General features: G+C 48.9%; 2 protein-coding genes across 4 annotated transcripts; one reads left to right on the forward strand and one right to left on the reverse strand.

The window, feature by feature from the left end:
• Nucleotides 1–20,946: 20,946 nt before the first annotated feature.
• Nucleotides 20,947–112,368, forward strand: SGSM1 (small G protein signaling modulator 1). 3 transcript variants are annotated; one of them, XR_009216852.1, is made up of 26 exons: nt 20,947–20,990; nt 52,058–52,133; nt 54,817–54,979; nt 56,785–56,937; nt 60,078–60,145; nt 60,415–60,560; nt 60,693–60,824; nt 63,597–63,721; nt 68,685–68,752; nt 69,863–70,026; nt 70,207–70,339; nt 75,708–75,872; nt 77,963–78,101; nt 80,448–80,512; nt 82,494–82,639; nt 85,900–86,028; nt 91,267–91,449; nt 92,719–92,787; nt 94,144–94,734; nt 97,863–97,987; nt 99,980–100,062; nt 104,671–104,780; nt 106,088–106,184; nt 107,282–107,449; nt 110,196–111,336; nt 112,081–112,368. XR_009216852.1 is itself a non-coding variant. In XM_058531660.1 (25 exons), the coding sequence occupies exons 2-25, from the start codon at nt 52,070–52,072 to the stop codon at nt 110,282–110,284; spliced, it is 3,375 nt and encodes a 1,124-aa protein (XP_058387643.1). In that variant the 5' UTR covers nt 20,947–20,990; nt 52,058–52,069; the 3' UTR covers nt 110,285–112,368. The 3 variants fall into 3 exon arrangements, 1 of the variants encoding a protein (XP_058387643.1); XR_009216853.1 differs by having other exon boundaries at nt 110,196–110,628; nt 111,154–112,368; XM_058531660.1 differs by having other exon boundaries at nt 110,196–112,368.
• Nucleotides 112,369–117,999: 5,631 nt separating this feature from the next.
• On the reverse strand, nt 118,000–121,544 carry LHFPL7 (LHFPL tetraspan subfamily member 7). The gene is given in 4 exon segments (XM_058532286.1): nt 118,000–118,262; nt 120,454–120,592; nt 121,348–121,433; nt 121,436–121,544. Coding segments are annotated over 4 exon segments (597 nt in total).
• Nucleotides 121,545–123,371: the final 1,827 nt, after the last annotated feature.

Below are 123,371 nucleotides of genomic sequence, written 5' to 3' on the forward strand. Positions count from 1 at the left end.
CCACTAGGCCACAGGGCCAGCCCTAATTGAGATCTGTTAGGGCCCCTGTGTCTTCCAAAACTGTCCTTTGCTCTTCAAAATTCAGTTGTTGAGGGAACCCCCCCCCTCCCAAGAATTCTTGAGGACTCCGTCTTTCCTCTGGGATAACGGGGATGGGGGCTCATCTAGAAAGAAGCCATGAAGGAAGTACACTCAAATGTCAATGATGCAGGCCCCTTGGTGATGAGATTATTGTTTAGGGGATAGTTCCTTTTGTTCGTTTTATAGAACTGCCCCAGATCTGAGCTGTTCCTTTGGAGCTCTCAGCATCACAGCACAAAAGAGTGGGGCCTCGAGAACCACACACCACTATGGGGGAAGGTTGGACCTGAACACCTGAGACCCCCCTCACCAGAGCACCCCCATGGTGTCCACGGGACACAGCACTAAGAAGAGCCCTGGGTTTGGAGGCTCTACTGCCCCTTCCTTAAGTCACATCCCCAGGGGCCCGCCCAGGCAGAGCCCCCTCACCTCCAGCCAAGGGCCCACCACCACTGCCAGCAAGGCTGCCTTTAGGGGCGTGTCTGTCCCGGCCTCTTCTCCTAGCAGCCCTGCCTCTGCACGGGGCACAGCGAGGAGCAGCCTTGCCATTAGGGCCCCCTCACAACCTGTCCGGGGCTTGACTGGACACAGAACTGTTGGGCCATCAACCAGCTCACATTCCTCTGGTTCAAGATCCACAATCCTGGGGTCAATCTGGCGAAAGAACAGCTCCCTAGAGAAGTAGCCAGCGCTCAGGTACCTGCATCCTGGACTTTGTTTCTGCTTTGTCTTGGTTTCTAACACAAATTTATCTCTGATGTCTGCATTCCTCCAGGAAACTTGAGACCCAAGTCCTCGAAGGGAGTGTGAGGAGAAGGAGACAGAACAAGGCCAGACAGAAGTCTGCCTTTGCAGTGTGAGGTCCACTGTGGAGCCAGGAGAGCAATGTGTCCGTATCGTCACCCTGGCCTATCCTGCTCTGACCCTCATTCCTGTGGGAGCATCAGAGCATCACTTACTGGTTTTCACTGGAAGCCAACCTGGCTGGGGGGCTGGAGGGGCAGCATTCTTGCCCTGGCATCATTGCAGTGGGGCATGAGTCTCCCTAAACCTCCACCTTACTTGGCCTAAATATAGAAGAGGTTCCCTTGCTCTGGCCCCAGGGTCTGTTTCTTCAGGTTTGGTGCATGTTCCTCACTGGGTCCTTGCATGAGCATTGGGGAGATGCTCAGAAGTCCAGCTTAGCTTTGGGAACATCCCTTGGGGAGCCCAGGGTGCTGCTCCCATGGATCTGCTCCCCCGACCAAGTATGTCAACTCTCCAGAGACACAGCATTCCAAGCCCACTGCCTTCCATGCAGTTTTGCCCCACGTTTGGCTGGTTTGAGGCAGTTAGATGCCAGTGGTCCCCAGTCCTTGGCCCATTTTCCTCCAGACTTGGAGCAGGCAGGTGCCCACTGCTATTTCTGGTTCCTTCCTCCCCCTCCCACTTCTCTTCTGCAATCCTTGCCTGTCTTCTACATGTTTCATAAATAAAGCCTTATTAGTGTTCCTTCACACAATCCTCACGTGTCTTTGTTCAGTAACTCGTGTGGAGAAAGTATTGACTTGTATCAAGTAGATGTATGGCAGATGGGCAGAGCCAGTCTCTCACTGTTGGGGTGAGCAAAGGGAGGAGGCTAGAATGATCCATGTGGTGATGGATTAGAGTTGGAGACATCAGTATAGACTCGTGTTTGCCTTAGTGAAGATACTGATGGTTACATATACAAACATTTATAGATATGTATATACACATAGGTTAACACACACATTGATTTCCTGGCTCTGTCACCTGACAGGACCTAGAAGCAACGATACCCCCATAGCCACAACCACACCTAGTATCCAGGCCTTGGTTTCTAATACCACTCCCTGAATTGAGAAACCTGGAGAAATAGCTGATTCACAAGGAGGTGAGATTCACACAATAGGCCACTACTTCCAACTCCTGCTGAGACTCCACCCCAATCTTTATTATTGTCATTATTATTTTATATTTTGTGAAAAGGTAACGTGTTCATAATAAAAAAAGCACCCTGTGAAGAGAGCTCAATTAAAAGTATGTCTCCCTTCCATACCGTAAAGGGAGAGAGACCCATCGGCAAACAGCAAGGAGCCACCCACAGCAAGAGACAAAATCAATAGTCCTCCCACAGCCCAGAGAGAGAAGCTGCAGGATGTTGTTAGATTTGCCCTTTTCTCCTATCAGATTCCCCCCATATCTTTCCATCAACTTGAGTGACTCAGAGTGAGTGTCTTTTCTGTCCCAAGAGCCTTGACTAAGATCTACGTTAGCAGCTTGATAAAACAGTTTTCTCTCTTCCTTGGTAAATTAACAATCCTATGCACTTTTATGGTGTTTACACCAAGATTCTCCATAAACACGATGTCATTTGATTCTTATCCTCATAGCTGCACTGGAAGATAGATAAGTAGTATTAACACTTCTCCCATTTTACAGATGAGAAAACTGAGGCTTAGAGAATAAGGAATGATGTTCAGAGAGCAATGGCTGTGGAACGGGAACCAGGACAACCTTAGCAGGGACATCCTGGAGCTCTCATATATCATCTGGAAGGAACACATTTCTCTCCCACCTTCTCTAAGCCTCACCCATAGGCACACGCCCTGAGCTCTATACTCTTCATTCAGCTTGCCTTCTCCAATCCCTTCAATAACAATGTTCACACCAAATAGTTCAGACTTCTGGCTACAGCTGATTGGTGCAGATACGGTCACCCGACCCAGGAGAAAATCAATTTCATTGGCTGGGCTAAGCCAATCAGATTTTGAAGTCTGGAAACCAGAGACAATTATTTCTTGAGCATTTTCTATGTGCCAGGAATAGCAGAGAGTACTCGGCATCCATTTCATTCTCATAATAAGCTAAGATTGATAATTATTGCCCCATTTTATAGATGAAGAAATGAAGTTCAGGAAGGTTCAAGGTCGTGATCAAGATTACACAGCTATTAAGTAGCAGAATTGAAATTCAATTGTGTATACGTCTGACCAGAGACTGTGGTCTTAATCACTATGTGGTGCTGCCTCACTTAGTAGACACCACTTCTCCCTCAGCCACCCCGCCATTTAAGTCTTTACTGAACAACATGCAGTTCTCCCAATGGATCATACTGGTTGTCACCTCTGAGCCCTTCATGTGTTATTCCTTCTGCCTTCCGTGTCCTCCCTGGATCTGCCACTTCCTAGCAGCCAGTCCTTGGTCATGTCATTCCATCTCACTGACCTCAGTTTCCTTGTGTGTAGGATGGGAAACACACTGATTGTAACATTTACCTCACAAGGTCAACGTGAAGATCAAGTGATAACTGTGAATGCAATTGATAAACTTTAAAGTCCTGTGCCAATGTCAGCAAATGCAGTACCAAACAATGGATGCCTGGGGGCTAAGATGAGAAGGGAACTGAAAAGATAGAAACAGGTGCTGTGTTGCATTGGTCAATGCAGAGTTGATCTATATTCTAGGGATAGAAATAAGCTTTATAAAAGCACAAATTAAAAAGTAGGCAAAATTGGGATAAGGGCTACGAAAGAAGCCAATTGGGAAGGGGAGACTTGGATGATGTTGGGTCCTCTGAACTCTGGAGAGAGGAAAGAGACTGACTTGTGCAAGAACAGACAGAATGGGTTTCAGGGGAGGGGAAGAGTGGAGACTCACTTTAGAAGGTGGTTGCAGTCATCCAGGCAAGAGGTGATGGTATGGGCTAGAGAGAAGAAGGAGTGGGAATGGAGGTAGAAAGAAGTGGATGGGTTCAAGGCCCAAAAGGCTTACTGAATCATACTCAGTGGTGAAAGACTGAAAGCTCTCCCTTAAGATCAGAAACAAGACATGGATGTCCACTGGCACCACTTCTATTAACATTGCACTGAAAATACTAGCCACAGTTAGGCAATATTTTATATATACATAAGAAATAAAAGGCATCCAAATTGGAAAGAAAGAAGTAAAACTACCTCTATTTGCGGAAATCCTAAAGACTATTCACACACACGAACTATTAAAGCTAATACCCATATTTAGCAAAGTTATAGGATATGAGATCAACATACAAAAATCAGTAGTATTTCTATACACTAACAATGAACAATTTGAAAAGGAAATTAAGAAAACAATTCCATTTACAATAGCATCAACAAGAATAAAGTAACTAGGAATAAATTTCACCAAGGAGGTGCAAGCCTTGTACGCTGAAATCTACAAAATGTTGCTGAAAGAAATTAAAGATACAAATAAATGGAAAGACATCGTGTGTTCATGGCTTGGAAGATGTAATATTGTTAAGATGATGATACTCCCCCAAACTAACTACAGATTCAGTGAAATCCCTATGAAAATCCAATAGCTATTTTTGCAGAAATGGAAAATCTGATCCTAAAATTCATATGGAATTCCAAGAGTCCCCAAACAGCCAAAATGATCTGGAAAAAGAAGAACAAAAATTGCAAGATTCACGCTTCCCTGCAGTAATGAAAATTGTGGTACTGGAATAGGATAGCTATATAGACCAACTGAATAAAATTGAGAGTTCAGACATAAATCCATACATTTATGATCAATTGGTTTGTAAGAGGCTGCCAAGACTGTTCAAAAGGGAAACAATATTCTCTTCAACAAATGGTGCTGGGACAATTGAATACCCAGGTGCAAATCAAGTTGGACCCTTACCTCACACCATATACAAAGATTAACTCAAAATGGATTAGAGACCTAAATATAAAAGCTATAACTATAAAACTCTTAGAGGAAAACAAGGGGCACAGTCACAACCTTGGGTTTGGACATGGTTTCTTAGATATGACGCCAAAAGCACAAGCAACAAAAGAAAAAATAGATAAATTGGATGTCATAAAATTTTAAAACTTTTGTGCACTATCTTAATAGGCCACTATCAAGAAAGAGAAAAGAGCGCCAGCCCCATGGCCTAGTGGTTAAGTTCAGTGTGCTCTGCTTCGGCAGCCCAGGTTCAGTTCCCAGGCGCAGACCTATACCACTTGTCAGCCATGCTGTGGTTGTGACCCACGTACAAAATAGAGGAAGATTGGCAACAGATGTTAGCTCAGGGCGAATCTTCCTTGGAAAAAAAAAAAGAAAGAGAAAAGGCAACCCACAGAATAGGAGAAAATATTAGCAAATCATATATGTAATAAAAGTGTAGTATCCAGAACACAGGAAGAATTCATACAGCTCACTAACAAAAAGACAATCCAATTTAAAAACGAGCAAAGGACTTGAACAGAACTTCTCCAAAGAATTTACTCAAATGGCTCACAAACATGAAAGATGTGCAACATTATTAGTCATTAGGGAAATGCAAATCAAACCCACAATGAGATACCACTTCACACCCACTAGGATGACTATAACGCAAAAAAAAAGGAAAATAAGTTTTGGCAAGGATGTGGAGAAATTGAAATCCTTGTATATTGTGAGTAGGAATGCAAAACAGTGCAGTCACTGTGGAAGATAATCTGGAGGTTCCTCAAAATGTTAAACGCAGAATTACCACGTGATCCGTGTTTTAGTCAGTTTGGACTGCTATAACAAAGTACCACAGACTGGGTGGCTTATAAACAAGAGAAATTTCTTTCTTACAGTTCTGGAGTCTGGAAGTCCAAGATTAAAGCACTGGTAAATTCAGTGTCTGGTGAGGGCCTGCTTCCTGAGTCATAGATGGCTGTCTTCTCACTGCGTCTTTACGTGGCAGGCGGGGCAAGAGAGTTCTCTGGGGTCTCTTTTATAAGAGCACTAATCCTATTCATGAGGGCTCCACTCTCCTGTCCTAATCACCTCCCAAAGGTCCCATCTCCTAATACCATCACATTGGAGATTAGTTGTCAACATACGAATTTGAGGGGAATACAAACATTCAGTCTATAGCACCCTGCAATTACACTCCCAGGTGTATACCCAAGTTAAATAAAAATATATGTCCACACAAGAACTTCTACACAAATGTTCACAGCAGCACTATTCACAACAGCCAAAGGTGGAGAAACAACCCAACTGTCCATCAACTGATGAATGGATAAACAAACTGTGGTCTATCCGTACAATGGAAGATTATTCAGCCATAAAAAAGGAATGAAATACCGATACATGCTACAACTTGGATGAATCTCAAAAATATTATGGTATGTGAAAGAAGCCAGACACGAAGGCTACATATTGTATCATTCTATTTACATGAAATTTCCAGAAGAGGTAAACTCATAGAGACAGATAGCAGATTAGTGGTTGCCAGGGGCCAGGAGGAGGGGGAAGTGGGGAGTGACCGCTTAACGGGTACAGAGTTTCCTTTTGAGGTGAAGGAATGTTCTGGAACTAGATAGTGGTGATGGTTTCACAACATTGTGAATGTACTAAATGCCACTGAATTGTCCACCTTAAAATGGTGAATGTTATCACAATAAATAAAAACGGCTTGCTGGTGGATAGCATGTGGAATGAGAACATAAGAGGGAAATGATGACTCTTCTCGTTTCCTTTAGGAGTTATGGACTGGAGGAGCCTTAAGCATTCACTGTGTTTCAGTCTCCACTGCTTCCTTTCTCTTCTTTATCTAGCATACTCATTCCCACCCCAGGGCCTTTGCACCTGCTCTTCTATGTGCCTGGAATGATCTTCCTCCAACTCTTGGCCCAGCTACCACCTTCTACACTCGTGTCTCAGCCATGCTGTCACCTCCTCAAACACTTTTCCACAAGCCTGACTGGCTCCTCCTCATCTCTTCAGAGTCCCCACCCCCATGGACCCTCAGTGTCACGCCATCCAGTTCACATGCTTCATGGCATTGATCACAATTGTTATTTCATTGACTTGCTCACTTGCTTATTATCTGTCTCCCCCAGTTCCACGAGAAAAATAACATCATATGACTAATCCACACCATATCCCCAACGCTGGGCACATAGTGTGCTCTTGATAAGACTTGTTGAACGAATGAATAAATGAATGAAACTTGCCTAGGAAAATCAGAAAAAAAAATCTAGCCTTGTTTAAGTGAAATAAAGTAAAGCAAAGTTGAGATTAGCAGCTACTATTTATCTATAGGAGGAAGTGAGATTTTTTTTGGCCTCAATTGTAGACTTGGAAATTTATTATGGTGAGGTCATCTCACCCATCAGCCTGCTACCCACCAGGGCCATCCATCAAAGGGAACTGGGGGTCTTCCTCTTAAAACTCCCTGGATCCTCCCACCTTCATCCCTCAGCTCCCTGGCTTCACAACCTCAGGGTCCACAGATCCTACCCACCAGGCCCCAGATGTTACCAGGTCTCGGCAGCCTGTGAGGTGACATTCACATTAACCCACCATTGCTGTTCTTTCCTTCGTCTGCTCACACAGCATCTCCACCCATCCTGTAAGAAGCTCCTTGCTCCAAACCGGGGAGAACCTGAAGAGGGGACTCCTAAACCTACCTGTGGCTACAGTCACCACTCACCGTCCGCTGTGTTGACTTTGCTCTGCTCTGGCTTCCCCTAGGAACTCAGGAAATGTCTGCTACCCATAAGTCCCTGTTATGGGTGGAGAGCCAATGTTGATGAAGTAGGTGCCTGGCCTGGCACGAGGTCTCTGGATGCTCCCCAAATTTCCATCTCTGTGTTCTATGCACCCCCACCTGCTGAACAGAGATTGGTCGAATCTAATCAGGATCATCTTGTCCCTCTTTGGCAGATACTCAGTTGTCCAGCATTCCTTGCAGAGAAAATGACCACGTAACCCAGTTCAGGCCAATGAGACTTTGTCGGAGGATGTCATCGAGAGAGCAAGCGTGTGGCCGCCCGTTGACGTTCAAGCTGGACCTGGGCTGTCGGAGGCTCCTCACTCCTCCCCATCCTTGGAATGTACATCCCGCCCACACTGTTCCCACAGTGGGAGCTGTTTCAAGGATATAGCCTTGAGAGAGTAAGGTGTTGTTGAGACCATCTGGACAGTATATGTGACTGAACCCCGTTAAGTCTTCCATATAAACTTTTTTTTTTTTTTTTTTGGTGAGGAAGATTAGCCTCAAGCCAACTCAAGCCAACATCTGTTGCCAATCCTCCTCTTTTTGCTGAGGAAGACTGGCCCTGGGCTGACATCTGTGCCCATCTTCCTCTACTTTGTATGTGGGACGCCTGCCACAGCATGGCCTGACAAGTGGTTCATAGGTCTGCACTGGGGATCAGAACCTGTGAACCCCGGGCCGCCGAAGCAGAGCGTGGGAACTAAACCACTACACCACCGGGCCGGCCCCTAAACTTTTAAGATTATGGTGGGTGGGTGTGGAGATCTACTCATCTTTTGGCCACCCAAGACAAGCCTCATATGTAAGTTCCCTTGCTTATTAAACTTGCCACCTACCAATCTGGAGTGGTCTGCCTCTTTCTTCAGTCTCTCGATGCCCTCCATGTACGGGGGCCAGTTTGTGAACCAACAGACTTAAAGGGAAATATGTTTGGGGGTCTCTAGGAATGCTTTTTCTTTCCTGATAAAAGGAACAGATGCAGCTAACATTGCTCTTTTCTTCCTCCACTGAAACTAAATATGATGCCTGGATTTGCAGCAGCCATTTTGAGGTGATGAGGCATCAAGCCACAAACCAAAAACGATGACATAAAGACCCGAAGAGCCTGCGTCATCATTACCCTCAATCAGCCAATGAATCAATAAATGGGGTGCCTTATCCATTAGACACAGTCGGCCCAGTGCCTAGGGCCCACAACACTTTCAGGGGCTCGTGAAAATGTTTTCATTTCTTTAAAAAATCAGAAAAAAATCAACTTTCAGGTCAAGGAAAATGTTTTAACATGTAACATTAATATATTACTTATTATATTATATATACTTGTAGGAATATTATATATTTATTTATGAAAATACAACCATAAATGTAACTTTTAATATTTTTCGATGAAGGAAGAACCACTGAAGGCAAAAAAGTCCAAGGCTCCAAGGCTCACAAAAGCCATAAAGCCCTTCCAATGCCAGCAATCTCCATATTCCTTATTAATTTGTGACAACAATGCCCTACCTTCAAGCTCGGTCTCTGTATTTGAGCCCAAGCATTCCTACCTGATGCGGGTAAGAAGGGCTTCCTTCCCCTCTCTGGGCCACGTCCCACTGCCAGTGTCCAGCAGCCGCTCTGTTTAGGACAGGGGGACATTAACTAAGAGTTTTCTCAACTTCTGACCTATTTTTACCTCCTGGGACACAAATCCAGCCCACAGTCCTCCAGGAAGCAGCCGCCAAACCATCTCCTCTTTATCCCTCCCCTCCTTCATGCCCTCACCACCCACACTCCTCCATCCTCCCCAAGGAATGTCCGTGGATGCCAGTGGGCAGTGGTGTCTAGTTTAGAGATGAGGGGTCTGCCCTTCCTTCACGGTAGCTGGGCCCCCAACTAACCAATCTAACGCTTTGCTGCATCACTATTTACTCTAAACCCTACCTGTTACAAATTTAAACCTGCTTCCCACCTTTGAGATCATGTCCCGAGGAAATAATTAAGGGTGCTCTCCAATTACAAAATTGTTCTCGAGAGCAAAAATTGAATCTGTCCAAATATTCAATAACAGAAGGCAGTATAAGTTACGAAGCTTCCATGCTTGTGAAACCCTTTTGTAGATGTGAAAATTAATGATCTAGATCTGTATTTATTGACATAGAGAGATGTTCATTTTTTTAAGTGAAAAAAGCAGGTTAAATTTTTTTTCTATTCATGTTCATGCAAACAGATGAACACGTGACATAGAACAATTGTATCAACAAGATGTTTTCAACCACAAGTAAGAGAAAACTCTTAAGCCGGTGACTTCACAGTGTGGCAGTGTATTTTCCAAAATAGCAAGAAATCCAGAGGTGGGGAGCTCCGGCTCCAGTTCCATGTCATGCTCCTGGCTCTGCCCACCTCCCTGCATTGGCTGTGCCCTCAGGCCATCAGGCAACGGCAGCACTAAAGCGCTAATGCCCAGAACGGGGCTGTGTGTTCTGTGGGTCTCTCCCTCCTAAAGGGCACGGTGATCTGTCCCAGAAGGCATCCTGCAGATTTCTCCTCGTGTCTCATTGGTCAGAGCTGGGTCACATGTTCACGTCTAAACCAATCACTGACAGAGGGAACGGGAGCGCCGTGATTGGCTTAGACCAGTCATGACCTACCCAGGAGGGGAAGGGGGCACCTCTTCCAAGGCTTGTGGCCAAGGGAAGGACGGTGGATGCCTGGACAAGTTCAGTTTCATTAGGAAGAGGGGCAGGGAGATGGATGCTGAGGTGGCAACTGTATTAGTCAGGGTTCTCTAGAGAAACAGAACCAACAGGATATATATATATATATATCCTATATATGTACCCATATATAAAGATATAGATAGATGTAGATAGATATATAAAGAGATTTATTGCAATGAATTGGCTCATGCAATTATGGAGGTTGAGAAGTCCCCAGAGCTGCAGTTGGCAAGCTGGAGACCCAAGAGAGCTCATGGTGTAGTTCTAGTCCACTTCTGAAGCCCTGAGACCTAAGCAAGCTGAGATCTCAATTGGGGTCTGAAGGCGGGAAAAGACCAACGCTCCAGCTCGATCATTCAGGCTGGAAGAGTTCTCTCTTACTCAGTCTTCTTTGTTCTATTGAGATCATCAATTGATTAGACGAGGCCCACCCACATTAGGGAGGACAATCTGGTTTACTCAAATGTTAATCTCATCCAGAAACATCCTCACAGACACACCCAGAATAATATGTCACCAAATATTTGGGCACCCTATGGCCCAGTCAAGCTGACACACAAAATTAACCATCAAAGCAATGAAACGCATCTGCTGCTCAGGGCATGCAACACAGCACTAACCAGAAATTTCTCTGTATAGTAAGTTGGTTAAGAGTGCCTTGGTTTGAATCCAGCTCTGATGTTCTAGTTACATATCTTTTGGTTAAGCTATTTAACTTCTCTGGGCCTTCGCAATAAAATGCAGATAATGGGAGATTTCTGAAGATAGCGGCATAAGCAGACTCTGAACTCACCTCCTCCTGCAGATGCAGCCAATTTACAACTACTCGTGGAAAAATTACCCCTGAGACAGAACTGAAAATTGCATAAGAGGAACTCCTGCAACAACGGACAATCCTAACTGAGGTGGAAGAGGCAGAGACTCCCTTCTGGAGAGGAAAAACGCCGCCTTCACAAGCCGCCAGCTTCAGGGCCGCCGGGAGCAGCTCACAGGTCCGCAGCCCTCCCTGGAGGCGTGGGGCCCTGAGCCAGGAGCGCCCCCGCCGTGGGCATTTTGTGGACCCAGCACAATCCAGACGAGTGGCATAATATCTGACTTTGCCTGCTACTAAAACACTGGGGAGTACCCCCAGAAAACCCGGTTCACAAAGAAACTAAAACCGGCTCCTAAAGGGCCTGCGCGCAAACTCACCCGTTTCAGAAAGCAACCTAAAATCACCAGAAAGAAAGGTGCACAGTGCTGTGGTGAAAAGAGACTCACCTGATAGGCCCTGAGTGCATCTCGGTGAGGGGTGAGACCTCTCCAGGGACTGGGCCATTGTTGTGGCCTGGTGTGGGCGTGCTGACACAGGGAGTTCTCCCTGGGGCCTCCTAGCCCAGGGTCTGCCCCACCCGCTAGAGCACAGATTTAATCCAGCTCGGCCAGGGCGGGCAGGGCGGGCAGCCCACCCTAGAGACTGGCCCCACCCAACAACAAGCCCTCAGGCAACTTGTGGGCCTGCATAGGTTGGTGACTGGATTCTCTGCAGCCTGGCAACTGAGCCAACTTGAGCGGGGCAGGGTGTGCACAAGGAGCGGGTGGAGAGCCTGGGGCGGTGGTGGAGTGTGTGGGGCTCCCACCGTGGAGAGACTGGGTCCGCTTCGGGAGGTCGGGGCACGCACTTGGTGCAAGACTGTGTTGACTGTGTGTGTGGACCTGTGGGCGGTAGGGCTTGTCAGCTGCAGAAGACTTGTGCTTCTCAAAGGCCCACATAGGGGGTTTGCCCCACCTTCCAAAGCCTGAAACAATTGGGTGCTCCCGTGCCTGAGGCCAGCCCCACCCAGCTGCAATCCTCAGAGAGCCAACAAGAGACCTAAAGGCTGGAGGCTTATAGCAATTGTAAGGCCCTGAGCCTAACAACCTGCCATGCTGGGGGCCTACTCACTTAAAAGAAATACTGCAACACAAATGTGGTATTAGAACTTGCAGCCAACTGTGCTGGGGATCCCCACACCTGATAAAGAGACTGAAGGGCCCACAACAACTACAAGCAGCTGAGCATTACAACAGCTGGCCAGGAGCATAACTCGGCCTCCCTGGGTGCCTACAGGGAGAGCAAACAGACCACAACAGAAGGACACACGTAGCCCACACAGGGGTCACCCCTGGAACATTGCAAACTGAGGGAAGCACACTGCAGGCCCCCTAAGGCATCACTTACATAAGGTCACCTATCCAGGAGCAGGAGACGTACCTGACCTACCTAATACGTAGACACAAGCACAGGGAAAGAGGCAAAATGAGGAGGCAAAGGAATACATTCCAAGTAAGGGAACAGGACAAAAACCCAGAAAAGGAACTAAGTGAAACAGAAATGAGCAACCTACCTGACAGAGAGTTCAAACAAAGAGTGTTAAGGATGCTCACTGATCTGGGGAGAAGAATAGATGAACTCAGTGAGAATGTCAACAAAGAAATGGAAGATATAAAAAAGAACCAATCAGAAATGAAGAATACAATACTGGAAATGAAAAATTCATTAGAGGGACTCAAAAGCAGAGTAGAGGATACAGAAGAACGGATCTGTGAGCTGGACAAAAGACTAGAAGAAATTACCCAAGGTGAACAGGTAAAAGAGAAAAGAATTAAAAAGAGTGAGGACAGTCTAAGGGACCTCTGGGACAACATCAAGAGCACTAACATCCGTGTTATAGGTGTCCCGGAAGGAGAAGAGAGACAAGGGGGCCGAGAATCTATTTCAAGAAATAATAGATGAAAACTTCCCTAACCTAAGGAAGGAAACAGACATCCAGGTACAGGAAGCACAGAGAGCCCCAAACAAGATAAACCCAAAGAGGCCCACACCAAGACACATCATAATCAAAATGTCCAGAATTAAAGATAAAGAGAGAATCCTAAAAGCCGCAAGAGAATGTCAAGTTACATACAAAGGAAACCCCATAAGGCTATAAGCTGACTTCTCAGCAGAAACCTTACAGGCTAGAAGAGAATGGCACGATATATTTAAAGTGCGAAAAGGAAAAAACTTACAGCCAAGAATACTCTACCCAGCAAGGTTATCATTCAAAATGGAAGGAGAGATCAAAAATTTCCCAGACAAGCAAAAATTAAAGGAGTTTGTCACCAAGAAACCAGTGCTACAAGAAATGTTAAAGGGACTGATTTAAGGGGAAAAGAGAAGACCACAAATAAGAAAAATTATCTATTTCCAAGAGAAGAGGGTAATGGATACAAATGCACAAAAAAGAGGTTAGACATGATATCAAAAACATGAAGGAGGAGGGGAGATAAAGAGTACAGCTTTCAGACAGAGGTCAAACTAAAGTGACCATCAATTCTGTATAGAAGAAGAAAGGAACAGAGAAGGACTACTAAAACACTGAGAAAAACAAAGTTAAAAAATGGCAGTGGGTACATACTCATCAATAGCTACTTTAAACATCAATGGACTAAATGCTCCAATTAAAAGGCACAGGGTGGCTGACTGGATAAAAAAACAAGACCCATATATATGCTGCATACAAGAGACACACTTCAGACCTAAAGACACTCACAAACTGAAACTGAAGGGATGGAAAAGGATACTCCACGCAAATGGCAATGAAAAGAAAGCTGGGGTAGCAGTACTCATATCAGACAAAATAGACTTTAAAACAAAAACTGTAAAAAGAGACAAAGAAGGGCATTACATAATGATCAAGGGAACAATCCAACAAGAGGATATGACACTTGTAAATATCTGCGCACCCAATGTAGGTGCACCTAAATATATAAAGCAATTATTAACAGACATAAAAACAGAAATAGACAGTAACACAATAATAGTAGGGGACTTGAACACTCCACTTACACCAACAGATAGATCATCCATACAGAAGATCAACAAGGAAACATTGGCCTTAAACGACACACTAGAACAGATGGACCTAGTAGATATATACAGAGCATTCCATCCAAAAACCAAAGAATACACGTTCTTTTCAAATGCACATGGAACATTCTCCAGGATTGATCACATATTAGGCCACAAAACAAGTCTCCACAAATTTAAGAAGATTGAAATAATACCAAGCATCTTTTCTGACCACAACGGTATGAGACTAGAAATCAACTATAGGAAGAAAATCAGAAAAGCCACAAATACGTGGAGATTAAACAAAATGCTACTGAACAACGACTGGGTTAACGAAGAAATCAAAGAAGAAATAAAAAAATACCTGGGGGCCGGCCCGGTGGCGCAAGCAGTTAAGTGTGCGCGCTCCGCTGCGGCGGCCCGGGGTTCGCTGGTTCGGATCCCGGGCGCGCACCGACGCACTGCTTGGCAAGCCATGCTGTGGCGGCGTCCCATATAAAGTGGAGGAAGATGGGCACAGATGTTAGCCCAGGGCCGTCTTCCTCAGCAAAAAAAGAGGAGGATTGGCGGATGTTAGCACAGGGCTGATCTCCTCACAAAAAAAAAAAAAAAAAAAAAATACCTGGAGACAAATGAAAAAGAAAATACGACATGCCAGAATTTATGGGATACAGCAAAAGCGGTTCTAAGAGGGAAGTTTATAGCAATACAGGCCTATCTCAACAAACAAGAAAAATCTCGAATAAACAATCTAACAATGCACCTAAAGGAACTGGAAAAAGAAGAACAAACAAAGCCCAAAATCAGTAGAAGAAGGGAAATAATAAAAATCAGAGCAGAAATAAATGAAATAGAGACCAAAAAAGCAATAGAAAAAATTAATAAAACCAAGAGCTGGTTCTTTGAAAAGATAAACAAAATTGACAAACCTTTAGCTAGACTCACCAAGAAAAAAAGAGAGAAGGCACAAATAAGTAAAATCAGAAATGAAAGAGGAGAAATTACAACAGACACCTCAGAAATACAAAAGATTATAAGAGAATACTATGAAAAGCTATATGCCAACCAATTCGACAATCTGGAAGAAATGGATAAATTCTTAGAATCATACAACCTTTCAAAACTGGATCAAGAAGAAGTAGAGAATTTGAATAGACCAATCACCAGTAAGGATATCGAAACAGTAATCACAAACCTCCCCAAAAATAAAAGTCCAGGACCAGACGGCTTCCCTGGGGAATTCTACCAAACATTCAAAGAAGACTTAATACCTATCCTTCTCAAACTCTTCCAAACAATTGAGGAGGGGGGAAGCTCCCTAACTCATTCTACGAAGCCGACATTACCCTGATACCAAAACCAGACAAGGACAACACAAAAAAATAAAATTACAGGCCAATATCACTGATGAACATCGATGCAAAAATCCGCAACAAAATACTAGCAAATGGCATACAACAATACGTTAAAAAGATTATACACCATGATCGAGTGGGATTTATTCCAGGTATGCAGGGATGGTTTAACATTCGCAAATCAATCAACGTAATACACCACATTAATAAAATGAAGAATAAAAATCACATGATCATCTCAATAGATGCAGAGAAAGCATTTGACAAGATACAGCATCCATTTATGATAAAAACTCTCAATAAAATGGGTATAGAAGGAAGGTACCTCAACATAATAAAGACCATATACGACTAACCCACAGCTAATATCATCCTCAATGGTGAAAACCTGAAAGCTATCCCTCTAAGAACAGGAACCAGACAAGGATGCCCACTGTCACCACACCTATTTAACATCGTACTGGAAGTCCTAGCCAGAGCAATCAGGCAAGAGAAAGAAAGAAAAGGGATCCAAATTGGAAAGGAAGAAGTGAAACTGTCACTATTTGCAGATGACATGATTTTATATATAGAAAACCCTAAAGAATCCACCAGAAAACTTTTAGAAGTAATAAACGAATATGGTAAACTTGCAGGATAAAAAATCAACATACAAAAATCAGTTGCATTTCTATACACTAACAACAAAGTAGCAGAAAGAGAAATTAAGAGTACAATCCCACTTACAATCGCAACAAAAAGAATAAAATACCTAGGAATAAACTTAACCAAAGAGGTGAAAGAGCTGTACACGGAAAGCTGAAAGAAATTGAAGAAGACACAATGAGATGGAAAGAGATTCCGTGCTTTTGGATTGGAAGAATTAACATAGTTAAGATGTCCATACTTCCTAAAGCCATCTATTGATTCAATGCAATCCCTATCAAAGTTCCAACAACGTTTTTCACAGAAATAGGACGAAGAATCCTAAAATTTATATGGAACAAGAAAGGACCCCGAATAGCTAAAGGAATCCTGAGAAAAAAGAACAAAGTTGGAGGTATCACACTCCCTGATTTTAAAATATACTACAAAGCTATAGTAACCAAAACAGCATGGTACTGGCACAAAAACAGACACACAGATCAATGGAATAGAATCGAAAGCCCAGAAATAAACCCACACATCTATGGACAGCTAATCTTTGACAAAGGAGCCAAGAACCTACAATGGGGAAAAGAAAGTCTCTTCAACAAATGGTGTTGGGAAAACTGGGTAGCCACATGCAAAAAAATGAAAGTAGACCCTTACCTTACACCTTAAACAAAAATTAACTCCAAATGGATTAAAGACTTGAATGTAAGACCTGAAACTATGAAACTTCTAGAAGAAAACATAGGCAGTACGCTCTTCGACATCGGTCTTAGCAACATCTTTTCAAGCACCATGTCTGACCGGGCAAGAGAAACAATAGAAAAAATAAACAAATGAGACTACATCAAACTAAAAAGCTCCTGTACAGCAAAGGAAACCATCAACAAAACGAAAAGACAACCTAACAATTGGGAGAAGATATTTGCAAACCATACATCTGATAAGGGCTTAATCTCCAAAATATATAAAGAACTCATGCATCTCAACAACAAAAAAACTAACAACCCAATTAAAAAATGGGCAAAAGACCTGAACAGACATTTCTCCAAAGAAGATATACAGATGGCCAACAGACACATGAAAAGATGTTCAAAATCACTAACTATCAGGGAAATGCAAATCAAAACTACAATGAGATATCACCTCACGCCCCTCAGAATGGCTATAATTAACAAGACAGGAAACAGCATATGTTGGAGAGGATGTGGAGAGAAGGGAACACTCACACACTGCTGGTGGGAGTGCAAACTGGTGCAGCCACTATGGAAAACAGTACGGAGATTCCTCAAAAAATCAAGGATAGAACTACCATGTGATCCAGCTATTCCACTGCTGGGTATTTATCCAAAGAACTTGAAAACACCAACTTGTAAAGGTACATGCACCCCTGTGTTCATTGCAGCGTTATTCACAATAGCCAAGACTTGGAAGCAACCTAAGTGCCCATCAAGGGACGAATGGATAAAGATGTGGTATATATACACAATGGAATACTACTCAGCCATAAGAAACGATGAAATCCAGCCATTTGTGATGACATTGAGGGTATAATGCAAAGTGAAAAAAGTCAGAGGGAGAAGGTCAAATACCATATGATTTCCTTCATTAAGTAGTAGATAATAACAACAATAAACAAACACATAGGGACAGAGATTGGATTGGTGGTTACCAGAGGGGAAGGGGGGAGGGAGGAGGGCGAAAGGGATAATTCGGTACATGTGTGTGGTGATGGGTTGTAATTAGTATTTTGGTGGTGAACATGATGTAATCTATGCAGAAATAGAAGTATAATGATGTACACCTGAAATTTTTACAATGTTATAAACCAATGTTACTGCAATAAACAAAAAATTAAAAAAATAAAATAAAATAAAATGGAGATAATGGGAGGAACCTACATCATGGGGTGGTTTGGTGAATTAAATGAGATAATACGTGGGAAGTTCACAGCACAGTGCACGACACATTTAAGTGCTCAATAAATCACAGCCATTATTATCATTGTCACACTATGAATTGTGAGGTCCTGCGTTGCGCCAGTTACCAACGTATTGCCTCTCAGCTCCAGATTCCTTCTTCAGCGCTGACTCCTCCGTAAGAGGCAGGACTTCGCAAGCATTTATGCTGAGCACGATGCGGAGCCTTCTCGGTAGAGGGCGCTAAGGGACACTGCAGGAGAAGCCTGTCTCATTCGTTCTGGCGGCCGCACGGGCGGCCAGCGGCGCGGGTATGAGGCGTAGCCTGGGCAGCATGGGTCAGAAGATGGGATTCTCAGACCCTGGGGCAGAAGGCTTTGGGACCCTTGAACATTTTTGCGCTCAGGCCTCAAGGGAGAGTCCAACTCTTCCCAAGCTGATCTTCGGTGATGGCGCCCCTGGTGGTGAGCGGTCCAACTGCAGCGGAGAGAACCGAGCTCAGACACCTGAGCAAGCTCTGATCCCGTCCGTGCCCACCTTCCTGTGGCTGTTAAGCCGAACACCGTCAAGTCCTTTATCTTGAAAGAAAAACTCCAGGTTTTCAGGGAAGGACCCGCACAGGTCAACTTCCCGGGCTTAGTGCTTGGCAGGGAAAGGAAAAACGTGGGTTTCGAAAAATGGCTCCCCAGAGTGAGACTTAGGCAGCCTGCTTTTCTCAAGTACCCCGGTTAACTTAGGGGTGCAGTCGGGGGGGGGGAACACCACTGGATCAATCTCGGGCCTTGAGGTTAGAATTCTGGCTGCTGCTCATTTGCTGTGTAAGCTGGGACAAAACCCTCTGTAGGCTTGGCTTTTTTTTCTCCATGAAATAAAAATCCTGGGGGGGAGGGGGGACGTGGACAATAAGATCATCCAAGCAAAGCCTGAAGCCCTTAATGTAGTGGCTGGCACATAGCGGGTCCTCAATATATGGTTATAATATACGGGGGGCAGAGGGGTGGGAGATTTGCTACCAAGCAACCATTTTGCATTCTCAGGGCTCCTAGGGGATTCACCACACCCTCACTGGAGATAGTGGGGTGGTAGGATTGTGAGGGAGACTACCCTCCCCCAGCGGGGACAGGGATGTGTCCCAGGCCGGGCCAATCAGACGCTCCCTCCCTGGAAGGGGAACCCTAAACAGATGGAGCTCTTTTCACCTGAGTGGTGGTGCCCTAACCACACTGTCTCTGTCAGTGACTATTCCCAAGAGTCTCTCCTGTCTTCTGGAGTGGCCTTGGTTTCATCCCATTTCTGAGTTCTCGAGGCTCCCCTGGACTCGGGGAATGCCCATTATCCTTCCAGTTTATGCCCTTTTGCCTAAGTTAGACCAAGTCAGCTTCTGTGGCTTATGGCCAGAGACCCCTGAGACTGACAAATGGAAAAGAGGGGACTCTGGATCCACCACTGCAGGGAGAGGGCACACTCTGAGCTGTCCTCAGTCCTTCTGAAGGGAGGACTGAATACTGGGAGGCCTTTGGGGGCAGGATGCAAATCCTTAAAGTGGACTTCAAGGCCTTACAGGACCTTGGCCCACCACTGTCCTCCCTGTACATGCCACTCCAGCCCCACTGGCCTCCTAGCTGTTTGTCACACGCAGGGGGCACACCTCCACCTCAGGGCCTTTGCACTTGCTGTTCCCTTTGTCTGGAATGCTCTTCCTCCAGAAATCCCCACAGCCCGCTCCTTTTCCTCTTTGCCCCAATGTCACCTCCTCAGTGGGGCCTCCCTCAACTGCCCTACTTCAAAATACAAACCCCACCCCTCTGGGCCCTCCCTGTCGTCTTTGCCTACTTCATTTCTCTCCAGAAACTTCCAACACACGATAGCATCTGCTTATTTATTTTGTTGTCTACCTGCCAAGCCTCATGAAGGCAGGCTTTTTGTCTGTCTTGCTCAATTCAGTATCTCCAACACAGTAATGTGGCACATAGTAGGTGATCAATAAATATTTGTAGACCTGCGTTGCATTCTGGGTGGACGCAATCATGAACTTGGCGGAACAAGCCTCAGTCCCAAAGCGCCCATTGCCTGCCCAGCCCTGGAGATCCTGGCTGACAGGTGCCCCTACTGGGGTCTGGGAGGCCCTCACTCTCCCAATGACCTGCATATCGGGGAGGGAGGGAGCCACTTAAGGACTGGCCTCTCTTGGATGAACAGGCAGTATGCCTTAGAAAACTCTCAGTAATAATAATAATAATAATAATAATGATGATAGTAATAATAATAATAAATTAGTGGTAATAGTAGCAGCAGCTATCTTTTATGGTGACTGGCCTTTGTTTCTCAGGTCTGTGCTAAGCACTTTACATTCAATACCTCATTTAAGTCTCATAACATTCCTACGAGGGTAATCATATTATACCCATTTTAAAGAAGAGAAAACCGAGGCTGGGAGAGTGTCAGTAGCCGCCCCGCCATCTCCCGCCACTTTCTGGAGCCTGGCACAGAACAGACATTGGAGAAATGATGCTGTCCCTCCCTGCCCCAGATAAGGGCGGGACGTGGGGCGCTGGGCGTGGAGGTGGGGGTTCCCCGGGAGGCCCGGGCGGGATGGAGGGCGCGCGTCCGGCGGGAGGATGCTCGCGCGGTCCCCGGGGCCCCGCGGCGGCCGTCCGGAGGGCGGGGCCCCGCGCGGCGGGCCCTGACGTCACTCGGCGCTCGGCCCCGCCCCGCGGCCGCAGCTGCGGAGCCGGCGAGCGGAGCCGCCGCCCGGGGCGCGGATCGCACGGCCCGGCCATGGCTGCGGGGCTCGCGGGTGAGCGCGCGCGGGCGCGGGGCGGGGCGGGGAGGCGGGAGGGCAGCCCCGGGCCCCGGCCCCAGCCCCCGCTGACCGGCCGCCCTCCCGTCTTGTCCTCAGAGGCGGAGACCCGGCAGAGGCTGCTGCGCACCGTCAAGAAGGAGGTGGGTGCCGGGGCGGCGGCGGGGGCGCGACCCCCGGGGCAGGGGGAGAGGTCTCCCGAGGAGGGGCGGCCCCTGGCGGCGGGGGCGGCCGCCTCGGGGGTGGGGCTCACCGGGGTGGGCATTTACCTCCCGCAGGGCTGGAGGCGGATGAGTTTGGGGGTGGGGGCCTCAGGTACGGGGGGCTCTGGATGTTTTTGTGCTGTGTGCCGGGGCACGTGCAGCTGCGGCCCCTCCAGGTGTGCGGCACACCTGGCCGTGTCTGGGTAGGACTCCCTCCTGTGGAGGAGCGGGTGGGTGGGTCTCACTAAGGGGAGACAGGCACCTGGGGGGCAGACAGGCGTGTTGGGGGGAAGGCTGCAGAAGGAGGACCAGAGTTCAGAAAAGGGAGAAGATTCACTTTGGGAAAATCAAGTCTCCCCCCATCCCCCTACCCCACCCCCAAATTCTCAGTCCTTGGACGCCCCCCAGGAGCCAGGAGACTCCCTCCCAGAGAGTCCCTGGTCAGCGGGTTACTCCATTTGCGGGCATGTGCCCACGCTCTCCTGGCAAGCAGGGTCCCTTCACCCCCCACCCCCACCCCACTCACGCAGGAGGGTGAGAATCAGACAGGGTCCAGCTGCCCCTCTGCCCCTTCACTCTCCCCAGGGGCAGCCGGGAGCCCAGTCTAGCTTTAGAGTTCATTGCCTATGACTTCCCACAGAGGGGGAGCATCTATATTCATGGGGGCTGGGGGAAGCATTTAGATGCCTGGACTGTACGTGTGCGAGTGTGTGTACGAGCGTGCACACGCCTGTGTGGGTGAGGACATGTGGCTGTGAGCGTGTGTATCTGACATTGTCTGTGCTTCTGTCTGGAGATATCTGTGTATCTCTGTGTATTGTGTGTACATGTGTCTGTGTGTTCACCTGTTTTTGTGAGGATGATGTGTATCTGTGTGATGCAGGAATGTGCATAAATGAGTGAGGCTGTGACTGTGTGTGTGTGCATTGCCCTCCTCACGTTACCCCACATCCCTCAACCCCGGACCCCATTGCTGCCGAGCCTGCGTCACCTCTGTATCTTGAGTCCTCAGCCCGAGACCTCACATGGCTGCAGACCTTGGAGGCTGGCTTGATTCCCGTGCCTCTGTGTGTGTTGGGGGTGTTAGCACACGAGAAGCCCCTCCCTGCATGATGGCAGGCAGCCACCAAGGGCAGCCTGTTGCTGCCTCTTCCTCCTCTGGGATCGTGGGTGTGTGTCTGTGTGTATGTCTCTGTGTGTCCCACGTTGTTTAAAGAAACAGCTCCAGGACTGCTTGCACATTCTAGCATTTCTGAATAAGGAGACATACAGGATACAGAAAGGCCCAGAACTTTTTAGCTCAGCCTTGGGAAGAGACCCCTGCGGGGATCTGAAGAAAGCTCTGTCTAGACCCTTTTTCCAACAAAACCTACAGACGCACAACATTCTGATGACTGTTCTGGGGGAGATTCCCCCAAAAGCCTTCAGGTTAAAAACCTGCAGTCTCTTTATTCATTGTTTAACTGAGCCCAGGTGTAATACGTGCTCCCCAGATGTTTTCACCTGAAATGGCTGTGTTTTTAAGGACATGGTTGGCCCATTCAATTGGGAGGGGGGCTTCAGGCAGAAGAGTGTGTGACCAAGGTGTCTGGGGAGGGCAGTGCTTCCCACCTCTGGGCAGGGTTCTGGGTCCCTTGGTGCCCTGGACAAGTCCCTTCCCCTCTCAAGGACACAGTTTCCACATCTGGAGAAGGAAGCATTGGTTCAGTGTCCTTGGAGGTCCCATTCATGTCAGTCTGGTTTGGGTTATTGGCCAGGCCGTGGGGGACACTTTGCCCCTGGTGGCCAGTGGTCTGGGCCTGCGTCCCCTCTCCTGGGAGCAGCGGAGTTTGGGACTTGGAATGAGCCGAGGCCATCTCTTGATGAGAGGGACCTCTTGGCATCCTGCTTGGTGCCTGAGGGAGGCGGGGGGCCTCAAGTGCCCATTGACCCTGGATCTGCAATCAGAAGGCAGGACATACAGTCACACGTTGGTGGCTATTTCTCAATTCTCCATTTCTTGGGGCACATCATTTTAGTAATCAGAGCTTCCATTTACTGGGGGGTACTCTGTGCCCTACCCTGTGTGTGCAGTAACTTTATGAGGTGAGTGAGGTTGTACCCATTTTCAGACAAGGAAACTGAGGTTCGGAGGGGAGGAGTGAGTTGCTCAAGAGCACGCAGCCAAGAAGGCGCGGAACCAGGGACTTACCCCCGGGTCTGTCTGACTTCAGAACCAGGCTTTTACATGCCTATCCACGTCTACATAGCGCACAATCTTGGCTTGTGTGGGTCGTATAATTTCCATTGTATAGATGAGAAAACCGGCCCGGGGAGTGTAAGTGAGGGCACAGTGAAGGGGAACAGGTTCAAGTCTTCTGTCTGTGAGCCTCCTGTTTAGCATGGCTGCCCCTAAGGGGATGGCGACAAGTCCGTGTCCCCCAGAGCAGACCTCCTCTCTCCGCTCTTCCTCTGCCCACCTCTTTGGGGAGCATCTCTCCCAATATCAGAGAGCCAGTCTGCAGTGGAGTGGTGAAGGGAAACTCTTTGCCTAGAAATCTGGGAGGCCTCAGGTCTTCTTTCTCCCCACCTTCTGGGTTCAGAGGAACTACATCCCTGCCTGTCACAGCCTCGCCCGGGGGTGCCTCCCGTCCTTTCTGGAAGGGGTGGCCTGAGAGTCAGTTTCTGTAGATAAGCCAGGCAGGTCTGCAAGCTTTGCCTGAGCCGATGAAGCCACAAAGGCCGGCAGAGACTGTGGGGCTGGGGGAGCCGGTGTGACCTGGCACCACGAAGCGGATCAGGAAGGAGCTTTGGGCTCAGCCAGAGCTGGGTTCAAATCCCCGTGCGTTTATTTACTGAGGGGCGTCTGTGTGCCAGACACTGGGCTGGCCTCTGTGGATACAGCAGCGAACAAGATAGGCCCTGTTCTCTGGGGGCTTACTTTCCAGAACAGTAGACAGAGCCTGACAGCCATCCCGAGCTTAATTAAAAGGATAATTACAGGCTGTGCACCGAGCTCTGAGGGAGAGGCACTTGGCATCACAAGAACACGTAACGGGAAGAAGTAACGGCATGCAGGTGGCCCAGGAAGGCTTCCTGGAGGAAGTGATGTTCAAGAAGATATGTGAAGGATGAGTAGGCCTTTCAGGTGAAGGTATGAGGTGGTAAGAGACAGAGGAAAACCATTCCTGGCAGAGGGAACCGCATATGCAAAGACTTGGTGGCTGGGGGGAGCACCATGAACTTGAGGAATGGGAGGATTTGGAAGTGGCTGGAGTGCGGAGAGAAAGAAGGGTGCTGGATGCAGAGGGGACAGATCACACGGTCCTATCGTAAGAGCCAGGGGAAAGGAGTGGGGAGGAGTGAAGAATGTGGAAAGAGGAGTGTGGCACTGCAGTGGATTGCTTGTAAATTGCGCACTCGCTGACAAGCATCTGTCTTTACCTTCACAAGTGTCTGGGTTTCAGTTTATTCATAGGGGGTGAAAATTACCCCCGTCGGGAGAAACCGTGTGACAACACCCACTGTGGTAGCCTGAGCTTCTCCAGGGCAGGCAAATCATTTTTTCTGTCTTCCCCAGTGCCACCAAGGGGACGTTGGAGACACGGTGCGCTCAGCATGATGTCCTCCAGTTAAACCCAGCCAGCTCGGATCCTGACTCCTTCCTGGCTCGCTTCACCCCCGCCCTCTTCCTTTCCCTCCCCGCCACCACCCCTTAATTTTGTTTTGGTTCCCAGAGCGAGCGGGGACTGGCTTCCCGTTGCCATGACGACTGCCATTAAGGGAGGCGGCCACGTGACAGGAGTTGATAACGGAAGCAAAGTGACTAACTGCCTTGTTTTCCTGCCTCTGGGCTGGGTCTGGGAGGCCTCTTAATTGGAGGGAAGAAGGCAGGGGCTTGTGGGCGGGAGGAGAGACCCCAGGAAGGAGGCAGGGGGATGCGGCAGGTGTGGCGAGGAAGCTACGTTTAGCTCCGAAAACTGGAGCTGATGTCAGGGCTGTCACGGGGAGCCGTCATCACTGAGGCTGAGCTGGGCCTGTTGGCGGAGCTGAGCCTCTGAGCCCCTGGGTGGGGGGCGATGGGGGGGGGAGGGCGGCACATGCTGAGAAGTTCGGAGGAAGGAGAGGGAAACGCTGATGTTACTCCTGGGACCCCGTGGTGGTTTGACTCTAACCCAGTGGTTCTTAATGAAGGAGGGGGGCCAATTTTGCCCCCCAGGTGGGGTGACCAGATAACATACAGGTCACACAGTCAAATCCGAATTTCAGATAAACAATGAATCTTTTTTTAGTGTTAAGTATGTATGGCTACATCTGGCAGCCCTACCCCAGGGGACGTGTGGCAGGAGACATATTTGGTTGTCGCAACTGGGGCTGCCACTGGCATCTGGTGGGAAGAGGCCAGGGATGCTGCTCACCTGCCTGCAATGCACAGGACTGCCCCCCACCCCTGCCACCCCAGCAGCTCAGAACGGCAGTCCTGTTGAGGGTGAGAAACCTCTGTGACCTCTGTGCGGGGTGAGGGGGGACGGGGATGGGGACGGGGGACACAGGGGACTGTGCCACTCTTCACAACAGCCCTAAGAGGTGGAACCAGAGGTGCAGAGACATTAAATAGCTCCATTTAGGGTCACACAGCCAGTGGAGAAGCCAGGATTCAGAGCCCGCTTTGTCAGGATTTGAAGGGTGGCCTTGGGAACCTGGCTCCCAGAGGGCAGAGGTAGGGAGCTATGAGCTTCAGCACAGGCCCTGGAAACACGGCTTGGGGTCAGGTGTGTGTGGGGGAAGGCAATGAGGCAGGAAGGCTCCATGAGTCCCAGCGTGTGCCGGGTTGTGAGTGCCGGGCTGCGGCGTTTGGACTTGCTGCATCGGATAGTGGGGAGCTATAGAAGATTTAAGAGCAAGGGAGGGTCTTGCCTAGAGTTGAACTTCGGGAAGTATCAGCTGATAGCAGGGTCCAGGATGGACCCTTTCTGCCAGTTCTTAGAAGAAAACTTCCCCTCTTTCCCTCCTTCCTTCCTCCTCCCCTCTCTCCCTTCCTCCAATCCTTCTTTCTTTCCACAAATATTTATGAAGCGTCTACTATATGCCAGTCTAAGGGTTCTGTGCACCCAACTCCACCCTGGGTGGGGGCAGGTGTTTCCCACACCAACCAGCAATGCTCCGGCACCAGCTGGGTGTCCTACAATTCAACTCAGTTCTGACACTGTCCACCTGGAGACAGCGTCAGATCCCACAGGTTAAGGGCTCAGTCCAACAAGACTGCCCAGCTCTCCCCAGTCACATGCCAATCTCAAATCGAGGGTGTCACCTGGGCTTCCGACTGACCAGCTATAGATCGAAGGTTCCCACAACCTCCTCCTTGGGTTCGATTAGTTTGTTAGAGCAGCTCACAGAACTCAGAGAAACATTGTGCTTTCTAGAGCACCAGTTTATTATGAAAGGATGTAACTCAGGAACAGCCAGATGGAAGAGATGCATAGGGCAGGGTATGGGGAAAGGGCACGAAGCTTCCATGCCCTCTCCAAGCATGCCACTCTCCCCACATCTCCATGTGTACACCAACCCGGAAGCTCTCCAAACCCTTTCCTTTTGGGTTTTTATGGAGGCTTCGCTACATAGGCACAACTGATTAAGTCGTCGGCCATTGGCGATGGATTGATTCTACCTCCAGCCCCTTTTTCCGTCCACGGAGGTGGGGGGGACTGAAAATTTCAACCCTCTAATCACATGGTTGGTTCTCCTGGCAACCAGCCCCCATCCTTAAGTGGGGTCCGAAAGTCACCTCATTAACATAATAAAAGGCACGTTTTCATATCTCTCACCACTTAGGAAATCCCAAGGGTTTTAGAAGCTCTGTGCTAGAAACTGTGATGAAGACCAAATATATATTTATTATAATTCACAGTATCACACAGGCACTGTTCCAGGAACTGGGGATTGAGAAGTGAGCAAAACAACAACCCTGCTCACATGTCTCATGAAGCGTACAGTTGGGGGGGCGGGGACAGATAGATAAACAATTATTTATTAGATGTAACAAGTGCTATGGGGAAAATAAAGCTGGAAAGGGGGTGAAGAGTGGTGGGAAGGGCTCTCCAGAGGAGGTGGTCAGGGGTGGCCCCTCTGGTGGGGTGACATTTGAGCAGAGACCTGAAGGAAAGGAGGGAGCCGTGAAGACATCTGCTGGAAGGGTGTTCTGGACAGAGGAGACAGCGTATGCAAAGGCCCTGAGTCAGGAACAGTGAATAGTGAGGAACCAGTGAGGCTGGAGTGGAGTGAGCAAGACTGGGGGGGAGATGAGGTCAGAGAAGGAACAGGAGGCCGACCACGCAGGGTCTTCTTGTGGGCTGCTCAGGCTGCAGGGTGAGCGATAAAGTGTAGGGGACAAATGGAGGGGGGGTGCGGAAAGTCATTAGGCAAGAGAGGAAACTTCTGTCTTGTTCTTCGCTGAGCTTTTGATTCTTGGGCTGGAAATCACAGCCCCCACGCTCCCAGCCTCCCCCGCTGGGCCAAGTAGGGGTTCCAAAGATGCTTGCCGATGGATTGAATGCGGGAATGCTGGCTGGGATATTTTGGGGGTCTCTGATACTTGCAGGGTGGACTCAAATCAGTTCATGTGTGTTGTGTTTTCGGACTTAATTTGGCAGAAGTTCTCATGAATGGTGCAGCCATATGCATTTTGATGCTTTTTTCAGGTCTCTGGCAATGTGGTTTCTGGAAGCTTCTGATAGTGATGGGCTTGGGCTTCTGTGCCCTGGTTCCACGTGACAAGGGTGGCAGGAGGGGCCCTGGCGCTCCTGAATAGTTGTGTCTCCCGTGCAGTCCTGGTTGGGTCTCCCCTGTAGTAACCTCACGAGGGGTTCCGGGTGATGGTGGTGGCATTTGTTGCTGGTTGACAGAGGGGAAAGGGCATTGATGTCACCACAGTGGGCCTGCCTGGGGCTGCAGACCCCAGGATGGGATGTGAGGGCACCCGAGTCCTTGTCCCAACTCTGCCCCTAACAATCTGTGGCCTCCTAGCAGGTCCCTCCTCCCTGCCTCATCTTCCTGCTTTCTAAGTAGAGGAGATTGGACACCTCCAGGTTTCTGAGAACCGAGTCATCTAACTTGGCCAGCCTCGCTTTCCGGGAGCCAGGTCTCCCCCGTGTTGTCTCTTCTCTGAATTTGCCAAGCCCGATTAAGACTTATTAAAACTCAGGAGCCAATAAGACTTTTGGGAGCCTTCACTCCACTCAAGGAAAACAAGGGCTTAGTCAATTCTAATGGGATAAAACTTTTTTGTAAAACAGCATTTACAGATCATTTTGACTTCATTTAATTATCTCGGTGAAGTGGATGAAACACTCTCCCTTATAGAGGAGGAAATTGAGGCACAGAGATGGCAAGTAACTTGTGTAAGGTCACGGAGATTGTCATTGTCACAGCTCGGGGGGCGGACCTCAGCGCCCTGCTCTGTGTTACTCTGGAGCCAAAACCAAGGGCCCACCTGTGGTTCTGAGCTATTTCTTGGGGTCCAAAGGGAAGGGCCCTGGAGAGGGAGTCGGGAAGGCTGATCATGAGTGGCTGCTTTGCCATCCTGTGGTGGGCAGCTGTCTCTTCCCTCTGCGTCTGGTTGCTCATTGGCCGCATGAAGGTAATCCCTCAGCCTGAGGAGGTCAGAAACCTTCTCCAGCCTGCTGGCCCTGCCCCTTAGCCACTATGAGCCCCTGGGTGAGGCGGGTAAGTGCGCTGAGCTCCAGTGGGAGGCAGGGTATTTTTCTTTCCTTTAGTAGTACAAGGAGACGGGAGATGAATACATTTTTGTGCTTTTTCTATGCAAAATTTTGAAGGAACTCAGATTGTGGGTGTTTATAAATGACAGTAACAGGTGCTTTTGCAGCGAGGCCCCATTTAAAAATCATATAACTGCAGCCCCAAGAGTTTAAGAGACTTGGTGATACTTGGGGCATTGAATGAATTCTACTTTAATTGTTACGATTTAGTAAATTATGTTTAATTAGTAAGTTTGAATTATAGCAACTACTATTTATCAGACACTGTTCTACAGGCTTTACTTTATCTCGTTTATCCACAAAACAATCGTCCTATAGAGTAGGTACAAATAGCAACTCCTCTTTACTGATGAAGAAATTGAAGCTCAGAGAGATTAAGAAACTGGACCAAGGTCACACAGCTGAGAAACAGCAGAGTGGGGTATTTTAGCCAGCTCCGTCCATTTCGAGTTGGATAATAACTTGCTAATAAAACTAGCTAGAGGGCGGGCCCCTGGCATAGCGGTTAAGTGTGCACGCTCCGCTGCTGGCGGCCCGGGTTCGGATCCCGGGCGCGCACCAACGCACCGCTTCTCTGGCCATGCTGTGGTGGTGTCCCGCATAAAGTGGAGGAAGATGGGTTAGCTCAGGGCCAGTCTTCCTCAGCAAAAAGAGGAAGATTGGCATGGATGTTAGCTCAGGGCTGATCTTCCTCACAAAAAAAAAAAAAAACCTAGCTAGAACAATAAATATATAAACATAAAGCCAAAAGGGAAAGAGAGGCTAAAAAATGGATTTATTGGTTCAAGGGTTTGGGAAGTTTGGAGTGAGTCCAGCTTCAGGTACAGCTATATCCAGGGGTTCCAATGATGTCATCAGGACCCTGTCTCTCTGCATCTTTCTGTGCTGCCTTTCTCTGTGTTGGCTTTATGCTCTCCCTCTCTCTGTGGGGAGGTAGAGTGGTGCCCAGCTGCTCTCAGGCCACAGTCTGCCAGCTTGGCATCACCACAGAAAGAGAGCCTCCCTTTCCCCATGGTTCTAGCAAAAGCCTGAGGATTAGGTCTCATTGGACCAGCCTGAGTCACATCCTCCTTTTGCACCAATCACTGTGGGGCGGAGTGCTCTGGTTGGTCAGTCCTGGAGGGGCAAAGTATGGAGTCTGCTCTGTGAGAGTAAGGGAGGAGGACCTAGAGGAGAGCCGAGGTGAAATGACCAGACAGGGGCGTGGAAACCAGGCAGACAAGCCGCAGACAAGGGGATGGGGGCCTGCATTTGGAGCTCAGCCCCTAAGAGTGGAAGTGTCCACCCTGTGCTCTGTGCCTGGCTGTGATCCCAAGTGCTGCCTGGGGACCTACTGTGTGCCGCGTGTGTGCCTGATCAGGGGTTTCTACTCAGGGCGTGTGCAAACCCTGAAATTGTACAGACTTTGTTCTTGCTGTATGGAAAGAATATCCTCAGGTATCATCGGTACGCCTAAGGAGTCTACAACCCAGATACCCAAATATGGTTTAGAACCACCGGATGCTGGGATACAAAGATGAATACAATACAGTTTCCCAGCCTGGGTGGGCTCGGAAATGAAATGCTGCCTCTTAATTTCTAACCCGGTGAGCCCTCTAATAATAATAACAACCCCTAGTAACAATCATAATCAGCATTTATTGGGCACCTACTGTGTTCCAGACCTGTACGTCTAGTATGTGAGCCACTAGTCACGTGTGCCTATTTACATTTAAATGAGGTAGGATTAAATTAAATTAAAAATACAGTGCCTCAATAGCCACACGTGGCTAGTAGTACCATACCGTATTGGACAGCACAGGGATAGAGCATTTCCAGAAAGTTCTATCATGTTCTAGACATTGTGCTAAGTGCTTTACATGCATTAACATATTTAACCTTTAAGAAAAAGCCCTCAGAGGGGTGGGTCCTATTTATTATCCCATTTTACAGATGAGTACATTAAAGCTCAGAGAAGTGGGGTGACTTGCCCAAGGTCACACAGCTGGTGATGAGTGGAGGCAGGATTCTAACCTGGCCCTTGGACATGATATTTGACTGCTTTTCCTCCCAAGGTTGCTCAGATGGTTAGTCCATTCTCTGGTTCACCCCGTATATATTTGAAGCAACCATCTGGGAATTCCATTTCTTACTTTCCCGCAGCTGCCAGACCCCCAAAGTTTGGGCAGCCTTCCAGAGAATGGAGGCACACCCTGGAGTCTGTGTGCCCCTCCCTCGTCCAGGAGGCCCGAGGGTCTGGAAGTGGGGCGTGTTGCCAGGGGAGCCGCCACACTCAGTGGGCAGAGCCCCCGGGAGAAAGATGGCCGGTCTCCAGGGTGTGGGCTGGGAGTGAGAAACACGCAGGCTGTTTTCTCTGGGAAGGAGGGCGGCTGGAGGATTTTCACCACGGCTCCGTCGCCTCCATCAGTGGCTGTGCGTGGGAGTGCTGGCAGGAGGGACCTGTTTGCCAACATGCCCCAGGTGAATGCTCCAGAGTCAGGCACTGGGGGAACCTCCCTGTCAAGGGGTGTCTGAGGCACCTGTGCAGGGCGGCGATGGGAGGCCTGTTTGGGGGAACCCCATTCTCAGCCCCACAAGACCCCTCCTTCCAGGTCATGGCAGGCCAGCTGTCCTCGTACTGTTAGGGAACAATGCTGGCGTCTCTTAACAGCATGCCAGTAAACGATTAACTGGGGCTCTGGGGCCGGGCTAGCAGAGCCCAGTCAGAAGCATTTGCTGCTCCTGCAAGCGGAACAGCCACGTGTAGGGCAGGCTAAGAGGGAGGGGCTGGTGGGAGGATTTCTCCAACACCCTGAAGATCCACCTGCCACTGCTCTATCATGGATGTCCCCTCTCCTCCCCACTGCCTCCCGTCTCACAGATGGGACTGCAGAAGGACACTGCTGTGGCTTTGCTTTCCTCATCTCGCTGCGTGGATGCAGAGGGCAGGATGCAAGTGTGAGGGCGGGAGGGTGGGGCGAGTCTGTCCTGGAACTGCGTGTGACAGAGAGAGTCCGGAAGAGGAAGCTTTGATCCACTCACCATTGTTTGCTGAGCTCCTCCTGTGTGCCAAACACCTTCAGACTCCTCGGTGGAGGCCCCAAAGCCCATTGCAGGCCAGACGGGCTGAGGGTATGAAGGAGCTAATCTTCGAGGAGGCCCTTAGCCTGTTTGGTCGGAAGGTCAAGATCCCTGCCGACATCCTCCATTAGTGGCAGCGTGAGGAAAGGACATGTCTTTCTTTCTTTTTTTTAAGAGACTTTATTCTTTTTTTTTTCTTTTGTGAGGAAGATCAGCCCTGAGCTAACATCCGTGCCAATCCTCCTCTTTTTGCTGAGGAAGACCGGCTCTGAGCTAACATCTATTGCCAATCCTCCTCCTTTTTGTCCCCCAAAGCCCCAGTAGATAGTTGTATGTCATAGTTGCACATCCTTCTAGTTGCTGTATGTGGGACGCGGCCTCAGCATGGCCGGACAAGCGGTGCGTCGGTGCGCGCCCGGGATCCGAACCCGGGCCGCCAGTAGCGGAGCACGTGCACTTAACCGCTAAGCCACGGGGCCGGCCCAAGAGACTTTATTCTTTAGGGGAGTTTTAGGTTCACAGTAAAAATTGAGCAGAAAGTACAAAGGTTTTCCATACACCCCCTGCCCCCACATGTGCATAGTCTCCCCCATTATCAGAACCCTGCACCAGGGGGGACATTTGTTACAATCGATGAACCCTCGTTAACACATCGTCGTCACGCAGAGTCCGCAGTTTATGTTCGAGTTCGCTCTGGGTGTTGTACGTTCTGTAGGTTTTGATAAATGCGTAATGAATGACGTATATCCATCACTATAGTATCATACAGAATACTTTCACTGCCCTAAACACCCTCTGTGCTCCGCCTACTCATCCCTCCTTCCCCCCCAACCCCTGGCAACCACTGATGTTTTTACGGTCTCCATAGTTTTGCCTTTTCCAGAATGTCATACAATTGGAGTCGTACAGTATGTAGCCTTTTCAGTATGTAGCCATTTCACTTAGTAATAAGCATTTCAGGTCGAACGTTTCTTTTCGTTACCACGATTCTCCTTCGGGAACCGACGTGTGGCAGAGAGAGGGGGCTAGGCGGCCCTCGGCCTGCTGGAAGAGGTGACCGATGAAAGATGATGGCTGGGGCAGAGCTGGAGCTGGCAGGTGCTGCTGGACCCTGGCTCCAGGGCAGGGAGCTGGCTGTGACTGTGACACTCGACTGCACTGGCCCGAGGGAGCAGGTACTCCCAGGCCACCTGGCTGCTGGGGTCCCCACCGCCACCTGAGACTCCCACAAGGGAGACAGTGATTTAAATCCCAGCGTCTTCACGGGCCTTTGCCCCTCCCAGGTCAGCCGCCTCGTTGGGAAAATGGGAATAATAGCAATGATTCCTGTATTGCGCGGTGGTTGTGAATCTTTGGGCTCATGTTATGTAATGCGCCCACTCGGCTTGTGGGGAGCACCCGGAGGTGTCTGTTGAATGAATGAATGAACCTACTGTGTGCCAGGCTTGGTGCAGGGCAGACATCATGGGTTTGAGCCCATGCCCTGCTGTTTTTTGTGTGTGTATGTGAGGAAGATTAGCCCTGAGCTAATATCCAAAGCCAATCCTTCTCTTTTTCCTGAGGAAGACTGGCCCTGGGCTGACATCCGTGCCCATCTTCCTCCACTTTATATGGGACGCCGCCAGAGCATGGCCTGACAAGCGGTGCATTGGTGCGCGCCCGGGATCCGAACCCCGGGCTGCCGCAGCAGAGCGTGTGCACTTAACCACTATGCCACGGGGCCAGCCCACATGCCCTGCTGTTTACAACCCATGTGCCCTTGGGCGAGTCACTTAACCTCACTGAGACTCAGTTTCCTCGTCTGTAAAATGGACTTGGTAATTGTACCCATCACACCTAACTACCCTGAGGATTAGGTGAAATAATGCCCCTAAGTACAGTGCCAGGGACACAGTGAACGCTTTATCAGTAAATGCTCGTTGTTGTTACATAAAACGAATGTATACAGCACTCCCTGTGTGGCTGCTATTGTGTTAAATGCTTCTGATGTATTCTCTTATGCCTGTGAGGCAAATACTGTTACCACCCATTTTACTGATAGGAATGCTGAGGCTCAGAGAAGGGACATGATGTGCCTAAGATGATAGGTGCAAGAGCCGGGGTTTGAATTCTGGCAGTTAGACTCCAGACGCCAGTGCTCATAGCCGTGTAGTGGGCATTACTCTAGGAGCTGGGAAGAGGGGGATCACGTTAACTTTGTGGGGTTCTCAGGAGGGAGTGGGAAGGGCACCTCCCCTGGTCCTGGAGGATGGGTGGTTTTTCCAGGGCTGGAGATGGAGGTCAGAATGGGTGGGGGTGTCAAGTGCAGGAGACTGCGCGGAGGCCAGGGGGTGGGACTCATGTGGTCACCCAGAAGGGATGACCCATGTGACCAGAGCTTGGGGTATGGGAAGGGGAAGGGACGGGATTCAGCAGAAAAGGAAGGTAGGGCCACACCATGAAACAGTCACAGCTCGCAGGGTGGCACCATCCCCCCCATGTCTGTTTGTGGCTGCATTTTGGAGCATATCAAAAATATCCCAGTACCTCCCCCCCACCCCCATCAGCCCTGTTCCAGCCCCTCCCAGCTCTCACCTCCTGTGTGCCTCACTCATAACAAATTAAAAAATAAAAGGCCGCCAGCTATTTCTGTGTAGAGCTTTTCTCTGCCACATTGTCTTTACATCTGTTCCTCCCTTGGAGCTCCAAGGCAGCTCTGGGGGGGCGGGGGGGCAGTCGCAGGAGAGGAGTTTTTTCCCTCTGCTTTAGACTTGGAGAATCTGAGGCCCAGAGAGTTCTTTTCCACCTGTGCTTCAGATTGTGAGCATCTCCTCCTCCAGGAAGCCCTCCCTGACCTCCCGACCTACCCCATCAGGTCCGGTTTCTTTCTTAGTTCTCGTACAACCAAGTTCTTTCGCTGCAGAGAACTGGTCTCACTTTGTCACAATTTACCCCTTTGTGTGATTTCGTTAGTGTCTTTCCATCTCGCTGGACTATGACCTCCATGAGGACAGGGACTCTATCTGCCTGCCACCTGGTGCCAGACACATAGCAGTCACCTGATAGATGTTGAGTGAATGAGCGAGAGTTTTGGTTCATGTGCTAAGTGCTGGGAAGGCAGGTGTTAAGGAAACATAGAAGAAGCACACTTGCCCCGCTTGGGTGGATGGCGAGTCCAGCAAGGCTCCCAGAAGGAGGCGACACCTGGGCTGATGCCTGACTTGCAGTTAGCCAGCTGGAGCATGCACGGAGGGGCACCTGGCAGAAGGCACCGCATGAGCAAAGGCACGGAGGTGAGCCCGTGGCGCCGCCTCTGGGGACCTGTGTCCGAGGGTCAGTGGTCCAAGGCAGGGTTCTCAGCATCCGGGGTACCTGCAGAGTGGCACAGCCTGTTCTCTCCCCCCCGCCCCAGTGGTTGTCGAGGGGCCTTTGAGTCACCCCCCCCTTCTCCCCACTTTCCCCACGTGCTGAGAGTTATTTTTAAAGCCGCCCAGAAGGCCCTCCAGGCGTCCTAATTTAACCGCCCCCACTGCCAGTTTCTTACAGATGTAAGTGCAGGGTGCCTGGGGGCCTCCGTCCCCTACGCTGCTGCTGGCCCAGCCTCTCTCACCCACCTGCAGACCAGGCACCTGCCACCTGGGAGCCCAGGTGGGTGGTCAGTCTGAGTCAGGACTGAGGAGCGGGTGGCAGCTTGGGGGAAGTTTATTTGTGTCCACTGTGTGCCACGGGCGCAGTGCTGGGTGCTTTAAACCAGGGGACCCTGTGGGCCAAATTCCGCCCGCTTGTGTACACCCTTGAGCTCAGAATGCTTTTGTCATCCTTAAAGGGTTATAAAAACAACAGAGACTCTGCAACGTAGACTGTATGTGGCCTGAAAACAGGCTGGCCAGATTTAGCAAATAAAAATTCAGAATGCTCGGTTAAATTTGAATTTCAGAGAAGCAACAAGTAATTTTTTAGTATAAGTACGCGCCGTGCAATATTTAAAACATACTGATACCAAAAAAAAAGTATTCCTTATTTACTTGGAATTTAGATTTCACTGGGTGGCCTGTATTTTATCTGGCAGCCCCACCCCAAAGGCTGAAATATTTGCTGTCTGACTCTTCACAGAGCAAATTTGCCGACCCCAGCCTTCCGCACATAGCAAACGAGATCCAGTGTCAGAAGGGCTTAGGACACTGCCCGGAGCGGAGCTGGATAAGCATTAGCTGCTGGTATTCGTGTTATTAATATAATCAGAGGGGCCACCAGCATATATGGAGCACCTACTATTTGCCCGGACATTGTCTTAGGGGCTCAAGGTCTGCGTGGGAGAGACGGACACTGAACGGATAAACACACAGATGTATAGTGACAGTCAGGCCGTGATCAGTTCTAAGGAGGAACATGCGGCAGGGGAAGCGGGTAGAGAGGGATGTGCATGAGGCTCTAGTTTAGACAGGGCGGTTCTGCGCCCCCGCCCCTGTTCTGAGCACTGTGCGTGCTTTGTTCATGGAATCCTCAGAGCAGCCCCCATCTCACAGGTGAGGAAACCGAGGCCTGAGGTCACCCAGCTAAGGACAGAGCTGAAGTTTGACCTGTGGCTCAGGTTCACGTTCCTACTCACTTCACTAAAGTGCTTCCGTTTATGTGGTGCCAACTGTGTGCGGGGTCCTGTTTGAGTTCTTCTGCCGATGTTTTCCATAATCCTATGACAGCCCTGCACACTGGGCCATGTTATTCCCCTCTGGGGCTCAGAGAGGGTGAACACAGCACAGTATGGGAGGCAGGGAGAAGGAGTGAGTTGATTTGGAACCTGGCAGGGTTCAGGGTGGGCAGGACGAAGGTCCCTGGGTTTGGGCAGGTGGCAGGTGTGAGGAGGGGAGGAGACAGGGAGCCCCAGGAGCCCCCTCCGGCTTTGCAGTTGGCCTGGACTTCCCTACCTGACTCCCTCCAGAGATTAATCCTCCCTTTGTGCTGTTTAAATATTTGCAGGTGGAGGGAGGGACGGCAGGAGGGGGGCGGGTTTCTGAATGGTTGCAGGGTGGGGCTGGGGGTTGGGGGGGGGCAGGTGCCCAGAGGCATGACGTGGAGGGGCGGGGCTGGGCCACAGCCCAGAGGCCAGCTGGCCCTGACTAGAGTAGCCCGCCAATGGGAAACTGGATAGGTGACTAGAGCTGAAGGGCCCTTTAGCAATTGCCCGTTCACCTAACTAATGCTCATCCACGGTGGGCCAGGCAGGGAACTGGACAGTCACTGTGCTCTCAAGAGTCGCTACCATTTGTAAAATCCCTACTATGTGCCCAGGCCTGTCTCCATGATCTCATTCAAGCCTCACATTACCCCAGTGATGTAGGGGTGCTGTTATCATCCACCCCATTTTACAGATGGGGAAACTCATCCAGCATCATACAGATAGTGAGTGGCTGAGGTTTCGACCTCAGGTCAGTGACTCCACATTCTAGGCTCTTCACTTCTCCAGCTGCCTCCTGATATCCTTTCCTTAGAGCTAATAAGCTGGTTCCACAAGGAGTGAGCTCCCCATCGTTGGAGGAATGCAAGCGGATGTTGGAGAACTCCTTAGCATGGATGCTGGACACGGACAAAAGCTGCTTCACCACTTAGACCTTTGACGTCCCCCGCCCCTCAGAGGCCCCCACAGGATGTGGTTGGCAGAGTCACATCCAGGCCACCCAGGTCTGGGTTCATGTCCTGGCTGTGTGACCTTCAGGCACATTGCATAAACGCTCTGAGCCTCACTTTATCCATCTTTGCAATGGGGATGATAATGCTCTTGTGAGGATTAACTGAGAGATTCTATACACAGCACCTGACGCAGAGTAGCTGGTCCAGGGAACATTCTTTCTGACTCTTAAGCTGGGCAATAACAAAAGCATTTGGTTCAAGATGGCCTCCAGCTTCTGCTGTGAGACAAAGTACTGGTTAGAACAAAGGTCCTGGGTCTGACTCCTGCTGCCTCTGCATGGCCTTGGGTGGATTATCTAATCTCTCTGTGCCTCAGTTTCCCCATCTGTAAAACGGGGATAATTTGGGAACCTACTTCATTAGGGTTGTCATGCTTACAGTCAGTCCCCAGAACATAGTGAACACTCAAAATAATGAGCGGTGAGCTTTAGCATCATAAAGCCCCTACTGTGTGCTAGCTGGCCCGCCCTTTCGCAAATAACAGCACATTTAATCCTCACCACAGCCCCTCGGGGTGATAGGTTCCACTTTACAGAAGGGGAAACTGAGGCACGGGCAGGAGTGAGACTTGACTGAGCTCACATAGGACACGAGGGGCCCAGCTGGGATGTGTATGTAGGTCTGTGTGGCTCCAAGGTCGCACCAACCACAGCCACTGCCTCTGTGCTACCTAAATAGGGCATGATTCCTGGGCTGGAGCTTAGAAAATCATACAGGCCGTAATGAGCCACTGCCACCATCCCCAGAGCACCCCGAGGTCCCTCAAATCTGTTGGCCTCCAAAGTGGACCAAGTCTTAGCCCATGTCTGGGAGCCTGAGAGGGGGAAGGTTGAGCTGAATTTCGGAGGCCTTCTGCTGCTGCCTGGCCCTCTACCCCTGCCCACAGGTCTGGTCTGTCCCCCGGGGTGGGCCCCCCTGGCAGGAATGGGCAGCCGTGTCTTTCTTCCTACAGCGAGACGGTGCCCTCTTCTGCAAGGCTCTCAGTGACCTTCTGGGGAAGGCTCCCACCACCATCCTCTCCTGAATTCCCTCTCCAGGCCTTGGGCTGTCAGGCTGTTATTAACTTCTGGGGAGATGTTCCAGCCCACAGCTGGGAGCCAGCGGAGGTGGGGAGGGGTCCTCAGTTGCCAGAACCCCTCATTCAGGCTGAGAAGATCTTGATGCTGCATTCCCCCTCCAGCACCTCCCCCGCCCCAGATCATCCCCAGGATGAGAGGCCTGGAGCCAGACAGCCACCAGCTTCTGCCTGCAGCCGGCTTCCCGGGGTGACCTCAGGTGGGGGGTTACCCTTTCTGAGTTTCAGGATCCACAACTGTAAACAGACAGCCTTCTCCACTCTGCAGAGTCTGGACTTGAGACAGTGTGTACAGTCAGGGTGCCCATGGGAAACAGATGGTTCCCCCCAAAATGAGTACATTAAGGTGAATTTAACAAAGGAGCTATTGACTGAGGCGGGGGGAGGGATGCTGGGAGACTGCAAGGAAGGATGCAGCACCCCGTGGCTAGTAACAGTGGGGAACCAGGAGCCATTACTGCCCTCAGCCTGACAGCGGTGGGAGGGAGAGGTTACCAGAAGGAGCTGGTTGTGTGGGGAGGGTCCCCAGACAGGAGATGTGACTGCTCCATCTCTCCCTTCCTTAAGGAATTCTGGACAGCCCCTTGTTTTATATCCTCCTCTCTCCCCTCTCCTTTTCCTTCTCCTCGAATCCTCCACTGTGATCTGAGCATGCATGAGATCACCCGGCGGGGCCTGATAAATGCCCCAGAGTTTCTGACTCAGTCGGTCTGGGATGACACCCTAGCATTTGTGTTTGACCCAGTTCCCAGCTGGTGCTGGTACTTCTGGATCCTGCATCGAGCAGCTCTGCTAGGCGTGTCGCACTTTCCCTGTGCCTCTCTTAGTTTGTCCTACCTTGTGGCTCCTTGGACTGAAAGCCCCTCCAGGGCAGGATTGTCGGGCTCCATCCCTGCAGCTCTGCACCTTGCACTCGTATCCAAGGGCTGATTATAGGGGTCTCCTGCCTCCTGCCGGATGAATTCACCGGCGTTTTCACTTGTCCCTATTGACGGCAGCCCAGACACGTCCGTGCTGCAGCTTAGCCACCCTTGATTAGACGGAGGTCAGCAGGCAGGAGGTCTGTAAGGGCGTGCCCTTGGGATCCACACCAGGGGAAGCCAAGTGAAGCAAGCACGAGTGGGCAGAGAGGTGGGGCCACAATGTGGTCTCTGTGGCACCCTCCACCAGCCCTCTGGGGAGTTCGAAGGGAAGCTGGGATGGCCCTTCAGAGCTGTCCCAAGTTGGGGCGAGGTTGGTGGGTCTTTACATCCCACATGCTTCAGTCACTGGATGTGGGCCACCCTGGAAGGGAGTGAGACCGTGGGGGAGGCTCTCTCTGCAGCCGAGTGGCTCCCCTGTCCCCCAAGGGGCTGGCAGCTGAGGGTCCTGGCAGCTGGTGACCTCCAGTCCTGATGGGATCTGGTGGCACATTGCGGCATCCACCATGTCATCAGAACCTGTCCAAGGAGCCAGGGAGGGGTCAGAGCCCTTCTCATGGCCCCCACTGCCCTGTCCTCCCCATCCCTGAGTCCCATGGCCCCTGTACCCTAAACTCCCTCTTCCTCCCCCAGCCCCAAACCAAAACGCCCTCTTGCTGTTCCTCAAGCACACAGAACCCCAGCAGAGACACCTACCCCTGGTTTTGCCAACAATCAGCCTCCGTATCCTCATTTTGCTTGGCCAGGCCACCTTGCAACACAGAGAGGCAGAAGCTCCCCAGGCCCCATCCTGGCTTGCGCTGAGATGAGGAATAAATGCATCCGTGTTGTTATCTGCCACACACAGTGGTTAGGGGATCCTCCCAGCCTTCTGGAGAGAGAGCGAGGAAGAGGAAGGGTTGTTTCTTCTCTGTCACTGAAGCCGGGAGCCCCAGTGAGCGCATCCGACCCCTATGTCTGGGGCAGAGTGTGGTGGGAAGAGGCTGCCTTTGGAGTCAGGTGGGCCTGGGTGTAAGCCTCAGCAGGGTGACCTTGCGTTTGCTGATGACCTTGGGCAGGGAGTAACTCACGTCTCTGAACTTCAGTTTCTTTGTCAAGCGGGTGATGGTGAGTACGAGGAGCCCCGTTGTGAGGGCTACGTGGGGCTTGTCGTGTGTCTTAGCTCGGGCGGACGTGACAGCGCAGCACAGATGGGGCGGCTTGCACAGACACTTGCTTCGTACCGTTTGGAGGCTGACAGGTCCAAGATCAAGGTGCTGGCTGGTCCGGCTCCTGGTGAGGGCCCTCTTCCTGGCTTTCAGATGGCTGCCTTCTCACTGTACTCTGATCTCTTTTCCTTTCTTTTAAGGACACTAAGCCCATCGTGGGGACTCCACCCTCCTGACCTCATCTAAGCCTAATTACCTCCCAAAGGCCCCACCTCCAGACACCACCATATTGCGAGATAGGGCTTCAACCTGTGAATTTTGTGGGGATACAAACATTCAGTTCATAACACCATGAACGCTTAGCATAGTGCTGGGCACATGGTAAATTACTGGTATTATCATCAGAGACAGCCGTTGGCTGAAGCCCCTAGACTAGCAGTCAAGAACATGGGTTTAGATTCCAATTCTGCCTCCTATTCACTGTGTGATCTTGGGCATGTTACTTAATCTCTCTGTTCCTCAGTCTCATCATCTGAGAAATAGATATAGAAATAGAAACCTATCCTCACAAGGCTATGGAGAGGGTATAATGAGTTAATATACAGGTAAACCTAGAATTCATTCATTCATTCACCTGGCATGTAAGTGCTCAGTCAGAGGGCTGAGGCTGAGGAGGGTGACGGTGGTGATGATGCTGATGGGGATGTTTAGTCTGCTCTGGCTGCCGTAACGAGGTACCACACACTTAGTGGCTTAAACAACAGACATTTATTTTCTCGCAGTTGTACAGGCTGGAAGTCCGAGATCAAGGTGTCGACAGGGTTGGTTCCTGCTGGGGGCCACGAGGGAAGGACCTGTTCTTGGTCTCTTGCCTTGGCTTGAAGATGGCTCTCTTCTTCCTATGTCTTCACATGGTCTTTCCTCTGTAGCTATCTGTGTTGGAATTTCCTTGTCTTATAAGGACACCAGTCATATCAGATTAGGGCCCACCCTAATGACCTGATTTTAACTTAATCACTTCTTAAAGATCTCATCTCCAAATATGACCACTTTCTGAGATACTAAGTGTTGAAATTTCAACGATTGAATTGGGGATGGAGGACACAATTCAGCTCATAACAGTGGGGGAGGTGACAGTTTGCAGGATCGGAAAGAAGGGCAGAAGAATGATGAAGGAAAGGAATAGAAGGGTGTTAAAGCATCTTAGAAAGTGGGACCTGGGCTGATCTTTGAGGCCAGAGGAGTAAAGTGAGACCCTGAGGCGTGTGCCAGCCTGAGGGCATCTACGAGTTGGTAGCACTCACCCTGAGAGCTGTCCTCAGACTGTGACACTGGGGCAGGCAGCCCAGCCATGACTTGGGATGAAGGAGGAGCAGTTCACTTGGCTGTTCCCTTAGTGAAGCAGACCAGCCTGGTGGTGCCAGACATTCCTGTGCAGGGTGGGTGAGCTGAAGAACACACTCCTCCTGTGTGTTTCTCCTTTACTCTCGCACTATTACCACACGATACTTCTGACACCAAAGGTGTGGGTTTTTGGCCCAGCAAGCAATTCTCCAACACCAGCTGGGTGTGCTACGGTTTAACTCAATTCTGACACTGTCTACCTGGAGGCAGAGTCAGATCCCACAGGTTAAAGGCTCAGTCCCACGAGACTGTCCCCCCTCCAGAGGCCAATTGCAAGTCTCAGGTTGTCACCTGTACTTCTAACTGACGAGCTATAAATCAGGATTCCCATGACCCCCTCCGTGGGTTCAATAATTTGCTAGAATGGCTCACAGAACTCAGAGAAACACTTATTTATGTTTACTAGTTTATTATAAACGGATACAGATGAACATCCAGATGGAAAAGATGTGTAGGGCAAGATATGGGGGAAAGGCACAGAGCTCCCATGCCCTCTCCAGGTGCACCACCCTCCCCGCACCTCCATGTCTTCAGCAACCTGGAAGCTCTCCAAACCCCACACTGTTGGGATTTTTATGGAGGCTTCATCATGTAGGCAATATCAATCATTAACTCAATCTCCAGCCCCTCTCCCCCTTCCCGGGAGGATGGACGGTGGGGTTGAAAGTTCCAAGCTTCTAATCACGGCTTGGTGACCAGCCCCCATCCTGAAGCTATCCTGGAACCCGCTAAGAGTCACCTTATTAAAACAAAAGACACTCCTATCACCTAGGAAATTCCAAGGAGTTTAGGAGTTCTGTGTCAGGAACTGAGATCAAAGAGCAAATATTAGAACAAAAGATGTTCCTAGTGCTCTTATCACTAAGGAAATTACAAGGGATTTAGGAGTTCTGTGCCAGGAACCGGGGGCAGAGACCTATATATATAGATATATTTTTCTATTATTTCATTGTTGGCAAACTACTGCCTGAAGGCCAAACTCGGCCCTCTACTTGTTTTTGTAAATAAAGTTTTATTGGAACATAGCCATGCCCATTCATTTACATATTGCCTATCGCTGCTCTCATGATACAAGGGCAGAGTTGAATAGTCGAGACAGAGACCAAATGGTGCAGCAAAGCTGAAAATATTTACTCTCTAGATCTTTACAGAAACAGCGCGCAGACCCCCACTCTTGTGCTGTGGGATCGAAGTCCTGGGTGCCAGGTCTGCCCCTGGAACTTCCTGGTTGTGCCCACTTCTCCCATACTTGGAGAAGTGTCTTAGTCTGTTTGGGCTGCTATAACAAAAATACCATAGACTGGGTGGATTAAACAACACACATTTATTTCTTACAGTTCTGGAGGCTGGAAAGTCCAAGATCAAGATGCCAGCAGATTCAGTGTCTGCTGAGGACCAGCTTCCTGGTTCATACATTGATGGCCGTTGTCTTGCTGTGTCCTCACATGGAGCTCCTCAGGGAGCTCTCTGAGGTCTCTTTTAGAAGGGCACCAATCCCATTCATGATGGCCCTGCCTTCATGACCTCATCACCTCCCAAAGAACTCCTAACACCATCACAAAGGGAGTTAGGATTCCAGCATATAAATTTGGGGGAACAAAGATTCAGTCCATTGCAAGGCGAGTCCTCCCCGCAGAGTCTCAGTTTCCTCCTCTGTAAATGGGGAGAGAATTACCCTGAAGTTGTGATGATCCAATAAGGCAAGGCAGGCAGGAGAGAGGCAGGCAAACTGCGACACACTCGGGACTTATTATTAGTTCTTGGTCTCTGCCTTCCACCTGCTGATGACCCCTCTGCCTCCTCATCTTCGAGGCGGAGCCACTTGTTTCCAGGCCCCCTGCAGGCGGCAGTGTTTCCCTCGCAAGGTTGATTTTGTTGTTTCTTTTTAATCTGGTGTTGCCTGCATACATGTGTTTGATAAGCAGGGAAGTGGGATGTGCAGATCAGATGTAACTTGTCCCAGGGCGGCAGGGGTGTCTTCCTCATCATTATTAAAGTGCCGTTTATCGAGCACACGCTCTGTATCAGACACTATGGTGAGTGTGATTCACCAGTATTGCCTCATTTAAACCTCTCCATAGGAGTTATGCGTTCATCCAACTGATACTTATTGAGTGCCTACTATGTGCCAGGAGCTCTTCTAGGTCTGAAGAGTAGGGCAGTGAATGACATACATGGAATTCCTGACCTCATGAAATCAGAGATACTAGGAACAAAATGAACAAAATACATAGCATATTAAGGGCAATACGCTGTGCAGAGACATAAGCAGAAAAGGGGTATGTCGAGCCTCAGTGGGGTGAGGGCTGCAATTTTTTTTTTTTGCTGAGGAAGATTGGCCCTGGGCTCACATCTGTGCCCATCTTCCTCTACGTCGTGTGTGGGATCCCACCACAGCATGGCTTGATACGCAGTGCATAGGTCCGCGCCCAGGATCTGAGCCTGGGAACCCCGGGCCGCCAAAGCGGAGCTCCCGCACTTCGCCACCATGCCACCAGGCTCGCCCGAGGGCTGCAATTTTAATAGGATGCTCAGGAAAGGTGAGATTCGAGCAAAGAGTTGAAAACTGTGTAGATTTCTAGGGAAGGAGGGTTCCCATAAAGGGAACAGTAAGTACAGAGCTGTGAGATGGGACTGTGCCCACTATTTGGGCAAACAGAGAGGAGGAGGGGTGTGTGGAGGGAGTGACACGAACCGTGGGGGAGGAGGGCAGGAGGTCAGTGGTGGGTCCGGGTCATGTGGGACCTTGTGGGCTGTGGTGAGGTCGGGCTGTCCCTCTAGGTTAGGTGGGAGCCACGGGAGAGTTCTGAGCAGAGGAGGGATGTGGTCTGACTTACCTGTTTTTTTTTAAGCTGAAAAATGTTCGTTTATTTATACTACATTAACGTATAACATACACACTTCTTAAAATTGTGGTAAAATAGATCATAAAATTTACCTTCTTCACCATTTTTAAGTTGAGTAGTGTTAAGGACATTCACATCGTCATATAGCCAGTCTCCAGAATGCTTTTCATCTTGCAAAACTGAAACTCTGTACCCATGAAACACTAACTCTCCATTCCCCACTTCCCCCAGCCTCTGACAACCGTCTACTTTCTGTCTGTATGGATTTGACCACTCTAGGAACCTCATATAAGTGGAATCATACAGTATTTGTCTCTTTGTGACTGGCTTACCTCACTTAGCGTCATGTGCTCAAGGTTCATCCATGTTGTAGCATGTGTCGGAATTTCCTTTTTAAGGCTCAGTAATATTCCATTGTGTGTATATACTGCATTTTGTTTATCCATTCATCCATCGATGGGCACTTGGGTCGTTTCCATCTTTGGCGATTGTGGATAGTGCTGCTATGAACATGGGTGTACAAATATCTCTTCAAGGCCCTGCTTTCAGTTCTCTTGGGTGTACCCAGAAGTGGAGTTGCTGGCTCATGTGGTCATTTTATGTTTAATTTTTTGAGGAACTGCTATCCTACTTTCCGTAGCAGCTGTACTGTTTTACATTCCCACCAACGGTGCACAAGTGCTCCAATTTCTCCACATCACCGTCGACACTTGTTATTTTCTGGTTTTTGAGAGTAGCCATCCTAATGGATGTGAGGTGCTATCTCATTGTGGTTTTGATTTGCATTCCCCTAATGATAAGTGATGTTAATCATCTTTTCATGTGCTTGTTGGCCATTTGCGTATCTTCTTCAGAGAAATGTCTGTTCAAGTCCTTGGCCCATTTTTTAATCAGGTTTTTTGTTGTTGAGTTGTGGGGATTCTTCATATATTCTGGACATGAACCCCTTATCAGATATATGATTTGCACATACCTTCTCCCATTCCGTGGGTTGCCTTTTTCACTCTGTTTCTTGTATCCTTTCATGCATAAGAGTTTTTTATTTTGATGAAGTCCACTTTATCTATTTTTACTTTTGTTGCCTGTGCTTTTGGTGTCATAGCCAAGAAATCATTGCCAAATCCAATGTCATGAAGTTTTTCTGCCATGCTTTTTTCTAGGATTTTTATAGTTTTAGCTCTTATATTTAGGTTTTTGCTCCATTTTGAGTTGATTTTTGCGTGTGGTATAAAGTAAGTGTCCCACTTCGTTCTTTTGCATGTGGATAGCCAGTTTTCCCACCACCATTTGTGGAAAAGACTGTCCTTTCCTCATTGAATGATTTTGGCTCCCTTTCAAAATCATTTGACCATATATGGGGGGGTTTATTTCTGGGTTCTCTACTCTATTCTATTTGTTACCTGTCTGTCTTTATGCCAGTACCACCCTATTTTGATTACTGTAGTTTTATAATGAGTTTTGAAGTCAGGAAGCGTGAGACCAACTTTGTTCTTCTTTTTCAAGATTGTTTTACCTATTTGGGGTCCCTTGAGATTCCATATAAATTTAGAATAGGTTTTCTGTTTCTGAAAAAACAAAAAACAAAAATGCCATTGGGATTCTGATAGGAATTGCATTAAATCTGTAGATTGCTTTGGGTAAAATTGACCTCTTAACAATATTAAGTCTTCCAAACCATGAACACGTGGCATGCATTTCCCTTTATTTGTGTCTTTTTAAACTCTTCCAGCAATGTATTGTAGTTTTCAGTATACAAGTCTTTCACCTCCTTGCTTAAGTTTATTCCTCAGTGTTTTATTCTTTTTGATGCTATTGTAAATGGGATTTTTTAAGATTTCCTTTTTGGATTGTTCATTGTTAGTGTTTAAAAACGCAACTGATTTTCATGTGTTGATTTTGTATCCTGCAACTTGGCTGAATTTGTTTATTCTATCAGATTTTTTGTGGAATCTTTGGGGTTTTCTATATATGAGATCATGTCATCTGGGAACAGAGATAATTTTACTTCTTCCTTTCTGATTTGAATGCCTTTTATTTCTTTTTCTTGCCTAATTTATCTGGCGAGGACTTCCAATATTATATTAAACGAAAGAAGTGAGATAGGGGATCTTTGTCTTGTTCCTGAGTTTAGAGGAAATTGAATATGATGGTAGCAGTCAGTCCTGGTGGTCTAGAGGTTAAGATTCAGCCACTCTGAATGAACCTGGTGGCCCAGGTTCATTTCCCGGTCAGGGAACCACACCACTCATCTGTCGGTTGTCAGGCTGTGGTGGCTGTGTTGCTGCGATGCTGAAAGCTACACCACCGGTATTTCAAATATCAGCAGGGTCACCCATGGTGGACAGGTTTCAGCAGAGCTTCAAGACTAAGAAAGACTAGGAAGAAGGACCTGGCCACCCACTTCCGAAAAAATTGGCCATGAAAACCCTGTGTATAGCCGTGGAGCATTGTCTGAGAGAACTGGAAGATGAGAGGATAGTGCAAAAATTCTGGGCAGGGTTCTGCTCTGCTGTACACTGAATCTGCTAGGAGTCAGAATTGACTCGACGGCACTAACAACGACAAACGATAGTAGCTCTGGATTTTCCATATAGAGCCTTTATTGAGGTAAATTCCCTCTGTTCCTCGTTTGGTGAGTGTTTTTATGATGAAAGGGTGGTGAATTTTGTCAAGTGCTTTTCTGCATCAACTGAGATGATCATGTGATGTGTTTTTCTTCATTATGTTGATGTGGCGGATGACATTGATTTTCGTATGTTGAACCATCCTTGCATTTTAGCAATAAATCCCACTTGGTCATGGTGTACAGTCCTAATATGCTGCTGAATTCTGTTTGCTAGTATTTTGTTGAGGATTTTTGTGTTGATATTCATTGAAGATATTTGTCTGTAGTTTTTGTATACTGCCTTTGTCTGGCTTTGGTTTCAAGGTAATGTTGACCTCACAGAATGAGTTTGAAAGTATTCCCTCATCTTCAGTTTTTTTGGAAAGAGTTTGAGGAGGATCGGTGTTAATTATTCTTTAGGTGTTTGGCAAAATTCACCATTGAAGCCGTCTGGTCCTGAGCGTTTCTTTGTTGGGAGATTTTAGATTACTGGCTCATTCTCCTTCCTTATAAGTCTGCTCAGATTTTGGTAGATTGTGTGTTTTAGGAATTTATCCATTTTATCTACATTATCTAATTTATTGGCATGCAACTGTTTATAGTATTTTCTTATAATCCTTTTTATTTCTGTGGCATTGGTTGTAATGTCTCCTCTTTCAATTCTGATTTGAGTTACTTGAGCCCTCTCTCTGTTTTTCTTAGTCAATCTATCTTAAACGTTTGTCAATTTTGCTGAACTTCTCAAAGAACTAAGTCTTGGTTTTGTTAATTTTTTCTATTTTCTTTATCTCTGCTCTACTGTTTATTGTTTCCTTCCTTCTGCTAGCTTTGGGTTTAGTTTCTTCTTGTTTTATAGTTCCTTAAAGGCATAAAGTTAGATTGTTGATTTGGGATCTTTCTTCTCCTTTTAACATAAGCATTTCCAGCTATACATTTCCCTCTTAGCTTTCATTGCATCCCATAGATTTTGGTATGTTGTGTTTTCATTTACATTTGTCTCAAGATATCTGCTCATTTCTCTTGTGATTTCTTCTTTGACCCATTGGTTGTTTAAGAGTGTGTTGTTAATTTCTACTTATGCTATTGATTTCTAGTTTCCTTCCATTGTGATTAGAAAAGATACCTTGTATTATTTCAGTCTTTTAAAATTTATTAAGACTTGTTTTTCATCCTGACATATGTATGCTCTATCTTGAAGAATGTTCCATGTGCACTTGAGAAAAATGTGTATTCTGCTGTGGTTGGGTGGAGGGTTCTGTATGTCTGTTAGGTCTGATTGGTTTATAATGTTGTTCAAGTCCTCTATTTCCTTATTGATCTTCTGTCTGGTTGTTCTATTGGCTTGCCTTTTAAGAAGATCCTTCTGGCTGTGTTAAGACGAGCCTCTAGGAGGTGGACGCAGGGAGACAAGTGAGAGGTTACAGTGTCCATCCAGGAGAGACGTGACTTGGACCAGGGAGGGGCAGGTGGAGGGGATGAGAAACGGTCGGACTCTGGGTATATTTTGATGGCACAGCCAACAGATTTTACTGACTCTTTAGAAGTTGGCACTCGGTAAAGGAATTTGCCCAAGGTCCTACAGCTAGGAAGTGGCTGAGCCAGGATTTGAACACAGGTCTGTCAGGCCCCAGAGTCTTAGCTCTTAATTAACCACTGTGCTTCTCCGCCCCCTCTGAGAACCTGGCTGGTTCTCAGAGACTGGGTTATAGATCAGCATCACTTTGTCCTGCCTCAGGGGAGCAAAAGAAAGAGGGAGGCAGGTGCCTGGGGAGGGGAGAGGGGTGGGAAACGCTCTGAGACCATGTTGTAGCATGTTGTAGAAGCAGCTCAGCCTCTGGAGTCAGATAAACCTGGGTCCAAGCTCTTGTCTCCACTCCTCACCAGCTGTGTGACCCTGGGCAGGTTGCACCACCTCTCTGTGACTGTTTCCTCCCTGGACAAACAGGAATAATAATACTGCTGCTCTATTTACCCATGATTATGGTGACAAGAAAGCATTTTTTCAGCTAAAATGTTCTACCAAAGCAGAAGTCAATCATGATCCTTCAGCCCATTCATTCCTCAGACAGAACTTTATGGCGCACCCATGGTGTGCCAGAACCATGGCTGTAAAGCAGGGAGGCACAGGGTGTGCGCCCTCATGAGGTCCACAGCCTGGCTGGGAGGCCAGGTGCTGATGAAATCGTTATAAATCTGGGGCCGGCCCAGTGGTGTAGTGGTTAAGTTCACGCACTCCGCTTTGGTGGCCTGGGGTTCGCAGGTTCGGATCCCAGGCGTGGACCTACACACCGCTCATCAAGCCATGCTATAGTGGCATCCCGTATATATAAAATAGAGGAAGATTGGCACAGATGTTAGCTCAGGGACAATCTTCCTCAGCAAAAAAAAAAAAAAAAAATTCCTTATAAATCTGATGGGTGTTATAAAACTGCCGTTGTGGGAACCAAGCAGGGGAGTTGAATCTCCTGAACAGGTGGTGTTTCAACCAGGACTGGAATAACGGTAAAAGGAGGCCAGATGAGGTTCCAGGCAGGGTGGCAACCTGCATGCAGCTGACATTTATTGCAGGCACACTGTGCACCAGGCTCTGTGCTCAGCACGTGGAGTACGTTACCTTGTCCAGTCCTCCCATAGCCCCTTGAGGCAGGTGCGATTCCCATAAGCCCTTTACCCAGTGAGAAAGCTAAGGTTCAGAGAGGTGATGTGATTTGCCCGAGGAAACACAGCAAGTAGCTAGAGGGGCCAGGATATGGCAGCTGGAGCCAAGATGGAAAAAACTGGTGTAAATCAGAATTCCAGCTCTGCTGCTTCCTAGCTGTGTGGCCTTGGGCGGGCTGATTGGCCTCCCTGAGCCTCAGTTTCCACATCCATAAATGGGGCCACTTCCACGGGCCTGGCTAGGTGGTTTTCAGGCTTAGAAATGCTGCTGGCAGAGCCCAGCTTGGAGCGTGCTGAGCAGCTGTTCGCAATCTGTTTGGTTGTGTGGGGCGGGGGTGGTGCGCCAGCTCTGGGGTGGGCACCGCCATGTGTTTTCCAGAGAACGTGGCCGGGGATGCTTTGAGTCTGTCTTCCCCTCCAGGAGGCACCCAGAAGGAAGGGAGAGAGGGGCACGGAGGGCCTGAGACTGCTCTGGACAGCTGCATTGAGGTGCTGGCTGGGCTGAGTCTGAGGGGACCATGAGGAGGCCAGGAGGGCAGTAGGGGCCCCCTGAGGGGGGGATTCGGGACTTTGGTCCCTTCACCCCCATGTCACAGCCCCGGTGATGTAGAGCTGGGACCAGCCTTTGAGATCATCTCTTCTGACCTCCTCAACCTCAAGGTGGAGAAACTGAGGCTCAGACAGAAGAAATGCTTTGCTGAAGTCAGTGAGTGAGGCCCAGAATCCAGCAAAACAGGAGGGTGTTCAGGTCCCCAGAGGGTCATCTCCATGAGCAGAGGCACAATGGCCCTTTCAGCACCGTGTCCCCCATGCCTGGCACCTCAGAGGGGCTCAAGAAATGTTTGCTGAGCGAGTGAGTGTGGTTGGAAAAGCACGCAGCCTGGGGAGTCAGACCTGGGCTGGTTCTGTCTCTACTGTGGGCCAGCACTACCCCTCTGGGCGAGTTGCTTCCCCTAGCTGAGCCTCCGTTTCCCAAAACAAGATCCCAAATCCAGCTGGTCAGGGCCCGAGCTGGGATTCGAACCACGTCTCCAGATTCCAGGGCTGGTTTTTCACACCACACCCTCCTGATTGTTTTATATACCTGTTTCATTTTCATTCATTCATTTAGAAAACATTTTTTTGTGTGTGTGTGAGGAAGACCAGCCCTGAGCTAATATCCATCACCAATCCTCCTCTTTTTTGCTGAAGAAGACTGGCCCTGGGCTAACGTCTGTGCCCATCTTCCTCTACTTTATATGGGACTCTGCCACAGCATGGCTTGACAAGCGGTGCGTCGGTGCGCACCCAGGATCCAAACCCGGGAACCCCGGGCCACCGCAGCAGAGCGCGCACACTTAACTGCTTGCGCCACCGGGCCGGCCCCTAGAAAACGTTTTTTGAGCTCCTACTATGCACCAGGCACTGTTTTGGGCTCCGTGGATACAGCAGTGAACAAGGCAGACGAGGCCCTGCCCTCAGGGAACTGATATTCTGGAAGAGGGAGACAGACAGTGAACAAGTAGACACATAGGACAGGAATAACTGTAAGGACTCCGAAGGAACTACAGTTGGTGATGGATGGAGAGAGGGGAGGGCTGCCTTGGGGAATGTGGTCAGGGAAGGAGATGACATTTCAGGTGACACCTGAGAAGAAGCCCATCGTGCAGAGATCCCAAAAGAATAATTCAGTAAAACGTGACGTGTGGGGCTGTCACAGGCCCCAGGCCGCAGACCTACGGAAGACGCGGTGAGGAGGGTGTGGGAGGAAAGCACTTATCAGAATGTCCTGAACGGCCTGAGAAGGCAGTGCGGGGTGACGCGGCCCTCTGGGGCGTCTGCAGCCCCGGTCGCGTTTGGGTGTCCCCCTCCGGCTGCCTCTGCCTTGCAGGTGAAGCAGATCATGGAGGAGGCCGTCACGCGGAAGTTTATCCACGAAGACAGCAGCCACATCATCTCCTTCTGTGGTGAGTCCGTGGCCCGTGGCCTGAAGAGTGGCTTCCTTTCCTGTGGGCTGTCTCGGGAAAGCGGCGTCTTTGAGCAAGGGTTCTTACGTCACTTTTTTCCTTTGTAACTCCGAAGTTATTTTCGGATTCCAAAGGTCCTTCATTAGAGAGTTTGGAAATACAGGAAAGTCTAGAGAAGAAGGTGATCATGGATAACGCTGGCGGGACTGGCTTCCCCTCCGTGGGCTCAGTTCACAATGACCCTGCCCCCCAGGTGACAAGTGGTCATGCATCTGAGGAATAGGCTCCATGTCCTTTCCTCGCTCTGCCTACGGCTGTTACCAAATAAAGGGAGAGGATGGATGGGGACTTAAAAAAAATAGGGAATTAAGAGCCATCGATACATCCTGAGGGATCACGTCCAGCTGGCTCAGCAGAGGAAGCAGGCCCGGGCTTGGAGCGTGACTCAGACTTCTCTCCTTGAACCAGCTATGCTCACAGGCTTCCAGAAATAACCGTGCTGCCAGGTTCTTACTGTCCTTTCACAATGGCTAGAGACACGTGTTTTGCGTGTCCTAAAGTCAGGATTCAGCTCATAATCAGCGTGTACATATGAGTAGGTGTTTCTGTCTTTCTCCCTGAAAACCTTTTTATGTCATGGTTGGAGTGTCTCATAATGAAGGACATGCTGTAATTCCCCTCTCACTGTCTTGGCCCGTGGAGAGGTCCGTCAGCTTCCGTCCAGATGGCCACAGCACCACCCGTGGGCCCACAACACGGGAGCACTTGCTGTGGCCTTGGAGCCCGCTGCCATCAGTTCAGCCCCTTTGCAGCCAGGCAGACCTGGGTTCAAATCCCACCTCTGCCACTTTCTTCTTGGGAGACCTTGGCAAGATCCTATTTTTTTAAAGTGAGCTATGTTCATTTAAATATTTATGTACATATATGTATGTGTATACATGCACCTATGTATGTATATATATGTGTATTATATATACACATAACTATGAATATGGGAATATATATATATGCCCAATTTTTTTCTCCTGGACATTTTTGTTTGCAGATAAAATAATATGCATGTCGATTTCAGGACTTGCCAGCATACCTACCAATTAAAGACTTAGAGGAATCGAAAGTGAGAAAAATCATAATAATTCTCTAACCCTCATCAGAGTTTTGGGGTGAGAGAAATTTGATGGCACTAAATGGGGCCCAAAGGATCTCCTGGGAGTTTCTTTTCTCCATTGTTCCTCATGAGCCATTGTCAGAAAGAATCGAACGATGTCCACAAGGCCGGAATAGGGGATTGACTTATTTCAATGTAAACAAATGAAAGGTACTGTGTCTGTAAGTGAAAATGAGGATATTTAAGAGATCCTCACCCAGAATATTTTGAATCTGTGGGCAGATTAGGCAAGACGTGGACATTCATGCAAAGCCAAGTCGTTGCCAACAAAGAAACCCAGACAAGCCGTGAAACCAGAACTTCTCAGTATTTCTCCTTACCCGTAACGTAACTTGGCCAGGCTCTCGGCCCTCGGGGTGCTGGTGTGCTCTTCTGTGAAATGGCGATTCCTAGAACACTCTTTTCATAGGTTTTGTCACAAGGATACACCTCAACCCTGGTAAGGTAACCCACAGGTGCCCAATAAAGAGTAGCTCTTATATACTCACTTTTCCCATAAGCATTGATTATGCTCTTATCGCCTACCAGAGTGAGCGCCCAGTCTGCCGTGTGAGACAGAGGTAAGAAGAGACTTACCAGAGGGCTGCTGAAAGTACCAGAAATAAGATAGAGGCCGTCAGAATGGCTTGCACAGGGTCTATTTCCCAGAAAGGAACAGAGAGGCCCAGAGAGGGAAAGCGATTTGCCTGAGGTCACACAGCATGTTAGTGGTGGAGCCCAGGCTACAACCTTCCCCTCTGAGGATGGCTGGGCGGGGCCTCCAGGGGAACACAGAAATGGGCAGATGACACTGAATCCTCCCATCGAAGGTCTTTCGTGGAGGCCTACGTGTGGTGAGCACATCCTGGGCTCACACCTGGGTTTGCGTCCCTGCTCCATCACTTATTTGCTGGGTGGCCCGGGGGAATTCAGTCCACCTCTCGGAACCTCGGTTTCCTCATCTGCAAAATGGGCGTGGTTTTCCTTTCTCGCCTGGCCGTGGCGGAGGTTGGGTGAGATCCATGATGTCAGCTGCTACCGGAATCACAGTGCTGATGGCACGGATGTGATTCCTTAGCCAGAGAAAGCTCGGCAGTCCTGGGGTCCCGTCCGCCTCGCAGTTGGACAGGAGTACTGGCTAGCGTCTGCAAAGCACCCCCGTGTGCCAGGCTCTGTGCCGAGTGCTGTCTGTGCATTTTTCCGCCTCATCCTACCTACAACCTTATGTGGTTAATGTTCATCCTGTCCCCATTTTATAGATGAGGAAACTGAGGCACGGGGAGGGGACGTAATTGCCCACATCACAGAGCTGGTTGGTGGCTGGGAGAGGATATGAACAGAGACGGTCTGACCTGGGGCTGCGGGCGTGGGTTAACCACTGAGCTCTCTGCTCCCTTGGGAAGGACGGAGATGGACAGGCGTACACATTTTTCCCGTTGATACCGTCAGGAATTGTGGGGTTCTGGGGCCCCCGAAGCTCTAGTCGGGCTGGGTGCCAGGGGCAGGGCAGGCCGGCTGACCGTCGTGTCCCCGCAGCGGCCGTGGAGGCCTGCGTCCTGCACGGGCTGCGGCGGCGGGCGGCCGGCTTCCTGCGCAGCAACAAGATCGCGGCTCTCTTCATGAAGGTGGGCAGGAGCTTCCCGCCGGCCGAGGAGCTGAGCCGCAAGGTCCAGGACCTGGAGCAGCTGATCGAGAGCGCGTGAGTGCCGAGCAGCGGGAGGGCTGGGGCTCCCCCCACCACACTCTCTCCACTCTCCCGTTGGATGTGCTCAGGGGGAGGCCCGTGGCCTGAGGGGGTGTACATGAGCCCCTCCCACCAGAGCCACCCCCTAGAGCGCCGACTGCACAGCCAGACCCTCAACCTGGAGCCTGGTCGGGGATGGCAAACAGGTTTCAGCTCCAGGTGGTGCCAGTGGCTGCCCAGAGGACTGTGTTGTGAAAGATTCTGGACCTGTGATTGGGCCTCATGGAAAAGAGTGCGTGGATTGATTAGACACGTCTGTCACAGGCGAGGCAAGGGAGAGAGAGACACGCGTGCCATGCATTTACCGTCTGTGCCATGGTGATTACTCCGCTTCACTGAAGGAGAAATGGTGCTTTCCTTGTCCTCAGGCCCTGCCTGCCCAGGGCTGCTGGCCAGATGGCATGATGGACAGGGCTCTGGATTTGGCGTTGCCAACTCCCTTTAGGAATCTGTCTTCTCAGCCACCTGGTCTTCAGGTGCCTTCCAGGCCATCTGCTTAATTCCCAGGTGTTTGCTGATCACTTCTTAGAGGGATGGATTTCCACAGGCCTTTCTTGATATTGGGAGTGCCTTTCTAATGGAGGAATTGGAGGTGCCCATGCCGGTGGTAAGGGGGAACCGTTCATTCCTTCATGCAATCACTCATTCACGAACGTATTTACTGGGCCTCTCCTATATGCCAGGCCCTGTGCTAGGCCCTGGAGACATGGCCATGAAGAGGGGCCATGCTTGCCACGTGGTGGACTCTCAGTATTTTATATAAAAAATAATTGAATCACTTAGTCCATACTCTCAAGGTCACAGTCTAGAGGGGCAACAGAAAAGTGAGCAAGGATTAAGCCACACAGGCTGAGGCAGCACAGAGGAGGGGCCCCTCCCCAGCTCTGGCTGGTCCAAGAGGTGATACCCTCTCGGAGTCAGAAGGGGTCAGCCTGGGAATGGGGTGTGGAGGGAAACCAGGAAGCAGCAGCTCATGGAAGGTTCTCAGAGGAGAGCCTGGTGGGCTCAGGGATCTGCGGATGTCTCTGTCAGGATCATGGGATCAGAGGGGGCGGTGATAAGGAGATGGCTAGAGAGGTGAACAGGGACAAGGTCATGGAGCGCCCTGCCCATCAAGTTAAAAAGCTTGCTCCTCGGAGCCGGCCATTGGCATAGTGATTAAATTTGTGTGCTTGGCTTCAGTGGCCCAGGGCTCACGGGTTCGGATCCCGGTACGGACCTACACACTGCTCATCAAGCCGTGCTGTGGCGGTGACCTGCATGCAAAGTAGAGGAAGATTGGTGCACATGTTAGCTCAGGGCTAATCTTCCTCAAGCAAAAAGAGGAAGATTGGCAACAGCTGTTAGCTCGAAGCCACTCTTCCTCACCAAAAAAAAAAAAAAAAAACTTGCTCCTCAAGGCTTTGGGGAGCCACTGAAGGATCTATAATCCGAGACTCTTCTCGGCCAGCACTCCTTTCCAGCAAGGGGTGGGGGGAGAGAGGGGGCGAGAGAGAGAGAGGGAAAGAGAAATATCGGTGTGAGAATCTGGCTTGCCATCAACAGTCTATGAAAGTGTCTGTTTTACCATATCTTCACGCTCTCTGGGTATCATTATTTTTTCAACTCCTTACCCATCTGCCAGGAGCAATATGGGCTCTTGTTGTTTAGTTGCCATTCCTCCGTTTCCTAGAGAGGCTGAGCATTTTCCCATTTGCTTACTGGTCCTGTCGGATCTCCTCTTTTGTGAATATCTATTCTCCTCCTCACTGGTCTGGAAGGCGAAACCAGATCCAGGGCCTCCAGGAGAATGTGCGGAAGCTTCCAAAGCTGTGCAGCCTGTCCCCGCTCGCCATCAAGCACCTGTGGATCCGCACGGCCTTGTTTGAGAAGGTCCTGGACAAAATCGTGCATTACCTGGTGGAAAACAGCAGGTGAGCAGGGAAGACGGGAGGCCTGGGTGTGCTTTGCCTCCACCTGCTGGCCCTCCGGGGAGTTGCACCCTCTTGCACCACGCCCCTTTCTCTTTTATCCTCTGACATGCACTTGATTTGAAAGGGATTGAATAAGGCCTTCTGGATGTTTGACTCTGAACCTTGGGAGGATTCAGGTGCTTAATAGCAATGCAGCGTCTTTGGATTTGGGGTGGGGTATAAGAGTCTTGCAATCTTAGGAATCTTCCTTTTCCCATGAACTAAGCCTACAGTCTTCTCACTGTGTGGCCCTAGGGGAGTCGCTTAGCCTCTCTGTGCCTCTGTTGTCTCTTTTGGTAAACGGGATGGGGATTGCTGCCACTCTGGAGAAGAGGCGAGAAGGGAAGGTAGCGCGTACACAGCATTTTGGAAATGCATTGTGATGCTTATTACATTTTCTCTCCTAGCTCAGATTAACCTGGTGTAAAAGTTTTATCATATGAGTCCTCCTGGCAAGCATCCATCCATGCATTCATTCATTCAGCCAATAAATATTTAATGAGCACCTACTGTGTTCCAGGCACTCACCTAGATGTCGGGGATACACTGGTCTTACTTGTCATGTTAACGAGCTTGGATATTATGCCAAGGGCAGTGGGGAGCCACTGGAGAATCTATAGTCTGAGACTCCTCATGGCCGGCACTCCTTTCCAACCCAAGAGAAAGACAAAGACAGAGAGAGAAATATCTGAGATTTTCCCCATCTTTCAATATATGAAAGTGCCTGTTTAACCACATCTTCACACACAGTGTGTGTTATTATTATCTTTTATTCTTTGCCTGTTTGCTAGACAAATATGTGTGAAAGTACAGAGCAAAGTCCTTCCCTTCATGAAGCACACGTTGTAGCAGGGAAAACAGGCAAATAGTAATTGTGATAATTTGTGATGTGTTCCAAGACCGGTGGGTAATGAGGGAAAGTGTCCTGGAAGAGGTGACAGTTAACCTTCAATTTGAAGGGCATTTAGGCATTAACCAGGTGAAGGGGGTGGGGAAAAGAGTATTCCCAGTGAAGGGAACAGCAGGTGCAAAGGCCTGGAGGCAGGAGAGGAACTGATAGAAATCCAGGCTCTGGTGCTCCAGTTAACCTCCTCACCTGCTAGTAAATGGTAACCCGTCTCTGCCTCTGCCCTGGTATGGGTCCAGAGCCTCTCTAGCTACTGCTCTGTGTTTTCCTGGTGAATAAGTCGGCCAAAAGGAATTAATAATCTATTTGAGCAGCAATGCCAACCTGCTATTTCTTCATGAAACTTTGAATTTTAGATTCATGCAGAAGTTGCCACATGAGTGCAGAGAGTTCTCAACCAGCCTCAATGAGGGCATCCCACATAACCATAGTTCAAGTCTCAAAACCAGGAAACTGCCCTTGGTACAATACTGTTAACTAAACTGTATTTGGATTTCACAGTGTTTATACGCACTCATTTTTTATTGTTGTTTGCTCTGTAGTTCTATGAAATTTTAACATACGGATGGTTTCCTGTAACCCACACGACACTCAGGATACAGAACTGTTCCAAAGAACCCTTCACCCCAGAGACACTCCCTTGGGCTACTCTTCATAGTCACATCTTGCTCCCAACCCTACGTGCTATTTTTTTTTTTTTTTTGGTGAGGAAGATTAGCCCTGAGCTAACATCTGCCAATCCTCCTCTTTTTGCTGAGGAAGACTGGCCCTGGGCTGACATCCATGCCCATCTTCCTCCACTTTATATGGGATGCCGCCACAGCATGGCTTGCCAAGCAGTGCGTTGGTGTGCGCCCGGGATCTGAACCAGCGAACCCCGGGCTGCCGCAGAGGAGTGCGTGCACTTAACCGCTTGCGCCACCGGGCCAGCACCATCTACGTGCTATTTTTTGACAGTCTTTCCAAGGTTTAGGATCAGGTAACTGTACTGATTTTTGAAATGGAAACTGAGTGGTGGAGTGGAAAGTGTCTCAAAGTATTATCTTCAGATCTGACACCAAAATGTATAAACTTGATGTTGAGCACATCCAGCGCATGTAAGTTCTGCTTCAGCCGATATTCTGGTTCATGACAGATTTCCTTGGGGGAAAATTACAATGATGTTGTTGCCGTTTAGGGAGAACTTCCTGGTGTCAGTCTGTGCTGTTGCTATCCATGCAGGTCAACCTTTAATCCTCCCAGCGACCTTGGCAGGGGGGTTCTGGCCTTCTTCCGATTTTACAGCTGAGGACACGAAGCTCAGAGAGGGTAGTCACCTGCCCAGGGACACACAGCAACGGAGGGAGTGGCCGAGCTGGGCTCCCACTCAGTCTGTCTGGCTGCAGATCCTGTGTTCTTCACCCCCTACTGTAGGCTGGGAAGAGCCCAGCCGGCTGGGTGTAGCCCAAGCCTGCATCTGCCTGCTTTGTGGCCTCTAACAAGTCATTTCCCCTCCCTGGGCTTGAGATCCCTCAGGAGGTCAGAATGAGGTCCTTTCCAACTGATATTCTTATTCTGTTTCTAGACTGTATGAGTTTTCAAGGAATTGGAAACCACTACACAGAACTCCAAAACCCTCAGCACCAACATTGTATAATGACGGCCCCACACGTTATTTTGAAGAGCAGGAAGTCAGGGGGCATTTTTGAGTGTGTCAGGCCAGCATCGTCCACATTAGTTATCCGGGCAGGAAGCCCTGTTAATACAGCTTTTCGGTACACACCACAGCTAAAAAAGCATTTTATTGCCTCAATGATATTAGAAGGGCGCAGACGTCATCTGGGCCTCTAAGCGACTTCCCGTCTGAAATGGAAGATGTGGGAGAAGCAGACAGAACCAGCTGGGCCTCAGCGGCCATCTAATGATCATTCCTGTTACTCTCATGAAGCCTGTATCACAGCCACGTGTGGAGGAGTTACAGGCCAGGCACTGTGCTAAGTGCCCTACATCTGTGGTCTCTCCCAAAAGTCCTTCCGACAGCCCTATGAATATAAGATTGTCATCCACTGTACAGATGGGGCAGCGGGGGCCCAGAGGGAACTGGGTGCCAAGAGGGACTTGAACCCAGTCTGTCTGCTCCTAAGGCCAGGCCCTAGTGGATTGTGCGCCCTCTGCTGCTCACCATCCTAACCCACATGTCCTTCCCTCTCGCTAGTAAATACTACGAGAAGGAAGCTCTGCTGATGGACCCTGTGGACGGCCCCATCCTTGCGTCATTGTTGGGTAGGTGGTCCAGTGCTCTGAGCTTCATCTGGATCTCTGGTCTCGGCTCACAGGGGCACCTCCTGAGGGCCTCTCTCACCTCCATCCAGATTCCCCCATCAAAACCTACCTGTTCTCTGTCGCTTGCTCCTGAGTCTTGTTCTGGTCTCTCCCTGGGGCATCCTAGCTGGCTGGACGGGAGGGGCAGTGAAATGGGTGGCCCATCTGGTGGTAGACGGGAGGGCAGACTTTCCGGGGCTGTGGATTCCCAGCCCCCGTCTGCCCCACAGTGGGGCCCTGTGCCCTGGAGTACACCAAGATGAAGACCGCGGATCACTTCTGGACTGACCCCTCAGCCGACGAGCTTGTCCAGAGGCACCGCATCCACAGCTCGCACCTGCGGCAGGACTCGCCCACCAAGCGGCCAGCCCTCTGTGTGAGTGGGGTGGATGGGGGGGCCCCGGGAGGGAGTTAGGCTGGGTTCTGGACTTGGCATGGAGGCGGGGAATGGGGTGGGAGCTTCACGGTCACTCCAGGCCTCGTCCTCCACCTCCCCTCACACTGCCAGATCCAGAAGAGGCATTCGAGTGGCAGCATGGATGACCGGCCGTCCCTCTCGGCACGTGACTATGTGGAGTCCCTGCACCAGAACTCCCGGGCGACCCTGCTCTATGGCAAGAACAACGTTCTGGTTCAGCCGGTGAGAGTTCCTCTGGGGCCCTGATCTTCCGCTGAGGTCTGGCTCCAGGTTATGAAGGAGGAGTTCCCTCTGGCTCCAGGTTGCTCATCCAGTCAGTCATCCATCCATCCACCCATCCATCCACTCACCCATCGTTCATTCATCTGCCAATATTTCCATCTCTCCATCCATTCATCCATGTGCCAGTATTTCCTTCTATCCCTCCATCCGTCCATAGCTCAGCCAGCCAGCCAGTCAACTCCCTTCCAGTCTCTATATCCACCCGTCCCTCTATCCATGCATCCACCCACCATTCCTTTATCCACCTGCCTGTGTTTATATCCACCTACCCATCCGTCCTTTCATCCATCTACCCATCTTTACATCCACCCACCCATCCATCCATCCATCCATCCATTTGTCCATTTATTTTCCAGTCCATCTATCCATCCCCGTGTCCACCTAGCCATCTATCCATTCTCTCTTGTTATGGCTCACTCATTCTGCAGACATTTTTACTGAACCTGCTAGACACTGGATGCTTAAGGCATCAGGATAAACATCTTCACGGCTAATATTTATTGAGCGCTTCCTATGTTTCAGGCACCGTGCTAAGTCCCTTTACCTGTATTAAGTCATTTAAACCTCACAACGACCATTTGAGGCAAGTAGTATTATCACTGATGATAGCGCTGAGGCCCAGACCGGGGGAGTAAGGGGCAGAGTTATGATCTGGATTCAGGCCAACCACTGCCAGAGTCTGTGCCATTTACCAATCACCCTCTATGTCCCAGCGCTGGGCCAGGCCCCCGGATGGGTAGTGAGTGAGGCACACAGAGCCCCTACCGTCGTGGGGTGTCTCCTTTGCTGTCCCCTCCCTGGGACCATTAAGGTCAGCTGGTGTTGGGCTCAGCTGGGAGGAAGCAATGGAGAGCTGTCGGCCACTCCAGTTCTCTGGTCACAGCTGCAATCACTGGGTGACCCTGAGAAGGTCACTTCTCCCTCTGAGCCTCAGTATCGGCATCACAATGGGTACAAGACCCTCTCTCCTCAGCCTAAGAAGCCACGAATTTAAGATGCACCATTTTTAACAAAACCATCAGGAAATAAAAAGTGCTATTAAATTATATACAGTGTTTTCTCACTACTTGGAAATTTTATTTTACATTTTTTGGAAGAGCTCTTTGAGACTTCATTGGATGTAGTTTTTTTTAAATCATACATTACTCTTATAAGTATACACAAGGGAAAAAATAATTGAAATACATTAGTTAAGATAGTCCTAAAACTTCTTCACATTTCAGGGCCCAATCTTCTGTATCATTTTTTGACTTAGAGTCATCGCTGTCCCTATTTTTCCACCTAACATCATTTTCTGTTGCATCAAGAGAAAGGGTCAACAAACCATAGCCCGTGGGCCAAATGTGGCCCTCCACTTGTTTTTGTAAATAAAGTTTTATTGGAACACAGCGGTGCCCATTCGTTTACATTGTGTATGGCTGCTTTCACACCACAATGGCGGAGTTGAGTGGTTGCAACTGAGCCTGTGTGGCTCACAAAGGGAAAATTATTCCCTATCTGACCCTTTATGGAAAAGTTTGCCGACCTCTGATCAAGAGCTTGGGAGGTGCAACATTTCTTGCAGGCGTGTGCACTTCTTGTTGCTTTGCGAGAAAATCTGGAGCTGTGGGCTTCCTGCAGTGGTGAATAATGTGTCTGCTTCACCAGTATCACGTCAGCGCTCCATTGCTCTGTTCCCAGCCTTTCTATGTACGCAACAACTTTTCAAATCAAAGCTGAATCACAGTCTCATCTTTTTGAAGGCATTTAAAATAGCACCTGTACTCCACATGCGAAGTAACAACCATGCACAAAACTTAACTGAAATCACAATAGGAACAGCTGTGACAGAGTTTGCACGAGATCAGGCAATGACAGCTACAGTTGTGAGATGCTGCTGATTACAAGATGCATCCCCATTTTAGGTGCATTGAAATGTGAAAAACAAATGTGCATCTTAGCATTGATGAGATACTGCAATGGTGCTCCCTCACGGGGTGGCCGGCATGTGTGGTTAAATTGAGACGATGTATGTGATGTTGAGCTGTGCTGATTGCACACTAGGTGCTCAGTAAATGTTAGTTGTCTGTCTCCACATGTTGTTGAGGCGGATTGGGTGGAGAGGCTACCTCTTCTGTGTGTGAGGCTTGGAGACACCCCCTCCACCACATTCCACCAGGGATGAGACAGAGCAGGTGAGACGCTCTGCAGGGAAATTCTGGAAGGCAAAGGGTCAGGCTGCTGGGTGGGGAGTGTGGTGGGGGTATCTGGGGAGGGGGCTTCTGGATAACGTCCATGGGATGGGAGATGGGGCTCTGCTGCCATTTCTTTTTCCCTTAAGACTGGCCAAAACGATGCCTTCTGTTAAGGAGAGGGTGAGGTTGAGAGGGACAGAGCCTGTTCCTGGATCTAAAGACCCCCCCGGCCCGGCCCCTGCAGCGGGGCCCCTGGACCTCAGGAGGGAGGTGTGAGTGTGTGAGTGGGAAGGGGTTGGGGTGGGTGGCTTCCACCGCTGGACTCTATAGAACCCTCCTGGGTGGGTGACTACACACAGCGTTGCTTAGCGTGGCCACCTGGAAGGAGGCTCAGGGTCTCCCAAATGGCCGTGGCCTTGGAGGGAATGACCTCTTGCTTCTGGTTATGTGTCCTTGAGTCACATGGGCCAGGGCCCACGTCCGCTGTGACTCTGGCCACTGTGACTACGACCAGGCCTGAGTCCTCCTCTCTCTGCAGAGGGATGACATGGAGGCTGTGCCGGGGTACCTGTCCCTGCACCAGACTGCTGACGTCATGACCTTGAAGTGGACGCCCAACCAGCTGATGAACGGGTCTGTGGGAGACCTGGACTATGAGAAGAGGTAGGGCGTCCCCCGGGACCCTCCCCTCGGCACGGGGACGTTTGTGCCCCGTCCTTTGTGCCCTGCCTCTGCCCGCTGCTCTGTCTAGTTGGTACGGCCACTTGGCCCAGCCTCCCTGCCGCTGTGGCCTCAGGGTAACTCAGGACTCAGGAGGATCCAGAAACCGACTGGGAGAATCTTAGGATATAAGAGTTAGGCAGAGCCCTGCTCAAAACACCACCCAGAGAGACAGCTTTACAAAGATCTCGTAAGCCCACCCATGGCAAATATTCCCCCATCTGCTGCCGCCTTTCCCATCACTCGGTGAAAAGGGCAGGCAGGAGTTGTTGGTTGGTGGGCGTCTGGCCCAGGGCCGCATCTCCTGTGACATCCTGCGATTTACAAGACCCAGAAAAGGCTTTGGAGGCAGGCTCCAAAGAAACACAGGGACCAGCGATACCTGCTGCAATCCCCTGTGTTCCAGCCCATTTAGGGAAGGCTTTAGGAAGGACAAATGGAAGCCACTGTGCAGAGGTGCGGCCGGCCTGAGTATTTCAGCTGGAGGCGTCTCAGCAGCCGGTGCGGAGGAGAAGCGATGGTTTTTGCTGCTCTGAGTCTATGTCTCATCCTATTTTTCTTTTACATTCTCTTGCTTTCTTAAAAACGTTTTACCATGAAGAATTTCCAACATAAAAATAGACAAGGCTCGAGAACCCATCACCCAGCCTTCATAGCCATCCAGCCATCCTTCTGCCCTACATGTTATTCCGTAGCAGCGTGCACACATCATAGGATTTCATCTATGTAGAGAGACTCTTTCCAAGGAACGTAACCAGAACACTGTTACTGTGTTCTGTTTAATGTTAAATTAATGTTAATGGCTTCAGTGCAATTGACACCAGGCCTTGGTGTGATGAATACCATTCTCTGAGCTGGTCACTTCCTGTGCAGAGGTTGCCATCTGTCCTCAGAGAGGGTCAGTGGGAGGTGCAGTCGGTCCTAGTCTGGGCCAGATAATTCAGCTGCAGCCAGACTCCGGAGTTTCTGAACAAGAGACTCTCACAGAGGAACAGTGTGAGGGCCGAGGAGATGCTGTTGGGCTGGAACCTCATCTCCGCTCATTCATCTTAAACCTTGGTGTCTGACCTTCCCTGACCTCCCGGCTGAGTTCGGCCCACATGGAGCCCTGAATCTCCTTTGTGGCATTTGCAAAATCGTAGTCACGTCATAGATCTGTACCTGCTCGTGTACTGACCGCCTCGCCCTCCGGACCTCAGTTCCATGAAGGCGGGATCCCGTCTTGCTCACATCTTCTCCCAGCACCTGCCATAGGTCGAGCACGTAGTAGGTGCTCAGATAATCTTTGTGAAACAGAGCAGGGAGGTCAGGGAACCTGGATTCATTCACTGAATATTAACTGAGCACCCGCTATAAGCCAGGCCCTGTGCTAGATACAAGAGACATAGATGAATAGAAGGAGAGGAGTCTTTACCTTCTCAGAGCTTACGTTGTATTTACATTATGCTGGAGGAGACAATGAATTAGCAAGTAAATGGGTAAGTATATGTCATAGGACCAAGTCCTTGCTCGGCCTTACCTCGCTGGGTGACCTAGGGTGCATTACTCCCCCCGTCTGGGCCTCAGTTTCCCCCTTCTGTCAAATAAGGGGCTTGGACAAGATGATCTCCCCAGAACTCAAGGGTTCCCAAGGGTCTACAGGGGCTCCTCAAACAATGAATTGTCTTTGGCCAACCATCAAAGTTTTCCACGTGGGCCAGCCCCGTGGCTTAGCGGTTAAGTGCTCGCGCTCCGCTACTGGCGGCCCAAGTTCAGATCCCGGGCGCGCACCAACACACCTCTTCTCCAGCCATGCTGAGGCCGCGTCCCACATACAGCAACTAGAAGGATGTGCAGCTATGACATACAACTATCTACTGGGGCTTTGGGGGGAAAAAAGGTTAAAAAAAAAAAGAAAGGAGGAGGATTGGCAATAGACGTTAGCTCAGAGCTGGTCTTCCTTAGCAAAAAGAGGAGGATAAGCACGGATGTTAGCTCAGGGCTGATCTTCCTCACACACACACAAAAATAAAATAAAAAATCTTTCCACTGCCCGAGGACCCTGTGTGTTGGTTGGACTTAAGCCCGGGATTGTATGGGCAGAGAACTTTGGCTGCTAGTGTTTTGGGAGCGGCACTGGACCAAATGGTTGCCCAGCACCCCTCCTCCAGCTCAGATCGTCGGGGACTCCCTGTTTCTGCATCATCTTTTGCTCTGTGAGCAGGCTCATCTCAGGGGCTTCCATATTTAGTTGCAGCTGAATCTGCACTTCCAAGGTCACTGCCAGTGGGACCGGGGACTTCCCCAGCCCTGGGCTCTGAACCTCCGTTTATCCTTGTTACCTGTGCCTGGAACCAGGGCCCAGTGGAGGAGGAACAGCCAGGGGTCAGAAATGTGTGCGGCGAGGCGGGGCACCCAGGGGCTCCAGCATCCCCTTGAGGACCAAGGAACAGTGGAGATAAGGGAGGTGGTCCTTGGAGGAAGCTCAGGACCCCTTCTCTCTTTTCCCAGCCAGCCCTCCCTCTTACACAACCAGGACCGTAACTCCCAGCTGGGTATCCTAATGTTCAAGAGAAAATGTCACCACAGAGGTGGACATTTGAGCTCTGGAGGCAGGTTGGACTTGGCTGAAATCTCAGCCCTGCCGTGCGGAGCAGCTGGAACCCTCATACGCTGCTGGTGGTACAACCACTTTAAAAACCAGTTTGGAAGTTTTTTACATGACCCTCACCAGATGACCTAGAAATTCCACTCTAGGAAGCTGTTAAAACCTGGAAAAGGAAAATAGAAACTCAGCTCTCGCTCCTTCCTTGGACAATCTACTTCACCTCCCTGAGCCTCAGTTTGTTCATCTGTAAAATGAGGATGTAGTAATGGAACCTCTGAATAGACATGTGGGGAGGTTTCAATGCGAAAATGCATGTAAAGCCCTTAGCAGGGAGCCTGGCGCCTGGACAGGCCTCTCAGCCATGGGGGCCATTGGTGTTAATTAACACAGACCCAAAGGGACTGTGGCCACAGAGCTCCTCTTCGCTGGTGTCTGGTGGTGGCTGGAGAGTTGCTTCTTTACTGGGCATCCTGGAGCCCGGCATTCACCATTCACTTGAACATTCTCTGAGCATCTTACAGAAGTGAACAAAACCCAGTCCCTCTCCGGGGTTCAGCAGCCCTTGGGGAGACAGAGGAGAAAACAGGCAGTTGCAGCCCTGTGTGATGGGCACGATGTGGGTGCCCAGGGAGGACCTCCTGGCCGAGAGTCGGTGTGTGAAGGCCTCGGCGGAGGCCGCTGCTCTGAAAACGCTTGTGTTGTGTACTTGACCATCCTCCTAGGACATTCACTCCGTGGACCCTGGCGAGGCTGATTCTGGTACGGACCAGTGCAGGAGGGGCCCTTGGGAGCCTCTGTTCCAACTTCCTCATTTCACAGCTAGGGAAACTGAGGCCCAGAGAGGGGGAGGGGCTGGTTCAATGTGGGTGGCCTGTCTAACCTTGAAGCCTGTGTTGGTTTGGGTCCTCCGAGAAGCAGACACCAAGAGAAGATTAGGTGTGCAGAGAAACTTAGTGGGGGAGGCTCCTGTGAAGGATGGAAGTGAGGAGACAGGGAGGGCCTTCAGACCACAAAGCTGGTCTGACCCCTGTGAAGGGAAAGCGAGAAAGAAGAGAGGTTGGGCAGGAAGAGTCTCAGACACAGAGCAGTTCTGAGAACGTTTGGCCAGATCATTTGAGAGTCCCTGGGCTAAAGTTGACCATTGAAGGAGTCCCCTGTCCCCAGGAATAGGCCTGCACTGGCTCCCCCACATGCTCAGTCTTGCCTGAGAACAGCCGAGGGAAGCGTGGCCTGGGCACAAACATGGTGGCATCCAGAGCGGTGGCCTCTGAAGCTCTTGGTCAACTCTGCTCCCCACGGCAAGGTCTCCCAAAGGGGACCGGAGCAGTGCATCCCCGTGGCTGCTGCAAAACCCAAATGGCTGTGGTCCCTACCTCTCATTGTGTTCTGAGGGGAAAAGCAATCTCTTTCAAGACAGAGGTGGGCTTTGAGCTGGAAATGGAAAATCTTAGGTAAGTAATCCAGGGACCATTAACCGAGTCCTGTTTTATATATCAGTGCTGTGTTGACCCCTTCAAAGATGTGATTCCATTTAATCCTCACAGCAACACTGTGCAGTGGGTATTGTTATCATCCCCATTTTACAGAGGAGGAAACTGAGGCTCATAGAAGCCTTCAAGTCACTCTGCTAGGACCTGTGAAGTCAAGGCTGTTGAGCGGCTATTCCAACATGGACACGTGGTGGCCTGGAGTTAGGGTCTGAGTTAGTCAAGACTCTTAGATATCAGTGACAGAAAACCAAACTCAAGCTGACTTAGCATTTGCTCACATGAACTGAGAAATCTAGAGGCAGTGGCTTCAGGCATGGCTGGATCCAGGGACTTGAATAATGAAGATCTGAACTCTTTCCATCTCTTGGCTCTGCTTTCTTGACTGGTGACTCCATTCTCAGGCAGGCTTTTTCTTCTGTCATCCTTACCACTACCCTCCTAGCAGAAACGAGCATCTCTTCCCCAGTAATTCTAACATAAATCCAATAATTGAATCTCATTGGTTCTGCTTGGGTCATGGGGCCATCCCTGAACCAATCACTGTGGCCAGAACAATGGACTAGGCTGATTGGCCAGGCCTGGGTCAGATGGCCATTCCTGGAGTCCTGGGTTGGAGGGTGGGTAGGGTCAGCCTCAGCCACAAGGACTGGGGGTAAAAGAGGGGGTTCCTTGGGAAATTGGGGTGCTGGGGTCAGAAGGGGAGATTGAGTCTGGGAAGACTGGGACCTGGATGTTGGGAACAGGTGGGCCTCCTCTTCTGGCCTCCTCGGCCCTCCCCATGATGAGGTGGGCAGGCATCCCGCAGGCCTAACCCTCCCTCCCCTTCCAGCGTGTACTGGGACTACGCCATGACCATCCGCCTGGAGGAGATCGTCTACCTACACTGCCACCAGCAAGGTGGGGACCGCGGGGGGAGCTCGGGCTGGGGGTTTATTATTATCTGTGTAACCTCAACCAAGTGACCTCACCTCTCTGAGGCTCAGTTTCCCCATCTATAGAATGGGGATCATAACAGCATCTCTCATGGGGTTGTTGTGAGGATCAGATGATGTATGTTAAGGGCTCACCATCAAACCCATGGTGTTAGTTGCTGATACTTACTGAGCGCTTACGATGTACCAAGCCTGGTTCTAAATATTTGCATGCTTGTTATTTAATTGTCACAACCACCCAGTGGTGGGGGCGCCGTCATTCCCATTTGAGAGGTGAAGAAGCAGCTTGGTACAAGGCCACACAGCCTGTAAGCTCCAGAGCCTGGTCTTGAACCCAGGTCTCTGTCACTCCAAAGTTGGTGCTCTGAGGACCTGGGATTAATAACCTGAGTTGTTCTTTAAAGCTCAATGAAGGTATATTCTGAACAAGCAGAGGGCCACCCTGCTTTAGAACGCATTGATCTGTGCCCCACCCAGGCACAAAACTTATTTAATGAGAGAGACCCAGGTCCAGGCCCTGCCACTTACCAGCTGTGTGACCCTGGGGGAGTTACATAACCTCTCTGGGCCTCAGTTTCATCAATTATAAAAGAGGCAATAATAGATATGCCTCAGAGGGCTATTTTGAGTATTACAATTAGACAATGCCTTTAACGTGCTGTGCTTACATACAGTAAGTGCTCAATACATGCTAGTGACAGTCAACTTGCCAGAGTTGGGGCAGGTCGGAAAGCCTCCATACAAAAATAGGTCAGGTAGATTTGTGGAGGGTGCCGAGGGGCGGAGAGTGTTTGGGGCAGCATTTTCCTTTGGTGGGTGACTTCAGGGAGGTCACACACTCTCCTTGCCCTTGTCCTGTAGTTCCCCAGTCAACGATGATGGCAGGTGGGATGAGGGGGACTTGGGAGGTCAAAACTGCCCCTGACCTTCTGCCCAGGCCTCTCTCAGAGCCTTGGAGGGAGCGGGTCCATGGGTCTGGCTCTCGTGCCTGGGGGATGTGTTTGCCGGGAGGGCCCGTCACCGTGCCCCATAGTGACTTCCCACTGGGTCTCCTCTGACCGGCTCACGGTGGCAGTGGACAGCGGCGGGACGGTGGTGTTGGTCAGCCAGGACGGGATCCAGAGGCCGCCCTTCCGCTTCCCCAAGGGAGGCCACCTCCTGCAGTTCCTGTCGTGCCTGGAGAATGGGCTGCTCCCTCACGGGCAGCTGGACCCGCCGCTCTGGTCCCAGCGGGGGAAGGTGAGTGACCATGGGGGCCCAGGGAGGCCGGGGTGGGGTCAGCCACGGGGAGTGTCATTCTTGCCCACGGCCCTTCTGTGGCTTTGTGAGCTCATGCTCGCCCCACCGAGACCCTCAGGCTGTGCAGGTTGGAGGGACAGGTGTGTCCCGGGGACCGTGCTCTGGGACGTGTTCTTTCAGGGCAAAGTGTTTCCCAGACTGCGCAAGCGAAGCCCACAGGGGTCCGCTGAGTCCACGTCTTCAGACAAGGAGGATGACGAGGCCACGGATTACGTGTTCAGGATCATCTACCCCAGCACGCAGTCGGAATTCGGTAAGCTGCCCTGTCCCTGGGCCCCAGGGATCCGCCTGTGGGCCGATCCTGAAAACGACTCCAGGCGTTTGGAACTGGAGGACAAGAGGTCTGGGGCCAGCGTGGGGACCTGGAATCAGGAAGTTAGTATCTTGGCGGCCTCGGGTTCCCCCAAATGAGAACCAATAACCACTCTTTGCTTAACTAATAAAGATGCCACTGGGGGCAAGGTGGCGTGGGGTAGCGGCAGTGACGTGGGCCCTGGAATCCTGGTGGAACTTGGGCAAGCCACTTAACCTCTCTGTGCCTCAGTTTCCTCGTCTGTAAAATGGGCATGTTCATAGCACCTATTTCGTAGGGTCATTATGAGGACTAAATGAGATACAGCAGTTGGCACAGAACACTCAAATGTTAGCTGCTATTATATTGTTGTTATTATTATTGTATCTCAATACATTATTGTATGGATTCAAGAAGATTATGAGGTGATCAGTGTAAAGCCATAAATTAAGGCCTTGCACACAGTAGGCCCTCAAATAACTGGTCGTCAAACATCAGAGGGGAAGCAAGGCACGCAGTGCTGGCACACGAGATGATGTACAATTTGCGTGGCAACGGCGGTGAGATAGATGCTTAGTTAATGGAAACTGGTACTATTAAGATTGTCATTACCGTGGGCTTATTACAAGGATTAAATGAATTAATACTTGAAAAGTTCTCAGGAGGAGGCCCGGCATCTGTTAAGCCATCTATTAAGCTGTCTGTTAAACAAATCAATATGAAGTTATAGGTTCCTTCTGTTAACCTCGTTTTATCTAACCCTCTGTGGCTCTGCTGGTCCCCCCTGGCGGGTAATGGCTCTGAGCCTCCCTTTGCTTCAGTGACCACAGCTGGGCAGTGAGAGGCTCTCTGAAAGCAGACGTCCACCCTGGCGAGGTTGGACTAATCGTGCCAGGCCGCTTAATGCCCCCGCTCTCGCCCATCGCTGAGTCGGGTCTGGGGTGCGGAGCAGGCTTGGTGGTGAGGTCTCGTGTTGCTTGGATTAGCCTATTTTCACACATGTATTCCTTCAAGGGCAGTTAGGAGTGCAGCCTTGTGTTCCTGCGTCATGAGGAATGTCCTGAGGTGTCCATTACCAGGTTCCTTCCTGCCTAGGATCAGGGTCTGGAGCCATCCCAGCCTGTCCGCGGTACCACGGCTCACACAGCCCCCCCCGAGAGCTGATTCATCAGAGGGGCCAGATGCCTGTGGCTGCCTTCCCAGGCAGCTCTCTCCACAGGGCACATCCAGCAAATAATTTGCAGGCTCCTGCTGGAAGCCGGGCTGGGGGCTGGATGTCTTGCTGATTTGGAGAATATCTGTGTTAGCCTGTTGTGGTTCTGCAGGTGCCAGTGGAACAGACGCCAGCTGTGCCCACCCACAGCCCTCTGTGCACCCCACTCCACTGCCAGCTCCCAGCCTTCCTGTGTCTTTGCCTGGGGGGTTTCTCCAGCTGCCAGGGTCCTTCTGCCCAAAGGTGTGGTGGATTAGAAGTGTCAGGGAACCAGTGTCTCCCTGGGCCACTCCTCAGCCAATGACTGACAGGAGTCGGTGTATAAAGGCCCCAGCTCCCTCACCCCTCAGGTGAGAAAACTCTGGAATGTGTGTTCTGCACGTCTCCCACAGCCCACAGTGGTAACTTGCACATAACTAACCTAGTACTCTGTCTTCCCGTCTCCCCTAGCCATGCTTCTTGGGAACACCTCCCATATTAACTACTTGCACTTGAATCCTTGTCTGCCTTTGAGGAAACCCCAGCTAAATCAGTTTATTTAGAACAGGGCTTCTCAAGCTTAGCACTACTGACATTTCACATGGCACAATGCTGTGTGGTGGGGGCTGTCCTGTGCATTGTAGGATATTGAACAGCATCTCTGTTCTCCACCCACTAGGTACCAAGTAGCAAAGCCCACCCCCATGCCCCACCACATTGTGGCAACCAGAAATGTCTCTAGGCATTGCCAAATGTCCTTTGGAGGCAGAATTGCCCCTGGCTGGGAACTGCTGGTTTAGAGAAAAGAACATGTCCCTGCATTCAAGTCTGCCACCACAATGTGGCCCAGTGACTTGCCCTCTCCAGGCCTCTGTCTGTAGAATGGGGATTACAGCACCCCCTCCCAGGATCATATTCTGAGGAGTCAGGGCGATGATACTTCAAACACCTAAGGTGACACTGGACAGATGCTCCATGAGCAGTAGTAGGTATCATGTATTAAGTGCCACTGTGTGCCACGCCCACTTCTGTGCTCTCTCCGTGGCCTAATTCATTTAATCCTCGCCACAGCCCTCCCAGGCAGGTGCATTGTCATCGCCATCCTCCATTTTTCAGAGGAGGAAACTGAGGCACAGAAAGGTTCAGAAACTGGCCCAGGGTTGCACAGCTAATCCTTGGCATGGCTGGAATTTGAACCCGGGTGTTCTGGCTCCAGAGCTGGTGCCTCGACAACCACTCCATGCGGACTGTTTTGATGGAGTGGAGGAGGGCATGGTGGTTCCACGTCCTTCATGGTCAAGGTCAGATTCAGCCCACATGGAAATGGTGACTCCCTGTCCCTGGTTGATTTCCTCAGGGGCCTGAGCCTCACAGAGTTAACAAAAGACAATCTTTACACTTGTGCTTTTCATCTTTGAAGTCCTTTCTGAAAAAGCGCGTAAATCAGAAATCCTCAGAGCCCTTCCTCTGGGCTAAATTCAGCCTTCAGCAGCTGTATTTGTAAATAAAGTTTTATTGGAACAGGGCCACACCCATTCATTTACATATTCCCCTCTGCTGTTGTGGCTGCCTTCACGCCACAACAGCAGAGGGGAATAGTTAGAACAGAGACCATAGGGCCCACAAAGCCAAAAATATTTGCTATCTGGCCCTTTATAGAAAAAGTTTGCAGATGCTTGCTTTAAATAATGAGAGAGAAGAGTTTCCCCCCGTGGGAGGGAAGATGTGGCCACAGATGGCTTTCAACTCCCTTTCAGAGTCTTCTCACCTCTGTCGCCACCACCTGGGTCTTTGCCTGCCCCTTGTGCCCAGAGGAGGCGAAGACAAGTTCTAGAGCATTCAGACAGGCTCACAGTCAGAGAAGGGCACTTCAGACTCCTCTGTGGCTGCGACTGTCTCTCTACTCTCTGGGATGACAGTCCGAGCAACGTGTGGCTCCTGAGCACTTGAAATGCGTCTGGTCCAAATGGAGATGTGCTGTCATTGTAAAATACAGTCTGGATTTTGAAGACTTGGTCCAGAAGAAAAAGAATATAAAATATCTCATTAATAATCTCATGTTGATTATATGTCAAAATGATACCATTTTGGAAATACTGGGTTAAACAGAATAGTTTGTCGAGATTGATTTCACCCGTTTCGTTTTACCTTTTTGATGTGGCTACTAGATTTTAAATGATGCAGATGACTTGATTTGTATTTGTATTGGACGGTGCTGGTCTAGTGCAGGTTGCATAGCCTCGGCGCTGTTAACTTTTGGCCTGAGTGGTTGTGTGTATGGGGGCGAGTCTTGTGCAATTTAGGATGTTGAGCTGCATCCCTGGCCTCTACCACTGGATGTTGGTAGCATCTGGCTAATCCTCAAGTTGTGACAACCAAATATGTCTCCAGACGTCACCAAATGTCCCTTGGGGGGCCAAAATTGCCCAAGTAGAAAACCAGCGGTCTAAGGCAAGGATGGTATGGAGAGACAGCAGCCAAGGGGAGAACAGCTGAGTATGAATATAGGATCTGGGGGTCCGATCCCCTGGGTTGGAATCCCAGCTCCACCACTTATTAGCTGGGTGGTCTTGGACATGCTGCTTAAACTCTCTGTGCCTCAGTTTCCTAATCTGTAAAAGGGAATAATGATAGTATTTGTGTTCAGTAAGTGATAGCTGTTGATGGTAGAAAGAGAAGGGGGCACGTCAGTCAAGAAGACCAGCTATGCCAGTTCCTACCTGGTGGGGCTTTGGGTGATGAAGTTGTGTCATCAGTCTGAGCCTCAGTTTTCTCTTCTGCAAAATGGGAGAAGAAATGCATCCCTTACGGGGTCATTAAGGCTGATAAGGCAGTCCCCTGCAAAGTGTGGCACCCAGCACATACTAGGCACTTTTTTTGGACATTTTATTTATTTTTTATTGAGGTCACATTGGTTTATAACATTATATAAATTCAGGTGTATATCATGTTTTGATTTCTGTGTAGACTACATCATGTTCACCCCCCAAAGACTAATTACCATCCATCACCACACACATGTGCCCTGTCAGCCCTTTCCCCCTCCTCCCTCCCCCCTTCCCCTCTGGTAACCACCAGTCTAATCTCTGTATCTGTGTGTGTGTGTGTGTGTGTTTGTTGTTTTTATCTTCCACTTATGAGTGAGATCATGTGGTATTTGACTTTCTCCATCTGACTTATTTCACTTAGCATAATACCCTCAAGGTCCATCCATGTTGTTGCAAATGGCACGATTTCATCTTTTTTGTGGCTGAGTAGTATTCCATTGTATATATACCACATCTTTATCCATTCATCCATTGATGAGTGCTTAGGTTGTTTCCACGTCTTGGCTATTGTGAATAATGCTGCAATGAACATAGAGATGCATAAATCTCTTTGTATTGTTGATTTCATGTTCTTTGGATAAATACCCAGCAGTGGAATAGCTGGATCATATGGTATTTTTATTTTTAATTTTTTGAGGAATCTCCATACTGTTTTCCATAGTGGCTGCACCAAGTTTGCACTCCCACCAGCGGTGTATGTAGGTTCCCTTTTTTCCACATCCTCTCCAACACTTATTTCTTGTCTGTTTAATAATAACCATTCTGATGGGTGAGAGGTAATATCTCACTGTAGTTTTGATTTGCATTTCCCTAATAATTAGTGATGTTGAACATCTTTTCATGTGCCTGTTGGCCATCTGTATATCTTCTTTGGAAAAATGTCTGTTCAGATCCTTTGCCCATTTTTTAATTGAGTTGTTTGTTTTTTTGTTGTTGAGTTGTGTGAGTTCTTTATATAGTGGATATTACTTGCGTCTCAGATTTATGATTTGCAAATATCTTTCTCCCAATTGTTAGGTTGTCTTTTCGTTTTGTTGATGGTTTCCTTATCTGTGCAGAAGCTTTTTAGTTTGATGTTGTCCCGTTTGTTTATTTTTTCTTTTGTTTCTCTTGCCTGGGTAGACATGGTTAGGCACTTGATAAATATCAGCATTCTTTCTCCCTCTAATCAAACACAATACGTGGGAGCTGTGTGGAGGCGGGCAGGGGAAGGGTTCAAGCCTCCAGGAATTGGTTCTTCTGGCTATTTCAATGTTCCACCCACCTTAGACCTTCCATTTCACTGATGCTTTTTATTTTGTCTTTTAAGTTGCTCCCGACCCCTTGGGCAGCACTTCCACTGTCTCCATGGGCCCTGCCTGGATGGTGGTTCCTGTGGGCCAGTCCGTGCTGGTGGTGGCCAGGGGCAGTAGGTGGGCGCAAGCCAGATGGGACGCCATCCTCCCCATGCCGAACCTGAAGCAACAGCCCCCCAGTAATGTCTGGGCTCCTCCCACCCCCGGGGCTGGGTGCTGGCCACCTCTGCCATGTTGTCATTTGAGTGTTGGTCCCGGGGAAGATGGGTTTGGGAGACAAATTGATGTCCTCACGCTGTCCAGCCTCCGCCTGCAGGACATAGCTTGGAGTGTGGTGGGTTCAGCAGCAAAGGGATTGATTGGTGATGTCTGCAGGGTGTGAGGGGCCGGGCGTGGGGGCCTGTTTGCCATACCTGGGTGCAACTGATCGGTGCTTCCCTGAGATTGGCTAAGAACTGGGGACATTTTTCCAGAGCATGTTACAGGGGCTTACTGGCCTTTCTTGGCCAGCTCATTGGTGAGTCTTTCTGAGGAGGAGTAGTGTAACAAGCCACTTGTGGTGGCCCCCAGAACCTCATTCTTTTTTTTTTTTTTTAAAGATTTTATTTATTTATTTTTTCCCTCCAAAGCCCCAGTAGATAGTTGTATGTCATAGCTGCACATCCTTCTAGTTGCTGTATGTGGGACGCGGCCTCAACATGGCCAGAGAAGCGGTGCGTCGGTGCGCGCCCGGGATCCGAACCCTGGCCGCCAGCAGCGGAGTGCACACACTTAACCGCTAAGCCACGGGGCCGGCCCTAGAACCTCATTCTGTAGGCAGCTTTCTACTCTGTCAGTGGGTAGCAGTGGACCCTGTCAGCTACCGAGCTCTGATGACAAGTGGGGCCGGGTCCACAACTCCCCTTCCCCTTGGAGCCCGAGGGAAGAGGCCAGGTATTACCAATCATCCTTGAGGAGGCATGGGATATGGGGCATATGCGCACCCCTCTTAATGTCCTAGAGCAGGGCTTGGCAAACTATGGCCCACGAGCCAAATCCAGCCTCATTCTGTACAGCCCACGAGCTAAGAATGGTTTTTATGTTTTTAAATGATTGCAAAAATCAGAAGAATAATATTTTGTGACATGAAGATGATATTAAACTCACATTCCAGTGTTCATAAATAAAGTTTTCTTAGGACATACCCATGCTCATTTGTTTGCATTTGGTTTATGGCTACTTTTGCACTACGACAGCAGAGTTGAGTGGTTATGATTGCGACCCAATGGCTCGTAAACCCTGAAATATTTTCTACCTGGCCCTTTATGGAAAATATTTACTGAGCCCTGCCCTGGAGGAAACAATTTTTTTGCACCTGTCTGGAATTGCCAAGAGTCCAGGAAGTTCACTATAAAAATTGTAGTGCCTATGTCACCAATGTGTTTGTTCTGCAGTGTGGCAGATGCTGTGCTTCCCATGGAGCTGGGCAAGAAAACAATAAGGGACACTATAAATGCTGTATCCTGGGGGCAGTTGACCAGGAGTCACCAATGCCCAAGAGTTGGGAGATCAGTCGTATCCTCTTGGTTCTTGAACATGACTGCTATCTCCAAGTTGTTTTTGAAATACAGACTCAAGGGCTGTATCTCCAGGAGGTTTTAATTTAGTAGGTCAGGGGTGGGATACAGGCATACGGCTTTCTAACAAGCCCCCAACATGATTCTGGGGGCTCGCCAACGTGTTTGAGACCTGCTTGGTGGAGCAGCTGTAGGGCTCAGGACCAAGGACAGCGCAGGTGTCCCCTGACCCCATCAGGAGAACTCCACTGGGTCTCTTGCCCTTGGGTTCCCTGCCTCACCTGTGGAGTCGGGCTCCCCTCTGTCTCACCACCAGAGACTCTCTCACCCAGAGAAAGAATCCCCTTCTTTCCTGCCAAACTCCTAGGAGGACAACTGAATGACAACATGGTGAGGCTTGGCCTCCTACTCTGGGATTGGGCCTGTTTTCCTGGCTCTGGTTTCTCTTTGTGCTCTCCCTCTCTCTTCGGCTGTCATCAGCTCTTCCCATCTGCTGGGGGTCCCAAATCTTGGTGGTGGCTTTCATTGGAACAGGTGGGCTTAAAGACCTGGGTCGGACAATGATTTGTGGTCACTGTTTCCCACTGTGACATCTGGGGTCTTTCTCTCTCCCTGTGCTGGCCTGGGAGTGAGCTGCTTGCTTTGGGGAGAGTTTTCTGTGACCCACATAGGCCTAACCAGGGCTTTTCCTCTGCCCCTTCTGTCCTCCACAGTCCCCCAGGACCTGATGGATGTCTCCGTGAGCAACCTGCCATCTCTATGGCAACCCAGCCCCCGGAAATCCTCCTGCTCATCCTGTTCACAAAGTGGCTCAGGCGATGGTGGCTCAACCAACGGCTGCAACCATGAGAGGTATGAGGGGCTTGAGCTGTGGAAGGAGGGACCTGAAGGATTTACCAAGGATTTAGAGACACCCATTTCTTGCCCTGCACTGAATTCAGAAGAGTGAATAGAGGCTGTGGAATCATCCAGGTCTGGGTTAAATCCTGGTCCTGTGAAGTCCTAGCTGTTGGGGCTTCCTTACATGTATCAGTCAGGATAAACAACGTTATGTCGCAGTAACAAACAGGCCTAAAATCTCAGTGGCTCCTTACAACAAAGGGTTATTTATCACGCATGCTATGTGTCTATCATGGGTCAGCTGGGGGCTCTGCTTTCTCCACATTAAGCTGATGGCTGCCATCTTGAATGTTGCCAGTCGCAGTGACAGAGGGAACAGCAGCTCTGGAGGGACTTGGCCCAACAATTAAATGCTCCAGCCCCAAAATGGCACATGTCATTTCTACTCACAACTCATTGGCCTCACCCACAAGGCGCCAGGAAATGCAATCTACCATGCTCCTGGAAGGCAGAAACCAGAAACATTACTTAATATACATGCCTCAGTTTGCCTCTCCACCAAGTGGGGATACTAATGCTTACTTCATATAGCTACTGTAATGACAAATCAAAGAATGGTTTAAAGTGGCCAGCATGTATAATGTTCAATAGATTACACTTATTATTTTACTATATAAAGTTAAATCCCCAGCTCGTCTCTCTCCTTGCCCATAGAGCTTTTGTCTCTTCAGAACCACTGAGACAATTGATGAGACTGGGCTTGTTTCCCACTGACGCAGCCCAGCCTGGCCTGGGAGAATGGAGTCCTTTTAAACTTGCTGGGCCTCTGTCCCATTGGGTGGTCCAGTCATAGGAGTGCAAGGGGTGGGGGCTGGCGCCAAAATTTTGAAGTCAGCTAAGCCCTGGCTTTCAGCGTGTGGGCTGTGGACCAGCAAGATCATCACCTGAGCAGACCCTGAGTCCCTCATCCCAGACCTACTGAAGCGAATCTGCAGTCAACAAGATCCCAAGATCCTGTGTGTACTTTTAAGTTTAAGAAGCACTGATGTAATTGGAGAGTCTCGCATTTTAATGTACATCAGAATCACCTGGGGGAGGGAGCAAACCCTACTGGTTCCTGGACTACCTCCTAGGGGTCCTGATTGAGCAGGTCTGTGCGGAGCCGGAGAATCCACGTGTTGGAGAAATTCCAAGTGATTCTTGGGCTGGTGGTCCAAAGACCATTGAAAAATTCTGTTCTAACATAGTACCCCCTCTCATAGCATCTGGTTACCTGCCTGTAGCGACGGGAGATAGCCCGTCACTTACAGATAGCCAAGTCCACAGTGGGACAGCTGTCACTGTGATGCTGTTCTTATGTAATCTGAGCCAGCCTGAGCCTCACGAATTTGAGGGCACAAAGAGGGCGACTTTAATGTTTAGTGCGTCCATGTGCATAACTGGAGGACTTCAGCCACGCCTCCTCCTCTGTCTCCCTGGATTTTCCTGGCTGTCCCCGGGACATCTTGAGAATATATATGCAGATATTCCCCCCGCCCCGTTCTTTGCAAGAATGTACAACACTCCCTTCAGCAGTCTTTGTTTTCTCCAACAGTGCTGGAGCCTTAATCCTCCCTCCTCTTTCAGCCATAAAAGCCCCCCAAAATTCCCACGCAAGGAGAAGTTCTGGGGCATCACCTACTTTGCAATCAGCCAGACTCTGAATCCCGGTTTGGCTCAGTTTGGTTCAGTTGGGTCACTTTAGAGGTCAGAACTCTTCCTGCAAGCGAGGGAAAACCCACTTCAAACTGGTTCAAGTAAAAAAGAAAATCTGTTGACAGAACTGAGAAGTCCAGAGGTGCAGTGGCTTCAGGCATGGCTGGATCCAGATGCTCAAAACAGGAATGTCTCTGTTTCTCTGCTCTTGGCTCTGCTTTCCTCTGTGATGGTTTCATTCTCAGGCAGACCCTTCCTATGCAGTGGCAAAAATGGATCCAGCAGCCACTGCCCTATATTCCACTGGCTTAGAAACTCAAGCAGAAAAAAGAGTGTATGTGTCTCAGTAGTTTCAACAAAAGTCCCAGGGCTGATTCTCATTGGCCCAGGTTGGGTCACATGACCACCTCTGACCCAATCACTATGATTGAGTCAGGTGATAAGCCACCCAAACCATAGGGACAGAGGGTTGGGGAGGGGGTGACTCTCAAGCTAATAGCAGAAGGGGCGGTGATGCTGTATGGGTAGAAACAATACCTCCCCAGTCCCCTTGACTGGCTGGTTTTAATCTCCTCCCTGGAGATAACGGATTGTGCTCCTCTCCAGGAAACCAGGACTGCGTGTGGGTCTGTTCTAAGTGTCTGCTTCTTCCCCCACTCGCAGGGCCCCCCTGAAGCTGCTCTGTGACAATATGAAGTACCAGATCCTCTCCAGAGCCTTCTATGGATGTGCGTATTGGCCTTATTTGCCATTGTGGTCTCCAGGGAGCATTTATTGAGTGCCTACTGTATGCAAGCACTATCAGGGGGAGGAGCCTGCCTCTGGCATTTGGACCCCTGCTGCTCTATTTCCTAGATGTCTGCTCTTGGTGAAGTTACGTTAACTTCTCGGAGCCTCAATTTCCTCATCTACAGATTGACGATAAATTGTATCCCTCGGTCCTAAGAGAGGGCAGTGAACAATGGGCCTCCTTGGTGGCAGGGGTGAGGTTTAATCAACATCTCATCCCCAGCGCAGAGGGTCTGTTTTCAGGATGGAATGAGAAGCATCTATGAAGCCCCTAGCATTGCATGTCGTAGGTGCTCATTAAGTGCCAGTTCCCTTCTCCCGTGGACAGAAGCAGAAGAATAAAGTGGCTGATCCCTTCCCAAGAACTTAAAAATTAAGTTCATCATACAGGGACTCTGACTATTTCCATTTAACAAATGAGGAAACTAAGGCACAGAGAGGTGAAGTGACTTGCCCAAGGACACACAGCTAATAACCAGCAGACCTGGGACTCAACCCCAGGCCTGCCTGACTGCAAAGGCTCTGTGTTTTCCACTCTGCTGTACTGATTCTTAACATGTTTTATTTCCCCAGCCTCTCAGCCTAGATGGGGGAGATATAACGTGTATTTTCAGGGATTCTAGAAAAGCGTTAATAGATCCTGCATGGGCTTGCGAAACAGTGCAGGTCATTTCCCTGAGTACCTGGAGAGGCAGGGAGAGGGTGAGCCCCTCAAGAGCCAGGTTTTTATCTGTTCTGTCACCACCCATCCTCAGCGCCTGACGCAGGGCCTGGCATGGAGCAGGCATTGGGAAGTATTTCTGGAACACAAGTGGAGAGCCTCTTGGAGGCAGGGGAGGGGACCAAGATGGGTCTTGAGCGATGTCGTCCCGCAACGCGGCTCATCCCTGGTGGTGGTTGAGAGCCCAGGTTCTGGAGCCAGGTGGCTCAGGTTCAAACCCCAACTCCATAATTCCCAGCGATGTGATCTGGGCAAGTGATGAAAGCAGTCTGTGCCTCAGTTTCCCCATCTTATAGATAAGAGTATGATAAGAGTCCCTGCTCCATAGGATTGTGGTGAGAATTAAGTGAGTTAAGTTTTGTAAGCTCTGGGAACAGCTCCCTGCCACTTAGTATGTGCTGTAGATATGTTAGCTATTATAGCATCATCACTGTCGTCATCATCGCCATCATTGTCATCATCATCATCGTTGTCGTCATCATCATCATCACCATTATCCCCGTGGTTGGTAGGATGAGTCTTCAGGCTCCACAAGGTCCAGAGTCCTCTCTAGGAGTTGTGAATGAGACGATAGGGGAGAGCCAGAGGGAAGGGGCACGGTCAGGGCAAACACAGGTGGTATTTGCTGAGTGCCTCCCGTGTGCCAGGCGCCGTGCCCTCAGGTGCCTATGGTGGAGCGGGAGAAGGGTGGCAGGCAGACGGGCATTCCTGTAAGAGTGCAGGGCCATCTTTGAGAGCAGACCGGGTGCATCTCCTGGTTCCTGACTTGCCGGGGCTTCTTTACCCAGCTGCAGCTAACAAGAGTCATCCACCTCTCCTGCTCTCTTCCTCCACGTGGACTGGAGGCGCCAGAGGCACGTGAGCCCAGAGTCACCAGCCCCTCCCTGCCTGCCCCTCCTCTGCCTCCAGCCTGTGAATTTAGTGCCTTGGCTTCCAGCAGAGGAGGTGGCGTCACCCTGACCAAGGCTGAGAAAGGTGATAGGACTTCCCCAGAGTCACAGCTATTAGGATTTAAGCCAGCAGGTGACTTCACCCTTGGAGCTTCACCTTCCATGTCTGGAAAAGGGAGATGACGAGAGTTAATTGGGTCGTTGAGGCTTCAATAAGATCACAAACAGGACAGCACTTTGGAGCCTCCGTGAGACAGGGCGAGGGGTGTTGAGTGGTGGACAATGACACTGTCCCCCCTCCGCGGGCAGGGCTTGCCTACTGCAGACACCTCTCCACCGTGAGGACCCACCTGTCTGCCCTGGTCAATCACATGATCGTGTCTCCAGACGTGCCCTGCGATGCTGGACACGGGCTGACGGCCGGGATCTGGGAGCAGTACCTTCAGGACAGCACGGTAAGGCTTGGCTTGGCCTGGCCTGGCCCCGCTGCAGGGGGTGGGGGGCATCTTATCATCTGAAGAACAGACCCACCTGCTTGTGGGGACTCAAGGATGTTGTGACATCCTTGAAGGCCCCCTCCTCTTCTTGAGTGTTCCAAAACCCACTGTCTGCTTCTGCCCATTGGGGTGCAGATCAAGGAGGATGGAAAATACATATGCTCACCTGGAAGGAGGAAAGAAAGAAGCAGTCGCTAAGCATTTATTAGGCACCAGCTGTATGCTCAGTCCTGCAGGAGGTACTGTGAGTCCTCAGCCAGAAGGAATTCACAGTCCAGTTGAAACTATGTACTTAGAATGATAAGAGAAGCTAAGTGAGAGGGGGGCAGCTGGACCAAGAAAACCCCACCACTGTTCACAACTCTTTCTCCCATCTCTGTCTTAGGGCCTGAGAATTCTACCATTAGATTTTTCACCTGGAGATGGATTTCTAAGATTTCTAAGAAGGCAAATGTCCCTGGAAGGAAAATGTTTATGTTTGATAAAAATTTCATCATCAAATAGTTTGGGATACAAGGTTAAATAGCTTTCTGTATGCTACAGGACTTGTCAGAAACTTGGCTATGCTAATATGCTTGTCGCTGTCAAGAAATTGGGGTAATGTGGAGAGCATATGGAACATTCCCCCCAACGTATTTGGCTACAGGGACCTTTGTTGGAAAAGTACCTCCCATGGCTGGTGGAAGGCAGAACCCACTTTGAGAAACACTAGTTTACCTGCTGCCAAGAGCAGGCCTTCAGAGGAGATACCTGTTCCCTCCATACTGGTTAAATCTAGTGGCTCAGTCAGCTGGGTGCCTTTCTGGCCAGGCCCTGGAGAGGGCCACACTGGGGAGCACCTGGGTCGGGCTGACTTCCCCACGTTGGGGGAAGGTGCTATCCTGTAATTAATCTGGGAACGCCAGGGACTTGGCGGGTAAAACAAACTGGTTCCCAAACCTGGCCAAGTAGAAGGGTTGTTTTAGTTTTTTGCCAAAAATAGTTGTTTTTCTAAATTACAGAAGGAATGAACACTTACTATAAAAATTCAAAGAGTGGAGAATGCAAATGTATAGAATAAAAAATTTTTTACTGTTATCTCTCTGCTTCACTCCTCTAGTTCTGATCCCCTGAGATAAAAAATAGTATCAGTTTGGGGTAGACCCTGCCATACATTTCCTACAATTATACAGTTGTAGATATATCTATATCTATAACTCGTATTTTTTGAAAATGAGGCTATGTTATATTTGTAATTTAAGTGACCAACTTACTTTTATATCAAGGACATCTTTCAAATCTCTAGGTGAAATATTGAATGTAAGAACCTTAGCATCTCCTATGTGAGTGGACCATAATTTATTCAAATCTTCCCCTAATGATAGACATCTGGGCTCTTTTTTTTTTTTTAGTTATTCAAACAGTGCTGCGGTCGGCATCTTTATAAGCACATGCCTTTCTGTACTAGTGCTTTTATTTCGAGGGTAGATTCCTAGAAAGAAAATTGATTGATGTGCATTTAAAATTTAAGTAGATATGCCAGCTCACTTTCTCAGCAGATCATCGTGTTCATAATCCTGTCGGTCTGTGAGAGGGCAAGTTTCTGGAGGAATTCGAAAGATTCAGAGACTTCTGGGCTCCCTCCAGCTTTTACTGACTTCGCGTCTCTGGGAGTGGAACCCAACAATTTGCATTTTTTTTGCAAGTCCCCCCAAGGGCTTCTGGTGATCTCCCCAATTTGGGAGGTACTAGTCTAAGGACAAGTTGGTTGAAACAATAAATTAGTCAAAAACGAGTATTTTTCATCTCACGCTTTTGCAACCGTCTCACAACCTGTTTGGCCACGTTTTCACCCTTCGTGGTTGCTGTGTTGTATTAGGGTAGACTGAGCTGCAGTAACAGATAGACCCCGCTATTTCAGTTGCTTGACACCATGGCCTGTATTTCTTGCTCACTTAACAGTCCTGGGCGGGCATTCCTGGTGAGTGGACCTCTCTCCTCCCTCCAGAGGTTCAAAGGTCATTCAGTCTTGTGGCCCCACATCCTCCAGGGCCTCGTGGTCATCTGCTTCCAGCCAGCAGAGGGGAAATGGAGAGTGGGAAGGGAGTACACCTGCTTCTGTAAAGCCCTGGCCTGGAAATGGCTTACATCACTTCCTCTCACATCCCATTGGCCAGAACCCAGTCACATGACCACACCTGACTGCAAAGGAGGCTGGGAAATGGAGTCCAGCTGTGGGCTCTGGGAGGGGAGGAAGTGGATTTTTGATGAAGAGTTTGAAGCCTCAGCCACAAAGAGTTCTCTGATTTTTAAACAGCTTTGACGAGGATGTCTATATAATGCAAATCAAAATTCCCAATAGGGGCGAAAGAATGGCTGATTTTGCCATTGTGGTTGGGTGCATCTAAGACTAGCATCAAAATGTGAAATACGCTTTTAATTCTGGAATGTGAGATAAAGAGGGGAGAGCACACAGGACCCCAGTGCTCTTCAGAGTAGCCATCCAGCAGCCACTGGCACTTTCCGCGCACGCACGCACACACACACACACATACGTACGTACAGATAGGACACCCAGTCTGACTAATGGTAACTGCAAAGCCTTTACCTGAAAATGAATTTTAAAAAAGAGGACAAATCTATTCTGCAATACAGCAAACAGTTGTTAAAGTCATCCTCGTGTGCGCAAAAGTTATTAGTGTATGAAGAACCAGCTGGAAATGTTCATTTTTGATCGACTTGCCTTAAAACAATTTTCTTAGAGCTGAGTCAAGATTAATAACTTCAAGATAATGTTCCCAAACAAGCACGGTACACAAAATTGACTAAAAATTAAGTTGAAATGTTAATTCAATATATCCTGGCCTTTGTTTTTTTTTCTTTGTTTTTCACAAAAATGAGTTCACGCTAGACATGCTCTGCAACCTTTTTTTTTTTTCACTTAATACACATTGACCATCTTTTTGTGTGGGTTCTCATCGATGCCCCTCCCACCATTTTTCCTCTCTGTGTGGCATTTCCATGTAGGGATGCGTTGTTCCCCCAGTGGACAGTTGGGGGGTTCCTGGGTTTTTTCTGTTTCGTATGATGCTGCAATGGATATCCAGGTACATGTGGTTTTGCTCACTCACTCCAGGATCTCTGAGGGCTAGGTCTGAAAAGCAGAACTGCTGGGTCAGAGTCCCCGCCCCCCCGATTTTCTGTTGACCAAACCCTTTGCTTCCTCCCACCTACCACAGAGTTACGAGGAGCAGGAGCTGCTGCGCCTCATCTACTATGGGGGCATCCAGCCTGAGATCCGCAAGGCCGTGTGGCCCTTCCTCCTGGGCCACTACCAGTTCGGGATGACAGAAACAGAAAGGAAGGAGGTTGGTCGCCCTCGCTGGCCAGTGGGGTCTTAAGCAACAAAGTACTCTCGAGGTTGGCGGGGGTGGGCTCTGGTCCCGTGGTGAACCAAGATGGGCAGGGAGGTGTGGGGGAGCCAGGAAGTTGGAGGACAGCGCTGTCCAAGAGAAATACAACACAAGCCACAGGCGTCGTTTTTTGTAATGAACTTTTTACTTTAAGATAATTATAGATTCACATGCAGTTATAAAAAATAATGCAGAAAGATCTCATGTCTCCTTTATCTAGTTTCCCCCAGTGGTAAGATCTTGCAAAACTATAGGTCAATATCACAACGGGGGTATTGACATTGGCGCCATATACCAATATTATTCAGACTTCCTGTTTTACTTGTACTCGTGTGTGTGTGTGTGTGTGTGTGTGTGTGTATTTAGTTCGCTACAATTTTATTACAGGTGTAAGTTGGTATATCATCACCACAGTTGACACAGTGAACATTTCCAGTGCTATGAGGGTCCTCATGTTGGCCTTTTATAAGCCACGCCCACCTCCCTCCCTGTCCCTAACTCCTAGCAACCACTAATCTATTCTCCACTTCTATAATTAAATCATTTCGACAATATTGTATAAATGGAATCATACAATATGTCAGCTTTGGGGATGGACTTTTTCCACTCTGCATAAATCTCTGGCAATCCATCCAAGTTGTTGCATGTGTCAATATTTGATTCCTTTTTATGGCTGAGTGGTGCTCCAAGGTATGGGTGCACCACAGTTTGTTTAACTATTCGCCTGTTGTTGGTGGATAGGTAGATTGTTTCCAGGTTTTTGGCTCTTATAAATAAAGCTGCAGTGAACATTCATGTAGAGGTTTTCATGTGAGCATAAGTTCTCATTTCTCTGGGATCAGTGCTCGAGGGTGCAGTTGCTGGGTCATATGGTGGTCGCATGCTTGGTTCTATAAGAAACTGCCAAACGTTTGCGGTGGCTGTACCATTTTATATTCCCACCGGCGATGTAGGAGTGATCCGCTCCTGCATCCTCACCAGAGTTTGATGTTGTCACTGTTTTTTATGTTAACCACTCAGACAGGTGTGTAATTGACTTTCCACTGTGGTTTTAATTTACGTTTCCCAAAGGGCTGGTGATACTGACCGTCTTTTCTCGCGCTTACTTGCCATCTGCGTATCTTCACTGAAATGTGAGCTCACATCTTCTGTCCATTTTCTACCTGCATTGGTTGTTTTTTTCCTGTTGAGTTTGAGAGTTCTTTATAGACTCTAGATGTTCATTCTTTGTTGGATACGTCGTTTGCAAATATTTTCTCCCAGTCTGTTCCTTGTCTTGTCATCTTCTTAATAGGGTCTTCTACAGAACAAATTTTTAAATTTTTTTTTTTGTGAGGAAGATCGGCCCTGAGCTAACGTCTGCCAATCCTCCTCTTTTTTTTTTTTTTTTTTGCTGAGGAAGACTGGCCCTGGGCTAACATCTGTGCCCATCTTCCTCCACTTTATATGGGACGCTGCCACAGCATGGCCCGACGAGCGGTGCATTGGTGCACGCCCGGGATCCCAACTGGCGAACCCCAGGCCGCCACAGCGGAGTGCGCACACCCAACCACTTGCACCACCAAGCCGGCCCCCAAATTTTTAAATTTTTGATGAGGTTCAGTTTATCAATTTTCCCTCGTGGATTATGCTTTTGGTGTCAAGTCTAAGAACTTTTTCGCTAGCCTTAGATCCTGAAGATTTGCTCCAATTTTTTTCTAAAATGTTACCATTTTACATTTTACATTTAAGTCTGCGATCCATCTTGAGTTCACTTTTGTATCTAGTGTGTCATTTAGGTCCAGGTTCATTTTTCTGCCTGTGGACATCTAGTTGCTCCAGGCTATCCTTCCCCCATGGAATTGCTTTTGCTTCTTTGTCACAAATCACTTGGGCATATTAATGTGTCTATTTCTGGGTTCTCTATTCTGTTCCATTGATCAAATACCACACTGTACTAGGTAATCTTCAGCTAGTACCACACTGTCTTGATGACTGTAGTACATATGTAATTTTAAATGTGTTAGTAGTCACGTTTTAAAAAGTAAACAGAGGGGCTGGCCCGGTGGTGTAGTGGTTAAGTTCACGTGCTCTGCTTCAGCGGCCCAAGATTCGCGGGTTTGGAACCCCGCGCGCGCACAGATGCACCACTTGTCAAGCCATGCTGTGGTGGCGTCCCATATAAAGTGGAGGAAGGTGGGCATGGGTGTTAGCCCTGGGCCAATCACCTCAGCAAAAAAAGAGGAGAGTTGATGACAGATGTTAGCTCAGGGCTGATCTTCCTCACACACATAAAAAAGTAAACAGAAACAGAAGCAATTAATATTTTTAGATTTTTTATTTTGCAATAATTATAAGTTCACAAGAAGTTGCAAAACTAATACAGAGATCTTGTGTACCTATCACCCAGCTTCTCCTATGGAAACATCTTATATAACTAAAGTGCATAACCAAAACCAGGACGTTAACACTGCCATGGTACCACTAGCTATACTACAGACTTTACTAGAATTTTGCCAGTATTTGCATCTGCTCGTGTGTGGGTGTATGTTTGTATGTGTGTGTGTGTGTAGTTATATGTCATTTAATCAAGGTAAAATTAATTTTAATAGTATATTTTATTCAACCCAATATATGCAATATATTACCATTTCAGCATATAGTCAATATAAAAAATATTAGTGAGATATTTTACATTCTTTTATTCATACTAAGTTTTCAAAATCCGGTGGTATTTTACACTTCATGTCTATGTACCACCTGTGCTATTATTTACTAAATATTTGTCTTTAAGTTGATTACGTAAAAATGTATATAACTTATTTAAAAAGAGATTTTTTTTTTAATTTTTTTTTTGTGTGTGAGGAAGATTAGCCCTGAGCTAACAGCTGTTGCCAAGCCTCCTCTTTTTGCTGAGGAAGACTGACCCTGGGCTAACATCCGCGCCCATCTTCCTCCACTTTATATGTGAGACGCCTGCCATAGCATGGCTTGATAAGTGGTGTGTAGGTCCATGCCCAGGATCCGAACCTGCGAACCCTGGGCCGCCAAAGCAGTGTGCGTGAACTTAACCACTACACCCTGGGCTGGCCCCTTAAAAAGATATTTTATATCCCTGCCATCACTGGAAAACCAATATGACTTGCCATAATAGAAGGAAACTATAAAAATAAATAGAATACGACAGAGCGATATAATTCAGTTCTGCCTAGATCCTGCAGCCTGCCTGAAGCCTGGTCTCTCTTTGTTAAAAAGGGAGAGTGTATTGTGTATATATAAAGTGTTAAGAAGGGGTTAAACACACAGTAGCACCAGACTGACCCTTCCTCCCTGGTGTAATCAGAAGAGTTGAAAGAGAGTTGAAAGTGCGTCTCACACTGTGGGTCCATAGGATGAGGCCTCGTGCCAGCGAACTGTCTAAAATCATCTTGGTACCAGCATGAGGCCCCTCCATGCCACCCCACGCCTGGTGGGCTCCTGGGTAGATAGTAACTGAGAATTTCGGTGTGCCGGGCCCTGTGCTAGGGACTGGGGACTCAGAGGTGCATTAGGTGAGGTTTAGTGGGGGTTGTGCAAAGTCAGATGGAGGCAAACCCAGGGCTGTAAGAGCACATAGGAGGCAGAAGGCTACCTGAATTCTTTGAAGGGATTGCTTCCCAGGCGGGGAGGGTGAGGAAGGGCTTCCAGGCGGAGGGGACGGCAGGAGCAAAGCCCTAGAGAAGACACTTGCATGCTGCAGTGTGTGTGCATTTGTTGGGGAGGGGCGGGAGGGCATGGTGACGTGGGTGGCTAGAACATCAAGGACTAGGGGTGGGGGGCAGCAGTGAGAGGTGGGGCTGGAGAGGAAGCAAGGAGGAAGGCTGCTGAGTGGTGGATGGATAGGAGGGGCCAGGCTGGGACAAGCAAGCCCCAGGAAGGAGGGTCGTCTGCCTCAGGTGGCAGTGGGAATGGGGAGGTGGGCTGCGATGGGTCTTTGGAGGTCGGTGGGAGGGAGCCCCTCAGGACATGCCCTTGGGCAGGGAGGACTCAGACCCTCTCTCTGGAAGCCCTGAGTAGCTAAAGGATTCCCCGCCCCTCCCAACCCTGGCGGGGCAGGCTCCCTGCCCTTTATCTTCGCCTTCCTGCCCCTCCACATCCTCCGATCAGCTTGTCTGCCCCACTCGTGCCCAGAGGTCTGGCAGATTCAGCACCTCAGTTTCCTGGGCTGTGTCACGGAAACACAGAGAGCTCCCCACCTCTCTACCAACATCCCACAAGGACAAAGCTTGAAATCTGTGGCTCTTCTGTAAAGCCATTGCCATAAGTAAAGGAAGGGGTCAGTTTCATTCATCGTCGTGTCCTCAGCTCTTGGCCCCGTGTTAGGCCTGTGGGGGGCCCTCAGTTAGGTGAGTGATGGATGGACGAATGGAGCATCTTGCTCATCTTGTGCCCCATCTGCCTAGCTTGGTGCCCAGCACATAGTAGGTACTTATTAAATTAAATGAGCAAGTGGATGAATGAATGAATGAGGAAGAAGAAAAGGGAGGTAATAAAGGAAGGAATCAGTCTTCCCACTTCAGTATCCCTATGGTTTAGTACATTGCCTGGCACAGGGTAGAGGCTCAACAAATATTTGAATGAATGCATGCATGAATGAATGAATGAATGAATAAAAGAAGAAGATAGGAAGGAAGGAAAAATTGAAAGAAAGAAGTAGCCTTGGGGGCCGGCCCCGTGGCTTAGCAGTTAAGTGCGCGCGCTCCGCTACTGGCAGCCCGGTTCGGATCCCGGGCGCGCACCGACGCACCGCTTCTCTGGCCATGCTGAGGCCGTGTCCCACATACAGCAACTAGAAGGATGTGCAGCTATGACATACAACTATCTACTGGGGCTTTGGGGAAAAAAAAAAAAGGAGGAGGATTGGCAATAGATGTTAGCTCAGGGCCAGTCTTCCTCAGCAAAAAGAGGAAGATTAGCACGGATATTAGCTCAGGGCTGATCTTTCTCACAAAAAAAAAAAAAGAAGTAGCCTTGCTCACGTTTGTGTGTCCCCAGGGCCTAGCCAGTGCCTGGCACACAGTAGGTGCTCAGTTAATGTCTGTTGGATGTGACTCCATGAATGTTGGGTGAGTGTCCAGGGCTCAGGGTCCCAGGTCACAGCCACCCTCTTCCGGGTTGGGCTGGCCCTCCGCAGGGGTCCCGGCACTTTGGGTGACCTTGCATCTGCCCTGGCAGGTGGACGAGCAGATTCACGCCTGCTACGCACAGACCATGGCCGAGTGGCTGGGCTGCGAGGCGATCGTGCGGCAGAGGGAGAGGGAGTCGCATGCGGCGGCCCTGGCCAAATGCTCGTCGGGGGCCAGCCTGGACAGCCACCTGCACCGCATGATGCACCGGGACTCCACCATCAGCAATGAGGTAATGGGCAGCTCACCCCAGGGGCCAAGGGGGGGCCGGGAAGACCAGGGTCTGCTGGGTGAAGGCTGGGTGTCTGAGGCCTTGGGACAGCATCTCACCCCTAGCTTTTCAGTAGAGCCAGATTTAGGAGTCAGACAGACCTGAGTTCGACCTCCAGCCCCACCGTTTCCTAGCTCTGGGGCCTCAAGCCAGCAACTTTACTTCTGGGCCTCAGTTTCCTCATCTATAAAATGGGAACAATCATTTGTATAGGGGAGATTTGTGTGCACCTCAAACGAGATACTGTGTATTAAGCATTCAGCATCAGACTTTCATTTATGCGACAAATGCTTGCTGAGAACCACGTCCTCAATATGTGGACTATGTGCCGGGTACTGTCAGGAATGTCCCGGAATGTCAGGAATGCTTCAGTGACCAAGTCAGCCATGTCTGTCCTCACAGAGCCTCCGGTTTAGCAGCCCACAGCAGGAGCTCAGAAGAAAGTTAATTCTCATCCCCAGTGATGTATCAGTCAGCAGTTGCCACAATAATACTGCGTAACAAACAACCCCAAAGGTCAATGACTTCCAACAATGAACATTTATGTTACTCATGAGTCTGTGCGTCACCCAGGCAGTTCCGCTCACTCTTGTGCCTGCTGTCAGCGGTGGGTGGACTAAAGGGTTTGTAGGTCTTTGCTGGGCTCTCTCACACGTCTGGGGTGACCCGGCTCCACTCCATGTTTCTCACCATCCAGCAGGCGAGCCTGGGTGTGTTCTCGTAGTGGAAGCAGATCATAAAGAGAGAAAGGGGAAATGCACAAGTGCTTTTTAAACCTCTGCCCTGTTGAGTTTGCTCACATCCCATTGGATGAAACGGGTCACATGGGTAAGCCTAGCATCAGAGTAGGCAGGAACTAGAAGTTACAGGGCAAAAAGAGAAGGGAGAAAAAATCGGACCATAGCGCCACCAGTCACCCGGAGTTGAACTAAAATATTAGCAGGAAGTCTCAAGTACCGAGCAGTTATGGGGGTTCGCTAGTTACATTGGTGGCAGGTGGGGGGCCCGGTGGGTGGTGGCCTCGGAGGAGGCTCCAGGGAGCAGGGAGTGAGTCCCCCCCTTTCATTGTACAGATAGGGAACTGAGGCCCTGAGAGGGGACTTGCCCAGGTCAGGAAGAGAGCTACGACCACACTTGCTGACTCCCACCCCGCAGCCCCTCCTGAGCTGTGCGCAGGGACCCTGAGCAGGGCTGCGGCCTCACCCGCTCCCTCCTGCCCTTTTCTCTCAGTCCTCCCAGAGCTGCAGTTCGGGCCGCCAGAACATCCGCCTGCAGAGCGACTCCAGCAGCGGCACACAGGTGACCCTCCGGAGGCCCCACCCCTCCCCACCCATCCCCCCACCTCTACCCTGGAGTAAAGAGATCGCAAGTCCATCCTCTGCTGGTCACTGGTGGTTTATTTGTTTTAGCTCTTTATACTAGCATCAAAAATGGAGTTTTTAGTTACACAAGTAATATATGAATCTATTCCCCCTGTAAAAATATTAAAATATTGCTGAGAAAGCTAAATTTGGCTTTTACCATCCCTAAACCCCACTTGCCCTCCCCAGAAATAACTGCTATCATCAGATTGCTGTCTATCCTTCCAGACCCTTCTGTATGCCTTTACATTCAGTGAAATATGTGGAGAGTATGTAGAAGATACATTGCAATGTTCGATAGTCTTTTTAAATTCTTTAAATAAATGCCATCATATGTATTGTTCAACAACTTGCCATTTCATTCAGTGAAAAGAAATGTTAACTCAGTCTTGAAGAAACTCAGTATTAAAGAACAAAGCAAAGTGCAAAAAATGTGCATACTATGTCACTTTTTGTGTAAAAAGAGAAAATACTAATATGTGCATATATTTGCCTCTATTTTCAAAAACAGTGGAAGGATAGACCAGAAACTAATTGAAATAGTTACCTACGGGGAGGAGACGGGCAGGGAAAGAAGCTACATTTCCCTGAATATACTTTGTTTTTAGTTTTGACTTAGGTAAATTTTTTTACATAATTTAAAGTCATTTAATCAAAAAGAAATTTAAATAAAAACCAGAAACACCTGAAACTAACAGTAAATTAGGTCGGTGATGTAACCATACAGAAGAAATATTTCAAGTGACCTTGGAATATGGTCTTATACGTTCTGTCCTTGACGGAATACGGCCTAAAGACACAGAGGACCACAAATAAATCTTTGAGATGTGTCCTGGAGGCTTTTCTATAATATTTCCTATACATCTAACTACTTTTGAAAATTGATCCATAAGAGTCAACCACATGGATGCTTTTCTTAGCCTCTTCCTTATGTTGTTAACTAATTTTTTCCTTTAAAAGAATTACGTGCTCATAATTTTGTGTGATGAAAGATATTCTTCCCCCACTTCAATTCCCTAGTATCCCTTCCTCAGAGCCAACTGCAGTGCTTCTTAGGGTCTTTCTGGATTATTCTATGCCTTTCCATGCATATAAGTCACTTTTTTATTTTTCACAAATGGGAACATATATTTTACCTTGTCTGCCTCACTCTTTTTACTGACTATATAGTATTCCACTGCATGCATGTTCCGTATTTGAACCAATCCCTTGCTGATGGATATTTAGGTTACTGCTGGAGACAGTGCCACAGTGGACATCCTAGTCCATCTGTCTTTGTGCACTTTGTCTTCAGGTGTTTGAGTCTGTGGACGAGGTGGAGCAGGTGGAGGCAGAAGGCAGGTTGGAGGAGAAACAGCCCAAGATCCCCAATGGGAACCTGGTGAATGGCACCTGTTCCCCCGACTCCGGCCATCCTTCCTCCCACAACTTCTCCTCAGGCCTCTCAGAGCACTCAGAGCCCAGCCTGAGCACGGAAGACAGTGTCATGGATGCCCAGCGAAGCGCCCCCCTAATGGTTCGACCGAGGGACAGCAGCGTGGATGACGGGCAGAGCAGCGAGGCCACCACTTCCCGGGACGAGGCCCACCGTGAGGAGCTGGCCGTGCAGGACAGCCTGGAGAGCGACCTGCTCGCCAACGAGAGCATGGACGAGTTCATGTCCGTCACTGGCAGCATGGACGTGGCCCTGCCTGAAAAGGAGGGCGCCGCCATGGAGGGCTGGGCGGGCAGCGAGGTGGAGAAGCGTAGCCAGGTGGATGGTGAAGACGACCTCTCAGAGGAGCCTGAGATGGAGAGCCTCTTCCCTGCCCTGGCTTCTCTGGCCGTGACCACTTCTGCCAACAATGAAGCGTCCCCCGTGTCTTCCAGCGGCGTCACTTACTCCGTGAGTCACAGGACTCTCCTCCACTCAGTTTTCTGTAGCGGCGGGAGGGTGGGGGTGTCCCATAAACCTCAGTTACCCAGAATGACCTCTGGTTCACGGCGTTTTCTCCATCATGGGGAATACACCATAGAAACCCATTTGGGAGAGAAGATAATATGATACTTAAAGAACACAGGCTTTGCAGTCAAACAGTCCTGGGTTCAAATCCCAGCTTAAGCATGTCACTGTGTTTCCAAGCCTCAGTTTCCACCCATCTAGTACCTTCCTTCCTGCGTTGTTTTCAGAATTAGTGAGTCAGGTCGTCTGTGCCTGGCACAGAGTGAGCACTTGATCACTGGAGCCTTGATGAAGAGCATCTTGCTTTACGCTTGGGTCTAGTATCTTTTAAGTATTCGAATTTACTTTCTTGCCAAAAAATTCAAGCCAAAGGGTGTCAGCTAAAAGGGACGTTTTCTGAGCCAGGTGTCGTGTGTCCATTTTCTTTTCAAGAACTTGCTATTACTGTTGAAGATAAACATGCCCACAGTTTAACGAGTCAAACACTCAGACAAGGCTGGATACGAAAACCAGAAGGTGTCTGCCCCACCTACTCCCATTTAGCCTCCCAGAGGCAACAGCAGTTACCCAAATTATCTGGTGTTGACCCCATGTCTGTAAATAACATACTCGTATTGCTATTTCTTGATCTTTTTTCGGTTTTCTTCAGTTTTAGACATTATCTATTGACTCCCCACTATGAGAGACGAGGGTTTAGTCTTCTTCCTTCCCCCACCCCCATGCCCTCACCACACGAGTGAAACCTTCCCAATCTCCATCCATCCTACATAGTTATAATAATTTTAGTTAAATGACTATTCGGTGTTTACATTAGTATAATGATATAATGTATACACCGTGGAGTAAGCTGTATTTATTTTTTCTTTCCTGCAAAGCAATTGTTTTCCTATATGTGTTTGCATTTTCTTGTCTGTTTTCTTTTTCTTAGTTTGCTATAATTATATCATGAATTCACCCCTTGCAAACTCTTGGCCAGTTTTCTAAGTCTCTTGTGAAACACGCAGACACCTCGGGTTTTCTACTCATTTTGTGTGTCTAAAGAATTCCCTCCAGGAGCCTCTGGCCTTCCCCAGCCCATGTAACCTGATGGAAAGCTGTTGTAGGTCATTCTCCATCATCATCTTGAGGTTACTTTTGCTTTTCTCCTGTTTCCTATATCTCACGTCTCTCTGTTTCTTAGTTTATACCCTTGTTTACATGGAGCACATACCTCAGTAGCCTTCACACTTTTTGTTTGTCATTCGTTCTTACGTCTCAGGCTCTTTTCTGAGATAACTGTCTTTCTGTGTGGACTACGTTCCTTAGAATTCTCTTTAGCAAGGTCTCTCTTATTTTGTGTCTGTCTTGAGAGGCCTCCATTTTGCCTTCATTCTTGAAAGATATTTTCACTGAATATGCAATTCTAGATTAGTTATTTTCTCTCGGTACTCTGAATAGGATTCCATTATCCTCTGAATTTCATTGCTGCTGTCAAGAAGTCAGGCATCTATCTAATTGTCGTCCCTTTAAAGACATCTGCTTTTCTGTTTGGCTACTTTTAAGATTCTCTTTTTGGTATTGTATGTCATTATGTGTCTAGGTGGGGATTTCTTTTTCTATTTTCAGACTAGTGGTTTGTTGGGCTTTATGCGTCTGCAAACTGGTGTATTTAGTAAGTTCTGAAAAATTCCCATGTATTCTTTATTCAGCTGTTGCTACTTCCGAATTTTTTCTCTCCTGTAGCTCTGGTTAAATGTTTGTTAGATCTTCTCACGCTATCCTCCACGTATATTGCTTCTCTTTCATTTTGTCATCTCTTCGTCCCTCTGTGCTAGATTCTGGGTAGTTTCTTTAGGTCTCTTTTCAATTCACTAATTCTCTCTTTGGTAGTGTCTAATTTCCTGTCACAGGTATCTAGTATTCAATGTGTTTTTTAAAGTTTTATTTGGCTTTTCCTCAAATATGCTATAAAATGGTTGCTTGATTGTTTTATAGTCTCTTGCTCTCTATTTTTAATCTCTTTTTTTATTCCTTTAAAATGTTAAACATAACATTTTATATTCCATTCCTGATCATTCTAATACCTGAAGCCCTTGTGGATCTGATTCTGCTCTCTGGTGTTTATCCACGTCTTTCTCTGAGTGTTTTGTGATTTTTTAACTTGAGCTCATATATCTTGGAACTTTGTTGCATTATTTGAGGCCCAGGTGGAAGGCAGATTCCTCAAGAGAGAGTTTTCTTCTGCTTCTTCCTAGTAACCAAGGGCATAACCAACCTGAGATCACTTTAAAATAAATTCTCTGCTCCTTCAGACTGCCTAGGTGGTAAGAAGTTTGGTTACCAACCTACGTAAGTTATAAACCTGATTTGAGGCTGTTAGTTATCCAGGGAGATACCTTTTACACTTAATTTGGCACATGTATTCAAGACGGGCAATTGCTCTTGAGACCCCAGGATGTGAGTCTGTTTTTCCAGGTTTCCCTTGCTGGGGTGTGGCTCTTTGGGGCTCTGCCTTAATGTGGGAAAGTCCTCTTAGACTCCTCACTTGGGAGGGGCACCACGACCATGAAATCCCTACTTGGCAGCCTCCCTCAAGGCGAAAGCCAGCTTTGGTGTTTTCTTGCCTTTCTGGGTCAAGTTTTGTCCTTTAAATGTTCCTTATTTTCTTGCCCCATCGTAGAACCATTTCATCAGGACTGTTGAGTCAAGGCGCCCTGTCCAGCCTGTCGCCAGAACTGGACTTCTGTTCAATTCTTCCATTCTTCTCGTCCAGTTTCCAGCAGAGAAGGATGCCCTTCCAGCCGCAGTTTTAACTCTCTCTTACTTTCTTCACCTGTAAAATGGGGATAATAATTCTGTGCACCTCATAGGATTGTTTTGTTGTATAAAGGAAAAACATAAAAAGAATTTTCATCCTGCAAAGTGAAAGAGGTTTTCTCAGAACACCACGATGACGGCAACATTAAACACCCGACTGGTTCGGGTAGAGGCCGCTCTTTTCAGTGAGGACAGGAGGGGGTGAGGAGGAGGAGAGAGCATTTCTGGAGGCGTTGGGGTGTAACGGTGCTTTCCTCCCCTCCCGGGGCCCGCAGCCGGAGCTGCTGGACCTGTACACGGTGAACCTGCACCGCATCGAGAAGGACGTGCAGAGATGCGACCGCAACTACTGGTACTTCACGCCCGCCAACCTGGAGAAGCTGCGCAACGTCATGTGCAGGTGGCCGGGGGCGGGGCCCTGGGGCTGGAGGGGATGGGCAGAGGCGGCAGAGCTGGGGGCTGCAGGGGGCCAGCTGGGACTGCAGCCTCTGCAGCTGGCACCATGCCCACCGCGAATCTTCCTCCAGCCCACGCTGGCGAGAATAGAGCAATCATAGTAATGGTCATGGTAGAGAATGTTTATTAAGCACTGACTGCACACCAGGCACTATCCCGAGCCCTTTTCTAACATCATTCCACTTCGTCCTCGCAACACCCCTATGAAGCAAGTATCACCCCCTTTCACAGGTGAGGAAATGGAGGCTCGGGGGGTTCCACGCCTTGCTCAGAGTCCCCCAGCTGGGCAGCGGCCAAGGGGGAACTCATACCCACATCTCTCGGGCTCTAGAATCTGTGCTTTATTTCTTTAAGCCAAGATCTGGTTCTACGTATTACTTTTCATTAAATGCTAAATATTTTATTTCTTAAAATATGATACTAACCCATGCTTCTTAAAAACCTGAATCAACCAAGGAAATCAGAGGTTTATAAAGTATAAAGAGAAGCTTCTTCCATATCCACTCATCAATGCCACTCACCCAGAAGAAGAGACTCCTGCTAACAATTTAATGAATATCTTCCCAAGCCATCTGTATATATATGATATATATATATAAAACAACATAATAGATAGTATATTATATAATATATATTGCATAATATAATATGAATGCACGTTTTAATATTTTTTTTAATTTTTACCTATGTGGGATGACACTATAAACTGTTTTTCTACAAGCAGCTTTTTGCACTCAGCAATACATCCTGGGCATCCTTCCAGGCTACTCTAACTCGGGGGTTCACAAACTACGACTACGGCCCACGGGCCAATTCCAGCCCACTGCCTGTTTTTGTAAATAAAGTTTTATTAGCACTCAGCCATGTCCATTTGTTTGCACATCATCTCCGATTGGTGCAGCAGAGTTGAGTACTTGAGACAGAGAACATAGAGCCTACAAAGCTGAAAATAATTATCTGGACCTCCCAGAAAAGGTTTGCCAACCCCCAGTCTACCTCATTCTTCTTAGTAAACACCATCTCTTAACTATTCTGTCTTACAGTCTCCCAGGCAATCTCTGCCTCTCAAAATTTAGTCTAGGAGATACAAATACAATTAACTTTAATATAGTATGTTACACTAAAATGAAAAAATGCTGAGGCAGAAGGAAAGATAGACTGACTTTTGCCTGGTTATGGCATCAGGAGAAATCATGGAAGGCCTCACAGAGGTGGTGACCTTCAAGTTGGACTTTGGCAAAATTAGGAGAAAGTGAAGAAACCATTTGGCATACAGGTTAGGAGCACATACCCTGGGGTTAGGCTGCCTGGTTTCAAATCCTGCCCCTGCCATTTATTATTAGGTATATGACTTGATGCATGTCACTTATCTCTCTGTGCCTCAGTCTCTTCATCTGTGAAATGGGATAATAATATTTTGAGAATTAAATGATGCAATACTTGTAGAGTAGGCTAAGCATAGAGTAAATGCTCAGTAAATAATAGCTATTATTATTAAGGGGCAGATGGGAATTCCAGACAGAGGGAACTGCTAGGGCAAAAACACAGGGACATGAATGTTGCTTTATTTGTACAAAGGTAAACACCTCAGTGTGGCCGGAGAGGAAGAAGTACTGGGAAGTGATGGGTAAAGCTGTGAAGATGGATTGAGAGGAGAGTATGGATGCCGTGTACCCCCGGTTAAGGAGTTTGAACATTGTCCTGTCACACAGTGGGGAGCCTGTGAAGGTGTTTGAACATGCAGCGGCCTCCTTGAGCTGGACTTTAGGAAGGCCATCCTGGTGGCTGAGCGTAGGATGATGGAAGAGTGAGACTGGGGATGGCGATGCAGGCAGGAGGTTGAGGGAGTGAGTGAACCAGGGTGGAGGGAAAGGAGAAGTGGGTGGGAGAGGCAGGTCGTGGGTGCCATCACTGGACCCCTTGTGTCTCCTCTTAGCTACATCTGGCAGCACATTGAGATCGGCTATGTCCAGGGCATGTGTGACCTCCTGGCTCCACTGCTGGTCATTCTGGATGATGGTGAGTGTGTCCTCCTCCCACCAGGGCTGGGGGTGCAGTTTCCTTCCTACTGCAGAGGAGGGGGGATCAACCTTACTTTGTGATTCCTCAGAATGGGTCCGTGCAGGTGCTCAGAAGACCTGTCTGATGAACACATCAAGGTCTTGGTGAAATAGAAAGTCCTCATGTTCCATGTTGGCCAGCACTTATTTCCAGGTGCCCAGGACCCAGCCAGGTCTTTGCTGGCCACTGATTATACAAACATGAATGAGAACAAAAATAAACTCAGATCCTGAGGGCTTCACTGGTGAATTCTACCAAACACATGAAGGAGAATTAATACCAATTCTTCACAAACTCTTCCAAAAATAGAACAGGAGGGAACACATCCCAACTCATTCTGTGAGGCCAGTCATTATATGAGGACCCATTGGTACCCTGATACCAATACTAGACAAAGACATCACAAGAAAAGAGAACTATAGACCAATATCCTTTATGAATATAAAGGGAAAACTCCTCAACAAAATACTAGCAAACTGAATCCAGCAAGATGTAAAAAGGATTATATGCCCTGACCAAATAGGATTTATCCCAGGAATGCAAGGCTGGTTCAATGTATGAAAATCAGTGAGTGTAATTAACCACATTAATAGAATAAAGGATAGAAACCACATGATCATCTCAATTGACAAGGAAATGGCATGTCACAAAATTCAACACCCTTTCATGATAAAAACACTCAACAAACTAGGACTAGAAGTAAACTTCCTCCACATGATAAAAGGCATCTATGAAAAACCTACAGCTAGTTCATACTCAATGGTGAAAGACTGAATGCTTTCCCCCTAAGCCCAGGAATAAGACAAGGATGTCCACCTTTGTCACAGAAGGTTCTAGCCAGGGCACTTAAGGAAGAAAAAGAAAGAAAAGACATCCAGATTGGAAAGGAAGTAAAACCATCTCTATTTGCAGATGACATGATCTTGCCAATAGAAAATCCTAAGGAATCAAAAAAACATATTAGAGAGCCGGCCACGTGGCTTAGCGGTTAAGTGTGAGCGCTCCGCTACTGGCGGCCCAGGTTCGGATCCCGGGCGCTCACCGACGCACCACTTCTCCGGCCGTGCTGAGGCCACGTCCCACATACAGCAACTAGAAGGATGTGCAACTATGACATACAACTATCTACTGGGGTTTTGGGGGACTAAAAGGAGGAGGATTGGCAATAGATGTTAGCTCAGAGCCGGTCTTCCTCAGCAAAAAGAGGAGGATTGGCACGGATGTCAGCTCAGGGCTGATCTTCCTCACACACACACACACAAAAAAAATATATATATATATACATTAGAACTAATAAACAAGTTCAGCAAGGTTTTGGGATACAAGGTCTATGTACAAGTCGTTGTATTTCTATACAACTTCAATGAACAACCCAAAAATGAAATTAGGAGAGCAATTCCATTGACAGTAGCATCTAAAAGAAGAAAATACTTATGAATAAATTTAACTCAAGAAGTGCAAGATTTTTACTCTAAAAACTACAAAACATGATGGAAAGAAATTAAAGATCTAAATAAATGGAAAGATCTCATGTTCTTGGGTCAGAGGACCTAGTATTGTTAAGATGGCAATACTCTCCAAATTGCCCTAGATTCCATGCAATACCTATCAAAATCTCAGCTGCCTTTTTTTTTTTTTTTTGCAAAAATTGACAAGCTGACCCTAAAATTTATATGGAAATTCAAGGGACCAAGAAAAGCCAAATCAATTTTGAAAAAGCAAAAAAGTTAAAGGACACACTCTTCCCCATTTCAAAACCTACTACAGAGTTACAGGAATCAAGACATGTGGTACTTCCATAAGGATAGACATGTAGATCAATGGAACAGAATTGAGAGTCCAGAAATAAGCCCTTACATTTATGGTCAGTTGACTTTGACAATATGCCAAGACATTTCAACTCTCAGGAAAGAATAGTCTTTTCAACATATGATACTGAAACAACCAGATAACCACATATACAAGATCAAAGTTGGGCTCCTACTTCACACTATATACAAAAATACTAACTCAAAATGGACCATAGACCTAAATGTAAGAGCTAAAACTATAAAATTATTAGAAAAGAAATGTAGGCATAAATCTTTGTGACCTTGGACTAGACAATGGTTTCTTAGATGTGACATCAAAAGCATAAAGTGACAAAATTAAAAATAGATAAATCAGGCTTCATCAAAATTAAAAACTTTTGTGCTTCAAAAGACACCATAAGGAAAATAAAGAGAACCCAAAGAATGGAAGAAGATATTTGCAAATCACATATATAATAGGGGACTTGTATCCACAATATATAAAGAACTCTCACAATTCAACAATAAAAAGATAAAGGATCTAATTAAAAATGGGCAAAAGGTTTGAATAGACACTTCTCAATCAAATAGAAGATATACAAGTGGCCAATAAGCACAATAAAAGATGCTCAACATCTTTAGTCATTAGGGAAATGCAAATCAAAACCACAGTGAGATAGCATTGCATATCCACTAAGATGGCTAGAATCAAAACAACAGAAACTAACAAATGTTAGTGAGGATATGGAGAAATCAGAGCCCTCATACGTTGCTAGTGGGATTGTAAAATGGTTCAGCCACTTTGGAAAACAGTTTGGTAGTTCCTCATAATGTTAAACACGGAGTTACCATATGACACTAACCCTAACCCTAACCCTAACCCTAACCCTAACCCTAACCCTAACCCTAACCCTAACCCTAACCCTAACCCTAACCGCAGTTCCATTCGTAGGTATATTCCCAAGAGAAATGAAAACGTGTTCCTACAAATGCTTGTACATGAATGTTCATAAGAGTATTATTCATAATAGCCAAAAAGTAGAAACAACCCAAATGTCCATCAGTGGATGAATGTATAAAAAATGTGGTAGATCCATATAATGGAATATTATTTTGCAAAAAAAAAAAAATGATCTGATACAGCTACAGTGTGGATGAACTTTGAAAACACTATGCTAAGTGAAAGAAGCCAGGCACAAAAGACCATGCATTGTGTGATTCCATTTATATGAAATGTCCAGAACAGGCAACTCTGCAGAGACGGAAAGTAGACTAGTGGTTGACCGGGACTGGGGTGAGGGAAATGGGTAATACTGCTGATGTATACGGGGGTTTCTTTTGGGGGTGATGAGAATGTTCTGAAATAAAATAGTGATGATTTTTGCACAACTGTGAATACACTAAAATCACTGAGTTGTACATTTAAAGGGATGAATTTTATTGTACGTGAATCTCAATAAGGCTGTTAAAAATGAGGAGCATAACTCCCTACTCTTTAGACCTGGCTGTGCATAATGACTTCCTTCCCGTAAGTTCAGGACAGAAGCACGTGGAGGATGAGAGAACGTATACAGAGGAGAAACCTCACGAACCCTGGCTCGGCCCCGTGACCAAGGTCAACATCAACAACCATAAATCCCGTTGGTAGTATCTACCCTTGATCTGATGTGATTAGAATGGCACGTTACCTATGTGATCTTTCTCCCAATAACCCATAATCCCAATCTTACCATGAGGAAAACATCAGATGAATTCCAGTAGAGAGGCTTCCTATAGAATGCCTGACAAGTACTCTTCAAAACTGTTAAGGTCATCAAAAACAAGGAAAGTAGGGGAAACTGTATGACATATATGGAAAGAAACATGACACATATGTGTATTGTGTTATCCTGGATCGGTTCTTGGAACGGAAAAGAGACATTAGGTGAAAACTATGGACCTTAGTTAATAATGTATCATCCGTGGGTCATTAATTGTAACACCTGTACCATACTAATGTAAGAAGTTAGTAATAGGGGAAACTGGGTGTGGGGTATGTGGAAACTCTCTCTACTCTCTTCTCAATTTTTCTGTAAATCTAAATTGTTCTAAAAAACAAAATCTAAAAAAAAAAAAAAAAAAGAGAGAGAGAATGAGACCCTACTGTGGCTTGGAAACCTTCCAGTCTTGTGTAGCGTTCCCCAAAGTTACCAGATGTTAAGAGAAGAAAAGGTACCATTTTCAAATAAAGTTTTTTAAACACTGGGTTAAACAATATGAAGCAGGACCTCATATTACAGGACTTCTCAGAGCCTTTACTTTCTTAATATATGTAGTAACTCACTAAACAGCATTTCCCAATGTTATTTGACCCTTTCTTTGCATAATGCCTATAAGCACCCTTCCAGTATTGACAATTGCTGTTTGAATACAGTGGTTCCCAGATTTGAGAATTTCATGACCCACTAGAATTTCAAAAAAGAAAAAAAAAGTTTGTGACCAAGAAAACATTGTCAACTTGTTATTATAGCAAATAGAGGTCTTTGAGAAAGAGCATCTGCTGTCACCATCATTTTCTATAAGCAAGGATATTTGAACACCTCTAAGGTGGGAAGTATGTAATTAATTTGATTGGAGTCCATCCCTCAAAGTGGAATGCCCTGGCACTTCATTGTCCTTATGTTTCTCATTTGGCTGTGGACTTGGTGAACCAGCTCCGGGCCTTAGCCCATCACCCTGGGAGCGGGCTCCTTGGGCAGTGGCAGAGTTGACTGCTTCTCCCATGCTCTTTCCCCAGAGGCCCTTGCCTTCAGCTGCTTCACGGAGCTCATGAAGAGGATGAACCAGAACTTCCCCCACGGAGGCGCCATGGACACGCACTTTGCCAACATGAGGTCACTCATCCAGGTATGACCCAGTCCTACTCAAAATATAACTTATTCCAGCTCAGCCTAGTGGACGTCAAGTCAACTTCGTATCCAAACCTAGTTTAACTCAACTCAGTAACTCAGTCCTGCTTGACTCCATTCAACCCAACTCAGCCCAGCTGAATTCAACTCAAAAATCAATTCAACTCACCCTCTGAATTGAAGTAAAAAAAACTCAATTCATCTCAAACTTAACAACTCAAATCAACTCGACTAGATTCATTCTCACTCAGCATTTACTCAGTCCAGGCACTGTGACTACAACAAGGAACACGACATGGCCCTCACCCTTAAAAGGATGTTGGATTGTATTGGTCCTTTTCCTCAAGGTAATGTTTGCATATATTTCACACACACACACTTTTATTGAGATATAATTCACATACTGTAAAATTCACCCTTTTTAAATGTACAATTCAGTGGTTTTTAGCATATTCAGAGTTGTGAGACCATCATCACTATCTAATTTCGGAACGTTTTTGTCACCCCAAAAAGAAACCCCATACCCATTCACGTCACTCCCTCTCCCCAGCCCTCAACAACTACTAATCTACCTTCTGTCTCTATAGATTTACCTGGACATTTCATATAAATGGAATCATACCATGTTTGTCCTTTTGTGTCTAACTTCTTTCACTCAGCTTATTGTTTTCAAGGTTCATCCATGTTGTAGGATGTATCAGTACATAATTTCTTTTTGTTGCCAAATAATTTTCCATTGCATGGATATACCACATTTTGTTTATCCATTCATCTGTTGATGGACCTTTGGGTTCTTTCCACTTTTGGGCTACTATAGATAATGCTGCTGTGCACATTTATGTACTAGTTTTGATGTGGACATGTTCTCATTTCTCTTTAGGGATATAGTAGGAGTGTAATTGCACCTGCACAATTTTACATCCCCACCAGCAACACATGAGGATTCCGGTTTCTTTACATCCTCGCCAACACTGTGTTGTCTGTCATTTTCGTTATAGCCATCCTAGGGGGTGGGAAGTGGTCTCTCGTTGTGGTTTTGATTTGCACTTCCCTAATGATTAGTGATGTTGAGCATCTCTCCTGTGCCTGTTGGCCATTTGCATATCTTCTTTGGGGAAACGACTGAGTTGGGTTGAGCTAGGCTGATTTCCACTTCAAATCCCTCGCCCGTTTTTTGACTCCACCTGCTTGTTAAGGGCTATGCGTATGGTGTCTGGTGTGGTGATGTACCCTCATGTATTCAGCTGTCCCCTCTGGTCGGGCCCTTCCCAGGAAGCTGATGCCTACCTTTCCTCCCCCTGACAGATCCTGGACTCGGAGCTCTTTGAGCTGATGCATCAGAACGGGGACTACACTCACTTCTACTTCTGCTACCGCTGGTTCCTGCTGGATTTCAAGCGAGGTACAGACTTCAAACTGGGGCCTTGTTCCCAGCCTCTTTGCAGCTGAACCTCAGGGGAAAAGAAACCATGGAGGTGAGGCTGGGGGGTGTTGGAGCAAAGCCAGCAGAAGAGAGTAGCACCCGTTTATTGAGTTCTAACTATCAGTTCACCTACCTTACCTTGCAACGACACTATGCAGTAGGTATTGTTACAGTCCCCATTCTACAGATGAGGAAACTAAGGCTGAGAAGAATTAAATTCAGAGCTAGGGATAGTAGAGCCAGGATCTGAGCCCCCCTCTGTCTCCCTCCCAAGCCCAGTTCCCTTCCATTCTATTAGGCTGCTTATCAGAGCAAGAACTCGGAAGCCCGTGGAGCATGTTTCACAGTCACTTAGAAATGACGTATAACACACTACATTGCTATTGTGCAAATTTGGGGTGATGCTAATAATAATATCTAACACGTGTGGAGGTGTTTATTAAGTGCCAGGCACTGTGCTGGGCTGTGTCTATGTGTTGTCTCTTTAGTCCTTTACTTCTGTCGGCATTACCCCACTTACAGACGAGGAAAGGGAGAGACTTATGGAGGGGAAGTAGCTAGCCCAGGGTCGCCTTGCTAATAAGTGATGGAGCTGGATTCAGACTGGGTTTATTGGACATAAGGAGCCTTGCTCTTAACCATAGCTCCGTTCTATCTCTTTCCTAGACCCAGAGGTGGCAGCCAGCTCTGTCTGTGTGCAGAGGGAAGGGGAGATACCCCCCTGGGTGCTAAAGGAGCTGGAGGGTGCAGGGAGGGAGGGGAACCCTGGTTAAGAGGCAGGGCAGGGGCAGACCAGTGTAAACCAAGCCTGTACGTGTTCACTTCCTCCACTTTTCGAGAATGCCAGAGCTGGAAACTGAGAACCCACCTGGTTTGCATAGCCTGTTCTACAGATGGGGAAAACTGAGGCTTCTGATGGTGAGGTGACAGAGTCCAGGTCTCTTGCCTCCTGGCCTGAGCTCTGTTCGCCACACCAGGACACGAGCTCAGAGCACAGCTGGCCTGGGATTTTCCCGGAGCGCCGTGAGCTCTGTGGCTGACCCTCCACATCCGTGTGTGTGTTGGTGTCTCGGCAGAACTCATCTATGATGATGTCTTCTCCGTCTGGGAGACCATCTGGGCAGCCAAGCACGTCTCGTCCGCCCACTACGTCCTGTTCATCGCGCTGGCTCTGGTGGAGGTCTACCGTGACATCATCCTGGAGAACAACATGGATTTCACAGACATCATCAAATTCTTTAATGGTACCCACATCACCAGGGTCTCGTCTGAGGGGTGCAGGCTTCTGGAAGGGTCCTTCCTGGGGCCCAGGGGTGGGTGGAGACTGACTGAGATTGATGCACAGTGAAGGGGTGCAGGGGGGTTCTGCCCGCTTCTTGCGGCTATTTCCAGATGGATGAGTTGACATCTTGTAATGCTGAGGATGCGTTTTTCTCAGGGATCTGGCAGAAGGAGCATGGGTGTTGAAATCAAGGTCGAGGTCAGACCCTAGCTCTGCCGCTAACCAGCTGTGCCCACGGACAAGTCACTTCCCCTCTCTCTAAACGTCCACTTCCTCATCTGTGAAACGGGGTGACAGTGTCTACTTCTGAGGGTTGACATGCGCGGGAAAAGCAGACACAGGAAGGCAGTTGACGTGCCATGAAAAAGGCACAGCTTTTGAAATCAGACAGATGTGGATTCTGACCCCAGCTCTGGCACTCGAGAGCTGACTTCTTGTGACTTTAAGTCACTTCAAGTGACTTCATGTCTCTGGGCTTCAGATTCCTTAGGGATAAAATGGTGCTAACACCAGCACCCTCACAGAGCTGTCAGGAGGATTAAATGAGCCAACGTGACTCAGCCCATCACGTGACACCTGGCCCATATGAGGGATCCCACAGCTGGAAACTATTGCTACTATTATTACTATTTAAAGAATGTTAAAAACTAAAGAAGGTTTTTAGAAAAAGCAAAAGAAGAAAAAGCCACCTGTGACCTCACCCTGGAAAAAAAATTTAATTCAATTTAAAAATCTTTAAATTAAAAAAATTTTTTCCATCCAATCTTTTCCACATTTGTGTATATTTTTATCTTGTTACCATCACAGAATCCAGTTGTATTGTTTTTTTTCCACTTAATATTTTAAAAACTGTCTGCCATGTAATCATTTTTGTGTGTGTGTGTGAGGAAGATCAGCTCTGAGCTAACCTAATGCCAATCCTCCTCTTTTTCCTGAGGAAGACTGGCCCTGAGCTAACATCCATGCCGATCTTCCTCCACTTTATGTGGGACGCCGCCACAGCATGGCCTGACAAGCAGTGCATCGGTGCGCATCCGGGATCCGAACCCAGGCCGCCAGCATCGAAGCATGCGCACTTAACCACTGTGCCATGGGGCCGGCCCCTGTAATCATTTTTTAAGACAGAATATACCTCAAGTGACTATCCCTAACTTCCTGAACCATCCCCTATTGGTGGGCATCTAGGTTGTTTTCAGTTTGAGGGTGTGATTGAGAAGCCAAAGCCATTCCCATCTCAGTGTAGAGGTTCTCAAACTTTCTCAGTTCATGGCACCTCTAGTGTCTGAAAAATTTTCACGGCACCCCAGGTGGGAAGTTCCATTCAGTAAGTAGTTAGGTCCAAACCACTTAATAAGTATTTGTATCCTAACAATAGTAGTGTCAACTTAAAAAACAAATTTACCTGTTATTTTATCTAAAAATAAATTTATTCCAGAATAGCCAAAAGAATTGCAGTTTCAGATTTACGTGCTATGGCAAACCATAGGCAAATCCAGAAAATAAAGGAGAGGAGCTGTTTTTATAGAGAAAAGGGGAGTAGGGAGGGGCTGTTCTAAAGGAAGGTCCATTGGGGGAAAGTAACAGTTCAGGGCAGCAACAGCTTCTCATTGGCTGGGCTGTTGCCAGGTGGGGAGAGAAATCTTCCTTCAGCAGTAAAGTAGTTTTACTTCCTAAGATGCAAGTGTCCCACCCTTCCTGTTTGGTGTAATTGATGATGTGTGATGGGGTGTGAGAGCTCCCCCTACAGGCCTTCTGACTCCAATTTAGTTAAGGTGTCTTTTATTAAGTTCCACAGTGCCATTTGAAAAAATTATACACATAAGTCAAAAGAAAATAATATTTTTATTTCGTTTTTAAGTAACTGCAATTACTAATGGGAGGTGTGCACCTGTTGACCTTTGCACAGCTTCTCAAACCTTGGGTCAGATCGGACACCACCACCTGCATTTCCTGCTCCGCAGTGGTTTTCACGTGGTACTTGCTTCTGAGTATCACAGCAGCTGCTTGCTGAAAACCTAGCGTTGCAAAGATATAAAGTCAGTGATAGAAATGAGTGCCATTTGTGAACTCATTCATGCTGGCAGTTTGTGTGGTGCTCCACAGATGTGGAGTATTCCCGTGTTTCCCTCCAAATTCCTATGAGTTCCCAGTGGCACTCTGGGGTACCTTGGCACCCAGTTTGGAAACCATGGTCTTAGTGCCTTTTCCTCTACTAAATGATTTCTTGATGATAAATGTCTAGGTTTAGGATTATTCTGCTTTAAAGATCTGATCATTTTGTGTGGCTCTTGATAAAATTATTCTTTTTGCTTTCTCTCCTCCCCACCACTCCTCTCTCCTTCTGTTGCTTCCTTCCTTTCATACCTTTAAGCATCTACCATATGCCCGGCATTGCTTTCTTAAAAGGTTCCCAGTCATTGTGTTTGCAGGAGGAGGGTGGGAAGACCTAACATTTTTTAAGCACATCATCTCGTTTGATCTCACAGTAACCTTGTGAAGTGGGTACTGTTATGGTTCCCATTTTACAGATGAGGAAACTGAGGTCTAGAGGGGCAGACCTTTCCCGAGGTCTCCGCTTCCAGAGCCGTTCTGGGGATGATGCCAGATGATGATGATGGGGATGCCCCAGAGACCCCTCTGGAGCTGGATGTGGATCCAAGGAGGGACACAGAACAAGGCTTCTGAGATGCTGCCTTCTGCTCTTTCAGAAATGGCCGAGCGACACAACACCAAGCAGATCCTGAAGCTGGCCCGGGACCTGGTGTGCAAGGTGCAGACTCTAATTGAGAACAAGTGAGGGCCACCTCACCAGGCAGCGTCAGCCGAGCGCCGCCCACCTGTCCTGCCCGCTTTGCCCCCCGGCCGCCCCGGGAGCGAGCTCCTGGCGTTTGTTCCTGAGCGTGGACTTCTGTGCAAAAGGAAACTGCCCCGACTTTGGCCGCCAGGCAGGTGGGGTCGAGGGGTTGCCCCTTCAGTTCAGCCTTATGTTTTCCTGTTTGACCAAAGATCGCCCAAGTCTGGATCCCTCCCTTGCGGGAGTTGGGGGTTGTTGGTGGACAGAGGAAACATCTTCGTTCGTGGCTTCCAGAATGGTCTCCTCTCTCTTCTTCTCTCCCCCATCCCTCCACACTGTCCCGTCAGGTGAGGCTTCGGGAGGGAATTTTTTTGGAAATTGGTGTAGGAGAGGTCTGTGGGACTACCTCTGTCCACTGAAAGGGGCCTGCAGAGATGTTCCAGAACGTGGCTGGAAGATTGGCTGGGAGCAGGGTTTCTGCCCCTCAGCACTATTGACATGTGGGTTGGGTAACTCTTTTTTTGAGAGAGGCTGTCCTGTGCATTGCAGGATGTTGAACAGCATCCCTGGCCTCGACCACTAGATGCCAGCACATCCCCCACCCGAGTCTTGACAACTCAAAATGTCTCCAGACATTGCCAAATGCCCCCCATGTGAGAACCACTGGCTTAGAGGGGGCTACAAATATCTCCCGCCCCGCTCTCTTTATACCTAAGCCACCTGTGTCCTGAGGCTTCTCCCCCTTTGGAGAAGGCACACGAGAGTCCTGCACACATCTCTCTTAGGGTCCAGGATTCCATCTGTCGTATTCTCTCATTGTTTTCTCCTCCGCCTGACCCCAGGAGAGACTTCTTTTCTTCTTTTCAAGAAAGGCATCTCCCTGCATGGACGGTGGAACTGGAGAAGTGTCTGGAAGGTGCCATAGTCTGAGGCTCTCCTCAGTCCTGCCCAGAGCCCCCCCGGGCAGGGAGAGTCCGCATCCCCTTCCTCTCTTCCTGGGGAAGACCTCGCCTCTCCTTCCACACATTGGGTCAGGTGCTCCAGAAGCTTGGAAGGTGTGTGTTGGTGACAGCCACTTGGTCAGGGAGGCTGGCTTTCCCTAAGTGCCCTTGCTCACTCAGGACAAAGGAGGAAAAGGAGGATAGAGGTCAGCCAGGGTCGAGCGTGGTGTGTGTTTTCCTTGAGAACCGTGTGCTGATGAACTGGCGCCAGGGTCACGGCTAGGGGAGGAAACCGTCCCCTCCGCGTCTTCACACACAGAGTCCCCAGTCCACAGACAGACCCTAAGTCTGCTAGTCACCCTGCCTACCTGTCCTCCCAGTGGAGCGGTCCTGCCAACTCTTCTGTCCTGAGAATGCACCAGAATCGGGAGAAACAGAGTCAGGGAGGCGTGCTCTTCCCAAGAATGGCAGGTGGGATTCGGGAGAGGGGAGGAGAAGTACCTTGAAGTATTTGCAGAAGGAGCGCGTTAGTCCTCAGGAGAAATCCCCGCCCTGCATACTTGTGAAGGCTCTTCTCTCAGTCACAGCGCCTTCAGCTGCATCTGAACCCCCAACTTCCGCCAGGTGGGGCCTCTGGGGTGGGATGGACGAAGCCTAGATGGCTCCTGCTTCCGAAGAGCGCTCCGTGAGAGTGTGTCTCCTCGCCCTGGTCCCTCAACTTCCCAGGATGGCGAAACACGTGCAAAAGCCCCCTCCAGATAAAAGTTTATTTTGCCACTCAGCTGTTCCTGACAGAGGACGTTATTTTAGTAAGACCCAGGTCCTAGACTTTCCGATTCTTATTTATTTTTTTGACAGACTAGTCACACAGTACCGCACAAGATCTCTTCCCCGCCTCCTCTCGTGGTGTTCCAGAGAGCGTCCGCGGTTGTGATTTGGAATAACTCCTCTTTATGTGGCTTCCTGTGCTTATCCAGGTCCCCGTACATCGTGTGCGTCCTCGGGTCCTGGAATCGAATGCGTAGGTGTTGTTCGGTCTGTGGAGTGCCCTCTTTTTCTCGGTGTTGCCAACATATCTTGTAATTGTTTCCTGAAAAGTTGTGTGTATATATAGAGAAAAAATATATAAACAGAGAAATGTGTGAATCTGGGTTATTTTTTTGTTTCTGTGTTGCAGGGATTTTTTTAATTTGAAAGAAAGAAATGTTCGCTTCTGAAGACTGTGTCCTCCCAACCCCACCCCACTGACCCTTACCCAGATGGGGACAGAGTCTCATGATGGCTACCTGGTCTTTCCCCAGAAAGTTCAAAGCAGGTGAATCACTTCTCACCCAGTGTATCAGTTAGCTGTTACCATGAATAATGCTGCGTAACAAACCACCTGAAACTTAGTGGCTTTCAACAGCCATTTATTTAGCTTGTGATTCTGTGGGTCAACAATATGGGCTGGGTTCAGCTGGGAGATTCTTCTGGTCTCAACCAGACTTCTTCCTGTGTCTGTGGTCAGCTGATGGCCAGCTACACAACTCTGCTTCTGACTGTTGGCTGGCTGTTGGCTAGGCCAGTGGGGGAAACTGGGCCACGTGGCTCTCGTCCTCCAACAGGCTAGCTCAGGCTTGTTTCCATGGCCGTGATGGCAGTTTCCAAGAAAGCAAGCAGCAGTGTGCGATGCTCTTGAGACCCAGGCTGGGAGCTGGCATAAAGTCATTTCTGCCCCATTCTGTTGGTCAGAGTAAGTCAGATGGCTGAGCTCAGATTCAAAGGATGGGGAAATAGACTCCACCACTTGATGGGAGGCTTTGAAAAGGGATGTGGATACAGGCAGGAAATAATTGAGGCCATTTTTGCAAACTGTCTACCATGTACCCTGAGGTCCATGCACAAGAGGGGTCTCCAGATGGTCAGCCAGTGGACTGGGAGTAGACCTCTCAGTTGATGCCTCACTGCGTCCTCGCTGCTGAGATAGCCCATCTCACCCCTAATGTTCCCGGAGACCACCAGCTTTCTCCCTCAACACCCGTGGTTCCCACTCATGGCTGCCGTTCTGAAGCATAGTCAATGGGCAATGCGGACCTCACGTGCATCTCCACCCCCAGCAGCCTCTAATCTCGGGCTGAGGGAAGCTTCTGGTTTTCTGCTACGGAGGCAAAGCTTGATTTAATCTAATGAGCAGCCATCAAAACTTCAGGTTTTATATAGAAAAAGTTAGTTTCCAAATAACCAGCAAAATAGAGGAGGCGTTTGCAGGTGGCCTTGGTGGCCTGGGGGAGCCTGGTCACCGCATTCTTGGAAGATTCCCAGCAGAGGTAAGTCTGAAGCCACACAGCAGTGGGCACTTGGGGATTTGCCTTCTGCCAGCCCAGATGGGGGCTCTCGTAGTGGGAAGGTCTGCTTCTTCCTGGGGTGAGCTTCTGAGAGCAAAGACCAGTTCCGACGCTCCAGCTGTCATCTGGAGTCCCCAGGCTCACTCCTCCGACTCCAGCCGTAGCTTGGCACATGTGGCTCTCCTCCCAGAGGGCCCGCTATTGCTTGCAGCCACCTGGCACCGCCAGACCTGGGCAATGCCCGCGTTCCTGTTATGTGTGCACAAATGCCTGGTTACATGCACTATTGACTTATGGTAATTGACAATGTATTTTATGGGGAAAAAAATCCTAAGAGAATATTTTGGCTTTTGTAAAGCCTTTCCTAAACACGTGCACTTGTACTTTGCCTGGATGTGACAAGATGGATCTCAGATCACTAGGCACATTTTCATGACTCAGTGCGGGGAGAGAGAAGTGGTCTCTGTTTCCGTGTGTATCGAACACACAGTCGTCACTGTGGACTCCTCCTCCTCCCCCAGCATTTTCTGTGTTCAGGTTTTCTACCCGAATCATGCTGTTCCTATTCAGAACAAGACTGCAGTGTGAAGGCCCTCCTGGCTGCTCCGCCATGTCTCTTCGAAAGCATGCTCCCTTTTCTTTTCATCTAGAGATTTCCCTATGGCTTATGGAGAGGCCCTGGGGCAAGTGAGAAGCACTTCTTGTGAGAAGAGTTTGGGAGGCCCCCCCATCCCGTTTCAGAAGGGCTGGCAGCCGTTTATGCCATCTTGTTCCGTCTTGCTTCTTCCCCGTCCCTCCTTCCCTCCCAGGCCTGAGGTCCCAGCTGCCCAGGAGAAGGGAGGTGAGGATACAGTCAAGAACAGCGGGAGGAAGCCGTTTAGATTTCTTTCCTTTTCAACAGATACTCTTAAGATGAAGAGACATTAGACCCGTCAACCAGCGAGTCTTCTCCCCAGGTTTTATGACAGCATCTCCTTTGACAAACTCAAGTCACCTGCAGTCCACCTTTAAGACTGTGACCTTGGGCCAGCCCCGCGGCTTAGCGGTTAAGTACGCGCGCTCTGCTACTGGTGGCCCGGGTTCGGATGCGGGCGCGCACCGACGCACCGCTTGTCCGGCCGTGCTGAGGCCGCGTCCCACATACAGCAACTAGAAGGATGTGCAGCTATGACATACAACTATCTACTGGGGCTTTGGGGAGAAAAAAAAAAAGGAGGAGGATTGGCAATAGATGTTAGTTCAGAGCCGGTCTTCCTCAGCAAAAAGAGGAGGATTAGCGCAGATGTTAGCTCAGGGCTGATCTTCGTCACAAAAAGAAAAAAAAAAAAAGGCTGTGGCCTTATCTGTGCACCATCTGTACTATTATATCTGTAATAGTTTTCTTTAAGTCAATGCACTTTTTAAACTTCAAACTTATGGAAAGCTAGCATCGTTTGCATAAACAGAAGATAATTGTAAAAAATAAATATTATTTTACCAAAATACTATTTCCCGCTGAAGGATTTGAGCCTGAAGCCTGCTCTCTCATTGTTAAGAAGGGATGTTGCAAGGGTTTCGGAGGCGTTAAAGTCATGTTAGCACCAAACGAGACTTTCTTCTTGGAGGACTTAAAGGAGAATAGAAACAAGGATGGCTTTCTCACTGCACCAATTAAAGTCATGTCCTACATCTCCGTCCACATGTTTGGGGAGCAATGATTTAGGATCCCAGATCTGCCATTTCCTGGCTGTGTGGCCTTGGGCACGTGACTTTACCTCTCTGAGCCTTCATTTTCACTTCTGTGAACTGGGGATAATAATGCCTCCCTTGGTTGTGAATTCAGTCCTGGCCCCTCTTTCACTGGGACCCTCTGCTCCTCAGCATTACTAGGGATGATTTCCTGGTTGGGACCTCAGTTTCCCTGTTTCCATCATCTCCCTAGCTCAGGTTCTCGGGTGAGTCTTTGAAACCTAAGAGATGGCTCCTGGAGGAGGGCTCGGGAAGGGGCGAGCTCCGAGCCCTCTTGGCGGTGACGGAGGAACACTGGAGTTAGGTGTGGTGAGGCCGTCAGCTCTTGGCAGGAGCAAGCCCACGCTGACTCGGCAATTTGCGTCTGATTCTGCTGAGTCAGCGAAGGGCTCCCGGGTCCCTGTACTTCCGGCTTTTAAGCCGCTGGGCACGTGGAGAGCTGGAGCCGGGGGCAGGAATAGCCTCCAGAGCAGCACAATTGGATCCTTTCCGAAGTGCCAGCTTGCCAGTCCGTTGCTAAGTCAACCCTGGCAGAATTCAGATGACCCACCGGACCATGTGGTTCCCTGGGGACTTTCCATTACATTGGGACGCTGTGCAGCAATCCTCCAGTGTCTTCCTGGTTATCGTTATTCAGACTCATGGGCTCAGTGATTTCCAGCCTTTGTAGGAGCAGGGCTCCGTGCACACAATGGACTCCTTTTGTTCTGATGGAGAGAAAATAAGATGGAGAGAGCCCTCCGTCTCTTGTCAAAGACAGACTCTTCTGTAAATGGGGCTGCTTTACAGGCTGGAGAATTGCTCCCTTTGGCGCTGCTGAAACAGTCCAAAGAGAAACTGAAGGGAGTTGGGGGCCATTGTGAGGTGATTACAGAGGAGACGGCACATCGCAAGGTCGAGTGGGTGCTGTGCGGGCTGAGTGTGGACTTCTACTTGGTGGCATCCGCTTTTTGCACTGGGATACTACTGGGGCTCAAGCAATCTTCCCCCACGAGGCTGACTTGCGTTGAGGTGGTCTATTACTTTATTCCATGATTTTATTACTTTTAAAAAAATAGCGTCAAGTTGTCATTATTGTTCCTTCCGAAAGATGAATGCAAGCTGTGTTCTCTGTGGTCTGTGTGTTTTCAAAATAACAGAATGGCTCCTGGGAGTTATTGATGGATATTCGTGGTTGAACATTTAAAGCCAAAAGAGTTTGATCAAGATGAGCTGGGTGGGGGCAGAGGGAGCAAACCCAGGTGTTATTTTTCCTCCACCCTAGCGTCTGACAGACCTGGGTTCAAATTCCAGCTCTGCTGCTGATTGGCTGTGCAGCCTTGGGCTAGTGACTTTACCTCTCTGAGCCTCAGTTTTCACTTCTGTGAAATGGGGATAATAAAGCTTCCCTTAAAGAGAGAGTTGGGTATCGAATGGTTTTGCCTGCCCAGCGTCCTTCCCCCATTCTAGTACCAACACCTTCTCCCATCTTCTAGGGAACTGTATTTCCTACATTATAACTGTGGCCTTCTAGGGAGACTGCTGACATGGCTCTCCCCCCAGGGTGGGCACATGACTCAGTCCTGGCTAATCAGATTCCTTCCTGGGATTCTATATACCAAGAGAGGAAGGAGAAGTTCACTCTTTCCTCTGGGGCAGCCAAGCTAGAGAGATGTCACCTGGGGCTGCCTGTGACCATGTCTTCTATAGGTAGAGGAGCAGGCATGGCTGGATCCAGGTGTTCAAATGAAATCCTTAGAGCTCTGCCTCTGTCCATCTAATGGTTCCACTCTCCTCCACACTGGCTTACACAGGTGCCATGCCCATCTCTAAACCAATCCTTCCAACCAGGCCCGATTGACTGGAAGGGCTCATTTGTCCATCTTAAAGCCTGTGGTGGCCAGAGAGTTGCTAGGGTCATTTCCCAGGGGAAGATTAGGGCGCTGCCCTCGAAGAAGGGCAATGGGTCGTGATAGGCAGAGCAACAGAATCACCCCCGGCAGAGGGAGCAGCGTGTGCAAAGGGGTGGAGGTATGAAGAGACCTACTGCGGCTCAGAATTCAGTGTGGCTGGAGGGAGAGGCACAGGGGTTGGGTGGGTGACAAGAAAGAGGCTGAAGAGAGAGGTTGGGACTGGATCGTAAAGGGTCTCGTGTGCCCCAAGTAACAGTGAAGTTTCCACATCAGTGGGATTATTTGCATAGAGGGGTGAGACAGGTCCTTAATGCCTGTCCCTCCATCCCCCCCAACCTGGCCAAACTCTTGTACACAGTGGACACTCATTAAATATCGAATCATTTTCGAATTCTCCAAGAGAGAAGGATTTACAAAAAGGGAGGGAAGAGAGAGAGAAGATACACACGCCCATTAAAAGATGTAGTATTTGAGTGAGAGCCACGGACTCAGAATTGCCCAGGCACTTTTCATGAATAGATTTCATTGTCACCACAGTCCTGTGAGGCAGGGATTATAATAAGAGTAGCTAAAGGTTATTGAATACTGTATGCCTATCATTGTGCTAAGCGCTGTATTTACATACAGCATCCCAAGTTAATTCTCCTAACAACCCTATGAGGAAGGCATTATTTCACCCCATTTTACAGAAGAATACACTGAGGTCCAGAGAGGGGAAGTGGCTTGCCTGAGGTCACACAGCAAGGAAGTAGCAGGAATGAGATTTGAACCTGGGTATGTGGTGATTTCATTCAACTCTACTGTGGGCTTTTTTTGCTCCTCCTGGGAAATTTTTATTTGCTTATTTCTGGCACAAGGATGATTCTCTCAGTGTCGCTGGAGAAGAGGATGGTCCTCCCCTGGACGTTGGTCATGTGGGGCCACCCAATCACAGGCAGGAGGCTGGCCAGGACTGTGTTGAGGATGGCGGTCACATAGCCCCAGCCCAGCTGGCACTGCCCACCACGGTACATGGAGGAGGTTCTGCAGGCTTCCCTGGCGAATGGGGAGGCCAGGCTGATTGGGAAAACCAGCAGGCCCACAATGGTGGCGATGGCTGGAGACAGGGGGAAGGAGAATCAGTGTGTCAGTCAAGGGCTCTGGGCTAACCTTCCATCCCAGGACTCACTCATCCACCCTCCTGTCCAACCTCCCATCCACCCTCCTGTCCAACCACCCACCCACCCACTCACCCATCCACCCACACACCCACCCACGCATCCACCCACCCACCCATCCACACATCCATCCACCCATCCACCCATCCATCCATCCCTCTACCCATTCATCCATGCATGCATCCATCCATCCATCCCTCTGTCCATCCATCCATCCATCCCTCCATCCCTCCATCCATCCATCCATCCATCCATCCCTCTATCCATCCATCCGTCCATCCCTCTATCCATCCCTCCATTCCTCCCTTCATCCCTCCATCCATCCCTCTATCCATCCATCCGTCCATCCCTCCATCCATCCATCCCTCCTTCCATCCCTCCATCCCTCCATCCCTCCATCCATCCCTTCATCCCTCCATCCATCCATCCACTAATATATCCATTGATCCATCCATCAGTTCATCCACTCACTTACCCACCCACTCATTCGTCCATTCACCAACCCACCCATCCATCCGTGCATTCATTCATCAAAGCTGTTGGAGGTGCTGTGGTGGGCACTAATGACACTAAGGAAATGAACTGCACACCTCCTCACCTTAGGCACTCTCACTGCAGGAGAGTCACATGACCCCCAGCCCCCCTTGCTACCCTCCAGCCACACTGGTCTCCTTGCAGTTCCCTGGACATGCCTTGCTCTCTTGTCTCCATGCCCTTGCCCCTGATGTTCCCATTATCTGAAATGCCCTTCTACATTTGGCTAACTCCCATTCATGCTTCCAGACTCAGCTCAGGTGATGCCTCCTCCAGGAAGCCCTCCTTAACACCCTCCACACACTGAGTCAGGTACCTCCTGGAGTTTTTCCTTGCATGCTGTGCTCATCCCTGTCGTGTCAAATATCCATTGAGTTGTAACTGCCTGACGCACCCCACCCCCACCAGACACTGCAAGCCTAGAACAAGGACTGTATCTCCATCCACTGGTTCAGCAAACATTTAGCGAGCATCCATTGTGTGCAAAGCACTGTACTGGGTGCTGGGGATGTTGAGGCAGACCTGCCTGGCCCTCCTGAGCTGACGTTCTAGTGGAGAGACACAGACAATAACCAAGCGGGCAGAGAAGATATTTCAGGTGAGTGAGTGCTGTGGAAGATAGAAAGCAAGGTAGGAGGGAGGCAAATCTAAGGGGAGGGACGCTCCCTCACCCCAAGGTCACGGAAGACCTCACCGAGGCAGTGACGTTTGAGCAGAGTTCTTAAGGAAGTGGGGGAGCGAGACGCGTGAGGATCCGTGAAAGTGAATTCCAGGCAGAGGAAATGAGCTTGGTGTATACGAGCCTGTGTACGCAGAGCCAGCGTGGCTGGAGCACACTGAGCCTGGCCGAGGGGTAAGAGATGAGGCTGGTGAGGGAGTGAGGGCTTAATCAGGCGGAGCCCCATCGGCCACAGCAAGGAGTTTGAACTTTACTCTGAGTGTGACAAAAAGTCACTGGAGGGTGGATAAGCCAGTCTGAGTGGCGTGATCTGATTTCAGTTTTAATAAGACCTGTTTGGCCAGTGTGGGGCAAACAGGCTCTACGGGGCAAAGGTGGCAGCAGGGGGACACGTGAGGTGGTTATTACTCTAATGCAGGGGAGAGATGGTAGAGAATGAATTCGAGGCGGGTTGCAGTCAAGGGCTGGGCTAGACCATCCAGAGCCTATGTGTGAATTACAGAAAAGCAACCCCTCTGGGCAGATGCAGCCCTGCAGTTTCAGGGCTTAGCAAGTGTAGCATAGGCTAGATTTCGGCATCTCTTAGCCCTCAGCTGGGCACCCTTGTGCAGTGCACAACCTGCCCAACTGTGTTTGGTGGTCCCGGTAAAGATGATGCAAAGTGGATGGAGGAGAGAGAAATAAAGGGGGACAGACTATTATCACTGGGTTTAGCTAAGGGCAGGAGAGGTGATGTTAAGGATGCCATTCCCTCCCCCACCATTTCTGGCTTGCTAAAGGACCAGGAATAGTCTACAATCCTAGGGTTGATCTCTGAGATTCAATGCAGGAGGGCAGACTCTGCTCACAGGTTTGTTCATTCATTCATTCATTCTACAAACATGTCTGGAAAGCTTGCTACGTGACAGTGGATTTACCTGCTGCTGCCTGCACCCCCGGTGTTGGGCCACTGCCCTTCCTTGGGCACAGCTCTTTAGGGGCCAGGGCCCAGGCCAGGAGGAGAATTGCAGTGAAGGCCAGCAGGAGCCAGCCTCCAAGGAGCATCGCAGCCGAGACCTGCCAGGAAGAGAGAGGAGGGAGGGTGCTGACTGGGGTGGGGGCGGGCACACCTCCTTCTGCTTATTGAACAGAAACCCCATGAGGTCTGTGCTATTATCATCCCCATTTTACCTGTAAACAAGCTGAGGTCCAAGGGGTTGATTAGGCGGTGAAGCCAGAATTAGGATCTAGATCTGCGGCCACCACACCCTGCCTTTATTGGGTACCTGCTGTATGGTAGCATCACCGGGAGAGGCACGTTTGTAATTACCCATTTTGAAGGCCGTATGATCTTCCTTAGAGGTGCTGGACTGAGAGTTCTGACCCACTGTCCCTGTTGTTGAATTTGGTAATGTGCATCGTAACAGAGACTTTCAACACCTTAGCTGTGGTTTTCAAACCTAACAACGCTTAGGGGTGGCCGCGTAGGTGTGTGCAGGTTGTACACTGCACGACTCTAGGAAGGAATTGGGATTGTCATCGATTTGCATATTGATTACAGTAATCTTCCAGCAGATGGCAGTATGGTGTCCTGAAGAAGGGGCACCTTTTCCTAATTTGTACAAAGGCACTGTGTGGGCTGGCAGCTTTCAGAATCATCCTGGGTGTTTGCAAAAATGCAGATAGCCAGATCCCACCCCACACCTACAGAGTCAGAGCCTCTGGTGTGGTGGCCAGGGGCTGGGGGGGGACCAGAACTTGGCATTTTTTTTGCTCTGGTGTGTTTGATAGTGTCCCCGAGGTCCCAGTGAATTGATGAGCCCAGACCTCACCTTCCAGGCGAAGTCTGGAAGATGGTCCAGGGACCTGAAGATCCCTCAGCTCTGGTTCCAGCGGTCACCCTGGGGCCGGGAGCAGTGAGGACGCCAAAGGAGAAGGTGGGGGTCTGGAACCAGGCAGGGGAGACGAGGCTGAGGGCCGAGATGCAGATCAGGGAGAGCACCAGAGCCGCCCACACACTGCCCACCATCAGGGAGCGTCGGTGACCTAGGGGTCAACGGGCAAGGTTAGTGGTGGAGACTGCCGGGAGGGAGAGAAACGGGCTGGCGAAGGTGCGCCCCCAGCCAGGGAGCCGGTCCTGTGTTCAGACCCCAGGCCCCCAGCCCCCGTTCAGCCTGGTGATGCAGTGGGGGACCTAATAACCAGTGGGGGGTTTGCCCTAACAAGTTCTGGAAGTAGAAACTCCAAACCCTAGAATAAATATTAGTGCTTAAACAGAGCTTTAACGCTCTCAGTCTGCATGGCACGTCATCATCACTGGTCCACGCAAGGCCCCTCTCGTGTTTTGTTTCATTCATTCATTCATTCATTCACTCACTCTCTCAGCCCATCAAGCCTTACACTATCCAAAAGCTCTCCCTCTACCCAGAGGGGGCACCTTTTTCTAAATCACACACAGATGCTGTGTCTCTTACAAACACCCTGTCCATTAGCTAACTCCTCCCAATCCGTGACCATTTTAATTATTTAACATGTATCTTTTTGTTTGGAGGTATTTTTGCAAAATCGATATTGTTCAGTATGTGTGTGTTTTGCGTTTATGTAAATGGCGTAGTTTCCTAAGTTGCATTCTGCCTCCTCCCACTTTGGGCTCTAAGCGTAATGTTTTTAGGGTCAATCCATGTTGCTGGGTGCACTCCTACTCTGTTTGTGTTGGTTTGAGTCCCCTAGAGGCAGATCCTGAGAGGGGGACTTGAGCGTAAGTAGTTTAACAGGGGGAAGGAAGTGAGCTGGGAGGAGAGGCAGCCAGTTAAGAGTGTGTCATGAAGCCAGCTGTCCCGGGGGGCACTTGGAGCTTTACCGCACTGGGGAGATGGGATACAACCAGCACTTCGGAGTTATCCCTCCCGAGCTGCGGTCGTTACATACCAACTCCTGCCGGCCATTGGTCGAGGGCGACCCTGGCAGTGGGTGGCAGCCATGTGTGGGTGGCAAATAGGCTCCAACAGAAATAGAAAATCCACGGGCAATAAAATGCAGCACTGGCAGATGGAAGCCCACTGACGTGCAGAGACACGGGGACGAGGGATAACCAGCAGGACCCTGACCAAAGCTGCCACATCGTCGCTTCCAACTGCTGCGTGGTATTCCATGGCACGCGTTGTCTGCATTTCACCCCTCCATCTTGGGGGGCCTCCTGTTCCCTTGACCACAAGCAGCTGTGCCGTGAACATCCGTGTGCATGGACTTATGCAAGAATTTACTGGGGGTATACACTTTGGAACACACTTGCTGTCTCAGAGGGCGTGTCTCTGTCTACTCTAAGAAATTCCGACTCCCTCTCTGGCATGGCTGCACCATTCCACATTCTCTCCTTCAGTGCTGGAAGGTTCCTATGGACCCACACGCCCAAACATTAGACTCTTAGTTTCTACCCCCACCCACTTTTCAGATGGGAAAGTCGAGGCCCAGAGAGGGCATGAGACTGCCCCAGACTGATCCACGAAGCCAAGGTGGGTGAGTGAGTGGGGAGTTTCTAATAACAGCCGCTGCCATCCACACACCGTCGTATTAATTAACACGCCTCATGCTGTACACACGCTTAGTGTCTCCTCAGCCGCAAGCCCAGAGAACTGGAGTGAGCTCGTCTTTGTTGACTGGAGGAGAGCACACTCTTGGCCTGTGTGTTTGCTGGGCTGCACAAGAATCCAGCAAGTGGGGGCTACGACCTCCTGTTTTATAAAGGACACTGAAGCTCAGAGAGGTGCAGGCGACTTAGCCCCAGGACATAGCTGGAAGGGTGGGCTGGGGACTCATACGCCAGCCTGATGACTCCACAGCTCTCCTCTCCTGAGAG

This window comes from Diceros bicornis, chromosome 35 (assembly GCF_020826845.1).
Source record: "Diceros bicornis minor isolate mBicDic1 chromosome 35, mDicBic1.mat.cur, whole genome shotgun sequence".
NCBI classification, from domain to species: Eukaryota; Metazoa; Chordata; class Mammalia; order Perissodactyla; family Rhinocerotidae; genus Diceros; species Diceros bicornis.

Bases quoted from the DNA above. Each gene is read 5' to 3' on its own strand.
- SGSM1 (XM_058531660.1), top strand. From the start codon at position 52,070: ATGGAGGAGGCCGTCACGCGGAAGTTTATCCACGAAGACAGCAGCCAC. The intron at 54,980-56,784 runs GTGAGTGCCGAG...CTGGTCTGGAAG, and splicing joins GAGCAGCTGATCGAGAGCGC to GCGAAACCAGATCCAGGGCC. The intron at 107,450-110,195 runs GTACCCACATCA...CTGCTCTTTCAG, and splicing joins CATCATCAAATTCTTTAATG to AAATGGCCGAGCGACACAAC.